This window comes from Syngnathoides biaculeatus, chromosome 11, assembly GCF_019802595.1.
Source record: "Syngnathoides biaculeatus isolate LvHL_M chromosome 11, ASM1980259v1, whole genome shotgun sequence".
In the NCBI taxonomy this organism is placed as follows: Eukaryota; Metazoa; Chordata; class Actinopteri; order Syngnathiformes; family Syngnathidae; genus Syngnathoides; species Syngnathoides biaculeatus.
Genome location: NC_084650.1, coordinates 25,927,947 through 26,072,125, shown reverse-complemented (window position 1 = coordinate 26,072,125; position 144,179 = coordinate 25,927,947). Strand labels below are relative to the sequence as shown.

The 144,179-nt window shown below is 42.6% G+C and overlaps 3 protein-coding genes and 1 long non-coding RNA gene across 11 annotated transcripts; all 4 read left to right on the top strand.

Annotated features, from left to right (window-relative positions):
• Positions 1 to 6,112: 6,112 nt before the first annotated feature.
• On the top strand, positions 6,113 to 24,529 carry spon2a (spondin 2a, extracellular matrix protein). The gene is made up of 7 exons (XM_061835074.1): positions 6,113 to 6,227; positions 8,637 to 8,720; positions 12,569 to 12,797; positions 15,021 to 15,241; positions 21,247 to 21,438; positions 21,801 to 21,972; positions 23,758 to 24,529. The coding sequence occupies exons 3-7, from the start codon at positions 12,572 to 12,574 to the stop codon at positions 23,943 to 23,945; spliced, it is 999 nt and encodes a 332-aa protein (XP_061691058.1). The 5' UTR covers positions 6,113 to 6,227; positions 8,637 to 8,720; positions 12,569 to 12,571; the 3' UTR covers positions 23,946 to 24,529.
• A 2,313-nt stretch (positions 24,530 to 26,842) lies between these two features.
• kdm3b (lysine (K)-specific demethylase 3B) lies at positions 26,843 to 53,989 on the top strand. Of its 5 annotated transcripts, XM_061834537.1 has the most exons (26): positions 26,843 to 27,524; positions 31,668 to 31,823; positions 33,249 to 33,362; positions 33,951 to 34,056; positions 34,247 to 34,371; positions 34,463 to 34,522; positions 35,114 to 35,486; positions 35,586 to 35,809; positions 38,182 to 39,388; positions 39,466 to 39,682; positions 39,782 to 39,996; positions 40,487 to 40,639; positions 40,823 to 40,930; positions 41,017 to 41,144; positions 41,224 to 41,518; positions 41,603 to 41,856; positions 42,382 to 42,654; positions 42,773 to 42,944; positions 43,042 to 43,132; positions 43,254 to 43,384; positions 43,758 to 43,877; positions 44,722 to 44,745; positions 48,501 to 48,640; positions 48,747 to 48,923; positions 49,033 to 49,167; positions 53,044 to 53,989. In XM_061834537.1, the coding sequence occupies exons 1-26, from the start codon at positions 27,318 to 27,320 to the stop codon at positions 53,122 to 53,124; spliced, it is 5,286 nt and encodes a 1,761-aa protein (XP_061690521.1). In that variant the 5' UTR covers positions 26,843 to 27,317; the 3' UTR covers positions 53,125 to 53,989. The 5 variants fall into 5 exon arrangements, with proteins under 5 accessions (XP_061690521.1, XP_061690519.1, XP_061690517.1 ...); XM_061834533.1 differs by having other exon boundaries at positions 26,846 to 27,524; positions 35,114 to 35,809; XM_061834534.1 differs by having other exon boundaries at positions 26,849 to 27,524; positions 35,114 to 35,809; positions 41,227 to 41,518.
• Positions 53,990 to 57,337: 3,348 nt separating this feature from the next.
• On the top strand, positions 57,338 to 72,912 carry reep2 (receptor accessory protein 2). The gene is made up of 8 exons (XM_061835206.1): positions 57,338 to 57,911; positions 60,764 to 60,836; positions 63,800 to 63,876; positions 64,131 to 64,251; positions 64,355 to 64,468; positions 68,762 to 68,942; positions 70,702 to 70,865; positions 71,229 to 72,912. Exons 1-8 carry the CDS (start codon positions 57,556 to 57,558, stop codon positions 71,295 to 71,297), a joined length of 1,155 nt encoding a protein of 384 aa, XP_061691190.1. The 5' UTR covers positions 57,338 to 57,555; the 3' UTR covers positions 71,298 to 72,912.
• Positions 72,913 to 73,414: 502 nt separating this feature from the next.
• On the top strand, positions 73,415 to 123,173 carry LOC133508783 (uncharacterized). Of its 4 annotated transcripts, none has more exons than XR_009797152.1 (5): positions 73,415 to 73,712; positions 74,423 to 74,481; positions 103,551 to 103,623; positions 106,896 to 107,040; positions 122,912 to 123,173. It is a non-coding gene; the product is annotated as an uncharacterized LOC133508783 (long non-coding RNA). The 4 variants fall into 4 exon arrangements; XR_009797154.1 differs by lacking the exon at positions 122,912 to 123,173 and adding an exon at positions 107,199 to 108,373; XR_009797151.1 differs by lacking the exon at positions 122,912 to 123,173 and adding an exon at positions 107,196 to 108,373.
• Positions 123,174 to 144,179: the final 21,006 nt, after the last annotated feature.

The window sequence follows — 144,179 nt, the reverse complement described above, 5'->3', positions numbered from 1 at the left end:
CGATGGCGGGGTGGGGCAACCTTTCGCAGGTAATCTACAAAATTGTGATTGCATTATAACATGTTAACCCCTGCTTCCCTGACGTTTACATACGACCTGAAATATTCACGTTAACCGATTGCGCTTTGGCAGGTTCTTCCAATCTTGGCTCCAATCCTTTGTGAGAACTGATTTAATTTATTTAATTGCCCGACATGGGGAAGTTGTGATTAGCACATATGCCTCACAGTTAGGAGAATCTGGTTTGTGTTGGAACATCTGAGTGGAGTTTGCCTAATTCTCCCTTTGCTTTTCCCCAGGTACACACAACATACACGATCCTCGTTGGCAATTTGTACAGAATTCTTCCACTGCACCGTGACTCACATTTCTCTTTAGGTCTTGCCTTCTTGCACAATTTTGGAATGAATTCTGAAACATTGGTTGACTACTTTTCCCAGTAAAGGGAAGAGCCAGTGGATATAAAAAGTGCCACAGTTCAAATGCCAGGTTTTTGTACAAGTGAATTATTTGATTTGAGAGATTGAGTGAAACAACCGAGATAGCCGTGGCTGCACAATTGTACACACCCTCTTCTAACTAGGATGTGGCTGTTTCAGAAGGAGCCAACTACTTTCAAATTCATGTTAAATGGTACTCTGCACACAATCGCCACGACTTACCTCCAAGTTGAGCTGTTCTCGTAAGCTTTTCCTGATGTTTATTTTGCTTTGTAGCAGAATCCTGAAGGTTTTTTTTTTTTTTTTTGCCAATTCTGACTAGCTGGCATGTGGAACGGATCATAATTCTTTCCACCTTGATGAAGGCCCCGGTTCAAGTTGAAGAAAAATGGCCCCAAAGCTTAATGATGCCACCACCGTTCTTAAATGGAAATGGGGTATTCTTTTGGCAATGCGCTGTGTTTAGCTAATGCTGTTAGCTAATGGTAAACTGTACGTCCAGCAAAACTCGGTATAGCTTTGCTTACGTTTTGGCTTTGACGCGATAGTGTTTCGAACAGTGTAGTCTCGCCGCACCTGATAACTGCCATAATTCTCGGCCTATAGCGCGCACCTGGTTATAAGCCTCACCCAGTACAATTGTAAAGGAAATACCATTTGGTACATACATACGCCGCAGCTGTGTAAAAGCCCCAACTGCCCACATTGAAACACGAGATATTTACAAAGACGGTACACAGAGTTTAACACTAGCGCCACCGTGCTAACGCTAGAGTTGCACTAGCAGGCCTGGTTGAAAAAAAAAAAAAAAAAAAAAACATACCAGTAAAAATCACTGAGACACGGCAGTAACACAGTAGCACAGTGCTAACAGGGCTGGACTGGTAAAAGTCACTTCCTCGGCACATATATTCCACATATATGTCACTCTTTACCTTTTCCGCTCGAGTACCCCCTCGCGGCCATTTAAAAAAAATGCACATATTAACCGCATCACTGCATGAACCGTAGGTTTGAAAGCGTGTGAAAAAAGTCACAGCCCATGGGCCGGAATCTTTGATAAATACAATATTTCGAACCCTGAACCTCACATCTGTGAAACAAACAAACTCACCATTTCCCCACTCTGCTGCATTTGAAAAATTATTAATTCAGGACAAAGTTTTTCCAAGTTCAATGAAAACAAGGTATGATTCAGACATTGTGCGCTAATTCTAGTCTAGATGCTTCTGAGCGGTTGTTTAAATTTGTGTGATAAGTGTATTTAAAATTCAGAGAGCCCCTTGATTGCTACTTTTGGCAGTATTTTCACTCACTGCTAACATTAAAGTGCCGGAGCAAGTAAAAAGCTCCAGAGGCCTCTTGCTGTGCCATGTGTGCCAGCCAGACGTATAATTGGACGTCTGCTCCAGCTTAGTGTCCCCCCCCCACCCAACCCCCACTTTTTTTTTTTTTTTTTTTTTTTTTTGATTCAACATCAATCCAAGTCTCGAGGTTGGGCTGCCATCTCTCCATGCCACGCACTAACATGCACACACAAGGCCGCAGCAGCTATCAAAACAGAGCTCAGATTACAGCGCACATGAGGGTGTGTGACATTTTTTTTTTTTCCCGGAATCCCATTTCTCTCACTTTGTATTTACATAGCTAATTGCTGCTATGGCAAAGTTATAAATCTCACCTAGATACAAAAACAAATGGACAAATGGTATTTTTGTAGTGTAGGATATCACCAGCTGTCTTTTACCATATTTGCTATATGCTGCAAGCTTCTTTTCCATCATATTATTGCTATTACGCAATAGCTTTTCATTCCTATTCGTTCACTCCTTGGAAATATCCAATACCTTAAAATTAGAATGAATCACAGGGATATACAGTACAGTTGTGAAAATGAAGATACACCAAAAGATGAACCTGCTCGATTTATTTATTTATTTATTTTTGTCCTGGCTGATTTCAAAATAAGGACCACTTTCTACTTTGGGGGGAAGATGTGAAGTATATACGACAAAAATTACATGAACTAGAGAGTACATTTCTTTTATTCACTACTCAATAATCACTCATTAAAAATTGTTTTTGTCAGTCTTGTATTGTGTGCAAATGCTTGGTTTTTTTTGAGTGCCCGCCCAACCCTCAAGTCTAAATTAAACTGTTGAATCTTTTTTTATCTCCCTATTTCTGAAATTGTGCCTGTGAGCAAGGCGTTGGGCACGTCCACAGTACATCAAAGGCAAATTGTATTATTCAGCACCTTGATGGTAAGTTCCCGACTTAGTGAAGAGGTGCCACCCGCACGAGGGAAAACAGAATCCATGCTGTGTTGTAGGAGCTCGTGTGAGGTTTGGGATTCACACTCGCTATTTTAGACTCGGCGATATAAGTGCAGACACCCCTCACTTCGCCGTATTCGTCCTGGTGACAAAATCTGCCATAGACCCAGCAGTAATTTGGGCGGGATGAAGGCTGGCTCAGTTGTGTGACACAGCACCGCCCTCTCAACCAGAGTAATTTCAGCAAGACAAAGAAAAGGGTCTGAAGATTGTGCTGTAATCCTTTCCCAAACGCATGTCACAGAAATGTAAAAATGTCTTTTGAATTTTGAAAAAAAGTCTCCCAAGTTAAGAAAATGGTAAGTGTGTAATATTGATTTTCTTTATATCATGGTGGTTAGCACAATTTTACACTTGTCATCTGCCTAACAGTCAAATAATAATAATTAAAAAAAAAAAAAAGATTCTGGTTTGAATCTAAGTTTTCCTATTTGGAGCATATTTTCCTTGTTTTTGTTTGTTGGTTTTGTCCGGGTTCTCCACTCACATCCCACACAGATGTTTGGTTAATTCCATTGATCCCTTTTCTGTGGCTTGTGTCCTCACTCGTGAATGATTGACACACTTGATCTGTGTTGAGCGACGTGACGTTACACAAAGAAAACGAAAGAAACAACTCATAAATTAAGCCTCGCCTTCTTCTTTTCCTTCATACGGCGGTTCACAACCGGCTATACAGATACACATACAGATTCTTCACACAAGTGTGATATGTAACACGAAAATAGGAAACTGTCAATGACGAATTCGTCTTTGGGTTATAATATATTATATTATGTGGCTTCTCGGTCTTCCTCCGACTCCGGAAAGATCTCGCGCTAATATCAGTGGTTTCTCCGTCGATATGCATGGAAATACCATTGAAATACCCCTCGCTGAAATACTTGAAGCCCTGCTGTCTGCTTTTCAACAATATTTCACTGTTAGCTAAGAATGCGACTGAGAAATCAGCTGGTAAATCGGACAGTTTCGCTCTTGTCTTTTCTTGCTGCGCCGCCATTTTTGCTAATTGTTTGTCTGAGGTTAGCACACGTGGGGTGACGTAACTTCAGGAGGCGTGGTTCAGTGCCCTGTACGGAGGGGTCAATTGAAGATTGCATTAGTCGTAGGCGTGGACTGGTTTATTTCAAGTGTATTGTTTGTGTGACCTGTAATTGAGGGACCTTCGATGTATTTCCTATGCAAGAAGCTCCATTTTGCAATGGAAATAGCTGTGTAGTAGGTGGATCATAAATGGAATTTATATGATAGTAATAACTCAGCCACAAAGAAGTTTAATTTGTGACACTTGTCAATAATGTGATATATTTTGGTAAACTAGTATGCATTCATACAGTATTAATTTTTTTATTTCCATTTACTTATAGCTATTCACAGCATTCTATACTGAGCTTTGAGGAATTGGGGGGGGGGGGTACGTGTTATGCGCGAAAAAAAATTATCTAGAGATGACCTCCTAAATGGTGTCTATATTTAAGTTGTTTTTTCGGGAAGCAATGCATCTGGGTGCCTCGTCTATGATGAATGTAACAGCCTACAGCCACACAACCAAACTTGGGTAGGAATGCGCTACATTTAAACAGTTACATTTATTTAAATTGTACTTGTCAGAGTTGTATGAATACGCCTTGGATTTATTTGAGTATTCATATGAAGAAGCAACGATGGAAACTTTTAACCATTATTGCGAGGGCAGTGGGCGCCATTGCGTCAATCCAAATTGATCACTGGTGTCATTTGACTTCAATTCACACAGTACACTTCACCCTAACCTCTGAACAGAACTGTTTTGTCTAAAATAATGACAATGCTGGTATTGGGGGCTCTGGTTGACAACATGGCATTCGTAAACCGTGTGACATGGATTTAACCAATGTCAGAGCAGTGTGGTGAGTTCAAAGAGTGTCCAGACATTTTCCATGAATTTTCCACCTACCATCCAAAGTAAGCTGTGATAGGCTCTGAATCACTCGTGATGCTGACCTGGATAAGCTGTAGCAAACGAATGGCTGGATGGGCTTTGAGAATGTTACTTAAAGCAGCTTTTCCTCAACATTTAGTAAGCCAAGACCAATATTTTACATTTAAAATGTCTTACAACATACTACCAAAGAAAAGTGCAATTATTTCTACTTCAATAATGATGGATTCACAGGTTAAGTTGTAAAGCGTATTTAAATATTGTGCTTGTCAGCCAGGATGTGCAGTGCTTGAGAATATTTGCCTTACAGAAGGTTCAATGATGGTTCCAGTTTGACCCTGGAACAGATTCATCAATATTGCACAATTTCTTTTTGGACAAAGAAGGTAGTCCAGCGTCTGGGAATGGATGGCGTTGACCTCAAAGGTTCCATTCTATTTTGAAGTTATGCCCAGAGGTCTCAAAGGTTTGTGGTACTGAAGCGTTGAAGTAATAGATTAGCTTTGGTTTCCCCTGCACTGCTTCACTGACTTGGCTCCAGTGACAATGACGTGTGCATGCCATTGACAGGAAGTAACCTGAGAACTAGTTTGGACCTTTGGCTCATTCACACAGCGTGTGTGTGTGTGTGTGTGTGTGTGTGTGTCACTGTAAATTACCACAGTTTTCCAGGTAATCATCAAGATCTAAATGCCATCTAGTTTGTGCCCGGCGTCATTGCAGAGTTCAGTAAGTGAGTCGTTTTGTGCGTCCATTCATGCGTGCACACACTCCTGCATTTGTGCTGGTTCTCATTCGAGTGAGATACTGAGCTCATTGATGATCAACAATGTGGGCTGTCTATGCACTTCTATACATACATCTTAGTACCGTACATAATCTTGGCCATTTAATAGAAACATTTCCAGACACAACCTCATTGAGAGTGAGCTTTGACATAATGATGGGTGAGGGTCAATCCGAAACAAAAACCTCCTCAGTTGTCCATGTGCGTAGCAGATGTAGGAACTCTTGACTACGTGTCTGACACACGCATGCACATACTGACCTGAAGAAAAGCAGCCTCTCAGCTGACATCACAGCTGGATATGACACATCATGCAGGTTTTTCTTCTGCAATTGTGAAACAATTGCCACCTCTTTTTCAGACTTCCCCTGCTTTATTTTGCTGCTAACCCATCACCTGCTCACAAATACACAATTCAGAATAGCAAGCTCAACGGAGGGGTGATCGGCAGAGAGCGAAAAAGCGGGTTGAGATGGACATGAGAGGCAGTGGAGAAGAGCAAGACTCTTTAACCTCCTTCCCATACAAGGAGGGGGAGGAGAAAGCCAGACAAGGAGGTGGGGGAAAGCAAGGAGAAGGAAAGAGAAAGAAGGGAGGAGAGTGGGGGGATAAAGCCGGTAAACGTTGATAAACTTGCACCAGTGACAGCTTTGGGCACACGTGGAGCTGGTGTCCTGGCAGAGGTATCAAAAGGGGCACCGGCCAGCAGCGTGACTCGGCCTCTGATTGACTTCGAACCACAGGTAGGACACACCATAGCCTCCATGCACAGAGAATTCCTTTCCGTCGCTATATGGATGCAGATTGGAAAAAGACCTGGTGCTGCATTTGGAATTCCACTCAAGTCCATGTCAAGTTTTCATGTTGTACTGTAGCGCGTTTGCATAAATAGCGTGCTTATTTTTGTTTCAGAAGCCACTGTATTCTCATAAATCACAGTGTGCCGATTCATATACATTTGTGTATTTATAACTTCATACATCAAATGTTTCAACTGGTGTTTTCCAAAACAAACACTGCCACGAATATGAAAAAGTACTTCCACTGCAATTCAACTTGTTGCAGTCAAAATGCTGGCGTATATTGCAAAATCTCATTTTCTACTGCTAGGTAAGCACGCATGAACGCACACAGTATGTAGCCCCATACATGCATTTTTCGATTCTTGCTGTTTATGGAGAGCTAGTTGAGCGCTGTGTAATCTCTGTGGAGTCTGGTTAGTGCTGTAAGATCTGACAAAAAATGTCAGGAAAAGCCTACTAGAACAGACAAATTTTAGTTGCATGCAGTTGGTATCAGATGTAATGCTAACTCCAATTTTTCATGGGCTTCAATGGAATTGGTCATTCTCAACACTGCTACATTTCCACTTATATATGGGGGACAATTTTCTCCATCCATATGAAACTATTCATTCATCCTTCTGTTTTCTGATCCACTTATCCTCACAAGGGTCGCGGGAGTGCGGGAGCCAAACCCTGAACTGGTTGCCAGACAATCACAGGGCACATGCAGACAGACAACAGTTGCAAACACAATCACACCTAGGTGCAATTTAGAGTCTCCAATTCATGTTTCATGTTTTTGGGATATGGGAGGAAACCCACGCAACTACGGGGAGAACATGCAAACTCCACACAGGCTGGGCCGGGAATTGAACCCCTGACCTCAGAACTGTGAGGCCAACAGTCGAGCCAGTTCCCCCGCCATGCTGCCGATATGAGAATATTCTACTTTTGAATGTTTTAAGATTTTACGTGTAGCTGATTGATTGGGATTTCGGGCTCCTTGAATTAAAAAAACTTTGTCCCTCATGACTGCAAATTCTCTCTTCTCAGGTCCGTGTCAGTATTGACCCTTACAGAGCCCCTGCTTTAATTGTCTTTCTGCTAAAATGCAGACACCCACTCTTCTACTCATAAAATATTGCTCAATAAAAAGAAATAGAATAAATTGTGGTTGGGGGGAAAAAAGCAGGTAAAATAGTAGGAAAATGAACTGTAAATACACAATTCTCATGAGTAGAAATTGTCCCCCTGACTGTGAGATCACATGGTTCCAATGCCTAATAGTAAAATACACGTGGTTCATTTTGATCTCCAGCATATGTTCCCAAATCTGTTTGGTTCTTAGCCAATTAAAGGTCTGCTGAATCCATAATGCAGTGATGTTGCAATTTCTTCCACAATCGAATACTCACCATAACTTTCCCATTCAGGGGCCTCACCTTCAATTTGAGTACTGTATATTTCAGGTTCCTTCATCTGCTTGCCGTGGAGGCTTTGAAGATCTGCAGTCTTTTGACTTTCCTCTCAGAACTTCTGCCCACTCTGTCATTGTTTCCCTTTCTCAGACTACACGAGACAGTCAAGTTCTGCTCCAAACTTGTGTATTTATCTCTCTCTCTATATGTTGACACTTGCCAAGTCTGAGCACATCTAAAGAGACTCTGCGAATTTTGTTAAATCCAACATCTGAGCTGACTTTATGCATGTGCAAATGTGATCTTATGCGTGTATAACGCCGCGCCTATGTATAAGAGTGGAGGTTAATGTATGTGTTATCCCTGCATGACTCTGTCATAATTACACAGCGAAGGGTGCCCATCTGGCGGCACATTTGGCCCTGTGCCACAATCTCCGTTTTTTATTATGTCTCCTGTCTGGGGTCGGAGGAGAGAGCCGAAAACAAAACAAAAAACACATTGTGCATCTTTGTACGTGTACATTGATCAGTTTTTAGTGTGTGTAAGACGGGAATGAAAATAAGCGTCTCCCTAAATACATTTCAAGACTGTGTGCTGCATATATTTTTAGCAGCAGTTATCGGTCTTATGTCATGTCTGTGTGTTGACTGACAAAGTTCAGTGTGCGCGTATGGAAATAAACAAAATTTCTCAAGTGTGTATAGTGTGACATGTTCACAGAGAAGGGCAAAAGATCCCCCTGTTTCCCCTCTACCCAAATCTCATCCTTAACGGAGTCATATGCTGGCTGTTATCGCAACAAATTTGCCTTTTGTGACTGAAAAGGTCAAATTGGGCCGAAAATATGTGTGCGAAAAGATATGTGGATTTCTTTGAAAGGCATTTGTGTGTGAGTGACAAAGACAAGCAGCTTGACAGGACTGACCTCCTTTTCCATCTTCAACAGAGAACAGACGAGACAGCGGCTGTTGACGAAAACCTCTGACTCCAGGTGGTGAACTTCCATTAACCCACATAGCTGAGAATCCAGGTCAGAACTCCTTTGTTGTAATCCTCACTAAAATAAGCAATGGACTCTTTTGGCAGGGACGACCGCTTTAAATTACAGTGCTATGAAACAGTATTTGCCCTTTTCCTGATTTTTTTTTTTTTCTCCCCCCTGTCCCCCCCAGTTTCCCCACTTCAGTGTTTAACGTCATCAAACAAATGTGACTATCAGAAAAAGATAATCCAAGTTCACATAAAGTGCAATTTTTTTAGGTTGCAATTCACTGTTTCAATTTCCAGGCTTTTGTTTGTTTTTGCACGAGCTAAATTCACGAGTTGTGGCACAAAAAATATATTTGATAGAAATAGAGCAACACATCATGTCATCATAACACACACATGGACTTAGTTCTTTGTTTGGATTCATTTTGGAAAATAGATGAAAACAATGTAATCACTGTTTATTACAGAAGGCCAACCAGCCGCCATTGAGCCGCTTCATCATCATTAGCGCCCGAGTCGTGTTAGGCTAAAATTGTCAGTCTGTCGGCCACACAAACCTGTTTATGGTTTTGGCATCAGATCCTTTGACACTGATCCATGCAACAGCACTACAGCACTAACCCATGAATCCCTGCCACGTTCCTCCTCCGACCAAAAGTTCTACCGTATAAGGTTTGCCAAATCCTGTAGCTACTTGCCCAGCCTTCTGCCTTCAACCACAATTTCTTCGACTTACGTTTGTTTACCTGTCTGTGAGGCTGTTGGGGATTCTGTTACAAAGACAATGAGGGGTGAGCATCCCTGAGATGCTATTTGGATTACACCTTTACGTGACATAAGATCTTCAAAATCTCTTCATCTGGACGGGCAGTTAGCTGTTCAATATCACGTCACAGGTGATATTAAAGTACGTCCGTCTATTCTGGTGATCCGGTGTGCTGCGCTCGGATACTGCGCCACACTTGCCCCATGTAACAAACTGTCCACTGTTTAAAATTCAGAAGCCATCAAAGGCGAGCTGTTCTTGTAACTGTGTGGGGTACCACATTGAAAGAATCAGCTAAATAGATTTTGTGAGCTCTTAGCCTGGTTACCGCGCTGGTATACTGGTTCTCCTCTCAGCCGTTGTTTTCCTGCTCTTATCTGTTTTATTTGTCAACTTACAACTGACTTTAATTCTGAGATGATCCTATAAGATCCCTCAGGTGTGAGTGTTGAACAAAATGTTGTCTCTCCCATTTCCGTTGGGGCTCATTGGGACGGTCTGCTGAGTCGGACTCATAATCAAAATTAGGAGCCCAGGAATTTTGCCCAGAATGCCCAACTTCCCAATAAATTTTTTGCACGGGTCCTTGAGACATTTTCATGAGTCCTGTTTTGACATAAATGTTTGCCCTCTTTATCTTGCTCTGAATTACACTGCAACGCTTCCAACAAAGCTCATTGCTGCCTTGCACAATCAGGTACCACACTGCTGAAGTTGCACAAGTCCACATTCTGACTGGCTGTATATTGTCAAAATCTTGAAAATTTGCATTACAGCGGGGGAAGCGGGCCTTCACCACAGCTGGTGCTTGTACCTAAATGATTTAACAGCATTATTCTCATTTTACTTTTGGATTTTAATCCACACTTGGTATTCCAAGAGTAGAAGTCAACAGCTGGAGAGCAGCAGTGTTCGGACTTCACCGTGTAAACTGTTTCATATGTTGTGCTGTGATTTCCACAGAAAACGACCTTCTGAAGCAAGTTTTGTCGCTTAGCATCTGACTGTTTATCCTTCTCCTGCAGCCAGTGAGAGGATCACGTGACTTTCTTTTGTGCATCTCTATCCAGCAAGCATTTTTACAGCCGGCTCTTAAAACCATGACGCGCTCCACACGCGTTTCATGGAGCCCAGGAATTGGTAAAACACTTGTGACGTGCGGGCCTGTGTCAAGAGTTGGTGTTTTGCAGCTCCGAGGGCCAAGTAACAGAATCTGACCTCTTGAAATAGACCTCAGTGACAATGTGCACACACGCGTGTTTGTTTGTGTGCTCGTCAACTTGACCAAATTTAACTGTGGGCATTCTGCAGCTGCTCCTAGATTTAGTCATAGCATAGTAGTAGCACGCAGAATTAAACTCCACGGCGGGTCGTCAAAATCCGTCACTATCCTGTTTCTTTGTCTCACGCGCGCAAACGCAATGTTAAAAACTCCAAACGTCTGCTAATAATACAGCAAATAGATACGATTGCATTACCTTAAGGAACCTCGGCCTGGGGAAAGGCGAACGGTGGGATAATAGGCGGGTGAAAGGAGGGAGAATTGAGGGTGATGGGCGGGGGTCGGGGCGGGCACATATGCTGTACATTGGATGTAAATAGATGGTGAGATGAATGCTTGGAGAAACTGAGAAATTGGGATGAAGAAGGAGGGTAGTGGCAAGAATGCACAGACAATATACTATTGCTGATCAGTCAATAATCATGCTAGCTGCACGCCATGTGAGCCACTAAACGAGGAGGACGGGTGACCAAAAAAAAAAAAAAAAAGTGATTTTGGTCAGAAATATTCCACTGAAGGACTTGCATAAAAATAAAAAGCTGTACTTCCTTTTTGCACAGTGTGGACATGATGAGAAGGCGTGTGAACCCAAATATGCTAACGTCAGACGAGCTTTCGCCTCGCTGCACCGCTTATTACGGGAAGTCACTATGACTGTGTCTATACTAGTCCGACATGGCGGCCGGCGCGTGGTCAGTCGCTGAGGTCAGTAGAACAGCTCAGCAGACTGGATTTGTGTCTATCATTAGAGATGTTGTCCGTATTTTGGTATGGCTTCCGTGCCAGTGTAGAGAAACATAGAGACGCAGCCAAGGGCCATAGAGAAATTTTAAAAAAAGCCAAAGGGGTTCAATCGGTTCACAAAGCTTAGATAAGATAGATGAGGTTTTTTATGAGCTTATATCAAGATTTGAATGTAAAGCCTCTGATTGATTGTGCCGCATCGGTTACCCAAATGTTCACAATGACATCAACTAGTTGTCTACATGACGATTTTATGAGGTATATTCTCAAACTATTTTTGTATGCGGCTTTAGGCTTGTCCCCTCCGGGGTCGCCACGTTGAGTCGCACACGTGATTTCTTTGTCACCATTTTTATGATGGATGCCCCTCCTAATGCAACCCCAACCATTTTGTATTTTTAATCAAGGCTTGGGAAATGCAGTGGTCGGGAATCGAGCCTGTGCATTTGAAATTGGAACATTGTCTTTTATTTCGGTGCTTGCTTGGAGTAGGCCTAACCTTGGATGTTTGTGTGGAACCGTTGATTATGTTTGCAATTGTTTAATCTTCCAAAATGTTCTTCATTAAGAAGAAAATTAGTCTGGCCGGCAGGTTGTTTTGCTAAAAAGGCAACAAATAAATGGCAAAACAACACGTTTTACAAGTTGATTTAGATCTGGTCCAGTCCCAACTATTTTGACAAGTTGGAAGAAAGTTTTCTAACCCCCTGCCTCCTTAGTTTTTTTTTTTGTTTTGTTTTGTTTTAACCTGTGTAGTTCAGTTGCTGTGATACCTAATTTCAATTAATAGTGACGTTGTTTTGACTGTGAGCAGAATAAACAGACGTGAATTTCACGTTAAGCCACCTTAACTTCATGATTGACTTAATTGATACCCATCAAATGAAGTTGGCAGGCTCGTGTAAACAGGACAATAAGCACTTACAAAGTAGAACATTAAAAGCAAGCACGTCTGGAGACTGAGAATGTTTTTGTCTTTTCAGGAATTTGCTTTATTGTTCGGAGCAATAAACAGTATATATATATATATTTTTTTTTTAAAAGATGCACTAAACACGTTGTGAAATGAATCATACTTCCCGTCTGTTTTTTCCAGACGATGCCACCACAACAACTGAAAAGCAGTTGGCTGCGGAAGCTTCTGGTCGTACTTTTGAAGCTCTGCCTCGCTTTTGCTGGTCCTCTGCAGCCGCTCAACAGGACTGAGTGCAAAGCCAAAGGCCCGGCTTCCTATATAGTGGTCTTTACAGGTCATTGGAGCCCACAAGCCTTCCCGAAGCAGTACCCGCTGTTCCGGCCCCCTGCGCAGTGGTCCAAACTCATGGGTAAGAACATACTGGCGTAAAATACAACTTTGTTTCACCTTTGGATAAACTGAAATTGTAATGGTTGGCGTGACTTAAGCAATGTAGTTTTTTCTCCAACTATTTTCCTGGTTTCATCAGACCCGTATTTTAAGAGAATTTAATCTACACACGAATTTCGCAATTGAATCAATAGCAAAAGCACGGTGGTGAGTAGTTAAATACGTCTGCCTCATATTTCTGAGGTTTGAGGTCCGAATCTCAGCGTTGGCCTTCCTGTGGAGAGTTTGAATGTCCTCCCTGTGCTTGAGTTTTTGTCTGGGTACTCGGGTTTCTTCCCACATTCCCAAAATATGCTTTTTAGGGTTAATCAAAGGCTCTGCGTTGCCCATAGGTGTGAACGACTGTCAATGCTTGTTTTTCCTTTGTGCCATGATTGGCCGACGACCAGTGCAGGGTGAACCCTGCCCCTTGCTCAAAGGAAGCTGGGATAGACTTCAGATTAGCCGTGACCCTCGTCTGGATAAGTGGTCTAGCAAATGGATGAATGGTTTCTTACCACAGTGCCACCAGCTGCATCGGGTGACTCACTGTCCCACTTGCCGCTACTGCAAAATCACCGCTTTGTTTAATTGAGTTTGGTCCTTTGTGGTCGATGACATTCATTCTCTTCCATTCCAAAGCGTTCAGATTGCCCACTGACATTTTTTTTTTTTTTGCTCTCCATGAAGTAAGTCAATTTATGGCCTTACTGTCAGCATGTACTTTTACTCGCGGACACGAGCAGTGGCGAGATGTTAATGAGCTAAGTGGTGAGGAGCAGACGGCCTAAACACTACCAGATGGCTTTCTATGTTTCTCTAACTGTCTCCTGACTGTCCAGCCATATCTATAATATTTTTCTATTTCCCTCCATCCCCCAACATTTCCACTGGTTTACCACAGTGCTGGCGGTAAAGAGTGCAGCGGAGGTTTGGGGCTAAGGGAAGGTGGGTGATGACTCTCAGGGCGTGGGCTTGGTTAGACCTTACCTCAGAACTTTGAGCAGAATGGGAAACAATTCAAGCTCATCTCTACTGTTTTTTCCCCCTTAGGCAAGGATGGACGTTAGATGTTTATGCATGTGTGTGTCCGAGTGTGTTTGTGCCAGACCACGGTTGTGCGTCAGTGCCTGTGGCGACTGCGGCTTTCTTCAGTTTCAGCCGCACCGGTCTTACCTTGCCAGAAGATGATGGCCTACTTACTCCACGAAGAGGCAGAAACCAGAGATTTAGATCCAGTCGTAGTGGCAACAGATTATCATAAATGGATTTGAGACGGCGGAAGCCATCAAGATATATCGAGAATGGTCTGAGGCTCCCTATTGATGAGACAAGGATACTGCTATGGGAGGATGGAGTGTGTGAAAAAATGCCGAGAGTACGGGATGACTTAACATCTTGGTGGGGCTTGAAAAAAAAATGTGATGGCTTACTGAGTTTCAAGGTTTTGATGCTTGTGGGAACCTACTTAGAATGGAAATACAATCATGGGCATAAGTAATGACAGGACGGGGAGAAACAGGATAGTGTGTAAAGTGTCCTGGTCACGTTGTGTGTGTGGCTCGGTGCGCTGTGCGCATTTATACATGTGTCAAGATTGTTTAAGTATGACTGCGTGTGTGTGTGTGTGTGTGTGTGTGTGTGTGTGTGTGTGTGAGTGTGAGTGAACCTTGCAAAGTGAGGTAAGGCAGAACCATCAGAGCATTTGTCAGCGTGTTTCTGGCTAACCCCACTCTGGCCTTATAACCACAGGTCCATGCCAGTGGTTCTGTGGTTTTCAATAAGGAACTCCATTTTAACTTAAATACGAGTCCCTTCGTAGATAAGCAGAACAAATTTTGAGAATGTGAAACTAACGTCAGCCCTACAAAAAAAAAAAAAAAACCCTTACGGCTAGGGTTTTAATGTACAAATTTTAGACCAAAACCTCATAACTCTTTGGTTTTATCTGCGCTATATGGTGAAAATATGCACTCACGTCAAAGATATGGATTTACGGTAAGTATTTTTTTTCAGCAATTATCTGTTTAAAGGCAGGAAGCTGGAGACAGTCATTGAAATACCTACAGACTCCAGTACGGTGCAAATGATCTCAGCATCTGGCAGAGGCTCTGTGGTCCTTCACTGACATTGGGAAACATTCCAAAGAGTGAGAATCTCACTGCTGTCTTCTTTTCTTTCTTGTGTGTCTTTCTCACTTCAGCGGTGAGCCACAATCGCCATTTTCGGCTCTGGGAGGAGGGCGCAAAAGCCAACGAAGGGGTGCAGCACTTTGCTGAAGTTGGCGTGACGGTGGAGCTGATGAAGTCAGCCAAGGAGGCGAGGAAGAGACGCTCAGTCGGCACCATGTACCGGACGGCCGGCATCCCGAACGGAATCGGGCACAGCTCCACTGAGCTGCTCATGCTGCCCAGGAACTCTCTGGTTGGTGCATGAAGCGAAACTCATTAAAAAAAAAAAAAAAGCACACACACTTATGCTTAGACAACGTAAAAACCCACATTTCCTACAAACAGTCCAGTTCGACCCAGAACGGTATGCCTTGGAGCCGTAAATTTTGAGCACCGCAGGGAGTGTGGAAGGAAAGGCAACTGCAGTGTCAGCTGTTCAAATAGTGACATCATAGCAGTGTGACACCATGTAACTGGGCTTGAACTTGATTAAAACTGGTTGTCTAGTGTGCAAATTAAACATGTTTCAAGCTTGAATTCACTTTATCAGACTTACTTTAGAACCAGGGCCATTTTCTTATTCTTTTAGTCTTTATCTTACGCAAATTACTGTTAGCACGTGGTAGAAGCAAAGCAAAGCAAAGAGAGCCTTGATTTGTCCGCTCAAAAACATACATTTAGTAATAGATTGCATTCACAAACACAACCAAATAAAAATGTTGGAGTCGTGATAAAATGCTACACTGCTGTGCCCACTCAGTTGGGAGTTGGTGCATGGGTCAAGGGCAGCTCTCCACCAACAATGCACCGTATTTTGATCTGTTGCTGCGTCACCCATTGAGGATGTCAGTCTTTGTGTCTTTTCAACATCTAATCAACAAAGTGGCTTAGCAGAACGCGCTCGACTCCAATATTGGACTGCACGATGATTGGCTGTTGTATCCCAATGACAGTGAGTCAAACTGTCTCCGTTGAAGTGTGTTTCTGATGTTCCCAGTGATATTGTTCACCAAACGCTTGACCACTGATTTCCGCCACCTAATCAGACCAGTGTTTAACCAGCCCTCAGCGCTGGAGCCACAAACGCCCACATGCATCCTGCGGAGTCTGGGCTCTCTACGCCTGACGCCTGTCCCACTGATCTCGGTCGAATTATGAGATGTCTTTAAAGCAATGGTTGTGGTGCACTCATCAGATTTCTTGAGTTACATTACAAGATAAATGACCGCTAATAGCGTGGAAATTCTCGCCCGTCTCGCACCGCGAAGATTTTTGAGACAGCTTTTGCTTTCCCTGAACTATTTTTAGGTATGAAGACTGACACCAATCTGATTTTTGGCAGCGCAACAAGAATGCAGAACCCTAAGTCTCCAAAGATAGTGTAACACCTCAGGAAATAGAAATGACCCCGCTGTGAAGCCACTTTGTGTACACAAGTCTCAAGACTTCTGTAATGTTGCACCACGGTGCCAAGGTTGGATAGTGTTTCAACATGCCAAAACAGCACAAGTACCGAGAATAAGCTGTCATGCAGTTTCGACCATTCAGCCTATTGGTGTAAAACTTTACATTTTTTAAAGTAGCAATTTGTACTCATTTCACATTAAAATATTCCATTCAGATAATAAAAAGCTTTCTTGGTTTTTAAATTCTTGCCAGATCACCTACTTGAATGGTCTATATTAGTTAAGGACGAATTTTACTGCTCATAATTCTGCTCTGTCCAAACACCGATTTAGTGTGTGCGTGTGTATAATGATAACCCAGTTGCATTTTTAGAACAAACATGCAACCTTCATTTGTGGTTTCACAAATTCAGTTATTTTATTCATTATGTATGGTGGTTACCATCGCATATTAATAGTAACTGTAACTAGAGCTACGACCTCAGTGTTGCAATCCACTTTTCCTTGTTCAAGGTTGGATATCTCCAACTTCCCAGTTTTCTGAACTGGAACATAACACCTATACAAACGCTACGCTGATAAAACACCCATCCATTTTCTTTGCCACTTATCCTCATGAGGGTCACGGGGAGTGCTGGAGCCTATCCCAGCTGTCAACAAGCAGGAGGCAGGGTACAACCTCAACTGGTTGCCAGCAAATCGCAGGGCACACGGAGACAGACAACATTCACACTCAGAATCAAACCTAGGGGCAATCTTCTTCTTTTTCTTTCAGCTTGTCCCATTAGGTCATCTTTTTCCATCTAAGCCTATCTCGTGCATCCTCCTCCTTAACACCCACTGTCCTCATGTCCTCCCTCACAACATCTACCATTGGTCTTCCTCTCGCTCTTTTGCCTGTAAGCTCCAACCTCAGCACCCTTCTAGCAATATACTCACTCTCTCATCTCTGAACATGTCCAAACCATCTAAGTTTGCTCTCTCTAACCTCGTCTCAAAAACATCCAACATTGACTGTCCCTTTAATGAGCTCATTTCTAATCGTATCCTACCTGTTCACACCAACCGAGAACCTCAGCATCTTCATTTCTGCTACCTCAAGTTGTGTTTCCTGTTGTTTCTTCAGAGCCACTGTCTCTAATCCGTACATCATGGCCGACCTCACCTCAGTTTTATAATCTTTGCCCTTCATCCTGGCGGATACTCATCTGTCACATAGAATGCCGGGCACCTTCCGCCAACTGTTCCACCCCGCTTGGACCTGTTTCTTCACTTCCTTACCACACTCTCCATTGCTCTGTATTGTTGACCCCAAGTATTTGAAGTCGTCCACCCTCACTATATCTTCTCCCTGGAGGTTCACTCTTCCTCCTCCGCCCCTCTCATTCACGCACATATATTCTATTTTACTTCGGCTAATCTTCATTCCTCTCCTTTCCAGTGCATGTCTCCATCTTTCTAATTGTTCCTCCGCATGCTCCCTGCTTTCACTGCATATCACAATATCATCTGCGAACATGATGGTCCAAGGGGAATCCAGTCTAACCTCATCTGTCAGCCTATCCATTACTACCGCAAACAGAAAGGACTCAGCGCAAATCCTTGATGCACTCCCACCTCCACTTTAAATTCTTCTGACACACCAACGGCACACCTCACCGCTGTTCTGCTGGCCTCATACATGTCCTGTACTATTCTAACATATTTCTCCGCCACACCAGAATTACGCATGCAGTACCACAGTTCCCCTCTTGGTACTCTGTCATAGGCTTTCTCTAGATCCACAAAGACACAATGAGCATCCTCAAGGCTAATAGTGCATCTGTGGTACTCTTTCTAGGCGTGAAACCATACTGTTGCTCGCAGATACTTGCTTCTGTCCCAAGTCTAGCCTCTCGTACTCTTTCCCATAACTTCATTGTGTGGCTCATCATCTTTATTCCTCTTTAGTTTCCACTGTTCTGAACATTGCCTTTGTTCTTAAAAATGGGAACTAGCACACTTTATTGCATGTTTTTGTGATGTGGGAGGAAAATGGACTGCCCGGAGAAAACTTACGCAGGCACGGGGAGAACATGCAAATTCCACACAGGGGGGGCCAGGATTTAACCCGGGCGTTTCACAACGACCAACGTTTTACAGCTGCGCCATTGTGCCGCGCTGATAAAACAATACTTTTTAAAATTGTGCAGATATCATGCTTTGTACATGTAATGAATTAAAAGCATGTTTGTTTGTTTTTTTTAATGCCAAGTTTCCATCTTGAACCAAAGTTTCAGGTTTTTTTTTTATTAACTCCAGTGACGAGTTCACTGTGGGATGAGGATTGCGAATTTGATTTCCTGCAACTTTGGTTGTCGTGTTTGTAGTATAGACTGCATTTGACTGCACCAGTTTAAGAAAAGAAAGTGTGTATCAAACTAAAAAATATCAAATCCACAGATTGTAATGTTGAAATAAAATGATATGTGTATAGCACATGTGGCTCGTGAATAAGAGGGACAGTGGTGTGTTTTTGGTCATGGGTACGTGTCATATCTTTATGGCATGTTGTACTACCCGAACTTGAGAGCCCTGAAAATCATAAACAATCCCCTTTGGTTGTTGTCCGCTTGTCATCTGCCTGCTTTTGAACGGGTTGAATGCTTCTAGACGAGGGGACGATGTGGCGGAAAGGCAACGGCGGGTCAGACAGTTCTGTGGTTTGTCGAACATGACAGAATGATGAGTCTGTTGACAGGGTAATCTGTTCTTCAGCTTTTGTGGATACATTCTTTATCAATGCGCAAAACTGGAGTTCCGCAAGTATCTCAAACACAGACAGTACGACAGGGCTCCACGATTCGGATGAGCTGTTGCTATTGTTATTTTATTTATATATATATATATATATATATATATATATATATATATATATATATATTTTTTTTTTTTTTAAAGAAGAGCGACAACACAACACAGTTGCCTTTGTGAGTCCAACTTGGACAAACCGCTCGGTAAACGACTAACATAAGCTCTTGAAATGGGATAACAATAACAGTGAAATAACAAAATGACCTCTGTGTGACCCCACCCCCATGCAAAAAGCTCCCGTGAATGAAAATAACCATTAAGAGATGGCACAAAATTGCAGAAAAGCAAACAAACATTAGGTGTAAGAACTAATTTTCTGCATTTTTTTTCAGCAAAATCTACTGCTTGTCCAGGCAACCGTACGCTTTGGCAACTCTATTAAATGTTAAATATTTCCACATTTTTGCAGGAGACACGGCACATAAATCCTCATGCACTTTTTAAATTAACGCTCAACAATTCTTATTGCGAGCAACTATTCCCTAGTTTTTAAAGTGAACCATTAGTTAATTCAATTTAAATTTTTAGATTAAAAGGTTAGCAGTGATAGCTATTATGCTTTTTCCATTAAGGTTCCAATCTTTTCTCCTTTTCCATGACCAGCCTCACAAAAACAATCATGATTGATGGCGTCTCTTTTTTCTTCTCCAGTAATAAACCTGTGCAATCAAGTGATGTTTTCCATCTGTCACTACCAATGAGGTGTAACTACAGCATTTTTATCTTCTTTTCCTTTCGGCTTGTCCCGTTAGGGGTCGCCACAGCATGTCATCTTTTTCCGTGCATCCTCCTCTCTAACACCCACTGTCCTCATGTCCTCCCTCACAACATCCATCAACCTTTTCTTTAGTCTTCCTCTCGCTCTTTTGCCTGGCAGCGCCATTTCAGCACCCTTCCACCAACATACTCACTCTCTCGCCTCTGAACATGTCCTAACCATCTAAGTCTGCTCTCTCTCTCACCTTGTCTCCAAAACAGCCAACTTTGGCTGTCCCTCTAATGAGCTCATTTCTAAATCCTCTCCAACCTGCCATGCGTAGCTGTCAGTTGCCTATCCTTGCCTAGCTGGTAAACAAGTTTTATAGACATCGGTGTCTTGTGGGATCTTTGAGGTTGAAACATTGGGCCCAGGTCAAGGGATTCTCTTTAATAGGCCTAATGGGGATGGGAGGATTGGAGGACGACGTAATGGATGTCAGGAGACAAATGTACAAAGTAGTTGAGGGCTCGTTGTAGGATTTCTGAAAGGAGACGAGGCCCCTTCGACATCTGGCCATTAAAGTGGTTTGATGTCTGCTCCAGTGTCACCCAATTTTTCAAAACACCTCGGATGCAATGAGATTCTACAGCTTTCTGGTTGTCAGCCAACCCAGCATGTGCAGGCCCAAGCGCCACTTCCTGAATGAGGTCATAACCTCATGGGAAACATTCGTCACACATTAGCCCGCCCTGTACAGGAAGCCTCGTGGGGGCATCCGCATTTGTGTGTTTTTTTGAAAAAAATATTTATTATTATTATTGGGTTCAACTTTGGTTGAGGTGGTTTTTAACTTTAGCGTTCTCATACAATGAAACCACTCAACAACATGAATAAAAGCCAATGCGTGAGCAGTATAAAAATGTCTGCCTTTTGCGAGTGTCTACCAAGGCCAGTAAATCGGAAACATGCAGTATCTGTCAGACGTGTCTTATTGAGTAATCGTGAAGTGCGAGATCACAGTGGACCAATCCTGACCTAGAGATACAGATTCATCTGCTGAACTTGGTTGCTCAATTGTCCCCCGTGCAAGTGCAGTGGAATAGAGAGAAATGAAAATACATCCTTGTATTTGCGTAAAAAATAGATAAATAAAAACTGTACCTTTCACCCTTGCCCTAGTGAGGGAGGTCCTCAAAAGTCACCATAACTTTAGAAACATGACTCTGTAAGATTTTAAAAAAACAAAACAAAAAAAACCTTCATGAAATCATCATATTGTTTTTTTTTTTTGGTTTTCAGCTGTCTCTGATGGTGAAGATTATCCCCAGCCCCGACTGGTTCGTCGGTGTGGACAGCTTAAACCTTTGCGAGGGCAGCCACTGGAAACAGGACGTGACCATTGACCTGCAACCTTATGACGCCGGGACAGACAGCGGGTTCACTTTCTCCTCCCCCAACTTTCCCACCAGCCCCCCAGAAAACATCTCAAAGGTAATCTGGCTTTGTTTACAAGCTCAGGCCTTTGGTGAAAGATATATTGGATACTGCATACGTAAACTATAAAGACATCGCTTCGTGCCCATTAATTCCACCCGGGTGACATGACGAAATCTCATCTTCTAGTATGAGAAATAAATTGAGAAATGGGATTTCATCACATTTCCCCTGAAAGAGAACGCTTAACTGAACTCACCTGACCTCAAGCCACTTGGGTAAAAAAAAATAATCCTAATAAAAAGAAAATGGACCGATGTTACGTAACAAAAGGCATTTAAAAGTTGGGCCCTTGGACATTTATTGTCTCCCTCTGTGAATTATGCCTGACTGTGTTTTTGTTTCTGTGTGTCTTTCAGATCACCTCTCAGATGCCAAACCACCCCGCCAACTCCTTCTACTATCCACGACTAAAGGAACTTCCCCCCATTGCCAGCATCAAGATCACACGGCAGAGCAGATCTCATCACCGCCATGTCCCCATGTCCAATCATATCCTCCCAAACTCCATCAGCCCGCAGAGGTTCTCAGGTGAGTCCTAGACAAGGATTAAAATGGAAAAAATCAACAAGCTACAGTATGTCGATACATTACAAATTTGGAATACTGTTGACATTTGAGGTACCTTTTCAAAGCGTTGGTTTATTGTGTGGTTAGCAGTGTTGGAGAATTGAACAGGATCAAACTGGGGGGCCTTGTGGTTTACATACATAACAGTTAACATGGAAACCGAGCATTAAAATTTTAGAGACCCTACACATAAAAATCAGCAACAGTGAGGTCACTGCTCTAAGAGTACTGTATGTGCTGTACTCAAGATGGCCCCCAGTACAGCACACGCATCTGAAACTGTATCCCCACTGACTATTGTGAGTATCCAGATGGCATTGTAGCACCAAGACAACCGTAAGAGGCAAGATTTTCAGATTTATGCGCTGGATTTTGTAACTTTTTGTGATTTGTTCGTAATGCGTATTGCTCAGGATAATCTTTTACCGACATCTGAGTATCAGGGCTGACTTCCATCAGAAAGAGCGAACTTCGCCGCGGTTCGCTCATTTGTAAATTGCTGACATTTCGCCCATCTGATCGCCATAGTATACAAGTTCTATAGTGTTTATGCACAATGCATGTGTATTTTCATTTTTTTAGAATACCACATAATATCGGGATGCGTATGCGCCACTCAATTGCATGAGAACATGTGTTGGATACAAACAAAGAAACAAAATAGTTTTCTTTACATGATCGCATTGTCCCTCTGAAACGAAAGAATGAATGAAGAGGAAATTGGAAATTGGATCAGGAAGCAAATCATATCTTTTCTCATTTTAATAACATCTTTGCAAAGAGAGAGACATGATTGATTGTTATAGAATGTGACGAATGCGCTGAAATAATATGAGTTTTTTTTTTTTTAAAGCTTAAAAGTACTTCAGTGCTCAAAGCGTTATAATTTTGTTTAACATTTGGGTCATTTTAAGCTTCCGGACTACGGAAACGTATTGCAACCACACCAGCTTCCGTATCATTGCCCCAAATTGGTCCAAGTTGTTTATTGAAACATATTGGAAACATTTACTGAACCAGCTCAGAAAACTTTCTTTTATCAGTTTGATTTGGACTGAAACTTCTCATTTGAATAACATCAACAATGGTAATAGGACCAAGTTTTTAGCAAAAACACAAAATGCAGCCATGTGGTATTTATGCTCACAGCATGATGACACTCTGCATATTACTGTGACTAAACATAAATTTGTATTTTCAAAAATAACATACAAAAGATAGTGCAGGTACTAGCATTTGGAGCGATATATATATATATATATATATATATATATATATATATATATATACACACACACACACACACACACACACACATCCATCCACCTTAGAACTGTGAGGTAGATGGTCTCATAATTTGAATGATGCAACTTCGTGAGGACCATGTGACTTTTTTAGAGAAGGTAATTTGTTAGGTAAAAGGACTGAGTGAAACCTCAGGGATATGTATGAATTTATTTTTCTTTTAAATAAACTCAAAAGTATATTTGGAATAAAGAGTGCATTTTAAATATAACTAAAACTCCGGTGTGAAAACTGTGCCAAACAAATATGAGCGTTCATCTCAGATGACACGTTGTGGCGACCTCTAACGGGACAAGCCGAAAGAAATACATACATGCTTAATTACTGTGTTGCTGCGCTACCTAGTGGTGAGTCAACAAATTGCAGTTTCATTCCTTTTTCATTCATTTATCCATTTCCTTATTTTATTTTATTTTTCTTCATTCCTTCCCACCGATACAGTGACACCGCTGGACTGCGAAGTGTCTCTCTGGTCCTCCTGGGGCTTGTGTCTGGGCCCCTGTTCCAAAGGCGGCATCCGCCACCGCACACGCTACATCCTTCTACGGCCGGCCAATACCGGCGACCCGTGCCCCGAGCTGGAGGAGCAAGCTGAGTGCGTCCCGCACAGCTGCATGAAGCTCCAGTAACCCACAAAGCACGGGTGCTGCCAGTAAATTCAACACTGGGACTCATCTTCGTACTGCTGGACTGAAAAACCTTCTTGCGTTATTCGCTCAATAACGCAAAAGATTTTCCTCCCTATCAAGACTGCATTTATCGTGTTGCCTATTAGTTTTAGTGTCTGACTTCTTTGATGGAAAGTGTAGTATATTGTTGGACCAATTGGGGGTGGGGCGTGGGGACACATTTCTGTGTTCAGGTGGGCAAAAGTTAAATGAATTCAAATGTCATCTGTGTTGTGAGTTTAGTGCATGCAACAAATGTAACATTCACACACACCAAATTAATTTCACCAACTTTTAGGCACAGAAGCATTATTTTATATAACCTTATACTGTATCTGCAGCTCTTTGCAAAATAACCTCACAGTGAATAGAAAATATTTTTCAGGCTGACAAGAATGGTGGCTTGAAACAGGAAAGGAGCTGGTTTTATAACAAGATGCTTTTTTTTTAAAAAAAGATATTTGTATTATATTTTGCTATTTTAATGAAGTTTTGTATATACTGTATTGTAACTTGTACTTACTCGTGAATAAACACGTTTTTTTTCCCCCAAAATAATTTGGAAACAATTATGATATCCATCCATTTTTTTGCTGCTTATCCTCACGAGGGTTGCGGGAGCCTATCCCAGCTCTCAACAAGCAGGAGGCGGGGTACACCCTGAACTGGTTGCCAGTCAATCGCAGGGCACATCGAGACTCCACAGCCACAATCACACCTAGGGGCAATTTAGAGTGTCCAATAAATGTTGCATGTTTTTGGGATGTGGCAGGAAACCAGAGTGCCTGGAGAAAACCCACACAGGCACGGGTAGAACATGCATGCTCCACACAGGCGGGGCTGGGATTGAACCCGGGCCCTCAGAACTTTGAGCCCAACGCTTTACCAGCTAAGCCACCGTTATGTTACAGAAGCAAAATACAGCCAGAGAGGTTAGAGCTGGATCGCATGGTGACCTAATGGGTAGCACTTCTGCCTCGACTCTGTTTGCATGTTCTCCATGTCCCTGAATCCTAAAACATTCACGTAAGGCTAACCAAAAACTCTAAACTGTGAATGTGAGTGGAAGATTACTGTATATGTTCCCTCTGGTTGACTAGTGACCAATCCAGGGTGCAACCTGTTTTTGGTCCTGTGAGTTGTTTCCAGAAATACATCTTAAACAGCTTCCTGTTTATGACCTCTGACCCCGTACAGGCACAAAGTGAGGCTTCCACACCTGTTGCCACTATACCCATACTTCATTTTAGTTTTCTTCCAGTACATACTTAATGTCTTTTTAATGTGTGACATTTCAATGAATTTTTTTTTTTAAGACGGCCACAGATTGCTTCACTCGACATCACTTCCTATTCTGGGGAAGAATGATTTTCATGTAAAAATAACTTGAAAGTAAACCAAGTTGCATCTTAAACACCAATAATCTTACTCCTGTGAGGCAGAGGCCCTAACCATTTGTGCACTATCCTTATTATCTGATTTGATTAAAACGAGAAAAATATAAAAATCATTGTTGACCCCTCAAGGTAAATTCTGATCCAACTGACTCCCATTTCACAGTGATGTGTTTTTGGTTGTTTAGCGCCATACAGTGGGCACCTTTAATAGGGCAAGTATAAAAACGTACAGTACTGTGCACTGTATTCTCAAGAAAGCATCAATCCTGTTAATATATTTGCCTCTAAATGTGGGCCTCATGAAAATGAACGTATAATCAAACAGTGTATTTATAAATAATATCCTAATATTGATGGCAAATTTTCACATTTATGAATGTAAATTTGCTCGCAACAGTGATCTTAGGCTGTCATCCTTTCTATTAAATCCTCTCAAAATGAAATAATCTATTAAGACCATAAATGTTTGGGAGCAGCTTATTATTCTTATTTAAACTCTCCCTGGGGTAAATTCCAAGAAAAACGAGTGTCCTTGTGTATGTTGTTATGACCTTTGTACATAAAATAAAGTTTATAAAAAAACATAATTTAAAAAAACAATACCCCCCATATGCATATATATACAGTATGCACGCAAACTACCCAGTATCGATCAGTTCAAAATTGTCGAACAAATGCCATTCTTTAGAAAAAACCCCAAAGCATTACATGCATTGAGAGGCGGAACGGTGGTTTAGCTGGAAAGCCTTGGCCTCACAGTTCTGAGGTCCCGGGTTCAATCCCGGACCCGCTTGTGTGGAGTCTGCATGTTCTCTCCGTGCCTGCGTGGGTTTCCTCCCACATCCCCAAAACATGCAACATTAATTGGACACTCCAAATTGCCCCTCGGTGTGATTGTGAGTGTGGCTCTTTGTCTCTATGTGCCCTGCGATTGGCTGGCAACCAGTTCAGGGTGTACCCCCGCCTCCTGGCCTTGACTGCTGAGATAGACTCCAGCGCTCCCGCGACCCTCGTGAGGATAAGCGGCTAAGAAAATGGATGGACGGTTGTATTTATGTAAGCAGATGTTTTTTTTCTAATCGAACTTGATGGGAGCAAGTTTTCCTCTGACCAACCAGAAGACAAAAATGCTGACGTCATTGAGCGCCCGCTCTGAGTTCTTGTAAGAATGAATTTGATCCAGCCCTGGCATTTTTTTCTTCATTCTTTGTATTTGTTGTTTACACGATATGTATCTATGACACTCAATAATTGACTTCATCGAACTTGTATTTTTAAAAAGTGAGTACGAATTCATATACAGAAATTGTCACAGCATGTACTTGTGTGAGCGAGTGACGCACTGATGTGCTTTTTCTTCAAAGAAAGCGGACTTTTATTGCGGTGGTTTTAGTTGGCAGTGGAACTGAAATGCATTGATTGCATATTACTGTTTAGGACGGGTTACTAGTGGGTGGATTGTGTTATATCTGAGGCTCAGTGAAGCGCGAGCGTGTAACTTTTAATGTGTATGACGCCGACCTGTTTTCGTCATCGAAAGAAAGAGGAAGAACTGTGCAACTGCGACAAGTCACCGACACCCTTCCGCAGTGGTTGGACGTGTAATTTTGAAGGTTCCCCGCAAGAGGTCGCCGCTCGCCAAGAGATGATCCGTGTGTCCGCAGTGCCGCTTGCCTACGAGGAGTGCGTTTGATTGTTGCAGGGCTCAATGGCGGACGTAGCAGGGTAGTCGCGTACATCACCGAGCACAATAATCTTCGCAGTCCGGCGCGCCGCTCCATTTCCAGCCTGCGGTGTATTTAGTGGCCGCGATAGGCTCCCCCCCCCAGTCCCCCTTCCCTTGTTGGTCTTTTTGCACTTTCGAGTTCGCATCCGAGCGAGGAAGTTAACACCGTTCATGCTGGCTCGATAGAGGCAGCTAGTTTGCGGGCGAAACATGGGGGAGTCTCTTGAATTGATTGGGAAACGTCTACTCTTGCTCCTCGGCGACGGAGGGACTGCCAACGGATCCGAGTCGGAACAGAGGCCGCGAGCCCGGGACTGGCTTCGAGGGACGGTGCGGGCGGTGAGCGTCATCGGCCTGGGCGTCCCGGAGGCTAGCGGAGGAGAGGCGACAACAACAACTCCTGCTGCGGGACTGACGGTCGGTGTTTACATGCGTTGTGGTGTCGTACAGTGCGCCAGCGAGGTCTTCACGAGTCGCAGTTGTTGCTTTGTGTGCTCACCCGATTTGCGCTGGCGGTGGTGCGGCTCCATTTGTTGACACCGCACCAGCTGTGCCTTGTCGGACCGACGCTCTTGCTAACGTCACAGTCACCCGGCTGAAGCTAAACTCGAGACCGAGGATTCTCTGGCCTTCGCATTGTTCGCTTTCTGCCATATCAACGCGTGTCAACCGCCTTCTGAAGTATTCCTAAACTCGCCAGCACACATCAAGAACTAACTTTACTCGGTTTAAATGTTGCCAAAAGAAAGAGCCCGAGATTGTTTTCGTTCTCCTTCTGCAATGACAAGTAGCATTAGCTCCTAGCTTGCCAGCTGTCTTTAGTCTACTTAGCGGCCTTATAAGTTGCGAAACACTTCATTCAACAGAGTCATTTAAGTCGTCGTTCACCAATGAGGTCGATCTTTTAAATCAGTATTTCAAGCATGGGAAAGGATTTTGCAAACGTGGTCATTCGACGCTGTGTCAGGCTGCCAAAGAAAAACATTGAGGTGGATGAAGGTGGGTGACCTACATAAATGAAATCAATGAGATAGTTGGAGAACATCTTATAGAAGATATTACTTACCCCCCCAAAAAATCTATGGCAGAACCTTCGTCGGTGGTTTAAATTTTTCTTAGCGCCGAGATGTTACTTCCTGATATGAATTAGTACATCAAACTTATTCAACCTATCAGGGCTGTAGTTAAGTCGATTAATTGAAAAGTAATCCATGATCGAATCAACTCTTTTGGTGATGGATGCAGCGCTTACAAGCATTGTGCCAAATCCTCTGATTTCAACTCCTTAGCAGTAAACATTCTTCAATTTCTGTTTTCCTCTGTGAAAGAAAACATTGCGGACATTTGCTTTTACTTTGGAGAACAGTGATCAACATTTTTGCCCATTTTCTATTATGGACCACCAAACCAGTAGCTGAATCATAATTTAAGGAAATAATAATTACCATCTTAATTCCGAAAGTAGTTGTTATTTGTAGATGGTGAAACATCACTTATTTTTGTATGATACTGCCCAATTTTGTTTGATGGCAAACCAATGCTAAATAACAATCAATACACAAACACTAATCAGGAAGTTAATATTTTGTGATGAACTTGACCAATCTCAAGTTGTTATTGGATTAATCCATGCAGTAATTGATACAGAAGATTAAAAAAATTATTTGGTGATGAGAGCCCTACATTCTATATAGGGAGGAGCTTCTTTATCGAGGTCTCTTGTATGCTTCTTTTTTTAAATTCATTTTGGCCACTGCAGTCAACTGACCTCAGGTGATGCTTCATCCCATTGGATTGCTTTAGGGTCATTATAAACCACAGTTGTTAAGTTATAGACAAACACGGCAAGAAATTGAAAACCTCTATCAAAAGTTTGATAAATGTTTTTTATTTAAAGCTACACTGTGAAAATTGTTTTCAGGTCAAAAGAGGTGTTATCCTTCAAAAATTTACCACAGCTCAATTCTCCATTGGTACATTTGTTTTCTTATTACTTGGATTCTTACACCAAAGGGCAGGAAAAAAAAAGCTTATGATGCTTTCTCATGTCGCGCAACCATTTCTGATTGTCAGGATTTTTATCACAGTACCTACCTTAGTCATCACAAGTTTTGCACAGATGCAAATGCAAAAATTGCAAATGTGTTTTTCTTATCTTCTTCATTGCAGTTATTTGGAAAAATATAAGACATACAATATTGCCAAAAGTATTCGCTTACCTGCGTTGACTTGTATTTTTAGGTTCTACCCATAAAAAGTGTGAGCTCTTGTGGGAAGCCTTTGAAAAAATGTTGAACAGTGAGTTGGTAGACAGGAGAGGTCACACACAAGTTGGACAAGAAGGGCTGGCTCCAAATTTTTAGAGATGTTTAGGAGAGTTAGGAGATGAGCCCTTCCTGTTCCATCATAGCAGCGCAACAGTTCACAAATCAAGGTTGATAAAGAGAGTGACGAGAGTTTGATGTTGATGAACTCGACTGGCCTTCACAATCCTGACCTCAAGCCTTTAGAACACTTTGCGATGAATTAGAGCGGAGAGTGAGAACCAGGCCTTCTCATACAACATCGATGTGTAACTTCACATATTTGCTTCTGGAAAAATGGTCATAAATTCCCATAAACACACTCCTATAGCTGGAAAGCCTTTCCAGTTGAGTTTTAAGACGTTAATGTTGCATATATATGAATCCATCAAGGAAGTATTCATGGCACTTCACCTTTTTCACGTTACTACAGGCTCATTCCGTGATGGAATACCCCCCCCCCACTCAAAATAGCACAGAGACCTGATAAAGCCTGTGAGAATTTGTTTTAATTTTTGAAAATTTATTGAAAAATAAAAAAAATCAAGACACTAAAGAGACAAGTATTTACAACCTTTGCCACTAAGCTCAAATTGAGCTCACATGCATCATGTTTCCAGTGATCATCCTTGAGTGGGTCCTACGACTGAGTTGGAGTCCACCTGTGGTAAATTCAGTTGATTGGACTTGATTTTGACCTGCACAAGCCTGTCTATATATAAAGTCTCACAAGTGACAGTTTTTTGTCAGAGCACAAACCAAGCATGAAGTCAATGGCATTGTCCGTTGACCTCTTAGACAAGATTGTCTTAAGTCACGAATCTGGGGAAGGGTACAGAAACTTTTCTACTCCCTTAAAAGTTGAGCACCGTGGCCTCCACCACCGGTAAATTGACTCAGTTCCGAATCGCCGGGACTTTTCCTACAGCTGCTTGGCAGTTTAAACTGAGCAATCAGGGGAGAAGGGCCTAAGTCAGGGAGGTGACCAAGGACCCGATTATCACTTTTCTCAGCGCTCACACTGGTCTTCTGTGGAGCGAAGAGAACCTTCCAGTACGACAACCAACTTGGCCAGCACTCCACCAATCAGGCCTATATGGTAGAGTGGGCAGATGAAAGCCACTCTGCAGGAAGAGGCACATGGTAGCCTGCCTGAACTTTCCCAAAAGGTATCTGAATGACTCCGACCATGAGAGAGAAAATCCTTTGATCTGATGAGACAAAATGAAACGTTTTGGCGTGAATGCCATTTATTATGTTTGGAGGAAAAAGGCCGTCACTCATAACCTGACCAATACCATCTGTACGGTGAAGATTGTGAGTGGCAGCGTCATACTCTGGAAATGTTTTTCAGAGGTGGAAACTAGGAGACTAGTCAGGATTGAGAGCAAGATGAATGCAGCAATATATAGAGACCTCATGGATGAAAATCTGCTCCAGAGTGAGGAGGACCTCAGATTGGGGCGAAGGTTTACCTTTCAACAGACAACGAAGCTTTGCACACAGCCAAAACAATGAAGGAGACATCTCTGAATGTCCTTGTGACCCAGCCAGATCCTAGTCTTGAATCCCATCCAACATCATTGGAGAGTTGTGACCCGGACTGTGCACTGACACTCTCCCTCCAACCTGATCAAACATGCGAGGTGCTGGAAAGGGGAATGGGCTGAACTGCCCTAAGATCAGTGTGCCAAACCTATGGAATCATATTAAAAAAAAAAAAAAAAGACTTGAGGCTGTCATTACTGCCAACGGTGCATCAACAAAATATTGACCAGTCTTTAAATGCATACGTACATGTGATGTCTTATTTAGATAAATTTGCAAACATTTATATTTTTTTCTCTCAGTCATTAGGGGTTTGTGTGTGTAGAATTTTGAGGGGAAAACATGAATTGATTCCATTTTGGGATGGTGTGAAACTGTGTGAATACTTTCCGGATGCATTGTATTAAATGACAGCAAATACGACAGTTGACTGTGTCCTCTTTAGCCGCGTGACATTTGTAAGCCCCTCAAAGTCTTTCATTGTATGCAATTTGAATCCTTGTCAACCTTGTTCAGGGTTTAGAGCTTTACACTGAGAGCACGTCTGTGCATAAAGTATTTGTCAACGCTCGTAGGTCTTCAAAATGAATGCAAATAATTTGCTAAAAGCACATTTTGGATAAAACCTTTGTGAGGTAACGGGTACGGTAATTGGATGGATGGATTTGTTTTGGATTGTGGGTAACTGATGAATAATTTTCACCTGCAGGTGTTTGTGGAGTTTGAGAATGCTTCGCAGCGGTGTTCATGGGTGCAGGTGTACGATGAAGCCGTTAAGGCTCTGTTGGTGGAAGATTCAATCGTTTGGGCCGCTAGGAGTCCTGCTACTGTCACTTCTGGATCAACCACAGCCTGGCCCGCTCTGGTGAGTGTCAGGTTTTGTTCACACTTGTAGATTTGTACACCAAAGTTAGGGGTGGAAAAAAAAAAAAACCCACCTGACACATATTTACTTCAATCTGCTTACCTTTCTTTCACCTCCGGGTTTCCCGATCCAAGCTTTGAAATGGGATATTGGTCCATTGTCGGCAAAAAACAATTATCGGATTGGAGCTATCAGATCTAAAATCACAACTCTTTAATAAGCCCCCATTCCGTCCTCCGCTCAAGCACTTCTAACCTGCAGCGCCCATTTGATCACAACTACTGGTTGTTAATGTCTTGGTAGCGAGGAGTAGCAGAGAATGTTACCTGCTTAATGTCGTTTATTGACACTCCACTTTAAGTTGACTGTAAAATAAAGTATTACACCTGTTGATTGTTCACAAAAATCACTAGCTCAAAGCTAACACACAACAAAAAACACTTGACGAGCTAACGAAAATGAGCATTGAACTCTAAACATAGAAATATGCAATATAACACTCACGGGTATATATTCTTCAAACTGGGGAAAAAAGTTTATATAAACAAAATGGTTTTGCCTTCTTTGTTACTGCACGTGTCTCTTGTTGTGTGCGTCACATGCATTGGAGTATATGTTGAGAAACCAAATATTGTGGCCACCATATATTGACAATAAACAAATAACTGAATTGAACTTGAATTATTTTGCAATGTAAAATTATAATTTCCATTTATTGAGGTTATTTGTCATGGTTTCATCATTTAATCTATTCAATTGCAGAAAATGGTTACATTAACCAGTGTTTATGCTAAAATTTTAATCCATATTTTTTCATTATTGGGTTGTCATCTTTATGGTTTTTAATGGTTATTGATTATTTTTATCTTATACTTTATAAGCGCCATCATATGGTAGTTTAGATACGCTTAAACATGTGCTAGCACACATGCTAACAACGTAACCAATGTGTTGAAGTGTTTTTCATTGGACAAGTCAGACAACAACACATAAGGTGGCCTGTCTATTCAGGACAGAATTTTAGATCTCTAAGTGCCCCTTATGGACATGAAAGAGGAAAGAGATCTTGGATGGCCTTTATGACATCATTGATGATGTTACTTGTTCTTGCCTGAAATGCCATGCCGATTCTGCTTTGTGATAGTCACAGAGTTGGTTTGGTCAGAAACGAGCAGGAAGGAACATAGCTGGTGATGCGCAGTGTCTGTATCAAAGTTTGAAACTTTGGTTTTTATAATTTTATGTCATTTTGTTTTTTTTTCAATTTTTTTTATTTTGGGTCAATGGATATAGTTATTGGCTTCTGCTGCAATAGCACCTGAAACAAGGTTTTCCCTGACTTGAATTAATCATTTTTCTTCTTACAGCTTGGTTTGTCAAGTTCAATGCCAAAATTAGTGATATACTTTTTTTTTTCTTCCACAGGCTTTTCATTCAATAGTGGACAGAGTGGGTTTAGGATCTGTGCTTCCGGTGCAGTATTTTGGAAGCAACAGTCTCGAGTTCCTACCTGACAAAAAGTCTATCCACCGGTTTGAGGTGTGTATGTTAGTTTTATTATTTGTCTTTCCCCAATTTTAAAGGATGAAGAGATTAAACATGACATGAAATGTTAGGACCAAACAAAGTTCAGGCTTTACACGAACAAAATTGACAAATCAGCGAGTTTAAAAAAAATGATAACCGTTCACCAATCCAATCGCTGTTGTGAAAGACCAAATTTGTCCTGTAGTCTGATCCACGCATTACATGTTGTGTATCCCATGCTGCCAAATGTGTTTTCTAAATAGCCTTATTAGTTGCCAGATATTTACAGGACTACATTAAAGCACACGCAACAAGGCTAAAAAGAAACTTTTGAATTTAAATGTACTGTACTCGATGGGGATGTGAACTCTTGTGGAGGTGATCAATGAATTCATTGATCACATCAGTGAATTATGACATGAAGACGATCAGCATGAAATGCTAATTATCGTGCGGTACCCATCAGGCCGATCAGATCGACGTAAAGTTTAATAAAGATATTTGAAATAAATGGACACAAAAATCCAAGCTATGATTTTTGGATGTTGTCTGTTAAAAGCAAAAGCGCAATTGAGAACAGCGTTTTGGGTTCTCTGGCAGGTTGACAAAGACATCAAGCATCCACTGCTGTTGGAGCAACCCTCTGTGCAGACTGCCATCTCCAGCTGGCGAAGCGATTTTGAACTGCAAGAGATTCTCAGGAAGGGTAAGTGCTCTTGAGACGTCAATCCCATTCTTCAACCCGTGTCTCTTCTCCCTTGAACTGTCTTGTATTTTAATACTAAGTCCATCTTAAATATAGCTTCTTATGAAATTCAATATCCAGATTCACTTTTCTCTATAAAGACCTGCTTGTGTGTGAATGTGAACCCTCACTTTTTTTTTTTCTTCCACAGGCTCATACACAATTCAAGGACGAAGAGTATGTGTGTATCAGCCAGAGCTTGAGGAATGCTGGGCCGTGGGACTTGTCTCGCAGCACGACTTGATCTCCCACATAATGGAGATTATGTTGGATAAGGTGAGTGTTTTAGTTGATAGTTGATTTTAAAATAATTGAGCGATATAGGTGGTGAATCATGATTTATTACCACGACACTTTTATGTTATAGAATAAAGAAAAGCAGCTGGTGGACCCCCGCGTCATCCATGTCATGCTGGAGGAAGAAGAGGTAAGGCTTTAAAAATTGCAGTATATGTTTTCCCATACATATAGAGTCATATGGGGGGGAAAAATGACAATAGACTCAGGAGCTTTTTGACATCAAAGCTGTCGAATAGAACATTTTTCTATCCAATGAGGCGACCCTGAGCATCCGACACTTTCTGCAGTGATGCGACACTTGGCATCACGTCAAAACGTGTTGACACAATGAGGGGAAAGACAAAGGGCCATCAGATGCTTTGCCAAGTGCAGTGTGAAAATGTCTTTACACATATGGGAGAATATGGCCCAGTAACGGTTGGAATTGCCTCACATTATTATTGCTACTACAATATTGCAGTGTTTTGTTAGCAATGATGGGTCGCTCAGATGCACAGTATTACATACAAAGAATACACATTCCATCACATGAAGTTAAAATCATAAAAATGTGCACATCCGCACACAACTGTATATCTGACAATATCTGACAGTGCCAAATTTTACATTGCTGTACTAATATTTTTGTTCCCTCTTCACCTTTTTTTTTTTTTTTTTAAATTTTTTTATTTTTGATACCGTTTGATGTTTGCATTAACTTCTAATGTTTGTTTTCAAGGTTGGTAAGAATGGCTGCCGAAAGACGGACAGTGAAACACATAAGGGTGATAATAGTCGCAGACGCAGGACTGCCTCTGAGGAGGAGGACATGAACTTGAAGCGTTTTAAAGGAGCAGCGGATTTGGAAGCTGACGAGCAGAGATGTGACGATTCCAACAAAAACGTGACCGAAGGGACAGACATGTGGGGAGGAGAGGCTGGTGAAAGAGTCAGCAGCACAACCAGAAATGGCGGCACCTCGGTGGGAAGCTTTCCTCAGTGTCAAATGTCATCTCCTGCCAATTCATCCGTCCAGATGGATCAGTCAAATGCCACCGCAATGCATTATTATACCCATGTAAAAGAGAATGGTCGAATGCTCTCCACACAAGGTGCAGCAGATTCGACCACCTCAGTTTCTCATACCCCTGTCCCTCCTCCCCTCAAACCAGCACCATCTCCCTTCTCTGCTACTGCTTTCCCCTCTCTAGGCCAGATGCCAAGCCTGGTCCCCGGAGCCCCAGTCCTCAAACCTTCGTCATCTCCCCTACCAGTCAGAGAAGAGTCCTCCAAATCCTTTTCCAAAACTGCAGCTCTTGTTTCTCCTGGCCCTGTCACCATTTCTTGGTCTTCCTCTGACAGCAGCCCAAGTGTAGCACTGTCTGGCTCTGGAGGCTTTACTTCCAAGGCTCCCTCTTGGGGAAGCCAGACTGAGGTAAGGCAACTCAGAAGTCTTTTTATCGTGTTTTCATGAACCTTTTGCTGTGCCCTGTAAAGGGTCATGAATCCTATTTTGTGTGAACATTTTAAGTTGTTCCTGTACTTGATAGCAATAGCAGCTTTGGCTTGTTGGGTGATAATACAATATTTGTATTACGATAGACATCCATAGAAAATACGCTTGATAGACTTTAATGGAAAAACAAATCATGTAGAATCGAATGCCAAACCGCAAGGCAAGAAAATGTCTTGCAAATGTTGCAACTCTGGTGGGGGAAGAATGAGCCAGAACTCTGAGGGGTCGGCCACGAGGTGGCTTGCTTCAACGGGATCTGTCTCACTGTTTAGCTGCTGTGACGGTCCATCAAAATGCTGTATGCATAAATTAAGATAAAACGATGAGGATAAATATTTCAAAATAACATTCTGGACAGACTTGAGACACGGTCGATATAATTGGATAAATTGCATCCATCTGTGTTTTGACAGATAATATGAATAACCAATAGTAAGGGGAATTGCTCCACACTGAACCCAGTCATGTGGCGTGATTTGAACTATACTGAGTTAAGGTGACGCAGACGGGACTTTAGCACTGAGACCCAACAGGTGCTCCTGTTTGCACTGTTTCAGCCGTATACCTCAGCAGTGGGAGAGCGTTGAAGGAAAAAAAAGTGTTCCCTCAGAGGAAGCAACAGGGGAAACTGCACAAGGCTCACAAGTTGACAATAAAGACTTGAAAACTTCGACATTTTATAAAGTGTCACAAGAAACACAGTACACTGCAAATTATGTTCAGAGATTGAGAATACCACTAAAAGATTACATCACAAAGGACATGCTGCCAGTCAGCACAGTTGTTAAGTAAGGGATTTAAGTGACGAATCAAAGGAGTAGGAACATTCTTGACCAACTCCCTGGGCAGAATTGGAATTGTAAATTCTATCAGCTTTTGAATAGTCAGATGTTTTATCTCACACACTTCAGGGTTCCCACGCGTCCTGGAAAACCTCGAAAATGATTAACCAATTTTCCAGTCATGGAAACCACATGGAAAAGGACCCAAAAAGTAAAATGCCCTGGAAAAGCTCGAGTTGTCTTGGAAAATAATTTTTCCTCCCTCTGCTTCTCTGCCTTGTGGGTGAACACAAACTGATTAAATATTTTTACATGTATGTTTTCAGCTGCCTTTAATGGGCAACATTTAGCTGTAGCGCTTCTCTTCATCTCTGCTAGCCAGAACAGCGCCCCACGTGACGCTACCAACCAAATTGCATATTTACAGAAAAAGAAGAGCTATAAGCTCTAGCCAAAATGCTGAAAGATCTGCAGGAGAGTGTCAAGAAGATACAGTAACTCAGATTTTTTTTTTTTTTTTTTTTTTTTTTTTTTAGAGGAACATTTTAATTTAAATGACATTGCTTTGTTTTGTATTGACCTTTTTGCACTGTAGGATAGGACTTTATTTTTATATTTGTATTTTTTTCGCAGTCATTTTGATTTTTACTATAAGAGTGCAGGTGTCACATGCGCAAAGTAATCGGTACTGTGAACTAAATACAGTATGCAAACAGATTTAAAGGAAATTGTTTTGGTCATTTATTGGACATGTGAAAATATTTTGTGGAGAAAGTACAAGAGAGAGAGGGAGAGGAATAAACATTGAAGCACTCTGGTGAAATGTTAAATATATAAGGTACAATTGTAGAAAATAACACTTCTCCAAAGCTGTGGGGGTTGGGTTTACTACTGTATGTTGTGATAACTTGACTCGCACTATAGCAGCTGATAATGTCCTGGAAAATAATTTCAAGAGTGTGAACCCTGACAGTTCGAGTTTCCATGTCACATTCAAATATTTAAATCAAACTATTAAGTGGAATGGTTAATATTGCGCATTCAAAAAACGTGGATTTGTTTTATGTCGACTGATATGGGTTGGGGGTACTAATGTTTTCCTATATTGCCCAGCGGTGGCATCGCATGCTTAGTAGAACTCAAATCAGTTAACAAATTATGCTGCTGGGACTTTGAACTACGTTTTCCTTTTTACTGTGGAAGAGATGCGTATTGTCATTATCATATTGCTCATCGTCCCCAGGGGCATGTTTGCAGAGTATCTCAGAATTGTGACAATGTTTTGATATGTCTATTTAAATTCTGATTTTTTTTTTCTTTTTTTCAAACAAATCTTACTTTGTCCATACCCTGTTAGAACCCTGTTTTGTTTCTCTATTACTAAGAGAACTAACAAAGACTATACATTGTTGGTATGATTTTTGTACATTGGATGCAAGTTGAAAATCAATTAATAATGATTATCTCTGTCCATCTCCTGCATCTACAATGGCTTTTTCTATGTCGCAGGGAACTATGACTGCATTGGGTTATCGGCTACCATCAACTCTTCCTGCTGCCACTGTTTTTGGAGAGGCTACCTCACAGACCAATGGAGCTCCTACTGGTTCTGCAACTTCCAAGGACACTCCCAGACCCTTTGGATTTGGCTTTGGTAGAGATAAGAGTGACTCTCAATCCCAACAAGATCAAAACTTGTTTTTCCAGTGCATGTCAAAGAATTCAGACTCCAACCCGGGTCTAGCTGGTACACAAAGCCAGGCCAAGGATACTAATTACTTTGCTGCAGTCTCAGAAACCATCAGTAAAGAGCCCCCAAGCCTTTTCAGGTCTGGTACAGAAGGGATAAAAAAGCCGTTGCAGACCAAAACACCTGACATTCATCCAACAGGAAATGGTGTGCTGACTAACTCTTCACCAGCCTTTCCAACCATGGGTAGCTCTCCTGCTGGAAGGGGCTCTGCCACAGGTGGTTCCACAGCAGCATCTGGCCTCCAAAATATTTTAAAGAGTTGTAATAATGGTACATTGACAGGTGCTGTGGCGATGCCGTCTAGTTTTAATCTTTCAGAGAGCCATCAGAACCTTTTTCTTCAGGGCTCCAAAGATCCAGCGAATCCATTTTTGGCGTACGGGGACAAAAACATGCATACACCGTTTGCTGGACTCTCCAGAGTTGACTCTGAATCTGACAACAAGCCCAATCTTTTCACTATGGCAGAGACACCTAAGGCCATCCTATCTTCACCTTTCTTAGCCCACTCATCTGCTGCTTCACCCAGCTCTTCAACCTCTCCAGCACCAACCTCATGTCAAAAAGCCCAGAATGAAGGTGCACTGATAAAAGATGAAAAGGCAGTTGGGGAGATGCCATCATCCACTTCAGGGAGCTCTGTTTTTGGGACAGGTGGCCCTGCCAGGCCAGGCAGCTCTGTTTTTTTAACAACTAGCCCTCCTAAAATAGATCAGCTGCCTGCGTCTTTTGACCATAACCTGACTCAGAAGTTTGCCTTGGAGGAAAGAGCACAGTCAACCAAACGTGACTCCGACTTAAGCAGTAACAGTGACCTGTCAGACCTGAGTGAAAATGAGGACGGGCCGGACAAAGGGCAAGGCCATGGAGAATCATCGCAGTCTGCAAAGGATGGAGCCATGCTGCAGAAAGCTAAAATCCAAGGCGCCGCTAAAAGCCGTCCACGTAATAAGCCTTTCAAAGGTAGCCTTGTTTTAAAAAAGTCAGAAGCATAAAAGTTGATGTAATCATGATAAATATAACATTACTTTCTATTCCAGTGGGCCAGTCTGTACTGAAAGACCAGAGTAAAGTGCGCCGTCTGAAGCAGTCTGGTGAGTCCTTCCTCCAGGATGGCTCGTGTATCAACGTGGCTCCTCACTTGCACAAGTGCCGCGAGTGTCGCCTGGAGCGCTACCGTAAATCTCGCAACACAGATGATGATAGTGAGGAAGATGATGATCCAAATGTTGCTTGCCGTTTCTTCCACTTCCGAAGGTACACTATTATGCCACGTATTTGCTACCTACCTTTGATTGTTTCATTAAAAAGGGCGATAATTAAATATTTTTTTAAAATCCTTTTGACTCTGACCAGGTTGGCTTTCACACGTAAGGGTATATTGCGTGTTGAAGGTTTCCTAAGCCCTCAGCAGAGCGACTCGATGGCCATGGGTCTTTGGCTACCTGCACCTGCTGTGCAAGAGGGGCTTGACCTCGATACGTCCAAGTATATCCTGGCCAATGTGGGTGACCAGTTCTGCCAGCTGGTCATGTCCGAAAAGGAGGCCATGATGATGGTGGAACCTCACCGTATGTACTAAGAGATCTATTTATTCTTTAGAAATACAGTGGTACCGCTACTTGTGAACGTCTCTAGGGACAAAAAATTCAGGTTAAGAAGAAAAATATTATGTAGTTACGAAGGAAAATTCAGAATATGAATGAATAGGAAAAAATAGGCGCTGGATTTACAGCCCCCAAATTCCCCTGAACGTAAACATCCCGTATCTTGGTTTGAAAGTGGTGCGATAAAGCTTCTCTCACATTGGTTATTGCATAGCATCTTTCTGTCATCCCATTGGCTATCCCATTATGTACTTTGAATGCTTATTTTTTGGCTAGGGGGTTTAAAGTGATTAGGCTATTTACATGTAAAAAGCGCTTATACTTACAAAAAATTTGCGTTACGAAACGACTTCCGCATCTAATTTATTTTGTAAGTAGAGGTAACTCTAGAATATTCGAATTACTCAATTATTAATGGACTATCCTGAATTTACTTTCCTTTTTACCTCTTCAGAGAAAGTAGCATGGAAACGTGCTGTGCGGGGGGTGAGGGAAATGTGTGACGTGTGTGAGACCACTTTGTTCAACATCCACTGGGTGTGCCGCAAGTGTGGGTTCGGTGTGTGTCTGGACTGCTATCGACTTCGCAGGAACAGACCAAGAGATGGTAAGTTGTCATATTAAATTTTAATTTCAACTTTTACAATTACATCTTCTAATTAAATCCAATTGCTCTTTCAGTTAAGGTTTCCTGATTGTACAATGTATGTACAATTGAAATCAAAACATGTACTCAGGGATAAATACATCCTTTGAGTGTGACTTTATAACAATTTGCTATACATTTTAGACATAGAAGAAGGTTCAGTGGATGGAGTTTTCTCTTGGCTGAAATGTGCTAAGGGCCAACCTCATGAGCCAGAGAACCTGATGCCGACACAGATTATCCCTGGGACAGGTAACAACTTGTACTTGTAGATAATGGTTGAAGTGTATATTTTCTGGCACAAGTTTTGATTGTTGTTTGTTGTTTGTTTCTTTTAGCGCTTTACAACATAGGTGACATGGTGCACTTAGCAAGAGGAAAGTGGGGTATCAAAGCCAACTGCCCCTGTGCCAGTCGACATACTAAATCCCTAGTCCGCCATAGTGCCCCTAATGGGATTTCACAGGTGCATCATAATGTCATTATTGTCACAATTATTTTAATTATTGTTCAGCAGGCTCTTACACCTGGTATGCTTGTCTCAGCAGACACCACCAAACAGTACTGGTATTTCTGGAACTACAGCTTCTGCTGTTGGCTCAACTCTAAAGTCAGAAAGCGAAACATCATCTATGAAGACTGAAATTCCACAAACAACAGTATCATCCGGTGGCGGGGAAAGTGTGAGCAGTAACACAAACATCCCCACTGGTACAACATCCCTAAGTAATCTTGCACAGTCCTCCGCTAAGGAGTTGCGCACATCAGGAGAGTGCAACAGCTCTGCTCTCCACTGGCTGGCAGACTTAGCCACACAGAAATCCAAGGATGACACAAAAGGTGAGATGAAATTGAAATAACCTGAGGTTTGCTCATTTCTTTCAATTTCAAAGTGTTGACCTCATTGTCTTCTTTACTGTTCAGAATCTGGTTCTCTTCGCGCCATAATGAATCGGGAAAGTCGGCCTCCTTTTGGTCTGGACTCACTCAGTGCCCTGTCAAGGCCTTCGGCTTCAAGTCCCAAGCTCTTTAACAGCCTTTTACTGGGCTCCAGCGTGACCCATTCCAAACCTGAAGGTTCTAGTCTCCGGGACTTGCTCAACTCTGGACCTGGGAAGCTTCCCCAAGGACATGGAGAGAGCGGGGTACCATTCCCATCCGTCTTTACCTCCGGAAGTGTATGTGTAAACTCTTTATTTTTGTGTGTGCGTGGTGTGGCAGAACTCTTATGCTACATACCCACAGGATGCAAAAGATCGTTTTGCCTCATGTCCTTCACTTGAGTTTACTCGCGTGACAGATTGAAAGTGCATGCTCTTCAACAGCGCTGTAAACTCGTCAAGGGGCTCTGCGAGGTGCCGACATTACTTACCAGACAAATTCAGGTCATCCAGCTTTGAGCATTTGGGTGAAGGAACCAAATTTGTGTGTGCTGGTGTCTTCTGCGCCGTGTCCTCTGCGTCATTCAGACCGGTCCGCACGAATTCTTATGTGTCTGCGTGAACTGGATTGACTTTCTATGTAGTCAAGCCGCATGAAACCCCCAAAATATGTGTGGGTGGGTATGTAGCACTACTGTTTGGTTGCCACCTACTGAACTTTTGAAATTGTTATGCATTAAACTGCCAAAAACACATTACTTTTCAAGAAGATTTGTCTATAAGTGCATTTCTTATGAACTACATATAATTTTCTTTACTCAGAGTGACAAGCTAAAGAGCAGCCTTCCCAACTTCTTGGACCACATCATCGCATCAGTTGTGGAGACCAAGAAGGCAGAAGGCCGCCGTACCGGACCCTCTGAGGGAAGTGATGTTGGTGTCTTGGGAGCTCGTAAAGACGGCGTATTGGGCCTCAGTGTTTTGGAACCACACACCTCACACTCCTGGCTCTGTGATGGGAGACTCCTTTGCCTCCAGGATCCTAGCAATAGTAACAATTGGAAGATCTTTAGAGAGTGCTGGAAGCAGGGACAAGTAAGAAACACTATTCACATTTCATTTTTTTAGTTTCCCTTAAGTGTGGAACAACAAACAGTTTTAATTCAAAATAGCTTCACATTAATTAGCTTAATTCCTTTTCCTCCGTGCCTAGCCTGTGTTGGTGTCAGGGATCCATAAACGACTGAAATCTGAGTTGTGGCGTCCTGAGGCCTTTAGTGAGGAGTTTGGGGACCAGGATGTAGACTTGGTCAATTGTAGAAACTGTGCCATCATTAATGATGTGAAGGTGCGAGACTTTTGGGACGGTTTCCAGATCATCTCCAGTGAGTTCTCCAATGCTTTGCAAATTCATCTCCCCCCCTTTGGGCTGGATTGCATGCCTCAATTCAACATTGACATATTTTTTTTTATGAAATGCAGAGCGACTGAAAGATGGTGAAGGTAACCCAATGGTATTGAAATTAAAGGACTGGCCTCCAGGAGAGGACTTTCGGGATATGATGCCCACACGGTCAGTAAAAAATACAAACATATATTTAACAAAAAAAAATGAAAATTCAAAGTCTGCAAATATTTTATAAACTCATTTGCATTTACATTTAGGTATCTATTCATGTTTGTTTGTATCACAGGTTTGATGATTTGATGGACAACCTTCCCTTGCCTGAGTACACTAAAAGAGATGGCCGGCTCAACCTTGCCGCCCGTCTACCTAACTTTTTTGTACGACCAGATTTAGGACCCAAGATGTACAACGCTTATGGTGAGAAGACAAGGCCAACTTTCACCATTCCACTCTCACAATTTTTGCTCCATTACAGTGGAACCCCACTATTCACGAGGTATAGGGAATTGACTGCAAATAGAGAAATCTGTAGATGATTGACGGATGCCCATTGTAATGGCACTAGGGGAAAAAATATTTTACCCAAAACATTCTTAAATACACAGGAATAAACTGGCAATAAGCATTTTCTGGACTGGTTTCCTTCCTAAAAAGAAAAACAAATAGAAATGAGAAAAAATTGTCAGTAGATGAATCTGCTGATGCTGAAATGCAAGTATATGGGGGTCCACTGTATTGCATTTTTGTTTTTTGTTTCTCTGATCTTCGCTTACAAATGTTGTTTTTTCAGGACTGATCTCGACAGAAGACAGGAAGGTGGGCACCACTAACCTTCATCTTGATGTCTCAGATGCAGTCAATGTCATGGTTTACGTTGGAATACCTCTTGGAGAAGGAGACATGGAGAAAGGTCAGAGGACTTGCACACTCAACAACACCACCCCGTCATTACTTTGTTATAGTTTAGAAATGATACGACAATTGGTATCCACTCATCAAATAGAATACACTACTTTTCGGGGTCAATTTTAATCATTTGAAAAAGGAAGGCTCAGCTTGTGCTGTTCGCTATAATACATCGTTTCCTGAGAATTGTTCATTAATACCCATTTCCCACCATGAGATATACCAGAAACATTGAGCTACATTGTTAAATATTAAGCTGCCATGGGATTGGCAAGACCCATTAGTTCCCCTGAATCTAAATTGTTCATCTTGCCAAGACAATGTGGATGATTCTGTGCATGCAACCACAAAGGTTTGGGGAAGGCTCCATTCTGTGAAAGTGTGACTGTGCTCAAGCGTGCAAATCCCTAACATCAACCCTCCCTTTGATATGAACTAGCCCTCTCTGGTACAGCTTTGAGGACTCCACAAATCAATTGTAATAAAAGAAAACTGAAATTCACGCACCAACATTTATATAGTTTTCCCTGAAGCCTTTTTTTTAGTTCAAAGGTTTGGAGGATCCCAGGTCCAAAGGAGGAGAGAGGATCCAAAACTGTTGAAATATATATTGCTTGAGATGAAAAATAATTTGAGCCATGTCAATACAGTTGGTGGTGAGTTGGAGCTGAATTAGCAGTAGAAAATGGCAATAAATACTGTTCTCAGGTTGACTCAGAGCCAAAGCATCCAATATTCTTTGACGCTGTTATTGCCACACCTGCTAATCATTGGCTTAAAAAGGACCCGTAATACACAATTCAGTGGGTATCTGTCCTTTTCATTTTGGCAACATTTCTCCTTCACAGAGGCAGATATCAATGGACGCAAAGGTGTGTAGACTTTCAGTTGTATCACTTGAGTAGCATGCCTTTCTTCCTGACTAACTCCCCCTTTTGACTGTTCCACTCTTCACTCTGTAATAGGGCTTGCCGATTATGGCTTTAAAGTAAAAGCTAAGAATTCTTTCTCAAAGTCTGATTTTGATTGCAATTATTTTCCCCCTTCGCTTATAGAACAAGCAAATGATTGACAAAAAAAAAAAAATCCCTGTGGGCTTTGCTTTATATTGCTTTTTATTTTACAGATTTCTAGCAAGTTTCTTTCTCCTGCATTAACTTAGATCAACTTCAACATAAATAATACTTAAAATTCATTTTCTTTACAGATAATGTAAAAATGAATGTTTCCTCTTAGTAAACTGTTTTGTCAATACATAAACAGAATTCTTAATAAAAAAAGCTTTTAAATGTTCATTAATTTAACATTAAAAAAAAACGTTTGACAGTATGGGTCACCTCTTATGTATATCTTGAAGAGTATGGTCACTCACTTGCATACAGGCATATTTATGGCTTGAAAGCACATACAGCAGCTGAAATAAGTGTTTTACACATAATTTTTTTTTCAATATGCTTCCAAAGGTGCAATTGACCAGAAAATTTCACTAGACTTTGGGAACGATTCAAGTAATCCATACATAGAACGTAGAACAAAAAGGATCATGTGTAAAAATGTGAAATGACATGAGGAAAGGGCATTGAACACATGGAGAAAGGGAGGCACAAAAAGGGCATGGAAAGCCGAGACAACGCCTAAAATCTGATCAATAAAGCAATCCAGGCCCTTGTCAGTGCAAATGAATATCAGCCTAAATGATGAAAGGTCTCATTGCCATGGTGTGAATCGAGCCAAATCTCATGAAGGGTAAAGGTCAGAGAGCTGTCTTAATATCAAATCTTGAGACTTCAAATCAAAGATCTAATTGCAAAATATAACTATGGCATTTGTTACAGTCTCATAGCTAAGCTTCTGAATGTCTCTAGGAGCCCAAAATGGGACCGTAATACATAAGTGGAAAGCAAGTCATCGTAAAGTTGCCTTGATCAGGTTCTCCTCGCAATATTTCTGACAAAGGAGTGCAAAGAATAATGACAAGAGTTGTCCATGAGCCAAGGAGCACTTTTGGAGAGCTTCACAAAGACTTGACTTGTTACTGTCATCACAAGGAAAATCGCAACTAATGCCTCCACCGTCATGGCCTCAGATGCTCACCACATAAGACTCGATAACTGGGGGAATAAAAGCATGCCTAAGGTCGTTTAAAGTTTGAACAACATTTAGTATTGTGAGAATATGGTTTGCTCAGATGAGAGCAGAATTGGACTGCTTGGATGCAATAATGCACACAACGTTTGGAAATACATCACCCTAAAAACACCATACCAACAATGAAGTTCGGAGGGGAAACATCATGGTGCAGGACTAATGTAATGAAAATTGAACTGGTAAACTTAATTTTATTCAAGAAAGGATAAATGGGCAAATGTACGGAGATAGTGACCAAAATCTACCGCTGTGAGGATGAGGAAAATAGAACAAGGGTGAACATTTCACCAAGATAATGATCCAAAACATATTCCCAAGAAAACTCACAGTTGGTTTCAAAAAAGAAATAAAGCTGCTATAGTGGCCAAGCCAATCACCTGACTTGAATCCAATCAAAAAACTATGGAAAGAAGTGAAACTCAAGGTCCATAAAAGAAGCCCACGGGACCTTCAAATTTTGAAGACTGCGTGTGTGGAGGAATGAGCTAGAATCACAGCAGAGGAACCCATGGGACTAGTTTCTCTATACAGGAGGCGTCTTGAACCTGTTATTGCAATCAAAGGCTGTTGTATAAAGTATTAAATAAATACCAGTTGGTGAGTTCAATACTTTTGACCTGTCATTTCAAATTTTTATTCAACTTATTTCCTGATCTTATTACTTCTACTTTCTTTGTCTGTATGGATTACTTTGGATTGTTCCAACAAAATTTTCATGTCAGTAGCACCTTTTGAAGTATATTTAATGAGAAAAATGGTGACGTTAAATACTTATCTTCCAGTGTACCTGGGGTAAAAGGTTTGACATTTTGATAAATCACTGCTTTTGCAAAATGTAAATGGGGACCATGTCTTTAGCAATTTTCAGTGGCATTAACTCAGTGATTGCCTTCCACTGGCCTTCTTTTTGTGATCTGAAAAACTGAAAATTATTCTGCTTGTGCGTTATGTTTTGACGTAAGAAGTCATTCGTCGATTTAAAAAAAAAATATATATATATGGTGGCTAGTGGAGGTGTAAGTCGCTAAGTTGGCAACACTGAATTGTTTAGTAAACTCGCGCCACAGTGTCTGGACCCCTGTTGTTTGTGGAAGCAGTACATGTCAGCAGGGACACTCTTAAATCTGCAGAGGTTGTTAAAGAATGTTTATTTTATTCAATTTAAAAAAAGATAAACATCCTGACAAACTTTTTTTGCCTGCTCTTGGCATTGAGGGATTTGGAATAGAGAAATGTGTCTGTGAAATGGTTCCCGTGAATCCCTATTCTGCATTTCTATGAACAGAATCTGTATTAGTACCCCAAATTACTAATCATTGAAAAGTGCCAGCCGAAGTCACATTCATCAATGCCAGAATCTGCTTGACCACACCCACTCACGCTCCACCTAAAAAGTTGCTTACACTTCTTAGCAGCTGCAATATGTCCAGTTTCTGTGAACTTGATGTGCTCTTTGGGAGAAACGTTTGAGGGACATCAAAACTCTTGCCTGGTGTTGCCTCTCTCCTTTTCCAGTCTTTAGTTGACGTGAATAAACTGCTGTCTCCTTCTGCCTTTCCCATTTTGCATTGCAGAAAGGCAGATTACAAAATATATTCCCAAGAAAGCAAACCCACATGGTGTCACTCGACACACTGGGTGAAACGTACAATTAACTTTCTTACACATTTGCTGGTATTGTTGTCGCACAGAGAGTGTATGTACCAAAGCAAATCCATAAGAAAAAATATTTTCTTGCTTTTATGAATCCCTTGTTCACCTGTAATCTTAAAACAGGCCGGGTTGTACTCTCTTCATTTATGCATCAGTCTGTGGCTGTAAACATTGTGGCAGCAAGCAAGATTTTGTAGTGTGTAAACCGTTCGTGTCTGTGTAAAAGTCCTCATATTGTTACTATTTTATAGTAGCTCTAAATCCCTTGCAAATGAAGATGAAGCAACGACCCTACAGAGGAGTTAAATCTCTTCCTCAGACTCTGGGGGGAAAAGCTGTATATTTTGGCTTCCTCAAGAGGGTGGAGGAAAATGGTGATAGGCAGCTGCTGTCTGTGCATCTTCAAGATCATGAAGTGGGTGTTAAACATCTTTATAGTAGTTTTGACGGCATTGCAAAATTAAGCAGTTGCACGGCGGTATGAACAGACAGTAGTTTCAAAACTGCCATGATAGCGCCTCAACTTTTTTCTTCTTTGAGCATATCCAAAAGGTTTATCTTCGGGCACTTCAGGATTTTGCCAGAAGATTTCTGAAGGAGCAGAGCATTTGGGTGGCATCTTGAGGTGTTAAACTGTGTTACCCACAAAAATAAAATAATTTGGGGGCTGCAACCCTGTGGAAAATAGGAAAATTTGTAAATAAACTACAAACAGGCAATGGATTAATAAAATTACATCAGAAACATTGGTCTATAAAACAAGAGAGAACAGTACTATTTTAAGAACTGATGTCATTGTGTGTTGGTGTTTTGTTTGAACAACCAGAGGTCATGACTACTATTGAGGAAGGAGATGTGGATGAAATGACAAAAAGGAGAGTGTACACACAAAATGAGAAACCCGGAGCTCTCTGGCACATCTACGCTGCCAAGGATGCAGAGAAAATCAGAGAACTGCTGCGCAAGGTTAGCAGCAAAGGACTGTATTGATTGCACCTCCCGAATAAATCACTTAAGTTGCAGCATTGGTACCTCAGCAAGCTTTTCTATTGACGTGTGTTTTACTGCCAAGGTGGGAGAAGAGCAGGGTCAGGAGAACCCTCTCGACCATGACCCCATTCATGATCAGAGCTGGTACTTGGACCAGGTTCTCCGCCGCAGACTCTATGAAGAGTATGGTGTCCAGGGCTGGGCCATAGTTCAATTTTTAGGCGATGCTGTTTTTATCCCTGCTGGAGCGCCACACCAGGTAAGGCTCTCTATATGGAGAGACATGGCCACATGCAACCCTGTTGATGTTTCACTTGAATATATGTGCATGTCGACCTTTCAATTAATGTTTGTTCTTCTGCTCTCAGGTACACAACTTGTACAGTTGTATCAAAGTGGCTGAGGACTTTGTGTCTCCAGAGCATGTGAGACACTGCTTCAGATTGACGCAGGAGTTCCGACACCTGTCTACCACTCACACAAACCATGAAGACAAGCTTCAGGTAGGAGGGCCAAATACAGGCTCTTTTTTTTTTTTTCCTCGTGCTGTCAGTTTTAACTGCACTAACGGGATGTGTTCGTTAATGCAATCATCCAAAAACTACTCAAGCAATGGCTGTAAAACCATTGCCTTTTGGTGCCAATTTGGATCAGTGTTTACTTTCTACACAATAACCTTTGTTAAAATTAATTGTGGTTTGTGTAACACTGTTATTATGAACAACATATATTCAAAAACACCATTAAAAAAAATCTAGTAACAGGCATAAGTAGGTGTGCGATGTGTGTTAAATGGTATAGATTTGGACTCCCGATCGCAATCATACCTACTACTCCTATCTCTGGGGCTGAGGTCACCAAGGTGGTTAGAGCCCAGAGTTCCTAAAGGCTTTCAACATTGTGGGGCTGTCCTAGTTGACATCCCAATGTAACATTGGATGGACATTGAGGACAGTGCCTCTGGTTTGGCAGACTGGGGTGATGGTCTCTATTTAAGAAGGGGGAGGGGTGTGTTCCAACTGCAGGGTGATCACAGTCCTCAGACTCCCTTGCAAGGTCTATTCAGGGGTCCTGGAAATGAAGATCCTTCGGGAAGTTGAATCTCAGATTCAGGAGGAGCAATGTGGTTTTTATCCCGTCCATGAACCAGCTTTTCACCTCAGCAGAGTCCTTGAGGGTTCATGGGAGTTCGCCCAAGCAGTCTACATGTGTTTTGTGGACTTGAAGAAGGCATATGACTGTGTCCTTCCAGGAGTCCTTTGGCGGCTGCTTTGAGAGTATGAGGTATCGAACCCCCTGATATGGGCTGTTCTGTTCCTATAGAATCAAGAGGTTGGACTGCAGTGCTTGGGAGTTAGTCAGACTCTCTTTCAGTGGGGGTTGGACTTTGTCACCGATTCTGTTGAACTTTTATGGACAGAATTTCTAGGCACAGGCGTAGAGAGGGTTCAGTTTTAGTGGCCCCAGTATTGTATCTCTGCTTTTTTTTTTTTTTTTAAACAGATGACGTGGTTCAGTAAAAGTGTAACAACGATATCAACGGTTGCTATGGGGTTTTAAGAAATACACTAAATGCCGACCTATCAATATTCACAGGGAAATTTTCAATTTTATGCCTCACATCTACAGTTGAAACCAGAAGTTTACACAAACTGTGGGGGAAAAATACACTTTTTTGTCTCACTGTCTGAAGTAAAATCACATTAAACCTCTCCTGTTTCAGGTTTCTCAGGATCACCAAAATTATTTAATTTTGTTTAGTGCCACATCAATATGAGAGTTTATGATTTTCTTCAACGTCAAACATTTACATACACAAAAACTACTGTCTTTAAAGAACATGGGGAAGCCCAGATGATGGTCATGGCTTTAGAAGCCCCTGATAGGTGAACTGACAACGTGAGTTACTTGACTGCATACCTGGAGATGTATTTAAGGCCGTACCTCTTTAAACACTGCTTCCTTGTTTGAAATAATGGGAAAATCAAAAGAAATAGGCCAGGAAATCAGAGAAACGATTATAGAGGTTCAGAAGTCTGGCTCATCCTTGGCTGCAATTTCCAAATGCTTGAAGGTGCCACATTCAATCTGTTCAAACAATTATACAAAAGTATAAACATCATGGAATATCCTGAAATAACACCACTCAGGAAGGATAGGGCCTCTGTGTCCCAGAGATTGTGTTTTGGTCCAAAATGTGTGAATCAAACCCAGTATAAAAAGGTAAAGACCTAGTGAAGATGCTGGATGAAGCTAGTGACAGTGTCATTCTCCACAGTGAAAAGAGTGCTCCACCAACGTGGGCTGAAAGATCTTCGCTGAGAATAAAGCCATTACTCAAAGGAACATAAAAATCCGGATTACAGTTTGCAAAAACACACCAATACAACAGTCACTGTGATTTGACGGGCGCGTACTCGCCTGCGCGCCATTACACTTGCAAATCTGCATTGTCGAGCATGAAAAATCACACGCGTAAAATTTGTTACGAGTAGAATTATATAGATATTGATACACGTCATTTATTCTATGTAGTCTTGACCAGTGTTCCCTCTCAGCTTCGCCATTGCGCACTTGTCGCACACCCGCAATGCACATTAAAACCAATCCAGCACAGTGAACCACATCCTGTTTATTTTTTTCATTTTTTTCAAACACAGAAGCACACTGTCTTTAACAACGGCTGCTGCTCAGCCTACTTCTACTTCCTAGTTTCCCTGACAGCGCCCCCCCCTGCTCTTGAAGGGGTACTCTCATAATTACAAACAACACCCACCCGCAACTTTATATCTGCGGGCATGACTGGTGGACCACACCAGTACATTTTTCGAATGTGAGAGACTGAAGACAAAGATCTTAATTTTTGGAGACTTGTCCCGTGGTCTGATGAAACTTAAGTGGAGGTGTTTGGTCAAAATGACCAATGTTACAGCAGCAAAAGGGGAAGATTGTAGACTTGAGAACACCACTGTGTAGCATGGAGGTGGCAGCATCATGTTTGGGGCTGTTTTTTTCTTTTTTCTTTTTTTGCTGCAGCAGGAGCTGAAGCTTTTCATAAAGTAGACGGGATCACGAAGAAATAACACAGAGATATTAAGGCAATGTCTTGGCATCAGCCAGGAAGCTAAAACTTGGCAAGGTTAAAAAGTGGCTTGAGGATAACAAAGTCCATGTTTTGGAGTGGCCATCACAAAACAGTGAGCTGAATCCCGTTGAAAATTTGTGGGTAGATCTGAAAGGCGTCGGCAAGCAAGGCAACCGACAAACTTGACTCGCGTACACAGGTTCTGTTCGTAGCAATGGGCCAGGATTCCAGTAGAGTAGTATTAGAAGCGTGTGGAAGGTTACCAAAAACATTTGACCCAATTCATACAGTTCAAAGGAAATGTATGTAAACTTTTGACCTTGAAGAAATTCGGATAAAATTTTCTCATTATTGTGACACAAAAAAGTAATTATTTGGGTGATCCTGACTGACCCGAAATAAGACTTCAGACTCAAAATGAAATGTGTTTAATAGCACAGCTTATGTAAACTTTTGGGTTCAACTGTATGTCCAAAGCTGCATTTATGTCTGGACAGAAATTCCAAGGTATACTCATGTTTTTTTTTTCATTAATTTATTTATGAAAGATTTTAGAAGCGTTTGAAGTCATCAATCCATGTTTCATAGAAAATTCCCTCAATAAGTGGCAGCTTGACACGTTACTGTTTCAAGCACGTCTGATCAAATGTTGGAAGACCTGCCAGCCGTACTTTGCATCTATGTTGAACAGTCATCCATCTGTCTTGCTATCTTGAGAGAGTTGCTTCCTGTTTTAGGTTTTGATTGATTTTTATTTTTTCGGAGGTGAGCTCGTACGTGGTAATTTTGAGAGGATTTGTTGTCACTTTGGCCTTGTCCGACTGGGTCATCACAAGGTGTCACATAATTTCTTTTGGCACAGTTTTATGCCAAGTTACCTTTGCTAGGCAACCTAGCCATTTTCAAGCCAGCCTTTGTGATAAACAGTAGCCGGGTGCTGTGGCACTGTCTGGGATTCACACCCATGCCGTCTGCACGAATGGCAGGAGTGTGTCCCACTAAACTACCAGTGACCCTAACCACATTTTTATGAAACTAATATAAAGTGAAAAATACTTCCCCTTTGAAAATACTTCCCCTTCGAAAATACTCTGCAGGCATTATCAGAGTGGTAACGGGAGTGATGCAGCATGATTCTGGCCTCTAGTGGCGTATACTGGTAATGTGGAATTTGTCAGAACCAAACCAGCACATAAAAAATGTACATTATATATTTGTATACATTATACGTATTACAGTTATTATGTTTGCAGGCAGGTAACTAATGCAGTTTTTTTTTGTTTTGCTAACATAGGTGAAAAACATCATTTATCACGCAGTGAAGGACGCAGTCGGCACACTAAAGGCGCATGACCCCAAACTAGCCCGCCCGTAGCCGCTGACCTCTTTGCCATGACGGCTAGCCTCCCAAGACCACTTCACTCCACCACATAAGACCTTGACATTACATACACACACTATCAAGCTACAGATTACAGACATCAAGTGTAGTTTTTCAAGGGCAGTGAAAGTTTGTATGTGGTGGAATATAATGTCAAATTCGGTGGAGGGGTTAGACCTGTTTTTTGTTTTTGTGCTTGTTGGAGAGCCAATGAAGGAAGTCCTTAATCGCTGTCTCACAGTAAGCGCAAACTTTCTTTTCTTTGTTTTGATTAACTTTGTATTTAAGGTCAATGTGTTTGTTTTGTTGTTTCCATTGTATATGTACAATGTGCGAGTAAGGGAGGTAAAAGCTGACGTGCCTTCGGAGCAGATGTTCAGCGACCATATAAGAAACTGATATGTGCGTTCCAGACTCATCTTTCTATTTTAATTACGTCAATGTATTTCAATAGATGCAAGGTTAACCTGTTTTTTTGTAGATTTTTGTTGTTGTTCTTGCAGTTTTCAAACTGGGTGCTTCTACCCTCAGTGGCTGAAAATTGATTTGTGAAGCAGCCAGTGAAAGAAGCAGACCAAAGTTTTGTATTTTTAGTTTATACTTAAAGGAGACTTTTCTTTTATAACCCCCTTTATCATTGCACTGGTAATGATCAGGAGGATTTCATAGAAGAGGCTTTTTTGGGGGGGATGGGAGGGAGGAATATTGTTTCCCAGGCTGAATAACTGAAGATTTCCAACAACATTGTTCTAAAATCACATTTGCAGCTGAACAGAACTACTGGCCATTAACATTGTATCAATATATATTGATCTTAGCAGTCTGTTTTGATTTTTCACAATAAAGTTGAGAAATGGTAGTGTGTGCGTGTGCGTGTGCGTTTGTTTTCATAAAGCTACTGTCATTGTTTAATTGCTTGTTTTTTTGATCAATAAAATGTATTTGTCAAATATTGAACTAAAGTTGCTACTTGGAGCAGTTATCCATTTGAAAGGTTTTAAGATTATTATTTTTTTAATAAAGGAAATTTTGGTACCGTATTACAGTGGACCCCCGCTATACACAAGGGATAAGAACTGGGCACCAAAGCGAATAGCAAAAATCTGCTATCTCTCCCCCCACGCAGAATCCATACCAGTTTGCATATTGGTCCAACCACTCGACATATACTATCTCCATTGCCCTCCACTCAGCCCTCACCCACCTGGAGACCAAAGACTTATGTCAGAATGCTGTTCGATTTCAGCTTAGCATTCAACACAATCATCCTCCAGCAGCTCAACCTCCAACTAGACCAGCTGGAACTCAACACCTCCCTGTGCAGCTGACTGTTGGATTTCCTGACAGGGAGTTCCCACGCAGTTTGGGTCAGAAGCAATACAACAGCAGTAGAGTGGGTGAGCAGTGGCAAATTGACCCCTCCGTACAGGGCACTTAACCACGCCTCCTGAAGTGACATCACGCCACGTGCGCTGACGTAAGAGAAACAGTAAAAATGGCAAATACAATACAATACATTCTGAACTGAGACAGACTCTATGCTTCTGATTTCATTCAAATCAACGATATAGATCCTAAATACAATACATTCTTAACTGAGAGAGACGCCATGCTTCTGATTTCATTCAATCATTCACACGTAGCAATGTTATGCTAGCGGAGAACGTCTCATTCATTTATACGAGACGTGTATTAAAAATCAAATATAGGGCATATCTTCATGCAAACACAGTCTGGTTAAGCTTCAGCCGCGAGCGAGCAAGAAAGCGACACGTTTGTGCAGTCCGATCATCGCTAAATATCGCTCAACAAAGAATAAGTGTGTCAATCGTTCACACTTAGCGGTGTTATGCTAGCGGAGAACGTCTCATTCATTTATACGAGACGTGTATTAAAACTCAAATTTAGGGCATATCTTCGTGCAAGCACAGTCTGGTTAACTTTCGGCCGCGAGCCATCAAGAAATTAATATGTTTGTGCAGTCCGATCATCGCTAAATATCGCTCAACAAAGAATAAGTGTGTCAATCGTTCACATGTAGCGGTGTTATGCTAGCGGAGAACGTCTCATTCATTTATACGAGACGTGTATTAAAAATCAAATATAGGGCATATCTTCGTGCAAACACAGTCTGGTTAACTTTCGGCCGCGAGCCATCAAGAAATCAATATGTTTGTGCAGTCCGATCATCGCTAAATATCGCTCAACAGAGAATAAGTGTGTCAATCGTTCACACTTAGCGGTGTTATGCTAGCAGAGAACGTCTCATTCATTTATACGAGACGTGTATTAAAAATCAAATTTAGGGCATATCTTCGTGCAAACACAGTCTGGTTAAGCTTCGGTTGCGAGCCAGCAAGAAATCAATACGTTTGTGCAGTCCGATCATCGCTAAATATCGCTCAACAAAGAATAAGTGTGTCAATCGTTCACACGCAGCAGTGTTATGCTAGCGAAGAACTTCGAATTCATTTATGCGAGACGTATTGAAAATCAAATATAGGGCATACCTTCGTGCAAACATATCTGTTCCATTGATATTAGATGGATTTAGTTGATGATGCGGTCTTCCACAAAGTTTGATCCATCGAAGGCATTTTTCGTACTGGGTCTTCGGTTTTGGAAAAGGTACGAATCGAACTCCACCAACTAGCCTTTCAGGATACCTGTTGTCACTATTACAAAGTCCGTGACTACACCTCTTAACCATATTTTTTGTTAAATAACCCAAATACGCGATAAAACACTAACTAAACCTATACTGGACCATGCAATGTCTGAGAAAATGGCAGGGGCAAAAACGGGCAATTGACCCCTCCGTACAGGGCACTTAACCACGCCTCCTGAAGTTACGTCACCCCACGTGCGCTGACGTCAGACAAACAATTAGCAAAAATATCGGCGCAGCAATAAAAAAATAGAGCGAAACTGTCCGATTTACCTGCAGATTTCTCACTCGCATTCTTAGCTAACAGTGAAATATCGTTGAAAAGCAGACAGCAGGGCTTCAAGTATTTCAGCGAGGGGTATTTACATGCTTATCGACGGAGAAACCATTGATATTAGCGCGAGATCTTTCCGGAGTCAGAGGAAGACCGAGAAGCCACATAATATAATATATTATAACCCAAAGACGAATTCGTCATTGACAGTTTCCTATTTTCGTGTTACATATCACACTTGTGTGCAGAATCTGTATGTGTATCTGTATAGCCGGTTGTGAACCGCCATATGAAGGAAAAGAAGAAGACGAGGCTTGATTTACGAGTTGTTTCTCTCATTTTCTTTGTGTAACGTCACGCGCTCCCCTCAATAATTATTCTTGAATTAGTGGCGAACCTACGTAAGTCCCGACCGAGTACGACAATCACTACTTTAGTGTCCTCAAACATTCTTCCTTCAGTCTTGGTGTCTCGGTGCACGTCGAAGGCTTTTAGGACTGCTAGTCCAGTTTAGCTTAGCTCACCGCCAACAAAGAGACACGTTTGTGCAGTCAGATCATCGCCCAACACAGATCAAGTGTGTCAATCATTCACACGTAGCTATATTATGCAAGCAAAGAACTGCTAATTCATTTATATGAGACATGTATTGAAAATCAAATATAGGGCTTACCTTTGTGCAAACATATCTTTTCCGGTTGATTTTAGAGGGATTCAGTTGATCATACGATCTTCCACAAAATTTGATCCATCGAAGACATTATTCGTACTCGGTCTTCTGTTCTGGTTGATTTTAGATGGATTCAGTTGATGATGCGGTCTTCCACAAAGTTTGATCCATCAAAGACATTTTTCGTACTCGGTCTTCGGTTTTGGAAAGGGTACGAATTTAACTCCACCAACTAGCCTATCAGGATACCTGTCATCAGTATTACAAAGTCCGTGACTACACCTCTTAACCATATCAATTGTTAAGGAACCCAAATACGCGATAAAACGCTAACAAAAGCTATACTGGACCATGCGACTTTGTCAGAGGTAATGGCGGACGCCTACAAGGGGCGTGGTTTATGCAGATCTCTGGCCTCTGATTGGTCAGGAACGCGGATGACGCAATTTCTACCGGAGGGGTCAATTCCTGGGTGTACACATCTGTGAAGAATTGTCCTGGACCACTGGCTAAAAAGGCTCAACAGCAGCTCTACTTCCTGAAGAAACTGAAAAGAGGGAGAGCCCCATCCCTCCGTCATAATCACCTTTTTCAGAGGGACAATCGAGAGCATCCTCCGCAACAGCATCAAACAAAGCAGATGAAATTTTAACAGTAAATACATTGTATAATCGTTTGTCATTTTTACTTTTGGTAGGTGTGGATGAAATTCAGTATCAGATTTCGTGCTTTTTGTTGTTTTTTTTTTGCACTTGATATATTTTATACAAATTGATACAGGGCCTCCCAAAATCCAAATGTTTATAGTGCCCCATGGAGGCGTTGGGCGGCTCTGTTTGTGCGAGTGAATGGGAGGGGCGGCCAAGGCATCCTTTTGCTTTAAGAAGCACGCACACTTGCAGCAGTTTCACACAGCGACGCAAACGCGAAACAGCTTCCAGCCCGACACACTGCAGCACCTCTTTGACCGCTGCCGCACCGCAGCTGACGGTCGGCGGATTCGCACCCACCTCCCCTCCCCGTCTTCGCCACAAGCCGCGTCCACGAGCGGTATGGGGGCGGCCAGGGCCCACCACTAGCGAGTCACCGGTTCAACCTCGAGGCAGAGAGAGGGCCAGCGACCGCACGTCCAGCAAGATGGTGTCGTGGATGATTTCGAGGATGGTTGTGTGAGTAGTGTTGTAGTGGTCCGATGTTAGCCGGCTGAGCGGCGGCTCTATTCAGCATCTGAAGGACGAGGCCGTCTCCCCTGACGACTGTGATGCAGTGCTCGCTCTTAAGAAACACTTCCAACCGCCATTCAGATCTGATACACTAAAATGACGGCGCTCAGTTTATTTAACCGCAAATTAATTGAGATGACGCGTGGAAAGCTAGCAGTCGCTGGAAGCTAACAGCTAGTCAGTCACATTACCAACTGACAGATTTGGTTACAGTTGTTAGCACTTTAGCATCTTATTTATTCCCTAAAATAGTTTTATATGGGACGACTCACTCCATTGAACTTATCGCCCACTCAGGAAGGTTGAATTTTGCTGAATATGTGACTCTCGTCGCAATATGGTCACATTAGTCTAATAGTTTGTCGAATGTGAGGATTCTCATTTGATGCAGCAGACGCTTTTTTTTTATTTTTTATTTTTTTACACATTTAACATAACAATGTGATGGACGAACGGATGGCGGGACGTTAAATGCTCCAAACGCATTTACGCAGGCCTCTTAATGGACAGGGAATGACTCAACTAAAGTCAGCAGATGTCACAGACTCACTGTGCTGCTCCATTGCACTGCATTAAGGAGACAAATAAAGGTGCCAGGTCAATCCTTTAAACTCGCAAGGTGTTTGAATATTAGTGCTTTTTTCATTCGTCTATCTTCCTGTGATCGTATCAGCAGAGCTTGTAAATGATTTACTTTCTGGCGGCATCCATATTGCTGCACCAAAGGTGGAAGGCCTCAAGAGGAACATATTGTAATGATGGTGAGGTGGGGATTCTGCTGTATTTCAGTTCTTCACTGGGTGCACTTACGTCATGCACGTGACTGATTTCACATGTTCTGGGACAGAAGACCTACTTCAAACCCAAGCGATATATTAGATGTGCTGGTGTGGGAATACAATACTTGGGAAGCAGGAATCTATTGACTATCTATTACATGCATTCTATGGTTGGTACAGAAGCATCAGGATTCACTGGATGTTAAAATGGAAGAACTGTTTTTAAATTCTGGTCAAGCTTTGTAGTCTCTATTGCATCCATTCACCCAGATGAACATTTGTGAAACCAAAGAGCCTGGTTCATTATCCCTGTGTTCCGGTCTGGTGTTTGTTCCCTCAAAGTATGACGGATACAATACTCACAAATACCTCATTCTGGTCAAGTGGTTGGGGACTTTTGCAGTCAAGCATTGCTCTATATAATCCACAATATTTGCTCACGCACAGCAACGGAGCAAGATAAAGTATAGGTAGCTCATGTGGCTAAACACAACGTGGAGCGGCAGAAGTGTAAATGGATTACACGTCTGGTGACATCTCATAGGTCTGTCATCATCACCTTCATAGCAGAAAATAAGATGCAAAAGTATCGTTGTCAAGAAGGTAGGGTGAGGATTAATTAACAGGAAATGGACTGAGAAGGCATGCTAATTGCAATGCTATCGTAACATTTAGTCACAAACAACTGAACACTTGTCACATTGGTCTGGCCCCCAATGCTCACTGGAGCGGTTCTCCGCCGAGTGTGAAGCGCCTGGGATGAGAATCGGCACGTCCAAATCTGAGACCATGGCCCTCAGTCGGAAAAGGGTGGCGTGCCCACTCCAAGTTGGGGATGAGATCCTGGCCCAACTGGAGGAGTGCAAATATCTTGGGGTCTTGTTCTTGAGTGGGGGAAGAATAGAGCAGGAGATCGACAAGCGGATCGGTGCAGTGATGCAGACTTTGTATCGATCTGTTGTTGGTAAAGAGGGAGCTAAGTCGAAAGGCAAAGCTCTCAATTTACCAGTCGATCTACGTTCCTATTCTCACCTATGGTCACGAGCTTTGGATCATGACCGAAAGAACCAGATCCCGGATACAAGTGGCCAAAATGAGTTTCCTCCGCTGGGTGTCCGGGCTCTCCCTTAGAGATGGGGAGAGAAGCTCGGTCATCCGGGAGGGGCTCAGTGTCGAGCCGCTACTCCTCCGCATGCCTCCGCATTGAATGGGGCCAGATGATTTAGCCGGGAGGCCGGGGCATCTGATTCGGATGCCTCCCGGGTGAGGTGTTTCAGGCACGTTCCATCAGAAAGATACCACGGGGTTGACCAAGGACAGGGTTTATGTCAAGAAATGTTCTTGGTATTTATTTGTTTTGGAAGTTTATATCGGTTTGGAGCTCTGCAATTGTAGCCCAAAATGCATTTTTACTAATAATTGGCATAATAATTTTCTGTTTTGGTTTTAGACTTTGGTTTCTTTGTTTTTGGTTTAGGTCAAGAATTTTCATTTTGGTGCATCACTACTTTTGAACCCTGTCTGACCACGTACTGTAATCACTACCTAGTTTTGTAAAGCAAAAGCGGCAATAGCGAGGCAGTGTACAGTAATGGGACATACTATTGTGATGATAATAATAATATGATAGCTTGCAGTCTTCGTGGTCATTCTCTGCTGTGCTGTTATCTCACTGCTTCTGTCTCATCAAACTAATGACCACTAGGGTGAGAACGCCTGGCATAAATACTGTAAAAGTCCCAAAAATTCAACTATCCCACCCCCGACCCCCATGAAAGACTTATCTCACTTCCTGACTCGGTGTATGACGTTTGCGTGTTTTGATAAACCACTGCCCATCACGTCAGCACAAAGGAGCTGATTGTATATAGAAACCTACAGTTTGAGATAAAATATGACTCTCATGCTTTTTAAGCAAGCAGTCGTTCGTTTTAGATTTCAGAGTAAACATGAGAAGGTTGTGTTCACTTCTGTGTTTTATCTCTTCTAATTTGGGCTTTCTTGCTTTTGTCCCCTCAGCTTGGCCTTTGGGACCCTCTATCCAGCGTATGCATCATACAAGGCTGTCAAAACGAAGAATGTGAAGGAATATGTGAGTATCTCCGCTAGTTTCAAATCCAAAGGCATCATTTTTTGGCCCCTCTCTGCTGCTCCACTTTCAGGATTTTTTTGCCTCAGAATGTTGTCAACTGTATTTTGTATAAAATTCATCACGTGACTAAGCCATTGATAACATAGAGGTGGGGCAGCATTGCCTTTGAATTTTTTCACTTTCAGTTATAACATAAGATCCACATCATCAAATAAAGGAGCTGTTTTATAAATTCTGCCTTTGAAAAAATAATAAACCTTGGAGATTGTCAGAGGGGTGCTACTTCATTTATTTTTACTGTTGGGGATGTAATTGCTTCATATTAACAGCTGTTTTTTGTAATTTTGCCGCAAGTCGAATAATGTTCGTGTATTTAATCTCTTTAGGTCTACTTATTATATTAATGGCAGTAAGTTATGTTTCTGTAAAGTGGATATAGAAAGTGAAAACAAAGGTAGGACAAATGTGAAGAAATATTATTTTCCTGATAATAAAGACTAGAGTAAACCATGTCAGTCAAAGTATGTTAAAATTCTCCCTCACAGATTTTCTTTTTCAGTTGTATTGGGCAGGTCTTACTTCTTAATGTAATTATGGAATTATTTTGGAAACGTGTATTTATATGTATGTGTATATATATATATATATATATATATATATATATATATACACACACACACACAGTGAAGAAAATAAGTATTTGAACACCCTGCTATATTACAAGTTCTCCCACTTAGAAATCATGGAGGGCTCTGAAGTTTTCATTGTAGGTGCATGTCCACTGTGAGAGAGATTAAAAAAAAAAAAAAAAAAATCCAGAAATGACTTATGATTTTTTTTTTTTTTTTTTAACGATTTGTGTGATACAGCTGCAAATAAGTATTTGTCTATCAGATAGAATGCTAACCCTCAAATACCTGTTAGTCTGCCTTTAAAATTCCACCTCTACTCCATGTATTATCCTGAATCAGATACACCTGTGTAAGGTCGTTTGCTGCATAAAGACAGATGTCCACCCCATACAATCAGTGAGACTCAAATTTGTAACATGGCCAAGACCAAAGACACCAGAGACAAAATTGTACAACCCCACATGGCAGGAAAGGGCTACAGAGAATTTGCCAAGCAAATTAGTGAAAAAAGGTCCACTATTAGAAAATGGAAGAAGCTAAACATCCCGGTCAATCTCAATCGGAGTGGAGTCCCATGCAAGATATCACCTCGTGGTGTCTCAATGATCCTGAGAAAGGTATCAGGAATCAGCCCAGGACTTGGTCAATGTCCTGAAAAGAGCTTGGACCACCGTTTCTGAGGTGACTGTTGGTAATACACTAAGACGTCGTGGTTTGAAATCATGCATGGCACGGAAGGTTCCCCTGCTTAAGCCAGCACAAGTGGAGGCCCTTCTTAAGTTTGCCAATGACCATTTGGATGATACAGAGGAGTCATGGGAGAAGGTTTTGTGGTCAGATGAGTCCAAAATATAACCTTTTGGTCATAATTCCACAAACCATGTTTAGAGGAAGATGGATGAGGAGTTCCATCCCAAGAAGACAATCCCTAATGTGAAGCGCGGGGGTGGTAGCGTCATGCTTTGGGGGTGTTTTTCTTTACATGGGACAGGACGACTGGACTGTATTAAGGAGAGGATGACCCCGGCCATGTATTGTGAGATTTTGGGGAACAACTTCTTTCCCTCAGTCAGAGCATTGAAGACTGGTCGTGGCTGGGTGTTTCAACATTACAATGACCCGAAGCACACAGCCAGGAAAACCGAGGAGTGGCTCCGTAAGAAGCATATCAAGGTTCTGGTATGGCCTAGTCGGTCTCCAGACATCATCCCAATAGAAAATCTTTGGAGGGAGCGGAAACTCCGTGTTTCTCAGCGACAGCTCAAAAACCTGTCTGATCCCAAGCAGATCTGTGTGGAGGAGTGGACCAAAATCGCTCCTGCAGTGTGTGCAAACCTGGTGAACAAGTACAGGAAATGTTTGACCTCTGTAATTGCAAACAAAGGCTACTGTACCAAATATTAACATTGGTTTTCTCAGGTGTTCAAATACTTGTAAATATTTGCAGCTGTATCACACAAATAAATCGTGAAAAAAATCATACATTGTGATTTCTGGATTTTTCTTTTTAGATCATCAACCTCACAGTGGACATGGACCTACGATGAAAATTTCAGACCCCTCCATGATTTCTAAGTGGGAGAACTTGCAATGTAGCAGGGTTTTCAAATATTTATTTTCTTCACTTATGTATCATGTTTACATTTTGAAATCTATTTTTTATTGTACCATTTCATTTTTAATCCATTCTACCTATAATATGATAGATTTATAGTTTATCATTGGATGGGCATTTCTGCTAGCAGTTAAGCAACTACCCTTAGTGGATATGTGAGTATTCAAACCCCCTCCCCTCCCCCACACCCCCTTACCTCGTCACTGCAAAGAACGAGCGCAAGTAGGTGTGCCAAGCGGAGGAGCAGGGGCAGCATCAGCAATCTGGCCTGGCGCCTGGATTCGCACTAGTGAACAATCTCCTCCTTCCTGATAGGTTACCATAGCAACCTCTTTCTCTCTGTTTCTACTCAGCAGACGGCAACAGAAGGTGTGTGTGTGTGTGTGTGTGTGTGTGTGTGTGTGTGACCATTTTTAGAACTGTTTTCAATTCCTGTTTGCTCCAGTTTGTTGTAACTGGATTCAACTTTATTATTTTTGAATCATATTCACAGTATGTGTACTCACCTGATTGGTGTTTTTAGTAAATTTTGTGCTCAAGTCATTTCATTCTGGGCAGTGAATACCCTACATTGCCTTTGTCTCTGGAGATGAAACCATGCATACTGATGTGCAATGGCCTGAGCACATCTTGTTAAGCGTCATGTGTCTTTGCACAACTCCTGTGAGTGTTCAGGTGCTATTATTTTTTTCCCGTGTGTATTTCCATACGTTCAGGTGAAGTGGATGATGTACTGGATAGTATTTGCCTTGTTCTCTACTGCAGAGACGGCCACAGACTTGTTCCTATCCTGGTGAGTCAGGAGCTGCTCATGATCGGTCAGAACCACATTATTCTAGCATGCTTTAAATAAATAAATGCTTATATAATATCAATTGATGTATTCATGATGCTTCCAGTGCCACCACGTGTCCTAGTTATTTTTAACATGATCAAAGGACCGTTTTTTTTTTTTTTTTTTTTTTTTTTTTTTTTTTTTTTTTTTTAAATGGGCTCACAGTGATTGAAGCTTCAACCCTGATTTTCCTGCATTGTTTAATTCTCTAGGTTTCCTTTTTATTTTGAGTTGAAGATCGCCTTTGTGATCTGGCTCTTGTCCCCATACACCAAGGGCTCCAGTGTTCTGTATCGCAAATTTGTCCACCCAACCTTGTCCAACAAGGAGAAGGTAGGACAGTCCCATTGATGCTTGCCTAATGTATCAGATTTTTGTATTTCTCAATTGTTTTTTTTTCTCTTTTCCCTCTGTTAAATAATGCCACACATTGCAGGAGATTGATGATTATATTGCACAGGCCAAAGACAGGAGTTATGAAACCATGATGAGATTTGGAAAGAGGGGTCTGAACTTGGCTGCTAATGCTGCCGTCACTGCAGCCACCAAGGTGAGGGAGCTTTGCTGTGGCTCATGTCTCCGGCCTGGTACACACAATCATGCTGCTTTCGCCCTGATCCAACCGCTTCCTGGCCAAGGACATTAAATGCCGGACTTTCTCATGTCTTACAAGATTAGCCTATAGGAGTATCTTTTGATTTGAGCTGCGTCAAGAGTGATTTTGTTCCAATAATATGGTTTGAAAAAGGTCGGCTGACAATCTTAAACATTGAATATGTTCAATGCTTGGAACCAAAAACATTCGTGTGGAGAAAACTGACTACTTCTTCAGTCATGATACCATAAATGAGGTAAAATGGAAGGTAGCAAATCAAAAGTGACCTGACTAAGAAACAACAAAGTGGTAGTAAATTAAAACATCCTCACTATTGTAATTTTTTCCCGATTAATCTCTGTCCCCAGATGACAGCGTTTTCAAAAGCAACGGTTCTGCTTTGGTGCCCTCAGAAACATTTTGGTAACAGCGCACACCCAGTAGTGTCTATTTTCTTTTTGTGAGGTCACGTGAGACTTTGAGATCGGTGATGCATGCACGCAAAGATAAAATTCTTGCAGACTAAATAGTAGGTCTAAGACTTCAACGTGTTAAGTATTATGCACATAGTCTGTGTTGAAGTAGTGCAGATTCATTCATTGGTTGTCAATGTTTGTGTTGGAAGTATGAGGCCCCATAACTCAGTGGTTCGAGCATTGGTTTGGTAAACCAGGGGTCGTGAGTTCGTATCTCACTGGGGCCTCCGCTCCTCCAGAGGGGTTGCGTCAGGTGTAAAAACTGCCAAACAAATATGAGCTGTCATCTGCGATGTCACGCTGTGGCGACCCCTAACGGCACAAGCTGAGAGAAACTTACTATTTGTGTTGAAAGTACAGTATGTCAAGTGTTTTATTTCTTAGTTGGTTATCAATATGGCCAGGGCACCACATATTTAATTTCATTGAACTTTTATATGAATGACAAGGAACCTGACTGTGGTACCCTGCTGTTAATGAAATACAAATTATAATAAGCAACAGAAATAACTTGAGTCTGACAAAAATATAAATACTGTCAATGAAAATTTTATGAAAATTAATCAACGAATATCAGACAATGCTCTTAATTGTGGTTCAACTGAATTTATTTTAAGACAAACTCGTGAAATAGGCCCAGAGGAAAAATAGTACTGAGAACTTATTTTATTTCACAACCTTTTTAGGCGATCACTGCAATCACACGATTTTCGTAGCTTTCACAGAGACTCCTGCAACTCTCGGTGGATATTTTTACCTACTCGGGAGAAAACTGGAGCAAGCATCTCCAGTTTTCTCATGTTTGAAGGGGACTTTGCCCAGATGGCAGGTTTTGCCTCCTCCCACAGATGTTCAATATCATTTCGATCAGGACTTTTAGAAGGCCACTTCAGAGTACGTAGTCCAAAGTTTGGGCTTTGAGCCATTCTTGGGTATTTTTGACTGTTTTAGGATAATTATCCTATTGCAAGACGTGTGATTTAAATCAAGCCTTCCGACATTGAGCAGGCCATTTCCCTTCGATTTGTTACAAATTTTTCTTTTGCGACCATGTCCAGGGACTTTCGGTACAGTCCCGTGCATGTTTACTTTTCTGAATATGTCATAGGAACGTCAAGCTGCTTGGAGATGGTCTTATCGCCTTTACCTTTTAACGTGTGGTCTGTTTTCTAATGCTCCAGAACTCCTTTGCTTACGATGGTCCATGCCAATAAACAACAGTGGTTACTTGTTACCCTTTCACTACGGTGCAGACTGATTACAAATTACAGACGCCTCTGATATCGATTATAGGACATGTCTTATATGGCTGTAATATTTGTGTATGTGCAAACGTGTTTAATGCCACAAGGTTCAAGTTCACAGTCAACGAGAAAACCACAGTATGGACATTGCTGTGAAACAGTGTTTGCCCACTTCTTGATATTTTTGTTGCATGTTTGTCACAAATATTTCCCATCGCCGAACAAATTCAAATCTGTGTGAAGTTATGAAACCCAGTGCCTGTTTGGGCCACACTTCGCAGCAACAATTGCAAAGAAAGCGCTTGAGAAAACCTTCAGTGGCTGCAGCGGGGGTCAAAATACACAATGTCCCTACTTCATTTGCTTGGGAAAGCGCGAAAGTGTACATTAACACTACTAACTCGTGTCTCAGCTTGCATAGCATCAACACTCCTCCTCGCCTATCCACTCTTTCATCAGCCACAAATTCAAAATTCTTCCACTTAACATTAATGTCCATTCTCGTTTTTCTAAATATTAAAGAAACATGAATACAATATTGGAATCTGTATCTTGCTTAACTTTGACAAGAAAAAAGTTGATCAATATGACTTTTGATTGCACAATAAAATACATTAATATAGCTCATCTCAATCTCTGTATTTATGTATAGCAACGATAAAGGCATTTTATTCTCGCATACTTGATAAATAATACATTAATATTCTATAATTTCAAATACAGTATATATGAATTAAAAAGGGGTAGAATGGTGGATGATTGCGTCACACATCTTTTGTCACAGTTCTAGCCCCCCCCCCCTCCCCCGACTCTGCGGGGTTTGCATATTCACCCCATGCCTGTAGGGGTTTTCTCCAGGTACTCCAGTTTCCTCCCACATCTCAAAAACATGCAGAGTAGGTTAGCTGAAAACTCTAAATTGCCCATAGGCATGAATGTGTGAATGGTTGTTCCTATGTGCCCTGTTATTGGCTGGCAACCAGTTCAGGGTATACCCAACCTCGTGCCTCAAGAAAGCTGGGAAAGGCTCCAGCAAGCCCGTGATCCTAGTGAGAAGCAGAGCGGAAGATGGATAAAGGAATACAAAGTATTCGATTATAGGACCAGTTTAATATATGTTAAATATTGATCAGTGCCCTAAACTGCTCGAGCTTTCCATCAGTTGGTCCTTGGCCTGGAATTGAAATTGGAATTGCATTGAAAACCCATGATATACACCATAAAAAGCATAAAAAGTTAAACTGAGATAGTTATAACATTTTTCCGATCATCAAGACCAAATTAAGTAAAACAACGCTAGTAAATATAAAATTCAGTTTTGTAATGAGGATTCTGATTATTTTCTTTTATTAACGTGTGGGGTAATCAAAACCTGTATAGCCTTTTGGGAAGATGTTATTGACCCCAGAACTGAATAACTGCTTATCAAAATTAAGCTCTTACAATACTTTGTGCTGTGATTGTGGATGAATTTTTGTCCCATTCTTTTTCGCAGAATTGATTTAATATGATCATTTTTTTTTAAGCATTAACTGACTGTTCAAGGTCATATCCCATCATCTCAATTGGATTGAAGTTTGAGCTTTAACTTTGTCTGCCCAAAATCTCTTTTTTTTTTTTTTTTTTTTTTTTTTTTTTTTTTTTTTTTAAAAGCCTTTCAGAGGTTTGAATTTTTCATGTCCTACTGCATAGCTGTAGAATGCTTAATCTTGAGGGCAAGAACTGATAACCAGATGTTGGTCTGAAGGATTTTCTAGTAGATAGCAGAATTCTTCCATCTATCCATTATTCGAGCCGCTTATCCTCACGAGGGTCGCAGGAGTGCTGGAGCCTATCCCAGCTGTTATCATGCGCATACACCATTAACCAGTTGCCACCCAATCGCAAGAAATGTTCCATTAATATTTCAACTGCGAATAGGCCAGATCTTAAAAAAAGAAAACCAGGCATAATGTTATGTTAGCATAATGTTATTTTTATCTGCTACTATTTTTTTTTTTTTTTTTTTTAATACCAGATGTAAGGGTACATCGTCTTACAAAAGATAAACACTTGTCAGTACTCAGAATCCTATATATTTTTTTTTTTTTTCCCTTTTTGCCTTGGACCTCTCCCGTGGATGCCATTTATGTGCAGTGTCCTTCTCATGGTTGAGTCATGAGCACTTGGCTGAGGTCACTGAGGCCTGCAGTTCTTTGGCTGTCGTTCTGACTTGCGAGATTTGATGGGTTTTGATTTAGCTCCCCCTTAAAAAATGAAATCCTCATCAGAAAGTATATTTTGTAGTTACTTTGTGAGATTTCAAAACTGCCTTATCTGAACCATTGTGTGATGAATATGTCCCCCCTCAAAAATGATCAGGAAGTAGTGCTTTATCCCTTAAGTGTGTCTAGATATTTATATTTATGTATCTAGTTAGTGATATCTAGTGTATTTCTTGGATGACTTACTCTCAACATTATAATCATCAACCACTGTTTTTATGTCACATACTATATCTAATGCCTGTTTTGTTGATTGCTGTGCAGGGACAGGGTGTGTTGTCAGACAAGTTACGCAGTTTTAGCATGCAGGACCTGACACTCATAAACGCCGACGATGAGCTGTCTCTGCACTCTTCAGACGGTCGCATGAGACGAGACTCTGTAGACGACATGAGCTCAGGGGCCAGCACGCTTCCCCGGGCCAAGAGCGCCGCTACACGACAGAGTAAGATCACGTCCCTCACTGTGCATATATCTGTTGAACTACTCGAGTACTTCTCATTGTGCTGGATGGCGTTCTCCCCACTGAAAGACTAATTCTTAACTGGGGCAACTTGGGCTTGATGTCACGTGGTTTTAATAAGATGAGCCTGTAGAAGGGTGATTAATGGGATGAGAAGTGTCCTTGTGTTGGGCTCACAATCGGTGGACTGCAGAGAAAAGCAGACTACCAACAAAGACATGCACAAGAGCAATCCTCATACCAGTCAAAAACAAGTCAGAGTATTTGGAAGAGGTTAAAAATAGTATTAAATTTCTGAAGGATCCATACTGCAGTAGTTGTATAGTAACACAGGATACAGCAGTACAGTGAAGCTTGGATATTCCCAGAGAGGGGGCCTCACATAGATAGTGAAACTCTGCCAGGAATATATATCCCCCCATCCCAAGCCAAAAAGGTTCACAATTGCCACTAGATTCCACAAGATGGGGCCAAAGTGCTAATCATTTTGAAATGAAATTCCTCAACTGACTTCAGCTTGATTTCTTGACAGCAAGATGCCACTAAATGGTGCCAGAGCAATACTGACTACTGATTACTGACTACTACTAATACTGACTGACTGATATTTGAAAATATGCAGGGGTTATTGTCTTGGGGTGTCCCAATCCGGTCTGTTTTCAGAAAATAAAAACAAGTATCATATCAGATTTGTTGTAAAGTCTTTGGCATAAGCACACTTATACAAAGTCTGTTCCACACTCCACTCCAGCACTTTTATCCAGCAGTGAGCGGATCACAACAGCAGTGTCTGTAAAGATGCTAACAAAATAGCAAGGAGTGAGAGTGATGTCGGCCGCGTGGCAGTATTTTCCATTTTAGTCCACAAAAGACATTAGTGTTGAGTGCAAAACACGTCTGCCACAAGTTTTCCACGGTGGCTCAGAATCCAACAAGTTGAACGTGACCAAACTTTGATGCGCATTTGAAGCAGCGTCACAATAAACAGCATGAGATTCCACTGAGGCGAAGACACACACCTCTTGCTCTCTAAAAAAACAACCAGTGCTGCCTGAACTACTTAAAACATGGCAAACTCCCAGGGTACTGTAACAAAGTGGGATGACTGTTTTATGTCAATATTTAATTGCGCACCTTAACCCTCACTCCGTTATTCCTATGTGGCACAACCCTGTCGGTAAAACTATATCCCAGATAAATAAATGCGTTTAAGAGTGTATTTCCGAACATGTGGACAAATCAAACACTCTTCACACGATATACTGACCGTAATAAATAACTGAAGTGAACTTGAATTGATATTTTGCACTCAAGCTTAATTGCTTATCAGTGAAGTTTTAATTGAATGCAAATACACTTACAGGAGGGGTTTTATAAAAGGAGTAGAATTTCATTGATGTGACCCTTTTAAAGGTTCTTAAAATGTTTAAATGTGACTATGCCTCCAGGTAGCCTGCGTGGTTACGATTTTGATTATTGTCATCGATCAAATAATTTGTTAATGACAACATGAAAGATTCCAAGATGGAGGCACACAAGTGATCTGGTCATTACCTCAAAAGGCTGAAAGTCTTATTGTGGAGTTCTGCTCCATTTCTTTCTGTATTATAAAATCACCACAAAGCTTTGGTGAAACTTGTGAAAGCAGTTGTTGCATCAGCAGTTTGAACTTGATCAGAAGTAGAAAACAGGAAATACGGGATCTGTTTCTCATGACAGTTTTTCCTGTCCAAATCCACAGCTCGGTCTATGGCTCACATGTCCCTTGCAGATGATATCTCATCCCAACACAGCTCAGACCTATCAGATGCAAAAACTGAACACTCTGATGAGGATCCAGGGGAAAAGGCCCCAAAGCGGACCACTACCGCAAAGACAACCAAGAAACCTGCAGTAAAGACGGAGGTACACAAAATAAGTTGACCACGGGCAACAAAGTAGAAAAAACTAGAACGCCGAGTCCGCACCTGTGTAATGTGCCTCACACAAAATCCTTGTGGACCTCATTTTACGTAGACAAAGTCCATGAAGATGTTGGGTCAAATGTGAAATCCCTGTTCTGCTTTCCCTGTTTAGATGCATTCTGGTGCATTCATTGTATTTATTATCAAGTGAAAATATTAGCCACAGTCGTTCTCCTGTGAGACTTGCATTCTCATGCAATCCCGTACGTTGTCCTCCAACTTCACCAACTCTTTTTTTTTTTTTTTTTTTTCTTTTTTTCCCCCTTTGTTCTCCTCTTTCCCATCCTGTTTCTCCCTTGGGAAGGCACAATGCAAGATGGTGAAGAAGGCACCAAAGAAAAAGACCATATCCAGTGCAGAGACACCCCCATGAGGCCCTCTATGTCTGCAGGCATACACTCTCCACCCACAGCCTCGCAGCAACCCCACCTACGTCTGGTCTCCACATGAACACAAACATGAAGCACCAAATGCTGTCTGAATTTAGTTTTTGATATTTCCCCACTCTGTGGGTCTCTTAATTTGTGTCTCTGTGTCGTGAGCATTCCCAAGGGTTCTTATAACCTTTTTATTTAAAAGTTATATTCGTGTTCCTTTCTCATTTTAGATGTGACTGTATTAGATGGGAAAATAACCTGACCAGTATGAAGACTGACATGCATTAGGCAAGTAGCACAAATTATGATTCCTACGACTCCTTATTTTTTAAATTGGCCCTGCCACCCAAGAGATTGTCTGCTTTAAAGTTAATCTGGCTCAGCAATGGCTTCCTTCCTCTCCAACTCTCTAATTGTCCACTGAAGCAGCAAATGTTGGTTGGCTTCATTTCTGAGTTCTGAAGTGGGATGAGGTTTTGATCATTTGTCTGCTGGACTTGATTTTATGTAGTTATTCCAACTTTTGTATGGTTGAAAGTCTGGAAAAAGGCAGCACGATAATTCCTGTGTTGAGTTTGCATGCTCTCCCAGTCCTTGTGTGGATTTTCTCCAGGGACTTTGGCTTCCGCCTACATTTCCAAAACAAGCCTGTTGGGTCTCTTGAAGACTAAATTGCCCGTTGGTCATAATGTGACTGAGAATAGTTTGTTTTTCTTTATGCGGCCTGCAATTGGCTGGCAAAGAGTTGAGCAATCACCCCACCTCTCACCCAAATTTTGCTGGGACAGGCTCCAGCTCATGCATGTCTCCAAGAAGGACTTGCACTCTAGAAAATAGCTAGGGAGAGGGGTGCTATTTCTACACATTTCCATTCATATCACTTCTATTGCTCAGGTGTGACTGCTGTATTAATTTATTTGGCTCTTTAACAGCAGTTAAGTCTTCTCATCCCCTTTTTGTTTACTATCCAAAGAGAGTTTTGGGGCTTGGCTGGGGTATTTCTGGTTCCCAGGGCTCCACAGGTGTTCCACCAGGCCACCACTCTATTGGGTTCAGTTTTCTTTCGCTGTTGCTGCTGCTCTAATGGGATTTTAAGCATGATGCTAAAAGTGTGAAGCAAGGTAAAAGCAGTAGAGGGAGACAAAGTCCCCCTCTACTGCTGTTGATGTAAATAGAAAAAAAAACGACTGTAAATATATTGCGAGTTGGCTTGCCTTATTCTCTGGGCTTTAAGCTGTTGTCTTATCCAGCATTTTCAGGTCAATATCTTGATCAAGTACAGTTTTAAAAGTGGAGGGTCATTTATTTTCCAATGAAGTTGTTTATGAGTGTTTTTAACTTTGTGTTCAAAGACTTAATCCTCTATTACACGGCAACCTTTACACTTTGCTTTCCTTTAGAACCTGATTGACTGGAAGATCTGCTACTGGAATACTTAAACAAAAAGTTTTAAATTTTTGTTTACATTCAATTTATAGTAGTATTGTACACTGATTATATGTATAGTTGTGCAAATTCTTAAAACTCCATCGCAATCACAAATGTGTGTGTGTTGGAATGGTATCTTCATGTATCAGTATTAAAACTGCTAATAAAGGAGAATGGATTGACTTGTCATTTAATTTTTTTCCATTAGATCTAATCAGTTTAAATGTTTAATTCATAAATCCATTAAATGTAACTTAATTTCTGTATCGTGATTGTTATTATGATTAAAAATAATCCATTCATCCATTGAAATCATTAGTCTTTGTTGTTTGCTGGTATGGTTTTATTCTAAAGGGCTTTATTTAGCTTATTTCTAAAAACCTGCACGACTAATAACTTTTGAGGGGTGGGGGCGTCAGGGTTAATTAAGATTAATTTAACCTACAAAAAGTAAATCTTGAATACAGCACTCACTATCTTGATGCTTGTATTTATGTGAAGAAGCTAACAAAATTATTGTAAGATTTGCTTGGATTTTCAAAGGCTTTAACTCAAGATGATATCCCAATTTTTTTTTTTTTTTATCTCTCCATTCAACGGACTTGCTGGCAGTCGTCCAAATAATTCCTACTTAATAATTTACAAAAAGTATTCATCCATTTTCTGTACTGCATATCATCACTAGGGTCCCGGGTGTCCTGGATCCTATCCCAGATGTCTTCAGGCAAGAGACGGGGGTACACCCTGATTTGGTCGCCAGCCAATCACAGGAAACATAAATAATAAACAGCCAGCCATTCACACCTTCAGCCAATTTAGTCCTCAACTTACCTACCATGGATGTTTTTGGAATGTGGGAAGAAACCACAGTACCCAGAGGAACCCCACGCAGGCACAGGAAGGACATGCAATCTCTACTCTGGCGAGGCCGGATTTGAACCTGGGCTCTTAGAACTGCGAGGCAGATGTGCTAAACAGCAGAGGTGACCCACAATGCACTACATTTGCTTAGTTACATTTACCCAAGTAACTTTTGAAATAAATTGTACTTGTAAGAATAGTTTTAATCCATCATACTTTTTTTTTACTTTTACCTGAGTATGTTGAAGAAATGGTAGCCTTACTCTGTTATAGCCGTCCACATACTGGTTGCTACTTTCATTTATCAATAATTGAGTGCAACTTAACAGTTTCGACTTGTGCTCTAAACAAAAGTTCCCCCAGTGACAATTGGCTCAAGTTGCTCAATAAAACGACACAAGTAAGTCATGTCTGCACACAGAGTTTTTGATTGGGCGTCGCGTCACAGAAGTGACAGCCGTGCACTACTTGTTTACATTTCAGACGATGAAGAAAGGCAGCTTTAACATGCATTGTCACTTACTTGTCACTGTCCAAACGGATATGTCAGCCCACTTGTAACTTGAGAAAACATCGTGTGCTAATTTGCAGATGTTTTTGCCTTTGTTTGTGTTAATATGTCAACATCAACCCTATTTTATAGTCACAAGCAACTGGAAAACATGCATCATCATGGGATATGTTGTCTCTCTCCTACCCTCACGTTTTGTGTAGACTTCCGTTACACCGTTTTTTTTGAGTCCATTCTTGTGCAACCAGCTTTATTTTTTATTTTCTTTAAACTGTACTTACTTGGTAAAAGACCACTTAAAACAGAATGTCTCTTTTGCAGCGGTACCTGCCAAGGAAAGCACCAAGTTAAACGTCAAGCCCGAGCCACAACTCAGTCAGGTACATTTTTTTTTTTACTCAACTATAAACACTTGGTGGCGCCATCAACCTTATAAAGACCAGCGAGGCCATCTGTTGTGCAGGAGTGATCCAATTTGTCAGCACGTAGCAGGGAAATGTATTCCCATTTATGAGCCGTTCAAGCCGGAGTATGTCCTGTGTCCTTTGCGGTCCCTTAGGTCATGTCTTTTAACCCCAACATGGTTCGTCATGTGACCTTTGAGAGGCTGCCGAAGCGTAGCACCTCTGAGATGTACGCTTCTCGACAGCTTATGCAACACATCATCTAAATAAGGGAGACATTTGTCTGTCCATTTGAATCGCACAATACCCCAACTGGATGCATTTAAGAGGATGATGGTCAGAACGATTAATTGTCCCGCTTTGGTGAATCCAAATCAACTTTAGTCTAGGAACTATGGAGTGGAGCTCATACCTTTTAACCAGCTGCAGCATTATTTCCCCTTATATAATGTAAAAACATGCAAAACAAGATCTGTGTGGAAAAAAAAAATGAGGCTCTACAAAGACGCCACAGCTCAATTTTCAATCAGAGTGGTATTATTAATATGTTTATTATTGCGTATGTGTGTTGTCAACAAAAGCATAAATAACATGAACTACACCCTTGATAGTGTATGTATATATATAAAAAAAAAAAAAAAAAGACTATTGTATTTGTAAAGCAGGGTTCTCAAACTGTCTTTTTGTTGAGAACCACTTTGTATCTATGGTTTCCCTCAGAGGTCTGTTATGACCATATGAATGATCAAATATATGCCCTTTCCCTTCTAAAATGTATTAAGAAGGAATTATTTTGCAATGATAATGTGATCTTTTATTTTCATGGAGGTTTTAGAAAGTATACTCCGTCTGATCACTTTCGAGAAAGCAAGGCAAGATGCAGTAATTTATGGCAGATGATAACTGCCTCTTCTTGTCTGTACTCTATATATGACCTCGCCGTAGGACACACAGGTTGTATTTAGCAGCTGTGGCTCAGTTGTCAGTGACCGAAGGGTCGCCGGTTTAAATCTCGGCTCCATCTGTCTCCAATTGGAAGTGTCCTTGGGCAAGACGCTGCACCCAAATCTACGCCCAGTGGGCCTGGCAGTGCCCTGCATGGCAGCAGCTGCCTCATGATGTATGGATGTGTGAATGTAAGGCTTTCTTAAGCACTTTTGGCACTGAGGAGATGTAGATAACGTGCTATATACTGTAAGTGCACTCCATTCATCATTTATTTCCTTGCATGTGAGGATTTTATGTATTAAATTGCACAGTGCTCTTGTCTATTAATGAGTAAACATTTTCCTCTAGGCATTATTTACTGTTGATACAATCAATTCTTTTCAGGATTAACAACAAAATAAAGTTGAAATCAAGCCATGGAAAAGTGTGGCGTGTTTCAGTCCAGAAATATTTGCTTTGTATACTTGGTAATATCAATTAAAAATGAAGAGACAAAAAATTTTCTCCCAAAATGAAAAGAACAAAGCTATGTAGTAAGAGATGATAGGTAGGTAGGCACACTTTATTTGCGGCAGTGGGCCACATGAAGTACTGCAATGGGCCATATCTCTCCCCAGGCCTTGAGTTAGGCACCTGGTTTTTTGATAAAGCACTTGTATTGCATCGGGTCAAATTGTGCAAGTACTCTGAATGTTCCGATTCTTCATAGTATATTTTCACGTGTTACGATGTGCAGGCTTAGAAGGACCAGAGGAAAGAAATGTAACTTCTAGGCTACTTTATTACTTGTATAGATACGTTTAAACTTGTCGACCGCACGTATATGATCCACTCCAGCAAGTTTTTATTGCCACCCGCAATGTTTGTGAGTTGTCAAGCTGAAGTTTCCATGTACTGATGCACACGATGACTCCCTTTATCACTGTCATTCCTTGACAGAGTTAGTTGTTAACGTGGATGACACGCCGCCAACCGCCCTCTCTGAACTAAACATTGTTACTCCTTGCTTTGCCTTTGTAGCGCTTTTTGTTTGCCTGCTCTCTGTCTCCACATTTTGTTCTTCCTCTAAACTCTTTTATCTATTTCCATTTTCTCTCCTCCAGCGTAACAATAGATAGGATGGGGAAAGTATCCATAGCAACATGTTTGTGCATGCGCACGTAGCCTTTTTGTTTGAGACACAATGCGGTAATTACCGGAGCTTACCTCTGCACTAATTAAGTGTCGCTGTGGTAATTGGAGGGGTCAAGTGAGCAGGAAGATTGGCTCACCTTCCGAGCATCATCTCCTCCATCCTCCAACTCTTCCATTTCTCCTCCAGTGACAACTTCTCACCACCTCTCTCCTTTTCATACCTGGCTGTCAGGCCACCGCTCCCCTCGCAATGCAACATGTTCCTGTTGTCTGGCTTGGGGCTGTAATAAATTTAACTATTCTTTGGCTCTTGTCCTTCAAAAAAAAAAAAAATCAACCTAGCCACTCTCCCACCCTTTCCTGCGCTACTGGATTGGGCAGACAAACAACTGGCTACCATGCAGGGGTGGTGCTTTTGACCTTCACAGCCTCCAGGACCTTTCAACACCATCTGATTAGTTTACCTTAGAATACCATCGATGTTATTCTGTGGCTTTAGGTGACAGTGATAAACACAAACTTTTGAGCAAGGCATGGTGCTAAAAGTAGCAGTAAACAGAAAGTGTCTGCTAAAGTTGACACACAAAAGACAAGTGGTGTAAATAGGCCTGCTAAATCTGAACGATTAAAAGAACTACAAGTGAAATAAATCCAGTTGCTGTTCTTAAATGCTGGGCCTGTCCTCTGAATGCATTGGAACCACACTCCGCAACTACCACTACTAGGGGCTGACAAAATGATTGCTGCTTACTCTAGAATCCTTCTACAGGTTATGTCTGTACAGAATATCAGTTTAAAGCCTCCTGTGGATGGAACACATTCCAACGGTTGTCACTGGACTCTAAAGTGGCCACGGCAACCCAACCCAACCCAAGCCTGTTCACACACTGTCAAATTAGACTTAAAAAAAAAAACAAACCCCTCCATAAACAACAACCAAAAGAAAAAACATGACATGCCCACACTCACAGCTGACAATGAGGCACTCTTAAGTGGGCGCTCCAGCAGAACATCCATAGGGTGTAGGCATAGTTTGGTAGCTAACTATAAGTTGCCACATCATTGTTCTGTTATATTTATACACATGGTGGCACGGTGACTCGGCTGGTAAAGCGTTGGCCTCACAGTTCTGAGGTCCTGGGTTCAATCCCGGACCCAGCTGTGTGGAGTTTGCATGTTCTCTCCGTGCCTGCGTGGGTTTCCTTGGGGACCTACGGTTTCCTCCCACATTTCAAAAACATGAAACATTAATTGGACACTCTAAATTGCCCCCAGGTGTGATTGTGAGTACGGCTGTTTGTCTCCATTTGCCCTGCGATTGGCTGGCAACCAGTTCAGGGTGTACCCCGCCTCCTGCCCGTTGACAGCTGGGATAGGCTCCAGCACTCCACGGGACCCTCTTGAGGATAAGCGACAAATGATATGGATGGATGTATGGATGGATTGATTTATACACATTTTTTTTACGATCATTCTCTTGTATAGTCATTTTCTTCCACGTGTCACACGGAAATGCTTAAACATTGGTGCCACAAATGTTGCAGTGCATGCTAGGAATTATGGGCATCTATTATTGCACACTTAGAAATTTCAGTAAATTCCATTTATTTACAACATACCACCCAGTAAAATACTCTTATCTGATTACACTGTAATTGAATGTATTTTCCACTGCATTATGGGATTTGGGTTGATGTCATGCGCGATAGAGAGTTTTTATTGCATTTCTTTAAACTTAATTTTTTATTCATTGTGTTACTGATGAGTCACACAAGGTAAACAGGAGCTCTTTTGGCTTGCAGAAGAAGCATTCCAAATTGAGCTGTCACAAGAAAGTACACGCCGGTGTCTAACACAGCTGCTAAGTCATCAGGTAGCACTTAATTTTAATCTAGCATGCAGCAAAATTAACTGAAATCACTCTCTGGCTCTCAACCCACAGTCAGAGTCTCATGACATTGTTTTACAGTAATTAAGGTACGAGGGACTTTTCAATTCTTCAATATGCATAACGCATACAAAGTGCTGAAATGATGAAAATACAAAAGATATATACAATATAAGATGTATTAATTGAATGTGCAAATATCAAAGCTTAGGTGACATGTGCAACATAGTCAAGGTCAAAGAACCAAGGTAGACCAGACGTAATAATAAGTTAAGCAAATTATATGACAAATCCTTAACTCCCAGAGCGGGTGGAGATTCTACCTGGCTGATGAATAAAACTGAGTTGGCTAGTCCTGGTCCGAAGACTCCACAGTCTCTTGCCTGAAGAGGCTGGAGATGGATGGTTGGCATCTCACCCTATGTGGAAGGCTTTATGGGTGAAGTATCCTTCGGGGAGAGGTTCCAATGAACTGCCCTTGCTACGCAGTGGAGAGTCTTGTGGGAGGATGCATTGCAGGCTCTGTGCCACACAGTGAGGGAGTTGGTCAAGATGCTCTCTATGGTCCCTCTGTAGAGCGAGCACAGAATGAGGATCGGGTCTGTGGCTCTTCTCTGCTTGAGGAGGAAGTAGAGACACTGGTGAGCTTTCTTGGCTTCATCAGTTATGAGGTGTTGGTGGTCTTGGAGAGGCCCTTGGTCATGTGCTCTCCTAGGTGTGCTGGGCACCCACTCCACTGCAGCACCGTTCATATTCAGGAGAGCATGCTGGAAGTGCGCTCTCCAGAAGTCCACAACAATGTTCTAGTTTTTTTTTTCCAGATTCAGGGAGGGATTGTTGTCCATGATGATGAAGAGATTGGAGCTGTATGTCTGTGTACAGTCATTGGTCAGCAGGGTGAAGAGGAGGGTGCTCAACACACAACCTTTAGGGCCCCTGTGTGCAGAGTCCTTGCGCTGGATGTGTTACTGCCGACTCATACCGTCTGCGGTGTCCTTGTCAGAAAGTTGGAACAGCCAATTGCACATGAGAGTGTTGAACCCCAGCTGGTCCAGTTTGTGGATGAGTTGAGATCCATGGACAACATTCTGACATATGAATCTTTAGAGTCCAAGTGTGTGATGGCAGAGATGAGGGTGATGGAGACAACGTCCTCATCATTGGACTGATATGCAAACTGAAAGGGGTCCAAGGAAGGGGGAGGGGAGGACTTCACGTGGTGCATGACAAGCTGCTCAAAGCACTTCATCAGGATGGGAATGAGAGCTACCGGAGAGTCATTCAGGCATTCAGGCAAGCGGGAGATGATTTTGAAGCACTTGGGGACAACACTGATTCACCAAGCTGTCGAAAATGTCAGTGAAGGCATCTGTGACTTCACCTGCACAGTCCCTCAGAACACGACCAGGTATGTTGTCCATGGCTGGGGCTTTTCCTGTGTTGTCCTTATCGGGAGATCTTTTCAAGCTGTTCCCGGTCAGTGTCGGCGCTTAGTCACCAGGAGGCGGTGGAGTCCCGTGTGCTGGGGTGCTGTTGTGTGGCTCATAGTGAGCAAGGAAGTCATTCAGCTCATTTAACAGGGAGGTGGCGCTATCGCTGTTCTCTTGTGAAGGTTTATCGGCTGTAATGGTCAAAATACCTCCCTAAAGACTCATGGTGTCACTCCTGGACAATCTTCACGGAGTACTCCCTCTGGGCCTCCCTGTATGCAGTAAAATACAGTAACTCTGTACTCTCTGGAAGTTACACTGAATTACTATTCAATCAGTTTGAGTCCCTATTTTACTGTACACGGGAATACGATAACTGCAGAACTTACAGAAACGTCTCAGACTAAAGCGTCGGCATGTCTATAGTTGTTGTTGTTGCTAGGTAACCATCCGGTTATTGCGACTACAGTTTTTATCCATTTGTTTTTCCTATAAATGGAAGGCTGTTCATTACCGCACAGACGTGTATAGATATGATTTAATTTGATTGGTCTGCTTTAGTCGAGTAGTGAGCAGGTGAGCAGTCCTGCCAGATGTACAGTTTGGGTCTTCTCTTCATGTCAAGCCCAGTTATGCAGTAGTGTAGCCTATATTTGTTATTTTCTTTTAACATCTAGATCAATCTGTTATTGCTTGCAGATTCAATTCATTAATATCATTTGATTTTATATGTGTATTATATATATATATATATATATATATATATATATATATATATATATATATATATATATATATATATATAGCAAGAGCGCAACGGGAGCTTTAACATACTGTAAGACCCTCAGAGCTTGTCACCGACTGTACACATTTATTTTACACATAATTTTCTAGTACTAAAGTTCATATTAAGTATATTAGAGATGTTCGAAGTCTTTCTGTTGGTGTTTTTTTTGTACCGAGATGTAAATGCTCCTGACGTCATAGTCCAAATGTTCCAGAGACATGATGATGGCGATTTGCATCCCCAGTATCTCATTCAACCCAGGACATTCGATATGAAGATGAGGTTTGCCATGTTTCTGCTGTCTTTTTGACAAAGCCCACAATGTTCTCAAGGTGTACTCTCATGCATCCCTTACTTCCCCCATCCCATCCTCTTTGTCCCTCTCAGGGGCTTTGGAACGCTGCTCATCTTTCTTCTTCAGGCTCACAAAAAGAAATCCATCTCCCCTTTAGGGGAAAGAGTAAAAAGTAGTCCATGGCTGAAATTCGACAGCAGGATTGATAGAAGTCCTTAGGAAAGACCAAAAAAAAAAACATGGAGGTGGAAAAAGGAAATGTTTACAGGACCAATGAGGTGAGGAAGCTTAGATATATTTTCCGATTGAGACGAGCGAAGTGCTGAAATTTCACATGGTGAAGAAAAAGGTGTTAAAAGGGAGGTCAGGAGAGAGCGATAGAAGTTGAGGGGTTACAAGAAAAAGGGTCCAGAGGGCACAAAAGCTCAGACTGATGAGGTAGAGCGAGCGATGGACAGGCTGAAAGACGTGAGCAATGAGTCTGTGTAGTTTTGAAGTAGTTACTTTTAGCGGGGCTTGTGTTCACAGAGGTGCACACTCAGAATGGATGTTGTGTACGCCCCCCCCCCCCCAACACGCACAGTTGCAGCTACGTAGTGGCGCTCTCCTTGGTGCTGAACCCAAAGTGAGCGCCGCAATCGCAAGGCAGGATGCCGCAGTCGTCCTTTGCTGTTCTCCATATGGAGAGACTCTTGTCAGAACAAGAACACTGAGGCTAAGTGGGGAGTAGTGGGGGGGTCTATATTTAACCGCTCATAGTTTATTAATGAGCTGGTGTTTAGTCAGACCTGGGGTGCTGTTTAATGTATGATGACAACGTTGCTCCCAGGGGACCTTTCCCATCCTCCTCGCCTTGCGTTTTACATAACCGAGACAGATTTAAGGTGGTGGTGGGGGGGCAGGCAGTGTTGCCATGCGTGGGGTATGGGGGGTGAATTCCAGGTTGGGAATTTTCTGCATTACACGCTCAGACAAGAGGATATCCTCCCCCTGGAGTGCTTTCCACACGGGGAGGTTTAACAAGGGGCCACAGTGAACTTCCCATCTCTTCCTAATGCTGCGAGCAATCCAGAAATGTTGCTGTAAGAACTTTTGATATTGTATGCATGCATACTTTCCACGAACAAAGCCAACTTAGTGTAACTTGCCTTAAATCACTGGCAAGATTTTAAATAGACATGGCTATTTCCAAAAATTAGATCAATTGTCCCATCTAAAAAAAAAAAAAAAAATCCTTTATTCATATGAACACATTTCTAAAAATATTACAGTATGAGTTTTTTTTTTTTCATTTTTTTCTTTTACTTCCACGATTCAGAATAGTTCCAAATGTTATTGTTAACACACAGAGCAGTTCTGTCTCATGAAAATGAGCCACTGTACACCTTGCCAGGGCCAATGCTGAGGATGGTTTTCATCCTATGCCAAGTGATTTTAACACCTCCTTGTTTTCAAAGAGCTGAGTCTGTGGGGTGGGGTGGGGAGAAAGCCCCATATAAAGGCGAAGTGGTGTCACTTTTACTTTCACTCATGGAGGCTGTACTTTACCATAATCCTTTTGATTTATAATTTCAAATTTGAATATGTAAACATGCAGTGGACAGATTGCAGAAAAAATACCTACTCCCAGATTGTCTTTAAATCTTGGAGTAGATGCATTTTATCAAGCGGTAACGCTAACAGTGCTGTTAGCTAGCTCTGTTTAGCTTGAAAATCTTGGATCTTTACCCAGACGACCTACCAAATCATGGATGAGGACACGCTCACACAAATAAGTCTTGCATACACCAAAAACCCTCAACTCCAACTCTCACTCAGACCGAAACAAATTCTCTCACACAAACTCCCAATGTTCTTCCACACACTACAGACCTCTAACTCCCAAAAAATTTCACACCAGAAGTTACCCCGCCCACAATCAGATTGCACATACAACAAAACACCTCACAAAATATTTATACCTCACACACACACAAAACATACTCATTTACGTACACCAAAATGTCGTACTGAAACCAAAAACATTTTTTATCCCAGAAATAACTTTCACATACACCAAAACACCTCTCACTCAGATAAAAAGTTTCACACAACAAAGTTTTAAACCCACCCAAAGAATTCAAAACACTCAAAACACATACACAGACTGAACCCCCCACCCCCTCTCCTCTCCAAAACATCCCCTGGCATGCATCAAGTGTAGTTTTGGTAAGTGTGAGAGGATTTTTGGTTCATCGGTAAATGTTATTCCTCACCCGCACACTTTGATCCGCACACTGATACACACCCACGCACGGTCGTGCCTGTTGTCCCCCGAGCGCGCAGACAGCGAATGAGGGAATCCCGCAGAGTCGCCTTTTTGTGACGACCTCACCCACAGGGTGTGGAGCACAAGAATGAAAACAAGCCAATTGTTTTTCCCCCTCGCCATGACAACACGTGCACGCACACACATAAACAAGAGGTTGTGAGTCACAAGAACTCCACTGAGCCTCAACATGTCGACAGAGAGGCCAGAGACAGGGTGGCAAAGAAAAAGAGGTCCACATATAAAGCAACATAAAGGAGCTGGGATGGATCTTTAGGAGATACGCTCTGGCTTAATTGCAGCATAAACGCATAGTAATGTAGTATAAAGCCCAATTTAATGAACATTCCAATAACCACTTTAATAAGGCCGGGGAATTCAACGGGGACTTTTCATTTGCATGACAGACACTAACAGCGTGAAGCTTGTCGAAGAGCGCACGACCAACCAGGAAACTTAATCATGAAGACAATCTGGTAGATAACGGAACAAATGATTCACAGTATTCTGCCAAACCCGGCAGACAAATGCTCGCGTTAACACGCTGAAGTGTTTGAGCACGAGCATAACAAATGGGCATTAAACAGGTGTAAGAATAAAATTGCGGTTACCGAGCGGAACGCAAAAGCACAGCTGCCGGGGGGGAAAAAAAAAAAGAGAGTTGCTCTTTGAAGATGAACTCGGACTGATTTCCATTTTATTCAATTTAAAAAAAACAAAAGAAAACACTTTTTAGACTACTTTGTCCATATAAATTTTTGTAATGTAATCGTATTGATTTCTGTTGTTGCTACGACACCACAGTGGGTAAGTAGGCCTATGTGTCAGATATCTAATCATTGCACTATAGTTATACTACTTAGATTAATAAAATAAAACCGATATATTCTTCTTCTAATAATGATAGTAGAAGTTGTTGTCATCGCAGGCCAGATCATATTTATGCTCGCCGTCAGGTGGTGAGTTGTAATGTTGACACCACTTGAATGGGTGCACTTAAAAATTCTGGTGTGGATCTGAAACGGGCATCAGGGGTTGTTATTAGGAACTCACTTTTGACGTGACCCACCGACCTGACTGGACGAACGTTTATTTGTTTGTAGACATACTGTACATGCCATCAGTTACTTACTTATTTTCTGTCCAAATAAAGGAATACGAATTTTGTTGATGTGAATATTATACAGAAGAGTGATATTTTTCTTCTCAAAAAAAACAGGCCACGTCACTTCACTCTCCCCATATGAACCTCAAACAGCCAACCTCTCCCTTGAAGCCACCAACTTCTGTGGGTCACCACAACATTTTGGGAGGCTGGAGCGCACTAGTTAAAGGCAATTCCATTCATTTCAATGGGAAACTATGATTAGGGATTTGAGTGTTTTGTGTTACGAGCATAGTCGCAGAACAAATATAAAGTCATATCTCAGGCATACCAAAAGTTCAAATCAAACAATGTATCAAACATGGTGTGTACACCATGAATAGTTTAAATTTTTACAATAGGTGCCAATTGATTGAAATTTGTGTTCCTTTCAAGGTATTATTGTATTATTCAGTGTTGATAATTGCATTATTTATCTTTATAGAACATCTGCTGTCTTATGTGTGTGAGTGCACGTGTGTGTGTGTGTGTGTGTGTGTGTGGTGTGTGTGTGTGTGTGGTGTAGGAGGTGTATGCTGTAGAGAAGTGCCTTTGAATGTACATTTACGTAAGAGTTTCAGGCTTTTTACTTTTCCATGTTATCGGGAAAGCCCTTTATCGCCCACATCCACTGCTTCAGTAGGTTAGTCCGCACACACGCACGTACACTGCAACTACTTCATGCGCTGAATAATGAAATGTGACCTTCTTGATATGGCTTCATGAATATTGCATTGTCAATCTAACTTTAATCGGTTTTTCTTCATTGTAATCTTTCTGGTTTTATGGGTTGGTTGCAGCCATGCAAACAAAACAAAATCCTTGAAAGGTTTTCCTCTTTTGGAAGATTCGTAGCCCACTTATAAAAATGATATATATGCATATTGCTGGTGTAGGGTGTAATCCTTGTACTTTTTCTGAAAAACCATCCCTTTTCAGGACCCCCCCAACAAAAAAATGTTGACCCATTAATATTGTATTGTCAAAAACGGCAAGCCATTTTAATCACTTCAGATTCGCCGGTAAATTCTAAAAATTACAGACCCAATTTGTTTTTGTTGGGCATTCTGTACTCTGTATTGCACTTTTCAAATTTCAAATGCTTGGAAGTGTTGTCATTTCAATTAATCTAGCGTATACAGGAGTTGTAACAATCTGCCTGTACAAGATTTCTTTAATGCAAACTACTCTCATGGTGTTGATTCATTAAAAAAAAAAAAATAAATAAAAGTGGTGCACGAGGAGGGAGGCAGCTCAGTGAATAATACATGTTTTACCTGCTTTTCCATCTCGGTGTTGTTGTTTGCTCTGATTTCAAGGCCTTTCCAACAAGGGGAGCCCTTTGTGCATGCATGTTTGCTTTTGTAATGAGGTTGTTAGTTACCGGGGGAAATGCCCAAGGGCTAACCTCCACCCGCTCAGCATTTCTGGATGTGATTACACGGATTCAGTGTCCCCCCCGCCCCCCTTTCTCTGTCTCTGTCTCTGTCTCTCTCTCTGTCTCGTCTCTCTCTCTCTCTCTCTCTCTCTCTCTCTCTCTCTCTTCTCTCTCTCTCTCGTCTCTCTCTCTCTCTCTCTCTCTCTCTCTCTCTCTCTCTCTCTCTCTCTCTCTCTCTCTCTCTCTCTCTCTCTCTCTCTCTCTCTCTCTCTCTCTCTCTCTCTCTCTCTCTCTCTCTCTCTCGTCTCTCTCTCTCTCTCTCTCTCTCTCTCTCTCTGTCTCTCTCTCTGTCTCTGTCTCTCTCTCTCTGTCTCTGTGCTTGGGTGTTTTAAGCTTATAGTCACCTCTTTGAACAGATCTGGCACCGTGTTTCCCAACTGCATGGCTGCATTTACAGTAAAATGAAGGCTTCTAAGTTTCAGTAGACAAGGATGGTACACGGATATGGATCATAGTTCTCTTCTTCCACTTTTAGGACTTCAGCGCTGCCTTTAGAAATGACTGACTGACCTTTTTTTATTTTTTTTTTTAATTGTGAGTAAAAAATTGACAATTGGTGCTGTATCGTGGCATTGAACTCCGCTCAACTCACGTTACACCAATCATTAGGCTAGTTTACAATTCTTCAAAAAAAAAAAAAGCTTCTAGCTGTTTATTGCTACTCCCACTTGAACTTTACTGTCCAACTAAACATAAACCAAAAGCAATTACATGTGTATTTAAAACTACCAAATAGCTTTTCTTAAGCTAACTTTTTTTTTTTGCATAATGCTAACCAAGAATGGTAAACGCCATAGGCGGCTAAACAAGTAGCATCTGTGCCTCAATGTTATAAACATTTACTCGATTGATAATTGAACACAAAGGGTGGAGCAACAACGATACTTACAGGCATACAGTATATTCTCTAACCTTTGGAAGAACAACTACTATTACTGCTGCTTACTGAGAAGTTTTGACTGGCCCGTCGTATGCCTGCATTACACAGTCCACAGGTGGCAAGTTGTGGGCACCACAAGGAGCAACACAATGTCCATTGAACTGTAGGAAAACAAAATTGGCAAAAACTCTCAATTATTTTACAGCTGTATGTTTTTCTAAATTCTAATATTCTTATTAAAAATAAATTACAAACTTTTGGGGGGGAATTTAATTGGTTTAATAGCATTTTTATAAATATCAATGGGGAAAGATGCTTTGAGATAATGTATTTTTAGGGGCATGAGCAACGAATGAATGAAATACTTTTAATTTAGGATCACTTCAAAACTTATTTTAAGGTGCACTGATATCAGACTCAATTTGTACTGGTAAAATCAATATTTTCACCTCAGGAGCTCAAAATCAAGCTAAACTCATAATATGAAGCTCCTAAAGTTAAACTTTAGCTATGGAAGGAGTGGTTGGCTTACACCAGTCATTCTCAAAGTGTGGTCCGAGTACCACTTGTGGTATGCAAAAGAATCACTGAATTAAATGCAAATTTATATTGTAAACATGAAGTACAATCAAGTGGGACTTAAGCTTACAGCCATATGGCAACTTGGTTAAAATTAAATAATATTCAATACAGGCCTTTTTAAAATTCTCCTACATTTTTCCCCATCTCAAGTTCAATACATTATTTTAAAAGTACAATTCTTTTGTATTAACACAAATGTTCTTTCAAGAACCAAATTTTCAAATGTTTTTTTTTTTTTTTTGCTGTAATTTTGTTATTTGGCAATCATGTTATTACTTGTAGAGGCTAATATTTTCTGAAGTGGGACTTGATGTTAAAAGTTGGAGAACCCCAGTCTTATGCAATCGCACTCCAAACAGGTAGAGGGCAATATTTTACCGATCATGACAAGTCATTAAACATCGACAAAGTAAAAAAAATTAAAATAAATAATGCACTTCAAAAATGTTTAAAAGATAGGGAGGGGGATTATGAATTAAGAGGCAAATTAAAGTTTAAAAAACTGGAAGAAAGCGTTTGTGTATTTTTGTGTACTGGTTGCAGTTTTGGAATGGGCTGGGTGATAAAATGAAACATTGCTAATATTAGACAAAAAATGTTGGGAAAAAGAAAAGCTACTTTAGTTGAATGGTAATACATTTTTTTTGTAAAACCAGATACTGTAAAACTACAACACTGTCTTTTTTTTCTCTTTTATGGCATTCTGATAAATGTGCAGCTATCCCGCCAATCGTAATAAATCCCAGTGGAAACCCTGCGGAGGAGCAGCGACACCCAATGCCACGTAACACGAATTCACACTATTTGCCTGTGAATTCATTTCCATCTTTATCGATGAATCAATTGTTTTTGCTTGGCGGGGTGGGGGTAGGTGAGGTAACAGGTCGAGCCTGCAAGTGGCATGGCGACGGTGGGTGGAAAGTTGCTGCATGATTCTGGATGCAGAGTGGGAGGCAAGCAGGGCTCCCCTGGCTACTGTTGCTCTGTGGGTGGTGAGAAGAAGAAGAAGAAGAACAAGAAGAAGCAGCAGCGGCAGTCAGGCTCTCCTCTCCTCCACAATTGCCAGGTTGAGGGGGCGAAGGACTACCTCCCCACTCTCTCTCTCTCTCTCTCTCTCTCTCTCTCGCTCTCTCTCTCTCTCTCTCTCTCTCTCCTCTCTTCTCTCTCTCCTCTCTATCTCTCTCTCTCTCTCTCTCTCTCTCTCTCTCTCTCTCTCTCACCCCTCCCTTCCTGTGCCTCTATTTTTGTCCTCCTCCACCATCTCTTTCACACCGCCCTCCGCATCATGAGGTCCCTCCACTGTTTATTTGTGTGTGTTACCGTTTGGGTTTTTCACATTTGCTAGATGGATGGATGGATGGATGGATGGACCCTCTCCCCACCCCCACTCAGGTCCCTGTGAGATCCACAGTGGTAAAGGAGAAACCTTTCCATGGAACATAAAAACCTCACCACCCACCCGCTTGACTCCCAGACGCCTTTCTTCCATATTTACTTTTTTTCTGCTCTCGTATCGACCTTGGCACCACTTCTGTATGAAACTTCCCACTTTGACCTTTTCTCTCTCTGAGTTTCCCTTTTCTTTTTACTTGCCGCATCATTCCTGTACGCCACTGAGTTCGTTTTATTGCTGCTTCCTTTTGTGCTCGCATTTGTGTGTGCGTGGTCAGCTGTTGATGTTACACAGTTGATGTCAGTTGGAAAGTCTCAAAGCAATAAGGCAGTAATCTCTTAAAGGCCCAGAGGCTTATAAGTCCACACCACTCTCATACTGTTCCATCACCTCTTCTTTCACACTGTTGAGAGCGAGCGAGAGAGTGACCACGCAAAGGCCCTTTAAATGGATCTTTTGGTGCAGCGGCGCACCCGGCGCTTCCTGGAGTAATGCATGCATGTGTTAAACAAAAAAGTGCATGTACACTCACTTGCACGCCTCTGAACGTCTCTTTATGACGCTGAGAATAATCTCACCATAGGTAATCATAACTTATAATACCTGGGACTCATCCAAATGCGCCCTGGGCCCTTTTCTCTTATAATGTCTATACAATGATCTAATATAAAGACTGCAAGCCAGCACTTGATGGTCTTGAAACCGGTGGGAGTCTTCACTAACCGATGCTCTTTTCACTCCTTTAACTGTGTCCCTTTTTTTTTTTTTTGGAGCAGACCGGCACTCATCCTTATGCGTTTCCTCTGAAGGGTAGCTTTAGAGCGCCCTTCTCTTCATTGCAGCATGCACAGAAATAGACGCATGCTGCGTCTTTCAGTACGGAATGTGCGCGTTGGGGCGAAATGAAATCAGTGCGGGCAGACATTGGAAAGTGGGAGCTGCCCCCAAGCTAGCAATTTTATTATAATATGTCTAGGATATACAGCACACAGCGGATCCATAGCGTGGCTGGTCAACAGCAGAGTCATTTAATTCCGGCCTGTCGGAGCTTGATGTGCTGATATGCAGATGATGCGTCTAGCTCAAAGTTTGCGAGGAACTTCTGCTGATCGCAGTTCTACCAAAGTTTGAAAACCCGGACTACGTTGGCTTATTATGAGGCCTCCGATTGAATGCTTTGAAATTCTTTGGAGCTGTCGCTATAGCAACCACTCTAGGCAGTTGCTGCGGTAATCATTTACTGCTCCTGCCCCTGGCATAGTTAAGTATTTGAAGTCGTCTCAAAGGAGCTTCGCTGAAGGGGTTAATTCCCAGTTCCCCCGATAGGTGTGTTAGCCAGCATGTTCATTTGTCTCTTTGAAGTAGTCCTACTGAATGTTTTTTTTTTTTTTTTTTTTGTGGCATGTGGGTCCATCTGGAGGTGTTTAGCGCAAACAGGCACCGTGCGGCTGACTGACGTTGACGCTAAAGCCACAAGAATAGGTCAATGTGTCTGCTGATTTGTAGATGCGCCGCCCAAACGAGATGCCCACCACTCAGCGCAGCGCCAGGCCTGGGGTTACGGCGGTGTCAGCAGTCATTAGCCACAGAGACACAGCGGGCGCTGACACCAGTCAGATTGGCAGATGTCCACACGACTGAGCAGGGTGGCACGTGAGGGCATGGGACAGGCCAACGCTGTCCCCCCAGGACATGGCAGCTTAGTAGACGGAGGCTTTTCTAGCGTGCACCTTCCACTGCTGCTAAACCTGAGGCCCCGTTAGCAACTGACAGAGTTGTGCATCACCTGGTATTGGACTTTGGGAGAATACCATACTTGTTTGTAGGATTGATGATGTTCTTCTTACTCTCACATGAAACTGTTATGCCAGAAACATATCTTCTCATATATATTACTGTGTATTTTCCGTGCTATCTGCCAATAGGCATCAAGATACATATTTTGTTGACTTTGTTTTGATTCCGTTTTTGTTTTGCCATGTTGTGTTTTTTCCTCGTGTCCCTTGTCAATGTTAGTCTTGTCTTGTGTGTTCGGTTTTCCTTTCCACTTGTTCTCGTCAGCCCTGTCCCTCGTGTCTACCAATCAGCTCCTTCCAACTACTCGCATCTCGTCCAGGTGCTCATCATAGTCTCGTCAGTTTGCTTGTATTCAGTTCCCGGCCTTTTTTTCAGTCTGTGTTGATGTATTGTCACCTGTCGTCATATACAATTTTTCCTTAGTCCTTGTGGTGTTTTGTATGCATGTTTCTTACTTTGAGTTTGGGTTTTGGATTTACAGTACGTCATTATCCCTGTTTATGGTCAAATCTGATTTGTTGACTGAACAGCCACAGAGTTGGTAAGGAACCCTTTTGTGATTATCTCTGGTCGGTGGTCACAGGCACGTAGACTAGATCTGATGTGGTTTATTTGGTCTAGACCATATGAAGGGGAAGCCTAGCAGATATGATTGAAACAGACTTTTATACCCTGCACCATTATTGCTGGGAGACAATGTTATGCTGTGTATGACTGAAATGTTGGGTCTAGAATGAGAGCCGTTCAAATGTGACTGGTCGAGGTATTGAGTGTTAGGTAGAGACTGCAAACAAAGACTGTGGTCCTCAGTGTTCCACCATGTGTCAGAGTTTAAGGAGACTTAAGGAAAGTTTCACAGAGGACACTGAGGTGAAGTGAGGGTTTGACATAGAGCAATACCCGACATTTTGTTTGGGATTGATCAGTAGAGCGCTAAGAAGAAAAAGAAGACAAAAATTCAAACCAAAAAATTCCCATTACTTTGTTAGAAATTCACAGACTTTGATTCTATATGATGTAGTTACAGTATGTTGCTGTGTCTGTTCATACAATGGCTGCACCGCCACCATCCCTACTTCATAGTCTCAGAGATAAGGGGCCATCATGGAGCTCCAGATACACTTCCAGTCTGTGCCGACTTTGCATATCATAACACATATAAAACTTTGGTGTAATTTCTCTGCTATGGATCAAGTTCAAGAGGTAAATCCAGGGAGTTTCTCTTGTATAAGCTGAGAGCTCACATGCTGGCAGGCCTTCTGTCCCTACTTTCTATGTTCCTGATCTCCACTTCTTCCCTCGTGTCCTCCCTGAGATTACCTTGATTCCTACGGCAAGACATCAGAAGGGAATGAGGAAACAAAACACAAAAATTACCATTACCTCGTCACGGCTATCAGGCAAGTCCCGGTGGAGTCAAATCGCACGTCCTGACTTATGGTTCCAAATGAAAACAATATTTCTTGAAAAATTCTGCCGCTACGCTTCGTTCACGTTTTGGCCTGCCCATCACGCGTGATATGTGGATGTCACTTAAATTATGCAATATTTTTTCTCAGTGAGCATCAAAGAAAAAGTTCAAGGCATACATCTGTGGCTTTTTCTCTTCTATTTTGCAACAATTTTTCCAAAAGATGGGTCAACAAACATCCTGCATGATGTCAACGCATGATGTTAAAATCCCCGTATAGCAAATATAAGTTGGTCTTTTAAATTTGACAGGCTACGAAATTGTGTTTTTAACCATCTGTCAAATTTGAATGATTATCAATACTACCCTGATAAGGTTTGAAAATTCTGAAAAATCAAGCCGTCGTCTTAGCTCTTAAATGCTGTGAGCGTGTTTGCTGAAGGCTCTGAACCCACACCCTAGTCAACTGTCAATCATACTGAAATATGGATCCTACGTTGTTCAGCAAATTTCTCATACCTACAACCTCAGAAGTGTGAGGCAGATGTGTTGGCTTGGATGCCACTTTGGGGAAAATAGTTTCCTAATCATTTGTTTCTATGTTTATTGTCCCTCTATGACACGGGTGAGGCGTGACATCGCAATAACGGCATTATATTAGCCGCTTATCCTCACAATGGCCGAGGGAGTGCTGGAACCTATCCCAGCTATCAACGGGCAGGAGGCAGGATACACCCTGAACTGGTTTCTAGCCAATTGCAGGGCACATAGAGAAAAGGCCACACTCACAATCACACCTGGGGGCAATTTAGAGTGTCCAATTAATGTTGCATGTTTTGGAATGTGGGGGGAAACCAGAGTGCCCAGAGAAAACCGACACAGGCACGGGGAGAACATGCAAACTCCACACAGGGAGGGCTGGTATTGAACCCAAGTCCTCAGAACTGTGAGTCCTCAGAACTGTGAGGCCAATGCTTTCCAGCTGCACCACCATGCGGCCAGTTTTGCCATGTGATTCATAAATAAAGCACCCATTTTTCAGATCGATGGCACACCAGACTTCAGCTCTCTTAAAAGCGACGCTCCAAAGACACATGACGTTTCCCATTCCATATTGCTTTCCCATCTTAAATTACAAATCTATTAGCTAAAAAACCTACCGCACCTCTGTACTCACATCAGTGTCGTAAAATCTGTCTAATCTGCTACTACGGAATGAAGAGGGTCCGTCATCTTGCCAAGCCTTCAGACAAGCCTTCCTCTGCAGCCCCCTGCCTTTGTTTTCCACTGTGATGTAAATAGCAACACATGGGCCACGTTTGTCTTTACGGTGGCGCACGGCTAATCCTGTGTGAAGCTCGGAGGGATCTCTTCAGATACTCTTGTCAGCATCGATTTGTCACCACAAGGCCTTTCATTTCCTCTGTAAGCTGACACCACGACGGTGTGATAGAGGCCTCGTCACAATCGGATGCGCTGCACCTTGGAAAAACAACAACAAGCCCACCAACAAGAAGTTTGTTGACTGAACTGGGTTGTTTTTTGAGCACGCCGGGAGGAAAAACCACACTTAAACACTGTGCTGTGCCACTTTATCGGTGCAATTGTTTGAAATAAGGGCACACGTATTGAAGGTAATTAAAGATTCCAACCATGGCTTATAAATTTAGAGCGGTTAAAAAAAAAAAAGAAGAAAAATGCAAACAACAATTAAAAAAACCTCAATAGGAACACCCGGCTTAAAGCGAGCAATCATGTCCAAGATGTTGGGCTTAAATGAGGATGTTGTTTTCTCTTTTCTGTCAATCTCCGGCAGAAAGCGATTTCCTCCTGAAGAGTGGCGGCCAGGGCTAAAAGCATGTTTTAATAAGCACGCTGACACATCCATCTTTGTTTCCCAGAGATAAGTCACAAACAGCGCGCAGCAAAGCATGCGGGGCTCGCTGGAAGGATGCCCATTGCCGCGTATCAGTCGAATGTGCTTATGTGCACAATGCGCACACAAACGCAGATGTGAGCATACATTGAAGCCAACGTGCACGCGCTCACACAGAAGAGCTGTCACCCCAACTTAAATCCTATTTATCACCAAACCAACGGATTTTTTTTTTTCTTTTGCTCGGAGCCGAAGGTGGTTGGCATGTTCACTTTATGCCTTCTCGGAGATTAGTGAATTCAGTCCTGCTCTGTTCTCACCGAGTCTCCTTTTAAGTCTTCCTTCACTTACTCCCCTCCTGCTTTTTCTCTCTCAATTGCCCACTGCACTAAACGTGCTTCAATTTGTTTTTCCTCAATGCATTGTTTTTTTTTTTTTGGGTGGGGGGGTGGTACCTGCGACTTGTAGCTGGTCGAGGCTGGCAGCTGCGTGTGTGAGATTGAAGACCATGACAGAAATGTCCTCATTAGGTCTGCAGTGAGGAGCTACACAGGCGAGAAGGGAGGAGAGGAAAAGGAAGGGAAGGAGGAGGCAAGGAGAGGGAGAAAAGTTTGCAAGTTTTTGACACACTGCGCCTTTTATCTTATGCAGGGCTTGGTTTCAAGTATATGTGCGCGAGAGCAGATCGCGTACGCACGCACACATATGCAACGAGTCTCAAAGTGCAGCGGAGTAACTATGTCATTATTATACACTATTAATTAAAGAGAAATAATGGAAGCCAGATGAACTTGTGTTCAGCCTAATTATCATGTCTTTGATAGCAAATTGTGCAGAAAAAAAAACAGAAGACTGAGAAAGTGTAAGGCCGATGGTATGTAGTATAGTTGAAAAAGGTTCAGATTAGGACTGGGGACTTTGGAAGTGAAATTTACACTCTACCCTTATTTGACACCCGGAGCCCTTCCTTGAAATCAAAGCGGGATTTCTTAATTGCAGAATAAAAGGAGATGCAGAAATGGAGGAGAAGGATGGACGGGAGGAAGAGAAGGGGTTGCTGTTGGACTGTGTGGGGGCAATTGTTAGTCTGGGGAACAAACAAACAACAATGGCCTTGTTTTATCTTGTTTGCCTCTTTTCCACACATCTCGTCCCCGGCGTGCACGCCGTGATCTCTGAACTGCACGCTTCCACGCCAACTCCCCTGTCGCCTTGTTTACATGCTGCTGGTACTGCGCTGTCGGCAGAGCATTGATCATTATCATCATTATGTGTCTATGATGCGGCATTGTCGAGGCACAAATCAACATTGCTTCCGGAGGCTTTAATGATCAACACTAACTTTGCAACCTTTGCTTTTGTTGTGGGATCTTTCCACTCATTTTCACTGAATTGCTGCAAAGAACAAAAGACACCTGTTTGCTGTCATTAGAACAAGTCAATGAAGGAGTATCAGGGATACTCTGAAATTGGGGAAAAAATATGGATTAAAAAAAAAAGTTAAAATATTAAGACCGGGTCTTGGGAAAAAAAAAATCCAAATCTTCTGACAAGACAAACGTTTTACATCTAGTAGCAGGCAACAGTTCCCTCTGCTCCAAACCGAACCTGTGAAGTCATACTATGTTAACAAAAAACAAAAAAAAAAAACATTTCTTACAAGAATAATACAAAAATATCATATTACAAAAAATATTTTCTGAGGAAAAGATGTTCATGAAGTTCCACTATTGTAAAGCTGCACTATTGTTAGAAAAAAAAAAAGAAAAAAAAAAGTGAAATCTTGACATTAATAACATAAGCAAACACTCTACATTATGACAAAGTATCGTGGTGTGAAAAATGTTTAAAAAAAAATAAGAATGAATGAGTCAGTGTCTTGGCAGTAGAATTGAATTGCGAGCCAAGAATCTTCTACACTGCTTGTTGTGGGTGAGCTGGAGCCCAACGTGCAAGGTGGGATACACCTTGGATTGGTCACCAGGCAAATGCAGACTCGATGAATCTACGAATCAAGTTTAATTAATGCAGCCCGACTCCCATCGATGAGTGGGGAGGGGGATTAAAACCCTTGCACCCAGTCTGGCCCGCCACTGCCCGCCAAGCACTGTATAGCTTGGAAGCAGCAAGATGAGCAATGTCCAGGCACAGAAGGAGTTGAGGACCGGGCGATCAGCGTCCGCTTTTGTGGAAGTATTCAGTCATAATAGGTCTGTGAGTAAAGTCAAACACTGGGGGAGGCAGAAAGATGAAGATGCGGAAAGAGGAAAAGTCAAAGCGAGATGGGAGCGAGGAAGAGGGAAGGAGAAAGTGGTGGCACAGCTGAGGTTGACACTAATGAGGAGCCTTTGTGATGGGACCTGACAGAGGAGAAGAAAGCAGAATCCCCCGACACCGATGCTCCACAACACTCCTGCGCTTAATTGGGGGAGCCAGAGCCCACAACCAGAGCGCGCGTGTGTGTGTGTGTGTGTCAAAAAAAGTGAGTATATCTGTTTTAGGAGCAATAAGTGAATGTAAGACAAACGAGACGTGCATGTGCTCCCGTAATTAAACCTGCAACACTTCTACTTGGCGTATGACTGTAAGTTATTGTGCTTATGTAGATATTCACAGCTCGCTCCGTGTTCTTGGCGGATTTTCACACTTCTTGGTCCAGGATTTCACGCATTTAGTTGATGTTGGCAGGACGCGGCGCTTAGAGCATTACATCGACGATGATGGCTTTGAGGTTCACACGTCGGGTAGCTGCCATCTTCTCACATTCTTTTCAGCTGACAGGAATCCTGCGGAATAAGCCTGCGATTCTGTCTCAAGGAGGCGCGTACATGCAGACGAGACCTGCACAGTGTACCAGAAGACGCACGACATTCTCCTGCACAGAAATGGAAGGATGGCGCTCTGTGTTGCGAGTGCAAGTCAGCGCAGCCCAAAAAAAAACCATACAAGTGGAGACACTTGCTCACTCCCTGCGGTGCACTTTCCATCGTTGACTCTGAATCAATCATTTTTAATTTATCAGAGGGGATTTGTGTCATGATGGCTGATGCCAACTGCAATAAAGGGGGGGGGCAGGGGGAGGCGGGAGGGGGTGGGCAACAACACAACAGCAGTGAAAAAGCTTGAGCAAATCCCTGCTCTGATGCGATTAGAACACACAACCAAATCAGGGCTGACTTGAATAGACACAGAACACAAAATCATATTAAGGAAAATTCGATGTGCATGGCATTACATTGCTCTCAATCCCACCCCCTCCCCCCACGCCTCCCCTTGTTTCTTTTTCTTATTTTTGCTCCCTTTTCCTCTCTTTGACTCTCTCACTACATTTCTTCCCGCTCCGCTTTCTATCTGTCAGCATCTCAATTTTTCAATGCCAGTGACCTGAAAAATCTGTTGCCAGTGACTTATACGTCGGCTTCTCTTGTCTGAGCCGAAGCGGCGCTTGCTGAGATTCTGTGCCTTCTTCTCAGAGACGAGGTCCTTGGGTCACATGTATCACCTGGACTTAAGTGCCACACAGCCCCAGCTCGATGCAATATCATTTTTCATTTAATACCACCAAAAAAAAACCCCACAAAAACGGTTGACAGACGACGGTCAAACACCAGATATCCTCCCGCAATAATGTTGGACTGCTGCGACGATAAATTAGCTGTGCTGCAAGCTCGGCATCTCGTTCAAAATTGCTTTGCGATCAGGAAAAGAGAAAAGGTGAGTCAGGGTGAGAACGTGGGCCAAAAAACGGTACAGCGAGTGCGAGCGCGAAGAAGCTGAAGAGATAGATAAAGTAGGGTTGTTATGTCAGAAGCAGTCGAGTCGCTCTCATCTTGCCATTATCTCAAGCACCCTCGCATTACCATAATAATGGCTTTTAACCAAATGTAGCACTCTCCAAAGCAGCGCAGGCAGAGTCTTTTGGAAGCAAATGTAAAACACTCATCTGCAGGCAGAAGCAGAGGGGCTTCACATTAACATCAGCACAGTCAGACGAGTGCGGCGTGAAAGGCATGTGTGGGTTGGAGTGGGAGTCTCCAGCTCAGATATCGTCTCCTGATGTAGTCTTGATTATACATATAATGTACAAAGATCATTTTGCAAGTCATACGCACGCGCGCAGATATCCGTCCCTGTTTAACAGCTCCAACGATTACACGAGACAATCCGTTTGGAGCATCAAATGCATTATCGACTTCAAATAACTGCATCAAACTATTACGCCTTGTTGGCCTCGCTGCAGTTTTCGTTTGCAGCCGATCTTAAAACGTACACAAAAATACTGCAGGCATTTGGAAGCCAGTTAACGTTGAATAAAAATGTTGAATAAACCGTCCAAGCTTAATGGAATGTGAGTGAGGGCTGGGGCAAGTTTACGTTCATTTATCTGATACATTTATGTAAGCACTGCGGGAAATCTCGACTTTTTGTGTGTGAAGTAAAACTGTGCCAGAGCTGTATATTCACAGTATGTTGTTGAAACTGCAAATATGGTAACATTGTATTTGATATTTTTGGGTGATTTTCTTTCCGCTACAGCTGCAATGTAAACAGTATAACAAAGCTTAACTTAGACCGATCTAAAGTTAGGTTTAGACCAGTCTACACATAGACCGTCTAGAGTTAGACCCATTGAGAGTTAGACTGGTCTAAGTTTAGACCAGTCCAAACCAGTTTCAAGTCAGGCTTAGACCAGTTGTTACTGCTGTGGATAGCCCAACCAGTTCTTATCTTTAGTGGGCCATGACTTTTTGACACTGGACCAGGTAACTGAATAGTTTATTTTCCTAAATAGCTTAAATCAGCATTCAAAAACTGCATTTTAAGTTCACGAGTTCTATATCTCTGATATTTGCATTTATTTGATGATCTTAGACACTAAAGTGGTGAAACTGTGACAAGGGGACCAAAACATTTTCACACCACCGTATTTAAGTATGATGTAAATTTTGTTTTCTGCTCCTGTATTCATAATACTGACTGTGTAGTGCAAAAAAAAGACGTCAGCCAATGCTCCCTCTAAACTGCGCGCGTGCGCAATTGTGCATGGAAATTTCTCTAACAACGACTGCCGCTCCGCAACCCTCCCTTTTTCCTAGCTTACCTTAACCCCCCCCCCCCTAAAGACGTATATTCATAATTACAAATCTTACAGTACTTACGCAGCCCATCAATGTGTTTTATAATGTCAGCATCCACCACTGCTGCTTTAATTAGCAACACAATCTGGGCAACGTAGAGCAAAGACTAGCTCAATGTGCTGCTTATGTTTACTTTCGATATTAATGGAAAAGTTAAAAAAGCAATGCTATTGTTTTAAAATGTAATGACTGTCGGAATATGTGAATAATCAAGGAAAACGTCATTTAACTGGATGAGATTTTCTCTTTTCCGAGTGGGAAACGTCTGGGCTGAAGCCAAAGTAGAAAGCGCAGGATGAGATGGTGTGTAATTTTAATATTCCACCTTGGCACAGCCTGATCCAGGATGAAAACACATTTGAATTCTGTATTTTAAATATAGGAGGCAACATAACATTAACCTTAAAATAGTTTGGGAGCATCATCAATCCCCCCCGTCGTTGGTAGCTTGCGAGAGGCTGGCTGCTTGAAAAGTAGATCTTGGGATAAAAAAGTCTGGGCACCCCTGGTGTAGTGACACACTTAAGTATCAACTCAGCATATTGTAAATTCCATAGTCTCGGAGTATTGTTGCTCGCCAGAACCATACATTTATGACCACAATGTACCATCTTCTTAGATCGAGGGCTGAATAAGGAAGTCAGAAATTTCAAAATAATCACAAACTGGTTTCTTTTGAGGGGGTTCATCTGCCTCCCAGTTCTGAGGACCCGGGTTCGTATCCGGCTGGTAGGTTGATTGGAGACTAAATTGTCTGTTGGTCTGAATGTGAGCGTGCATGGGTTTTTGTTCATATGTGGTCTGCGATTGGCTGCCGATCAATTCAGGTTCTAACCCGCCTCTTGCCCAAAGATAGCTGGGATAGACTCCAGCACGCTTGTGACCCTGGTGAGAAAAAGCGGTGTAGAAAATGGATGGATGGAGGGTTTCTTAAGCTCGAGAACGTGTTAATTGTAGTCAAAAAACTTCCATGCTCATATCTGCAACCACCGTCCTAATGGCCACAAGTGACCAAATCATACAATGTTTCACTTTTGGCACTATATTTTAATTTGACACATTTTCAAAATGCTTATCCCCAATTTAGGGGACAGATAGTTGGATTTCCACAAGTACTGTACTGTACTTATAAATATAGCTAAATGATAATCAAAGTCAACTTGTAATCCTATAAATTGTTTCCACACTGAGACTCGGGCCACTGCTGTCTCATTTAGCCTACGTGCATGAAGTGATGACGCCTGATCGGTTGAGAGACAAAACATCTTCTAAGACGAGCATTTGAACGAGTAATTTTGGCTCTTTGAAGATGAAAAGGTGTGTGGGTGGGAGGGGGACCCCATTTTTCCATTATGTGACGTGCAATCGTGGAGGATGTGAGCATTCCTTCCAATGCTCACTACGATAAAGTCAGCAGATTAGCTCAAATCTTTTGTGGCTCTGGTACTTCAGACTTGCATTTTATCCAGATTGCAAATTACACATCCTCACTTGTGCATATAATTTCTGATGGCTTTCATAACAAATATAAAAAGCTCTTCAAATATGTAACTTTGTGAATTTCATTGGCCAGACCTTAATGCTGTACGTCCTGAAAATAATTGGCTGAGTCAGAATAAAATTATGAATGCTGGCTAATTTCTTCATCGGCATGTGTGCCGGCGTGGGTCGAGGCATATGCCTACCGGCGCTATGCAGCGCCATAGGCGTGCACACGCACGTGTCATTGTGCACCTTCCTGTGTGTCGGCCAGGTCTGGCCAGGTGCTCTGCATGTGTTTCCCCTGTCCAGATGGCCCCGCGACGGGTGAGGGCGGGGCGCAGGGTGTCCTCCTGGCCTCCCACCCAGCCAACGCAGAAGGTCGAAATGACCGTGCCGCCTTCCAGAAGAGATGATACCGAAAGCCGCCTCCCTCGTCGGGCAGGCGGGGCCGTAACGTCGTCTGGTCAACGGGGCAGTCAAACAGAAACACAGCTTTAAATTTTCAAATCCGCTTTGTCGTTCGGTATCACCGTCATCTCTTGCAATTAGCTCGTTCCACTTCTACCGAAGTGCATTTCCTTGTACGTGGCGGCGCTCAGAGAACATGCATTGTGCGAGTGTGTTCGCAGCGCACGGTGCCAGGAGGGCGTGTAGACCCACAGATGGCCGGGTGCTTTCCACTCAGTGAGATCTGGGCCGGGGCCCACTCTCAGATTAGTGGGCCTCTTTCGTCAAGCACCACCTACAGGGTTTCTGGGCAGACCTGGACCTGACACAGAGGTTTTGTTTTGTCAGACACACTTCTGCTATGAGCTTGTATTGTTCAGCTCTCGAAAAACTGGAATATGAATACATATGAATTTCAAGTCATAATATGGAATTAATACCAAGTGGATTTCTCGAGGGTTTGAAATTTGCCTTAAGTGTTGCCCTGTTTAGCATCCTTTAATGCAACCAGATGTTGAAGTGTTCCCTATGGGGAATCTTTTATGTAAAATTGACTTTTCAATCAATTTGTATACAAATAGGGGGTTGCCTGCCCACCCAGCAAGTGTGAAATTAAAGAACCAAGTAATGTTTTGTTAGGTGCTTGTTTCCAAAAACTGCTTAGTGGAGAAATTCTGTTTTGAATTTAGAATCCCACAAACCATCATTGAATTTATAATTCCTCAAGTCATCTTCTTGAAACAATTCATCAACCCCCACCAAGTGGGCTGGATGAACATTGGTCTCATTCAGATTGGTGAGAAGTAATTTGTGATTCAACATCTGATAAGCGGAACACACTCCATTGTTCAGTGAAGTTGTGGACATGGTGAGGGTCCTTGGTGGAGGTATTTGTATTTGGCAAAGTGCTGGTTACTATCGATCTGCATATTACTGGTAATCAAAAAGTGGAACTTGGCAGCTTGGTGATGAAGTGCTGACATCCATCCATCCATCCATGCGCATTCATCATTTGTGGTAACTTTCTTATCAGAGTTTTCTGCTAGGCTTGAACAAACGTTGCTTGCACACTAGGAAAAAAACAAAACTACTGTATAATAGTTTCAAGACATGCGCTTATAATAAAAGGATAGTTTTGTGAGTGTTTAGCACATGCAGTGCATTCATCAGATTTGCTTCTTCAGCTTCTGATCTTTAGACTTAGACTGTCGGGAGCCTTGAGCGGGAAAAAAAAAAAAAATATTCCTTGACTTTAATTTTAATGCACAGACTGTCCAATATTTCTCGACACATAGAGCAAATGAAACTTATTTCTGCTTATTTGAGCGGCAGTATTCTCATCTCTTAAGAAGGTCAACGTATACAATTTTGAAGTTTAAGTGAACATTTTTTTCTGATGTCTGTACTTTCATCTCAGAAATGTTTTTACTTTACATATCATTTGTTGTCTGATGCCACTTTCGTGAACGGATCTGAATACTGACAATACAATACAATTTAAATTCCACTGACATATGTTTGTTGTATTTATTCCGAATACAAAGAATAAATTAAGTAAACTAGTCTTTTCCTGAAATTATACAGTTGTACTCTTTTTTTTTTTTTTTTTTTTTTTTTTTTTTTTTTTTTGGTCCAAGGAAGGCTACTAATGATTTTAAATAAGACATACAGTATATGCTTATAAAAGTGGTGGCACTGTGGGGCAATTGGTAAAGCATTGGCTTCACAGTTCTGAGTACTCAGGTTCAATCCCAGCCCTCCCTGTGTGGAGTTTGCATCTTCTCCCCATGCCTGCATGGGTTTCCTCCGGACATTCCGGTCTCCTCCCACATCCCCAAAACATGCAACATTAATTGGACACTCTAAATTGCCCCGAGGTGTGATTGTGAGTGCGGCTGTTTGTCTTGATGTGCCCTGCAATTGGTTGGCAACCAGTTCAGGGTGTACCCTGCCTCCTGCCCGCTGACAGCTGGGATGGGTTCCAGCACTCCGCGACCCTTGTGAGGATAAGAAAATGACTGGATGGATGCTTATAAAAGCACATTTGCTCCCATTTAAATATCATGCGAAAAGAGCAACCTCATTTTAAAGTCAAGCATACTGATCAAGGACTGACGACATGATGGGACTGAAGATGGAGATGCTCGTATCACTGATATAACTGAGCAAACTACCGGTGCTCTCCATCTTGGATAATCACTCGCATCCTCTCCAAGACACTCTGCAACAGCAAAGGAGGTCTGAGGTCATCTTTTACACAGTTCTCTATTCACTTATATAAGAATTACACACTGACTATGAGGGAAATACTCCTGGACACTTCTAAAATAATGCATATCATGTGCCAGCATCGTTTTTTGGGGTGCTGAAGCAACCATAAAAATTTGAATGATTACATTTCTATTTATTTTTTTGCAAGTGTTCTTCAGTTCAGTTGAAATTGAATATCTTAACAACAAAAACATAAACATGCCCATAAACGTTAGAACTCTTTTTAATATATAGAGAGCAAATGAAAAAAATTACATATTTGTATTTGAGGAAAAGAAGATTTCAGTTTACATGTTTTACATGTTGTGCATTGCTTTTCAAATAAAAGTCCAAAAGAAGCCCAAAAGTCCATGGTCCATTTATGGTGCTCACGAAAGTGGCCTGGTTTCGTTCCAGAAAAAAAGCCAAGCCGACAACGTGCATGTGGAGGTGCTGCATCAAAATGGCTTGTGTTCCCCCTGAAATTAAGGTGACCGTAGTTTATTTTATGAATCTGTTTCTCTCGAGGTTTGTACAGTATTTCACATGTACAAGAATTATTATGCATATTAACCTATGCATTTCTTTTTCTTCCGACTTGTCCCGTTCGGGGTCGCCATAGCGTGTCATCTTTTTCCATCCAAGCCTATGTTGTGCATCTTCCTCTCGAATACCCATGTCCTCCCTCACAAAATCCATCAACTTTTTCTTTGGTCTTCCTCTCGGTCTTTTGCCTGGCAGCGCCATCCTCAGCAACCTTCTACCAATATACTCACTCTCTCGCCTCTGAACATGTCCAAACCATCCAACTTTGTCTGTCCTTCTAATGAGCACATTTCTAATCCTATCCAACCAGCTCACTCCGAGCGAGAACCTCAACGTCTTGATTTCTGCTACCTCCAGTTCTGCTTCCTGTTGTTTCTTCAGTGCCACCGTCTCTAATCTGTACATCATGGCCTTTCTCACCACTGTTTTAAAAACTTTGCCCTTCATCCTAGTGGAGACTCTTCTGGACAGAACACCAACACCTTCCACCAGCTGTTCCAACCTGCTTGGACCCATTTCTTCACTTCCTTACCACACTCTCCATTGCTCTGTATTGTTGACCCCAAGTCTTTGAAGTCATCCACCCTCGCTATCTCTTCTCCCTGTAGCCTCACTCTTCCCCCTCCACTTTTCTCATTCACGCACATATATTCTGTTTTACTTCGGCTAATCTTCATTCCTCTCCTTTCCAGTGCATGTCTCCATCTTTCCAATTGTTCCTCTGCATGCTCCCTGCTTTCACTGCATATGACAATATCATCTGCGAACATCATGGTCCAAGGGGATTCCAGTCTAACCTCTTCTGTCCGCCTATCCATTACAACAGCAAACAGGAAGGGGCTCAGCGCGGAACCCTGATGCAGTCCCACCTCCACCTTAAATTCTCCTGACACGCCTACGGCACACCTCACCGCTGTTCTGCTGTCCTCATACATGTCCTGTACTATTCTAACATATTTCTCCGCCACACCAAACTTTCGCATGCGTTATCACAGTTCCTCTCTTAGTACTCTATCATAGGCTTTCTCTAGGTCTACATAAACAGAATGTAGCTCCTTCTCACCTTCTCTGTACTTTTCCACGAGTATCCTCAAGGCAAATACTGAATCTGTGGTACTCTTTCTAGGCATGAAACCATAATGTTGCTTGCAGATACTTACTTTCGTCCTGAGTCTAGCCTCCACTACTCTTTCCCATAACTTCATTCTGTCGCCCATCATCTTTATTTATGCCTCCATAACTGCACTGTGTTTGAACTGATTTCAATTTCCAACATAATTGCATACTGTAAATGTAGAAGAGGCAAGAGTGAAGGACCAGGAAGTGGAAAAGATTACTAAGGGGGAAGTCAGAAAGGCACTACAAAGGATGAAAAATGGAAAGGCAGTTGGTCCTGATGACATACCGGTAGAGGTATGGAAGCAATTTGGAGAGATGGCTGTGGAGTTTTTGACCAACTTATTCAACAGAATACTAGCGGGCGAAAAGATGCCTGAAGAATGGAGGAAAAGTGTTCTAGTTCCCATTTTTAAGAACAAAGGGGATGTTCAGAGCTGTGGGAACTATAGAGGAATAAAGTTGATGAGCCACACAATGAAGTTATGGGAAAGAGTAGTGGAGGCTAGACTCAGGACAGAAGTAAGTATCTGCGAGTAACAGTATGGTTTCATGCCTAGAAAGAGTACCACAGATGCATTATTTGCCTTGAGGATGCTAGTGGAAAAGTACAGAGAAGGTCAGAAGGAGCTACATTGTGTTTATGTAGATCTAGAGAAAGCCTATGATAGAGTACTAAGAGAGGAACTGTGATAACGCATGCGAAAGTTGGTGTGGCGGAGAATATGTTAGAATAGTACAGGACATGTATGATGGACAGCAGAACAGCGGTGAGGTGTGCCGTAGGCGTGTCAGGAGAATTTAAGGTGGAGGTGGGACTGCATCAGGGTTCCGCGCTGAGCCCCTTCCTGTTTGCTGTTGTAATGGATAGGCGGACAGAAGAGGTTAGACTGGAATCCCCATGATGTTCGCAGATGATATTGTGATATGCAGTGAAAGCAGGGAGCATGCAGAGGAACAATTAGAAAGATGGAGACATGCACTGGAAAGGAGAGGAATGAAGATTAGCCGAAGTAAAACAGAATATCTGTGCGTGAATGAGAAAAGTGGAAAGGGAAGAGTGAGGCTACAGGGAGAAGAGATAGCGAGGGTGGAGGACTTCAAATACTTGGGGTCAACAATCCAGAGCAATGGTGAGTGTGGTAAGGAAGTGAAGAAACGGGTCCAAGCAGGTTGGAACAGCTGGCGGAAGGTGTCTGGTGTGTTATGTGACAGAAGAGTGTCTGCTAGGATGAAGGGCAAAGTTTACAAAACAGTGGTGAGGCCGGTCATGATGTACGGATTAGAGACGGTGGCACTGAAGAAACAACAGGAAGCAGAACTGCAGGTAGTAGAAATGAAGATGTTGAGGTTCTCGCTCGGAGTGAGCAGGTTGGATAGGATTAGAAATGAGCTCATTTGAGGGACAGCCGAAGTTGGATGTTTTGGAGACAAGATTCGAGAGAGCAGACTTCGATGGTTTGGACATGTTCAGAGGCGAGAGAGTGAAGGAATTGGGGGAAGGGTGCTGAGGATGGAGCACCCAGGCAAAAGAGCGAGAGGAAGACCAAAGAGAAGGTTTATGGATGTGGTGAGGGAAGACATGAGGGCAGTTGGGGTTAGAGAGGAAGATGCAGGAGATAGGCTAAGATGGCAAAAGATGACACGCTGTGGCGACCCCTAACGGGACAAGCCGAAAGGAAAAGAAGAAGAAGAAATGTAATACATATCCGCAGGGTTTAATTGCATATGAAATAGTGGATTAAAATTGTTCAATATGTAATTTTATATCATTATACTTTTCATTCTTGATAGTTGTATGTCTTGTCCTGTGACATAATTGGAGCGTATTTACAGTTTATTTGTATTATTTATTACATGACCTGGACCAATCGAGTACACCTTAAATCTCTCCCTCCCTATATACATATATATTTATATATTATTCATCATCAAATGCTGCCTTTGTATTTATTATGATCATTATTATAATTAGTTTTATTTTTGTATTTTCAATTTGCTGTTTGCTGTTATTCCAACTTTTGTGGTGTAACTATGAATAATGTTGCTCATTGATGTAATTAATATATAAATAATAAAGATTGTCTGTTCCCAAAGCAGCCAAGAGCAGTGACAGCACTCCACTCATAACAGATCGGTGAGATTATGGATCGTCCTCTTCTGGACAGTGACGTCTCTATCCAGACTGTCTTTGCGCCGCATTTGGAGGGATCGAGAAGAGCCCCGTTGATTGGGTGCGCATCAGGTCAGCCGCGCACACACACACCTATAGTGCCCCTCCCCACCACACACACACACACACACACACACACACGCACTCTCAGCTCTGCTGAGCCACGCTATCTTTACGCCGTTCACAAAAATAGGTCCCTTACACTTTGCCACATTGATTCTATTCAGCAGCTGCCATAAAGCCGGCCAATCACGGAGGTGTGGCCCGCGAGTGGCCGTGACAGGACGTACGCAGGGTGATGCAGTCGCAGTGAGATGGGACGCAATTTATTGGATTAACCCCCAGCATGACACACACAGAAAGTAGATGCGCACACACAAACACACACACAAACTTTAACACTCACATTTTCGAGTGTGCAATGAATTAATTACAACTACAGCAAGTGTGTACGGGGAGCTAATGGGAAGTGACAGGAGCTGCGGCGATGTCCTCATCACTGCAGGCATGCTGCGTTTCTTTCGCCCCCCCAAGCCCCCCCAACCCACCGTCACGACCACCTCTCCTGCCAGACCCCTCCCTCTTCCTGCAATCACCCTGTTCAGCTTGACATTTCTTTGTACTTTGGCCACTTGTCACTCTTTTAGCCGCCTGTAAGCACGCCATGCGTATTGGGGGAACAGCATGAGTATGCAGGCAGGAAGCGGCTTCTGCAAGATGGAAACAATTAAGTTCGATGTGGGCTTATTGATTTAATTTAGACAGAAAATGGTTACAGTGTGACTGTTAGTGTTGTCACAGCACAAACATTTGAAAAATATATAAAATGTCCATGTATAGATGTGAACTCATGTTTTCAATAATCCTTGGTTGTAATGTCTTCTTAGGTAAACCTCAAAATATTTAAAGAAAATGATCTTTCAATCTTACCTTTTCCTAACTTTTAAATGCAAAAGAGTTTAAAAAAAGAAGTTCTTATTCAGCATTTATACTTTGTCCAAGGAAAGAAATCCTGTTTTTGCCTGATTCAAGTGTTCTTGTCACCAGCAACTGCCTAAACCTGTAATTTTTTACGCCTTCGTTGCTCGTTGCGGCCGCACATTTTTTACGTGTTGAACTTTCATATAGCTAAAAAGAAAAACATTTACACATTTAGTGGGTCTGTGATCGGATGACGAATGACACGTTAGAGACCAATCACCACGAATAGATTGGGATCTCTCTCTCTATCACGCAGGTCGTGATACTGCCGATGTAGGATTTTTAACATATTATACAGTATATCGGACATACTGATATAATGATGATCTTGTCTCGCTTAACTCACAAATGATACTTGAATGAAAATTATTGTACTTTCTGCCATTTAATGGAAGAACTTCTAATTGTTTGGTTTGTCACCATATGTGGCTGGCACAGATAAGTTTTAATTTGTAATGAATAAATCATTTTCAGACAAATTATGAGACATTGGATAATTTCCCTCTGCTGATCTCTCTTGGTTCACCGGTGTACCATAGGGCCCTGGTTGGGAGCCACTGCTATATGGTACTCACCATTTGAGCACAAAATACATGAAAGATGCAACGAGGATCTATGGATTTTTATGTTAAATATTGAATATTGGCACTGTAATTCATTAGTCTCCTCTGTGACCTCTAATGCAACTATGCATTAGAAATATCCAGTACAGTATATATATCAATATATAAAGGCATATATAAATCCATTTCTGAGTCTTAAAAAGATCTGTTCTTTTATTCTTTTTTTAAATTCCAAAACCAACAAAAAATAATAACATGAACATTGCTGTGTCCAATATACTGTCCACGTCGTCATTGAAATTCAGCAGCATTATAAGCAACCATAGATTTCCCTGTGGTTAATTTTGCGTTTCACTCAGTCTCAGAACTTCCTTTTCTGGAAACCATACTGTGTGAAAACATTAAATTACATTCAAAAAACATTGAATAGACTGACAAAAGAAAGACATCTCATTCTAAAAATTAACTCTACATTTGGATTCCAAAGATTTGCCGGATCCCAGGACAACCTTGGCTTTTATTAAGGTAAGAGGAGCAACATTTGAGGAGCAGCTCTCTAATTTTGAGGCGCAATCTTTTGCAGTTTATCGCACAGGGATCTGAAGCAAGGGTTTTAATAAACAATAAAAATATGACGATATAATGGGGGAATTCATTGCAGGACTGCAGCTATCAAATATTTTCGTACTCGAGTATCCTCCAAAACCCTCTTCTGTTTGGGGACGTAGCCCATTTTCCTCATTATTCCTCTCTGACTATATTTGTCATGTTTTTGAGCCATGTCTTAATGTCTACCCACATACAGATCAGATGGTAGGAGATTGGCCATATGTCACAAAGTGGCTACACTGTGTAAAACTTAGAAACACTCTGTATGTAAGTAATGTCACTGTTGGGAAAGTTGTTTTTCAATGTTAACTCACTTAAAAAAAAAAAAAAAAAAAGTTCAGTTCACTATTCTCAAAATGAAGACATTGTGTTCATAGTTCATAATTCAAAATTTTGGACCAAGTTCCCTGTTCCAAAAGTTCATTTTTTCCCCTCTCACTATGATGCTGACTTATTACTTCAGTGGCCCTCAAGTGGAAAACACAGCAGCAAATATCTAGAGACAATGGAAGGTAAAAAAAAAAACCCTGACAACAAATAACTAATCACAACAATAATCTAAACACAAGAGCAGATTAAAAACACACCACTTTCTAAAGCTTGACAATCCTATAACATTGTGCTCTCTCACGTTAACACAATTTATAATTTAAATTAAAAAATTGCAAAATCATTGATTAAAATTGTACGAACATGTTGCAATGAGTATCGCTGGATATCAAAGTCCCAAAGCTGTTCGGCCCAGTCCCTGACCTTCCAAAGTCTTTATCGAACGCCTGTGTAATGTCTGATAAAATATTTTGAACGCGATGTGATGGTAGGTGTTGCTGTGGTTGTGTTCCAAAATGATGGCATGTCCTTGGTGATTGATATACTTACTAGTGTTTGATTTACTTACAACTACTTACTTTTTGGTGGTGGTGATACGTTTGATCAGGGAATCATAATATGTTGTTTGTGATTTCAGTATCAAGCTCATAAGCATGCCTGACCTTTAAGCACTTGGGAATGCTAATAATCTTCCTTATCTGAGTCTTAGTGATTTTCTGAAGTTCCAAAGTGGCCTTGGTATCCACAACTGGCTTGGATGAGACCCTGGAGGGGGTGATGTTCAGGTACTTACCTGTTGTGGGGGTGTTTTAAAGAAATAGCTAAGAATATCTTGGAGGTGATCAGTTCGAGCGACGAGGCAGAAACTTGACATTGTAGGAGTTATGTAATTATGTAATTAGTGACTATGATCCTCAGGTCATATGACATAGAGGTGAAAGAGAAATTCTGGAAGGAGATTGAAAAATTTGTTCAAAGCATCCCAGACAAAGGGAGAGTCATGGTTGGTGGAGATTGTAATAGACATGTTGGTGAAGGGAACAGGAAGAGGCAAGAAAATAGGGTGACCTACTAAACCACAAGTAGAAGCATGCAGGTGGATCATTTCTTGTGCACATGATGTAATCTGAAAGACTTTAAAGCCTGTAAGGTATTGGCAGAGGAGAGTGTACCTAGACATGATACAGGGTGGTGGTATGTAAGGAAGAGCAGAGAACTATGTGGTGGAAGAGTGTTCAGTGGCTTTTTGAGAAGAGGTTGACAAGAGGAACTTCCAGAAGACTGGATCACTACAGCCAAAATGACACAAGTAGGAGAGTGTTTAGTGTATCTTCTGGTAAGAAAGGGGAGAAGGAGACTCGGTGGTGGAGCTTCAAAGTACAGGACATTATACAAGGAAAATGGGTAGCAGAGCAGTGGTGAAGTGTGTGTCGGTGTGACTGTTGTTTATTGTGGAGGAGAGAATGCATCAGGGATCAGCGCTAAACCCCTTCCAGTTTGAAATGGTGATGGATAGGCTGACAGATGAGGTTAGACTGGAATCCCTGTGGACCATCATGTTTGCAGATAGTATTGTGTTCTGCAGTGAAAGCCGGAAGCAGGTAGAGAAACCGTTAATATATGTGTGTGTGAATGAGAGGGTTGGAGGGGGAAGAGTGAGGCTACAGGGAGAGGGTGGAAGACTTCAAATATTTGGGGTCAAGTGTCGAGAGCAATGGAGTGTGGGGTAAGGAAGCGGGTCCAAGCAAGTTGGAGCGGGTGGAGCGACGTGTCTCGTGTGTTATGTGACAGAAGAGTCTCTGCTAGGATGAAGGGCAAAGTTTATAAAACAAGTGTTGAGTGCAGCCATGATGTACAGACTAGAGATGGTGGCTTTGAAGAGACAACAGGAAGCAGAGCTGGAGGTGGCGCAAATGAAGATTTTTTTTTTTTTGTGACCAGGTTGGATCGGATTACAAATGAGCTCATCAGAGGGACAGCCAAGGTTGGATGTTTTGGAGACAAACTTTGAGAGAGCCGACTTTGATGGTTTGGACATGTCCAGGGGCGAGAGAGTGAGTATATTGGTCAAAGGGTGCTGAGGTTGGAGCTGTCAGGCAAAAGAGCGAGAGGAAGACCAAAGAAAAGGTTGGAATGAAAGAAATTGATATAGAAAGGGAAGACATGAGAGCTGTTGGTGATAGGGAGGAAAATGCAGGAGATAATCTTACACGGAAAAAGATGAGACGCTGTGGCGACCACGAGCAGTGAAAGGAAAAGAAGATGAAGCAAATACCTCCAATGGCCTTTCATTTCATTCATTATGCAACAAGAGTTACAGTTCTCCTCCCTCCACCCCTTTCCTCTCCTCACACCCTCTTCTGAACCCCCCCCTCCTCTCCACCCAGCCTTCACCTTCTGTTCACCACCTGTATGGGGAAGCGAGTCCCTCCTCTCTCTGCATGACGCGTCAAGCTGTTCCACAACAGCTCAAAGCATCCGATGGTGGTTATTATATTTTATGTCTTATTTGCTATATTTGATCTCCTGCATGTGGCAGGCAGCCACTTGCATGACTGGATGCTACCGCAGGCCAAATGCAAAAGGTTAAAGGTCTGACATTTGAACACAGAGACAGCGGGGTTGATGCTCGCCGTGTACACGTGATGTTGTCTGTGAACGCACCCACACACACACATGCCGACAGCCATGTGTGAGTGTTTAAATATGAATAATATTTGAAGGCATGATTTCATAATCATATAGTGCACCATTTCAACTATTATAAACAAAGTAATTTCCAGGGCATGTGAAAAATCTTAGCTGGGGGTTCTGGGTTTGAATCTCAGCTCAGGAAGTTGTCGCCTTTATTTTATTAAATTAGCAGTTGCCAAACAGTTTGGACAAGAGTAGGTTTTAACAGCAAGGACTGTACCTGTTTACAGTGGACCGTCTAATAGTCAAACACCCCTGAGCTCATGCAATTTGTAGTTCAAACAATATATTGAAAAAAAAAAAATGTTTCTAAAGTAGCCAGAACAAGCCCTAGATCAGTTCATTAAGCATGAAAGGAGAATTGTAGGTGAACTTCTTGTTCTGTATGTGCTGCTGAATATTGGACATTCATTTGCTTATGAGATTCAATGATGATTATATAATTTGTCCATCCGCCGAAAGTGTAAGAGGAGGTGCACAGATGGATACGGAAAGATGGGAGGACGAAAGAACATCAGGTGAAAGGAGAAAACATTTACATACTCGCTTCACACAAGTGCGATTTACGATTACTCTATGTAGAGGGGGGCAACAGAGGAGCGATGGCCTCAGCTCCTTACCAAAGATTACAGTTCCATGAAGTCTTTTTTTTTTTTTTTGTTCTATGTCCTTTTTATAGATGAAAGGCCTGTCTTATTCTGTCAATGGCCTCAAGTCATCTAAATTAAACATTGATTTTATCGTCATTTTAGTCGCCGCCTGCATGACGGCCAGCTGCCTCCTTAACGTCTCATCCCGGGATGTCAGCAGAGGGAAGGAGATGAGAGGAAACGGAAAGAAGAGAGGAGATGAGGAAGGAAAGGAGATTGCGAAGAGACAAGATTAGAAAGAGACTAAAGAAGACAGACTGGGACGTGGGGTGCCCAGAAGAGAAGAAATAAGAATTCTGAGAACAGCAATTAAGAGAGCAACAAGGGAGAGGGAAAAAAGCTGGTTGAGGTTACCAAGAATTCCCCCTTTTTTTTTTTTTTAAATTTAATGTAATGTTTGGATATTTCCTTTGTTCCTGATGTTGTCCAATACCAGTCATCTTTTTATGTCCCGTTCTCATTTTGGCTCGCACCATGCGTCAACCCTGCAAAGTTAATTTCCGATCATCTGAGCAGATGCTTTGATGTCGCAAATAGATCAAAGATAATGTGAGAAAAAGAATGCTTTGGCTCTACATCCATAACCTCTGCTCGAAAGCGTGATGGAAAAAAAGTCGCCCCAGACGAGCAAAGTCGGTTGACCCCTTGCTAGGATGATTTACGCCCTCCCTTAGCCCCAATTTTTTTTTTGCCTCTCTGTTTTCCTCCCGTCCTCCACCAATAGTTTGTTGTTGCCCCCCCTGAGGAAACTAGAGATGAAAGGGATTCGTTCGGTCTCTGAGGAGCGGCGGCACCGCTGAACGAGGAGGCCGCGCTCTCCTGCAGCACTTCTCGCCGCAGCCGCACGCCATCTCTGGGAGCTGCAGACGAGTTCTCCGCTTCGCTCTGGCTCCCTCTATTAAAAGTGCATTGGGTACACACAAGGTCTGGAGAACGTCGTGTCCTCAGTCTACACGTTCGCAGGGTGGGCTGCACTTCATGAAGAATTCAGACTTCAACACCTTGACTGAAACAAATGGACTGCTTCCATTAGATCAGGGGTCTCAAAGTCATTTTTGACACGGGCCACAATGTAATTACAGGTTCCCTCGGAGGGCCGTTATGACTGTTAAATCATAGAAATCTTTAATCACTTCATCATATTTTCTTATGAAATGTTAGAACTAGTTTTGGAATTAGAAATCAAGGATAATAGGATTTTCAACTATTGTTGATGTTTGGTAACACAAAAAGGATTGCAACATCTCCACGTTATCATTCATGATATGACAATTTGAAATTTTGGTACAGATTTGAACAAAAATCATGGAAGTTGACACACATGATTTGCCTTCATGGGTCACATAAAATCTTAAGGCGGGCCGAATCTGGCCGCCGGGCCTTCAGTTTCACACCTGTGCATTAAATTAACAAATAACCCTCTTGAGAGGTGGGTGGAATAGTCAAAAATCATACTCAAATAAGTGTTACCCTAAAATAACGTCTTAAGTATAAGTAGAAATAAAACAAGTTGCCTCCAACCCCACCAAAAAAAACCTACTTGAGAATGAGTAGGCTCAACTGCTTGATTACTGAATAACTGCTCAGTAATTTCTAATTCATGTCATGTCATTATCCAAGCTGCTTATCCTCTCAAGGGCTGCGGGAACGCTGGAACCTATCCCAGCTAGCTTTGGGCGAAAGGCGGACTACACCCTGAACTGGCCGCCAATCAGATATCTATCACTGAGCGGGAATCGATTCCTCACTGCCCACATCAAAGTCAGGGGAGTGTACCACTACACTATCAGTGATCCTATTTCTAATTAATTACTTTTTAAAAGTAATGTATGAATGTCAAATTCACCAAAATATATAATGTAAATTCTAATATTGCCCAACAATATCACTTTAAAACAATAACATCACAGCCCCAAACCACAACAAATGGTCTAAAATAACCACAATAATCACACAGTTGAACAGACGATAATTTATATAATGCTTACTCTCACTTGTTTGCTCACTCAGGTGAGCTGGAGCCCATTTATCAGGTAAATATAGATTTCTAGCATGTTTCGCATGAATAAGTCACTGTGAAAACGCTGCTTCGGCGTGTGGCTGGACTGCCATGGAGGCTGTCCATGGTCATGTGACTCCCTGACCCTAACTGGTGAAATGGAGCCCAACGTCGCAGGAAATGGATCTTCTTGACCTGTCAGTCACTCGTACAATAACAACAACCAATCAGATAGCCGCACTGTCCTAACCCCTGGCTTGATATGACCCGCTTGTCGTCTTGTCCCACAAGCAATGCTGGTTATCGGTCGCCTGCGCTTGGAAAAGTTAATTTTACGGAGAAAATGGTCCTCAGATGCGCTTGAGGAATGTGCAATTCTGATGAAAGATATCCTAGGTTGAAAAGGCCCCGGTTGATTCATTTTTAAAAGCCTAAAACACATTTTGACGAAGTGTCTACGATGGATTAAAGCTTGTGGAAGACCTCAAGTACAACTCAGTGTGAAAAATATCAACAAACACAAGGCTGTATGTTCTAAGGTAAGTGAGAGAGAAGTATCTTCTGAGTTGCAGGCAAACAACTTTCACTTTGTTAGTGTATCACTGAGACCTGGTGAATGAAGTGTGTAATGTTTTATGCTGAAGAGATGATTTAGGTATACATAAATCCGTGATGTCATGCAAGAGAAATGTCTATTTGCCCATTTGTATCACATCGGATTTTTAAGACCGGGCACTGGGTTCCATTAAATAGTTGAAGTGAAATAATTGAGACCTCTCTGTAGAACTCTCTCCGACAAGTCTGACGCATTTGGCAAAAAACATACCCCAATATTATCTGGAATACGCGATAGAGAATCCAGTTCAAACCTGTTATGTTCACTCGCCAGTTCGGAAGGTTGTGGGGCATGGCAACTGTAGCTAAGGAGGGCGGAGCTGAAGATCGCCAGTCCGTAAGGTCCATTATGTTGGACTAGGGAAACAAAATCATTGAACTCACTTTTTTCTGACAAAGTAGATTGTGGAGGAGATAATATAATAATATTATATTATTATTATTATATTATAATATAATAATAATAATATAATAATATAACATAAGGGCCCCTTATATAATATAAGATAATATAATAGGAGATAATCAATACATAGCATTTAGCGCAATGTAACGGACTAAAAACCGTTTTTTCACAACAAGAATGATCAGTAATAAGTATGTTGTATTGAAACTAATCGATTAATTGATCCCAGATAATATAAAGATATTAAAGATAAATTTAGTAAATGTAGCAAGTGAATCGCTAACTGAGATCTTTTTGCTGTCCATGGTAACGTTCCCCCTGGGAGTGGCCCCTCCAATGGGTACACCCCAATCCATTTGGGTCATTCCATGGGTTTCATCCCCCGCCGTTTTCTTTGCTGCAGTACTGTAGGTTTGAATAATTCAACCTGGATTTCCTCTCACGTCATGTCCCAGCACGTCACCTCAAACCATCCCATGTCTCTCACTCAAACTCCAGAATTGTAACGCAAGTGAGTCATTGAGAGGAGGTAAAAGGCAGCCGATCAAGGAGAATTGAGTTCAGGTTGCAATATGGGGCTTTACATAAACAGAAAAATGATGACAAAAAGAGAGAAGGTGAGATCCAAATAACGAGCACAGGGAATTTGTGTCACTTAAAGTGACATGTAATAATCACTTTCTCTTAGGCAATGGCAAAGCATGCTTCGGAACCTGAAACACAATTAGTACAACCCATTTTCAAGAGTTTGTGCAATTAACTCACCCGTACATGCACACAACGACTGCGTGTCTTTGTGTACCACTTCTACACTTCCTCTCTTCCTTCCATGTTTCTTCTTCCCACCATTTCTCTGGTCACTCTCTCTTTCCTGCCTCTCTTCCCTCAGGTGCTCTATTAGCATAATGGCTCCTCATGAAGTTGATGCGAAAGGCAGGCGTACGCAAATAAAACATGCCAGGACGCACACCATCACAGCTCAGCGCATTAGATGTCATTTGCGCGAGCGTACTTCCCTACGGTCGCTGCGCGTTAAATAGTTGAGCGGGAAACGGCACGAGTGGACCGGCGATATAGGTGGAACAGCGCTCACATGCAAAGAGCAGTGAGGATTAACCAAAAGATGAAGAATGTGGAATGAAATCCGCCTCATGTCTTTATCTGCATACCTACTCAATGACTACAATAGTGGCATGTTTACCCACTGAACCGAGGCTGATTTGTGTGTAATGGTACAAATGCTGTCCAAATCTGCCTACAATGGTGACAGTTTGCATGACATGGTGATCATATACCCAGTATATAGTTATATATATATATATATATATATATATTATATATATATATATATATATATATATATATATATATATTGCTACCCCCTTGCATCAAAATTTTTTCGAGTTTTTTTCCATGCATCTAGAATAACATTTGTAAGATCAGGGTCTGCAAGCCAAGTATGTGGTTGCTTCATAAGAACTTCCAAAAGCAGTGTCAACCCTTTGTTAAATTTGCTAAATGGGCCAACGGTCCAGCCTGTGAGAGATTTCCTGGTCCTCTCTAGGTGGCTTCATTGAATGCCTTGCAAAATTGAACATATCTGCAATTAAAAGAAAAACAGTGGCACTTTGAGTTTAATTTGCTTTGTGACCTTGTGGTAAAAAGGGAGCTAAGTTGAAAGGCAAAGCTCTCAATATACCAGTCGATTTAGGTTCCTACCCTCACCTACGAGCTGTGGGTCGTGACCGAAAGAACTAGATCCCGGTTAGAATAGGCTGGATTGAATTTCCTCTGCAGGGTGTCCTGGCTCTTCCCTAGAGATAGGGTGAGAAGGTCAGTCATCCGGGAGGGGCTCAGTGAGGCGCCGCTACTCCTCTGCATTGAGAGGAGCCAGATGAGGTGGCTGGGGCGTCTGATTTGGATGCTTCCTGGACGCCTCCCTGGTGAGGTGTTCCAGGGATGTCCCACCGGAAAGAGACCCCGAGGATGACCCAGGCCATGCTGGAGAGACTATGTCTCTAGGCTGGCTTGAGAACGGCTCTGGATCGCTCCGGAAGAAGTGGATGGGGAAAGGGAAGACTGAGTATCCCTGCTGAAGCTACTTCCCCCACGACCTGACCCGGAAAAGTGGTAGATAATGGATGGATGGCTGGATGGATGGATGGATGTGACCATGCAGGAAACTCGACAGACTCGTATCGAAAATCATCTGTACCCATTGATCTTAATGGAAATGCCACTAATCTGTTCCAAGCCCACAAAAAAACCAAGACAAATTCTGTAAAACATAGATGAAAAACAGGAAGCTACATTATTGTATTTATAACTATATATTAATAGCACAAATTAACAGAATTTAAAGAATTACACACTGTGTATTCTTTGTGTGGCTCCTCCTTGTGTATGCCTCTGACACCACGAGGTGGGATATTGTCTGCGTTTATACAAAGAAGCTAGCCAGAAGGTCAGTAACATAGTAATAGTCCTCATTTTTTTGCACAGGATAAAGAATGTAGTGAATGTAGTAATGTGAGTATCATTATATTGTCTGTCTTGAGTATCCCATCTGTTTGGTTACTCTCTGCGTTCAAATGTCTCTGGCCTAAAAGAGTATAGCTACTGTAACATGGATCCTTATTTTGTTAGCCTGTCAGTCATTTTGCATAGTGTGTTAGCTTTAAGCAGGTTAGTTATGTTGTTTGGTTACATATACAACATGTACTTCCCTTCAGGATCAGTATCTGCCGCTTGTTGTGAAGTTTGCTACCACCAATTAAAACTTGAAACTAAATTTTCTTGCTTGCATGTAAAGATGGGAAATTGGCTAATATCTGGGAAACAAAACCTTCCAAGTCAAGTAACTCTTATGTCAAGGTATGACTGTATTAGCAATCTTTTTCTGAGCCACCGGTAATGTTGTGTTTCACTTTGACTTTGATGCATTTGGTGTGAGATCAATTCGCTTTGTGATTGACTGGCGGCCCTCTGGAGTGCCGGCTGCCTTTTTGCGCGTCGTCGGCTGCGAGACACTCCAGCTGTATTTTTATTTTTTGGTTTTAACTCCCTGCCTCGTGTAATTTGCAGGACTTGTGTTCGCTCTCCACTCACAACGCCCCTGAGCAGCAGTACGAAAGCCATTGCTTTTACTGTTCCTCTTCTTTCCAAGAGCGCTGCCCTTTCATTTTCCACGCGTCTCCTCCTCAGTTTTGTGCATTGCATCAGCTGTGAGCGTGGGACCTGAAGTCCATCGCTCCTCTGTGGCAGGACGGTCGGGATGAGTAACTGGGCTGCCGCGGGGACACGTCCTGTCCTCCTCATAAATATAGCACAACCCAAAGTGCAGAAAAATGTTCCTTTTTGAAAGTGGGCAAAAAAGGAAGAGGAAATATGTATGTGTATCAATATTTCAACATTTATATAAGTGCCGGGCTCCGCTGCAGGACTGCTGAAGAAGTTAAGAGTACACAGAGTTAAAAAAAAAAAAGGTTCATCAGAATATGCATATTTTTAGGGATGATTTTTTTTCTTCTCATAGCTTCTTTGAATGCGTGTGAAAAAAAGTTTGTTTTCAAGTGCAAAAAGAGATCTCAGAGTTCACTTGAGTTAAGGAGCTTTATTGTTTAAATAACAAAAAAAGGGGTGGGGATGTAATGTTTCCATGGGCATTGCTCGAGGGCATCACACAAATAGTGCCACAGAGAGATATTCATTCTGTCACCTATCAATCTTAGCAGGATTTTGTTTATTTGACTCCTTCTCAGGTGGATCTGAATTGTTTTGCCTTCAATCGTGAAGGCTTCTAACGAGTTGAAAGTCACGTGGGACAAATGTTGTTTTTGACTTTAGGCTGTCAAGTTGTCACTTTCCATTTACGTACTCTGCACTAACAGTACACTTAACGTGAGCAGTAGGGCTCCTGTAACTGTTTCCCCTCTGTTTGCACCAGATGGAACAGGTTGTGGAAAATCTGCCGCTTTTCACGCCTTAAGCTTCATGTTCTTCACGGCCTTATGCCATTATAAAAAAGAAAAATTCCAGAGCGCTGGCCGAGGAAGTTAGGAATTCACTCATATTTCCAAGCACTCAATCCGTTTCACAGTCACTGGGGGTGTGATAAGTCAGTAAGTCAGTCGGCCACAGACGCACAGAGGTGGAGTGAGAAGGCAAAAATTGGACCGGAGTAAGAATACTGTTACTTGAAAATATGACTGGCCAGAGATGATTTATTTCAACGTAGACATGTTGATTTCCCCCACATTGAACAGCAACGCCGACATCTGTCACACAACTATAAAACAATCTGAGTTCTTCTCCAACTTAGAACTTTTTGTAAGTGCTGTTCACACATTACACACTGCTTTTTCTCTTTCAAAGGCATGCAACCTTTGATTCTACAATTCCACAGTGGGGAATAGAAAGGGGACAGAACAGAATGGTCCAAGTGGGTAAGACACAAACTGCGGTTTCCATCTACCGTATTTTCCGCACTATAAGGCGCACGTAAAAGCCTTTAATCTTCGACATGCGCCTTATAATCCGGTGCGCCTTATATATGGACCAATATTGAGCCTTTAGTGCAGCTCCATCTAATGGATGCATAATGTAACTCCAACCTCTACTGTAGTATCTATTCTACGCGCCTTATAATGTGGTGTGCCTTATAGTGCGGCAAATACGATACTCTACGTGTTCTGTGGTTGACCTGCTGGTTTTATTTATTGGCTTCTTAAGGACTCCTTTTGCAAATGGAGACCATGTTTTTTTACATTCCACATGGAGTTCTTATAGGCTGAAATGTTAAATTTTAGACAAACAAATGACAATGCGTAACATGTAGCTTTTTCATCATCCATCCAACCATTTTCCATACCGATTATCATCCCTCAGGTTGCAGGTAATTTCTTCCATGTAAGTAAAACTTTGAAACACCAAGTTCCGTTCGGTTGGCGAAGTTGAGTCAGACATCACTAGTTTCCTACTTTGGATTAGTTAAACAAGTCATATGACAGAAGTCTTTCTAACAAACAAAAATGTTGTAGCTTTAGAAAGCAATAATAAAATACCTGAAGTTAAAAAAAATGCAACTGGTGTTGGAGTGGTAGTAGGATGAAGGGCAAAGTTTATAAAACAGTGGTGAGGTTGGCCATGATGTACAGATTAGAGACGGTGGCCCTGAGGAAACAACAGGAAGCAGAACTTCAGGTAGCAGAAATCAAGATGTTGAGGTTCTCGCTCGAAGTGAGCAGACTGGATAGGATTAGAAATGAGCTCATCAGTGAGACAGACAAGGTTAGATGTTTTGGAGACAAAGTTGGAGAGAGCAGACTTCGATGGTTTCGACGTGTTCATAAGCAAGAGAGTGAGTTTGTTGGTAGAAGCGTGCTGAGGATGGAGCTGCCAGGCAAAAGAGCGAGAGGAAGACAAAAGAAAAGGTGGATGGCTGTTGTGAGGGAAGACATGAGGACAGTGGGTGTTAGAGAGGAGGATGAACAAGATAGGCTAAAATGGAAAAAGATGACACGCTGTGGCGACCCCTAATGGGACAAGCCGAAAGGAAGAGAAGAAGAAGTTGTACTGATAGTAGTGTACTTTGGAGGTCCTATTTGTGGGTCATAGGGACTGGGTCAGGACTGTGACTAGCGGAGATCTGTGGGTAATTGATGATCTTTATCATTGCATTTTAGTTTTTAACACACTTCAAAATTGTTTGAATAATTGGGGATTAACAAGCATTTGGGGGGGTTTGTTACCCCTCCCCAAAAAACATCAACACAGAAAGGAAAAAAAGAAAAACAAATGGAAAAGCAAAAAATGGAGGGATTTTTTTTTTTTAAATTAGTGCCGAACTGTGAGTATGCGTGCTTCCAATGTACTGTATTGCATTTACGTAGTTTTTAAAGTCCTCTATGAATCCCCCTGTTGAGTTTAGATAATATAGCAAATGAAGCTTGTTCCTAACTACCTCTGCCTCTGATTCAGACATTCACATTGTGATCTAAAAATGTTTCCTGTAGTGTAAGTACATGAGGAAACCCTCTGAGTACGTCTTAAGGAAGGCAGCTAAGCAACCATAACTGTTTTTTTTTCATTATTTTTTTGCTCTGGCATTATTCATATGTTGAACTTCAAAATCAAAACAACAGCCACATATCACTTGACAACACAGGACGACGACGTCATCATGAAATTGTCAGGATTTTTTTTGCACTTTATTAGGTACACCGGCATAACCTAGAATATCATCATAAACAGAATAAACTCCAGTGTTTACTAGTACAGAAAGGCCCCAAAACACCCAATAAAACTAACTTTAATTAAACCAACACAATTAAATATTCCTTTTTTTTAAATGTTGATGCTATAATCTTTAATAGTCTTCACCTGCATTACTTATTAAATGTTTTTTTTTCTGCCACTCATACAGTTAAATACAGCACACAAATTATAAAAAAAAAGCTAATAGTGCAAATCCACCTCAGCATTAACTAAAATTCATTTGATAAAAAGACGCAAGTGTGACTTCCAGCTTGCTCAATAGTGAACGCCACAGGCGAGTTGTAAAAACATGGTTCTTTTGCTCATTTTCAAAACATGAATAGGATTACACTTTGTTCTCTATTTACCAGGCATAAATAGTAGCTCATTGTGCCGTGGAATATTGTATTTAACGGAATAGATTAACTATTGTTACTGTTGTTTAAAATGCATAGAAATAATGGGAAGATTTTTTTTTTGGGTCATGATATATCCCTGTGTTCATAAATAACATGACGACAAGCCCGTTTATTTAACCCTTCACAAAAGTGTCTGAATTGTAAAGTGGAATCCGAATTCGATGAATACTCCTTTGAAGTGCCAATCAGAAGCATTATTGTTTTGGTAAAGCAAGACTTTTTACAGTCACAATTGTTTGAGGGCAAAAGACCCACCCAAATGTGAGAAAAAAAAATGGTCCACAGTGACATCGAATGACGAAAACTTTCCTTGAAGAGAAATCTCAAGCGTGTGCTTTTTGTCTCATGACAAATAGTAAATTAGTTAGTTCAAATATCATCAAGGGAGCAAATGAAATGATCTTCATCCCTCTTTTTCCCAGATTGCTCTCAAATTGTCGGTGTCTGCCGTCTCCTGTTTGTGGCACCAAAGGGGACAGATGGAGAAATCCCTTCCTCATCGCCCACTCCCGCTTCAGCTTTCATCTCCTGGGGCGGGGGGGACTTTCATCTCCCTCAGCACAGAGGTGTTTTCAAATTAAATACTAACTAATGAACTGGAAAACCTGCCCCGGTGTGCGTGATACCGGGAGTGTGCGGGAAGTGCTCTGGTGCAAAATGAAAGAAAAACAGTGTGACAGATTAAAAGAGAAAAGTATTTGCATTGCAATCTAGTGCGTGGTGTCACGAAAGTATGTGCTTCTTAATTGTATATCTCTGCTGCTCTAATTGCTTTAATTCCCTGTAATTAATCAGTAATTGCAGTGAGGGGCCCTGCACAGCTTCGCCTCTGAACACACAAGAACTTTTCAATATGGAGTGCATAAATATAGGTGCGAGACGCGAGTAGGCTGAGGCGAGGGGAAGACACTGAAGAAAAAGAAGGAAGCAAGGAAAGAGTGCACAACAGGGAGAGGGATGGACAAAAGAATGAAGGAATGAGGGATGGCAAGAAGGCCAAATGGCAGGAATTAAAAAAAATGAAATTAAGAGAAGACAGGAAGAAATGGGCACCCAAGGGAGACGAATGAAGGCTCGGACAAAAAAAATGGACAAAAGAACAAATTGATGCCAATAAGGAAGGAGCGGAGGGAGAAAAGAATGACCAGAGAATGCAAAGAATGAAGGAGGCAGGGAAGCTTGGTGCCAGAACAGAAGGAAATGGTATTGGAAGATGGAAAGATGATGATGAAAACAGGAACAACAAAAGAAAAAGAAGTTATGGGAAACAGAAGCAAGCCAATAATGAACCAAGAAAGGATGGCCTGATGATAGGAAGGAGGGAAAGATTACAGAGAGTAAATACTAAAATGGAGGTTAAATGGAATAAAAATAAGCAAGAAAGGAAAGACGGAATAACAGAAGGAAGGTGGGGGAGAGATGCGGAAGAGCAAAAGAATGCAGGAAAGGTGGAATAAAACCGGGACATTCTGAAAAACTGGATCCATCCATCAGATTTACCAGTGCCATTGGCCACATTTTATAACGTCCTCCGGCAAACAAAATTCGCCCCGTTGAACATTAAAGCATGCATTCATATGTCATCGGTCACGTTGTCATCCGCACAGCCGTTTCCAAGGAGATGTCGTCACCGGTGGTCCACCAGCGATCCAAACTGGTGTGTGAGTGGGGTGTGAGAGGTCATCCAGTTCCTCCCACTCGCCATATTGTTGCAAGGTAATCCCCCACCCACCCGCGCCCCCCTACCCTCGGCACCCATGCCCCTGGCTGCCTCATTAAGTCCCAATTAAGACAGCAGCCCACTAACACACCTCCTTATTGCACATCTATTCTTTTTCCGGTTAGATTTTCATTTCGACGGGGTTGAGCTAAGGCGAGCAGACTCACTCAATGCTGTGTGTGTGTGTGTGGTGTGTGGTGTGTGTGTGTGTGGTGTGTGTGTGTGTGGTGTGTGTGTGTGTGTGTGTGAGCGATACATCTAAATGTGTGTATGTACGCGGTGGAGGCTATACACTATAATGATTGCGTCTGTGTTGCTTTCCCTGACGGCAGATGAAAGCAAACCTTTTACGAGAGCGTCTCTAAATGAGAATTGGTGGCTGGTCCTGGGTGACCTGCTGCGCCCCCCCACCCCACGCGTCCCCACTGCTTTTTACTTCTCCCCACCCGTACCCACCGCATAAACAGGCCTGACTCCCTCGTCAGTGCAGAGATCCTCATTGATCTCCATCAATTTGTGACACAACAGGGATTCCTGAAACAAAAATGCCGCCGCCGCATCAACCTCAGTATCTAAGAGCCATTAGGTCTCAAAAGAACAGCCTGCTAATGTCTGTCGCAAAGCTAAAAAAAAAAAAAAAAAATGGGCGAGAGAGTACAGACTGATGGGGGGGAAAAATATAAATGGCATCTTTAATTCCAGTGTGACCATGTATGTGCGCTGCGGAATGTCAGTCATGCCACTGTAAAGTGGAATGCTTGCTCCTTATGTTGTCCTTCTTGAAAAAAGATTTCCCAAGATGCTTCTCATCCACCAGCAACGCACATTTCTGTAAGTCTGCCAAAGCCTGCCTGGCCTGCTCTCCAGAGCCATTCCATTAGGATACAGAATGTTAAAAAATTTCTTGCATTGAGCCAACGCAGCTTACGGAATGATATAATCGCTTCACATGATTCAACTTTTGCTAACAGTGCGTCATGGCAATCAATCGCCTGTCCTCATTTTTTGGTGATTGTGAACTAGGGCCTCTCCCGGCTCACTTGAGGCGCAAGCCAGTGTCCACGTTGGACTGGTTGCAAGGGGAAAAAAAAACATTCAGACATTCATGCGTATATAAAATGTTGTGTTCAGCGATCTCAACATGCAAGATGCACAGTAAAAACACAACAGTAACTGAGCAATGGCGATTCTTACCTTGCTAGTTTCTCTCCCCTTTGACAAATCAATCAACTTCAAAATCAAGCAAACTCGTTCATCAGCAAGGAAAGCAAAACGTAGTATTAACTCCTGCACTAAAAAACGGTTCAGTTTTGAGTAACCACATTGACGTTATTAGGCAGTCAGTACATTTGAGAAGCAAAGTCAGTATCTGCTGCGAGTGCAACTTCTTCTCATAGAGTTGAGCAGGTTGCTGGCTGCTTGTGCAAACTTACTGGATATTGTCAGAAACTGAAACACGCTGTCATATACGCCGATTCCAGAGCATCGCAAGTGTGCTCAGTGGGTGACAAGATCGGTGAGTATGCTAACCCCGCAAGAACTGCAATGTTCTCAGGTTCTGGGAATTGTGTACAAAAAAAAAAAAAAACCCTTGCAACATGGGACTGTTGATGAACTGCACAAAAATGGGCGCCAGGATCCCATAGTAGTATTCAGCCTTGGTCCAAAATTGGGATATCTGCTAACTGCTCACCCACACAACGCTGTACATGCTACTTGTGACAAATGTGCTGTGTTATTGAAATTGTAGGTTTTAGAGTGGCCTTTTGGGCTTACGGCCACGCTACCCTGAGAACACCCAATCTCGGAAGCTAATCGGGTTTGGCCCTGGTTAGTACTTGGATGGGAGACCGCCTGTGAATACTAGGTGCTGTAAGCTTCTCTCCCCGGCTAAAATGCAGAGGGGTTGTGTCAGGAAGGGCATCCGGCGTAAAACTGTGCCAAACAAAGATGCGTTCATCTGAGATGACACGCTGTGGCGACCCCTAACGGGATAAGATAAAAGGAAAGGAAAGGAAAGGAGAAGAAGAAGAGGAGCAGCCTTTGATTGTGGACAGCCGAAAGCAGACCTGCGCAATAATTGTGCTCTGCATCTTGATATCCCTCACGCTATGATGTGGATGGATTATCTCTACAGAAGGGAAATGCTCTCCAACAGATTTTTAGAAAGAGATAAGAATTTGGTGTACATAGAAAACGTCTTCAATCGTTGAGTTCAGCTCATGAAAAATGGGAGCAAAAAAATTTTGTTCAGAATGAGAGTCAGCATATTGTACTGATTGGTATACAGTAAGTTTCTCATCATACTGCAAGGAAGCTACACGATAAGGGGAAAAAAAAAAAACCCACCTTCACCCAGAAATTCATCATGACAGAGTATTTGGGCCCTCAAGTCTTTCATTTAACACCAGCACTGAAAGGTCATGAACCACCACACTGATCAAATTGACCATATAATCCTTTCACAGCCTCATTTCCAACAAGCATGGCCACACAGATGCGCGCGCTGCCCCGGAGCGCGCCTCTGCGGGCTCAACAGTAGCATTAATAAGCTCAAACTTGCTCAGCGCAACCCAACCTTTGTTTTATCCGATGGAGGCATGAAATGAGATTCTATTAATAACCGCAGCCCAATCGGGCTGACTGGCTGACTCCCGACGGAGGCGCCGCTGAAAAGGTTAGGTGCGGCAATTACGCAGGTGAGGCTGCACGGAAGATGAGGATGAGGAGGAGAGGGGCTCTGCCTTGATCACAGGCTCTGAGCAAGGTGTGATCAGCTGCAGCCGAGAAGGGCCGATATTGTGGGGTTAGAGGTGGGTGTTTGCAGGATAAATCTGCCTTGTTTCTCTGAAGCGAGGAGGTGCCTTTTGAAAGGAGGAGTAATTAGTAGGGGACTTGGTCTTCTGCTATGTCTTACTAAGCTCTCACTTATTGGCCAATCATTGCTTGACAGTACAAACTGGTGACACACTTCTGCACGCACACACCAATGTGACCCAATAAAAGTACGACCGTACAGCACATTTACTTTTCACAATATTAGGAACACATATACACATTTTTTTGTGATTATTTTTACTTATATTGTCAGAGGTACCGTAATTTCTCAAAAACAATGCACACATTTTCCAAAAATATTTTCCAAAAAATTAATAGAGTGTGGTGTTTACATAATTCACCCGCGGGACCTGGGGTGCGGGGTTCCGCACGGACTGTTTTTGTTGTTGCGCTTCCGGAGTAAAAGGTTAACAGAGTTCCCGCCGTTATGCGATTAGTTTGGTGATGTCGAACAATAAAGCAAGTTCTTTTCCTGTGTCCGACACTCCGCCTCCGACTCCTTTTCTCCGGCGCTACACTGGTGACCCCGACGTCAGTCCCGGCGTTTTCGAGACTGAAACGAACATGGCAACCGCCATCCTCAAATTGCCGGAGTTTTGGGAGACGTCCGCGGCAGCGTGGTTCGCACAGACGGAGGCTCAGTTCGCCCTCCGCGGGATATCAGATGATTCCACGCGTTACTACCACGTTGTCTCAGCATTCGGGAGCTCAACGGCGGCCAGAGCAGTGAACTTCATCACCTCTCCCCCGGCCCGAGATAAGTATGCTGGGATCAAGGCTCACCTTCTCAAGGTTTTTGAGCTTTCACGGCTGGAACGTGCCCGACGTCTGTTGGCTATTAATGGACTGGGGGACAGCAAACCTTCCGAACTCATGGAAATGATGCTAAACCTGCTGGGCACGGAAGAGCCCAATTTCATTTTCATGGAACTGTTTCTCAGGCAAATGCCACCGCATGTTCAGACGGCGCTCGCGAACAGTACTGTCACTGAGCCCCGGGCCCTGGCCGAGGAGGCCGACCGTTTCTTCCTGGCAACCCAGCGCTTCTCCCCTGAGACGCTGGCCGCGACGCGCAGTTACTCACCTTCGGGCGCGGGGGTGGCATCCAGCAGGGGCCCCTTCGGCACCGACGGCCGTGCTGGCACAGGCTTGTGCTACTTCCATGCCCGTTTCGGTGCGAAAGCGAAGAGGTGCCGCGCCCCTTGCAACTACGACGCGTCGGGAAACACCAAAGCCCACGCTTCGCAGCGGCCGTGAGCGTGGGCGCGAAGAGCCGGCTGCTGTTCGTCAAGGACAACCTTTCCGGGCGCAAATTCCTTTGCGACACCGGCGCCCAGAGGAGCGTCCTGACGGCCACTGCGGAGGACGCCGCTGGCGGGACTCATGGGCCACCCCTACTGTCCGCTAATGGCTCCCCTATCCGCTCTTATGGCATGAGGACTGTGGACTTGTGTTTCGGGAGTCAGCGCTTCACATGGGACTTTGTCACTGCGGATGTCTCATTCCCTCTCCCCGGCGCTGATTTTTTTTTTTGTGCCCACGGGCTGCTGGTGGACATTAAGAGGGGCCGTCTGGTGGATGCACTGACTTTTTCCACGGTCGCCTGCGTCCGCAATGAGGCGACTTATGGTGGTCTCTCCAGTTCGCTATCGGACGACACCAAGTACCAACTCCTCCTTGGTGAGTTCCCTGGCTTGACACGGCCCACTTTCTCCTCTGCCACGACTAAACATGGGGTCGAGCACCACATTGAGACCAAGGGTCCCCCCGATCCACGCGAGGGCCCGACGGCTTGATCCCGAGAAGCTAGCAGTCGCTAAGTCCGAGTTTGCCAACATGGAGCGTCTGGGCATCGTCCGCCGCTCGGATAGCCCGTGGGCCTCGCCACTACACATCGTCCCTAAACCGAGTGGTGGGTGGCGACCGTGTGGTGACTACCGCCGCCTTAACGACGCCACTACGCCCGACCGCTACCCTGTTCCACACATTCAGGACTTCTCAGCCCACCTGGCAGGCAAAATCTTGTTCTCCAAGGTCGACCTGGTGCGCGGGTATCACCAGGTTCCCGTGCACCCCTCAGACGTTCCCAAGACGGCTGTAATCAATCCGTTTGGACTGTTCGAGTTTCTGAGGATGCCCTTTGGTCTTAAAAACGCGGCGCAATCTTTCCAGCGTTTAATGGATTCTGTGCTCAGGGACTTGCCATTTGTGTTCGTCTATTTGGATGACATCCTCGTCGCCAGCTCCTTGGAGGATGAACATCTGATACACCTCCGCGACCTCTTCGCAAGACTTGAGCAGCATGGCCTGATCATCAACCCGGCGAAGTGTGTTTTCGGGGTGCCCTCTATCCAGTTCCTCGGGCACCTCATAGACAAGAACGGCGCCGCCCCCCTTCCGGCAAAGGTGGAGGCCGTTTCCGCTTTTCCCCGACCTCGCTCGGCTCTGGGCCTCCGGGAGTTCCTGGGGATGGTGACTTTCTACCACCGGTTCATCCGCCGGGCGGCCCACATCATGCGCCCGCTCTATGAGGCTCTTAAAGACAAGGCCCCCAACCGGGACGTTGAATGGACGGCCGAGAGGATGGAAGCCTTCGAGGCTACGAAGGCCGCACTGAGTCGTGCCGCTATGCTGGCTCACCCGACCCACGGGGCCCCTGTCGCTCTCACTACCGATGCATCGGACTACGCTGTTGGAGCCGTATTCGAACAGTGGGTCGGCGGCGCCTGGCAACCGCTTGCCTTTTTCAGCCGTCAGCTGGTCCCCAGGGAGCGCAAATACAGCACGTTCGATAGAGAGCTCCTCGGCCTCTGGCTGGCGATCCGCCACTTCCGCTCCCTATTGGAAGGCCGTGAGTTCACGGCATATGTGGACCATAAACCCCTCACTTTCGCCATGTCCAAGGTGGCCGAGCCGTGGTCCGCCCGCCAGCAACGCCAACTGTCGTTCATCTCTGAGTACACTACGGACATCCAACACATCGCCGGCAAATCCAATGTGGTCGCGGACTGCCTCTCCAAGGCGATCGTCGGCACTGTGCATCTGGGTCTCGACTACTCCCGCATGAGCGCAGACCAGGCCTCGGACCACGGGGTGCAGGCCCTCAAGAATTCTGACACGGGTTTGCGCCTGGAGGAAGTCGCGGTTGGTGACTCGGGCGTCAGATTGCTGTGCGACCTCTCAGCTGACCAGCCTCGGCCGCTGGTCCCTGCAAACTGGCGAAGAGCTGTTTTCGAGGCGGTCCACAACCTCTCCCACCCCGGAAGGAAACCGTCCGTGAGGCTGGTGGCCCAGAAGTTCGTGTGGCGCGGTCTCAAGAAAGATGTGCAGGCCTGGGTCGACTCATGCGTGGCCTGTCAGCGGGCTAAGGTGCATCGCCACACAAAAGCCCCCTTGGAGCCCTTCGCTGTCCCCGAGAGGAGGTTTGACCACGTCAACGTCGACTTGGTAGGTCCACTTCCTCCTCGCACGGATTCACCTACTTGCTCACCATGGTGGACAGGACGACCCGCTGGCCCGAAGCCGTTCCCCTCTCCTCGACAACGTCGTCAGACGTGGCCCGGGCGTTCATCGGCACGTGGGTTGCACGCTTCTGGACACCGTGCGACCTTTCCTCAGATCGTGGCCCTCAGTTTACCTCTGAACTCTGGAACGCAGTCGCCGAGAGTTTGGGGGTCAAGCTGCACCGCACTACCGCCTATCACCCCCAGGCGAACGGTCTTTGCGAGCGGTTCCACCGCTCCATGAAAGCAGCCCTGCGTGCCGGCTTGACGGACGGCAACTGGTTGGATAAGCTCCCGTGGGTCATGCTCGGCCTCAGGTGCGCCCCCAAGGAGGACCTGTTGTCCTCATCCGCCGAACTCGTCTACGGCCAGCCACTGCGGGTCCCCGGCGAATTCATCCCGGACGCCACAGAGCCCTGGTCCGCAGCCAGGCAACGGTCCTCCCTGCTGGAGGCCGCAAAAGGGTTCGCGCCGGTTCCCACGTCGCAACATGGCACCCCAGCTGCCCGGCTGCCCCGTCACCTGCGCTCTGCGGATTTTGTGTTTGTTCGTCATGACGCCCACCGTGGACCTCTCCGCCCCCCATACGACGGGCCGTTCAGGGTCCTGGAGCACGGGGATAAGAGCCTGCTCGTGGACATTGGCGGCAGACCCGAGACTGTTTCCGTGGACAGGGTCAAACCCGCGCACCTGGACATTGCCCAGCCTTTGGGGTTGGCCCTCCCCCCGCGCCGGGGTCGTCCCCCTTTGCCCTGTGCCCCTGCGCCCGCCGGGGTACCCTTGACCCCGCCTGAGCCCTTGTCCCGTGACTCAATGGACAGTGCGGCCCCGCCCCCATCGGCCCCTACAGTGCACACCCGCCGGGGTCGGGTCATCATCCCACCACGGCACGAGGATTTTGACTATGGGTGAATTCTGGGGGGGCTTGTGTGGTGTTTACATAATTCACCCGCGGGACCTCGAGTTGGGGTGCGGGGTTCCGCACGGACTGTTTTTGTTGTTGCGCTTCCGGAATAAAAGGTTAACAGAGTTCCCGCCGTTATGCGATTAGTTTGGTGATGTCGAACAATAAAGCAAGTTCTTTTCCTGTGTCCGACACTCCGCCTCCGACTCCTTTTCTCCGGCGCTACAAGAGCACATTATATTTAGGTATGGATGAAAAAAAAAAAAAAAATACAATCACATTGTATACTTGTATACAGGTACATAGAGTGGTAAGAATAAAGGTATACATATACATTTCGATATAATATTGGATCTTTTGTTACACATTTGTATTTATTACGGTAATGTGCGCCCCCAACCTGAACTCTATGATCTCCTCGGGGAGCTTACATTTTACGATCGTGAGTGTAACATGTTTGTTGCTACTGCACTAAAGATCAGAAATGACTGCCAGTGAGCTTTTTGAAACAAGACAAAAATGTCGACTACAATGGCTAGTTGTGCAGCTGCTTTGAAAAGAAATGTGCCATCACTCGTGCCGAGACGCCACCAACCCGGAAGTAGTGCGTCAGTCCGAAACAACGATAGCTCGCCTCAATGGTTTCAGGTAGCTATCAAAACAACTTGAGCTCAAACCACGTCGTATGAGCATCATGGGCACATGAAAAAAAAATGCACACACAAATGCTTGCTTTTTTTTTTTTTTAAATGTGCCCATTACCCTCGTTTCTACGTAGTTTGAGCTCACGTTGTTTTGATAGCCACCTGACGCCATAGGAAAGCGAAGGCGTCAGGTGGGCGAGATGCTGCACTGCGGAACCAAAACTCGTGGGATTCAAAAAATGTTTCCTCACAAACGCCATGGATGGCACAGAGGATGATATGCTGTGGGAGCAAAATAGGATCATTGTTCATGAATTCAGGAGGCACCAGAACTGGACCAAGTCACCAAAGGTAGCTCCGATGGATATTTTTCAAATTGGAGATGAGCAAGATGTTGCTTTTGAAGTCTTGGCCAAGGATGTGTAATGTAGAGGACAAACTGCACTGCGCACTACTTTTATGCACAAATATTTAATGCAAAAAATGTTGACGTGAAAAAGTGTTAAATATTTATTTAAGTCTGTAATATGTGTTATCAACAGTATAAATAAACTGTTATGCCATCATTGAGGATTTATTTTAATTGGTTGAGGAATTCTGTTCTGACAATTACAGGGACCAGGACAAGCGTGTCCTGGGCCTGTCCCAAGACTATATTACGGCTACATCAGCACATGCACAATGATTATTATTATTATTAATGATTGTTGTACAGAGTTTTTAAAAAAAAAAAAAAAAAAACAATACAAGTACAAACCTAACAAAATGTAAATACAGATAATTCCCAATATTTTGAGCATATGGGTAGCAGCAAATTGATGGTGCGCATTGTACATTGGTAGAAGGGTTTTCGTGATTTTTTTTTTTTTAGGTCAACTTTGGTAGTGTGCATTATACTTCAGGATGCATTATACTCAAGAAATTACAGTATTTATTGTTTTTATCTTTCTAGTCTTAGTTGGCGGTTGTGTAGAACTGCACGATGTCATCCTGAGATTTCAAAATGCTGCGGCTGTCTCATTAAGGTGCAGGTCAGTTCGACACCACACCAAACTACAAATGCTATTAATGCATCCTGTAATGTACATCTTATTCACATGTGTAGGCCATACGCTTCTGACAATGGCAATCAAAACTGAGTATTAGCTTTGCATGTAATCATTGCTGTACAGTTGACGGGATTACTGCATACAACAACCCTAAGATAGAGAGTAGTTTATTCAAAATTTCCCATGACTGTATCCAGTCCTCCAAAACCATGGAGGAAATTGTTTTGTGGTTTTCTGAGACCAAGACTCTCAAGTCTGACCATAATTCCAGGTGTGAGCCTTCGAAATGCGCCGCACTACGCCAAAAGTACCATGAGTACACATAAACATACACACATAAAAAAATTGAGCAACCACAACAAAAAAACTCCCTTCGAATGGGAGAAAATAGAACCAGCCAGCTGTCTCATCTGCCTTGCGATGAAATGAGAAATGTGGCTGTAAGTAGAGAAGTGTCCAATATGCGAGATCATAATATTAAGTGTATTCCCTAAAGATAAAAAAAAACCTCAAAAAAACCCCAAAACTCTTCCCGTCTAAGTTGATTCAGTGTAAGCAAAGCAAGACTGAACACGTAAATATGGTTGCAAGTTGACAGTCCTGTCAGATGTCTGACAGCTGTTGATTCACAGGTGACAGGTAATTGGACCTCTTCAAATCTCAAAATCCTGCCTTCCTCAAAAGATAAATGGTGACATTTGCGCCCTATTGCTCCTTTAAACCTTCTTCTTTGTCTCTTTGGATTATCTGGCAGTAGAGCAACACCCCCCCCCTCCCCGTTTGTGCTCTGCTGATGCTGACCCCAGTCGTTCAGTTAATTGTCTGTTAATTGCTATCCTCTCTACAAGGCACAATGTATATGTGCGGTTATATTTAGGCTCACCACTTCAAGGGCTCTTCATGCTAAATTACAACTTTCAGACAGGCACTGAAGGCCCCATTGTGGTCTGACATTGTCCCCCTCTGCGAGTGACTGACGGGGCGCGCACACATCCCAGCCTCCCTTTATCTCTCTCGCATACTTCTCTCTTCTTCCATCAGCTGCTGTTCATCTTTGGCTGACACCTGAATCAGGCGACAGCGTTCTTGCTCTCTCTCGGTGTCTGTCTGTCTGTCTGAATCTCTCTGTCACTCAGCTCCAGCATTCGCACACACATTTTTTCATTGGTACAGTATACAACAAATCGGACTGGAATCAATCATAATAGAAATTATGTTTTTTGTGTCTGTTTGGTGTGGCGTGTGGCACATCTGAGCCAGCTCTGGTTTTCGGCCCGTCCGTGTGAAGTTTGCTCGTTCTTCCTTTTCAGTGAAAGCGTGAAAGGTCGAACTGTACTGTCGGCAGCAAGCAGACCAGCTGCATCTGACTCATGTACGATTGCAACATAAACACAAGGGGGGGGGGGGGTGTTTGTCACCATGTGCGTGTGACTGATGACATGAGACAACTGAAAACGTCATTTGGTGGAAATTCTGGACAAATCTGTTTCCCCCATTGCCCCCCCCCCTTTTTTTTTACGGCATCACCATATTCTCTCTTCTGCGTCGTTTTTGGTCTCACATGTTGAATCTCTGCTGCATAGAGCTCTGTAGGGCCTCAAAGGGAATGCAAAAAAAAGTGGGTTGCTTTTCCCTGATTATCTCTCAGGTGCTGATAGGGACAACGATGACATCCTGTGAAGTGGCAGCTCAATCACTTTGATGTATTCCTCCCGTCAGCGGTGAGGATTGGGGTGAAAGTGCGTAGCATAAATGCTGCCCTCTTCAAATAAATCGGAAAAGGCCACGGCAGAAACGCTTGCCGTGTTTCGAGCCAGCAGGAAGGTTGGGGAGCTGTTATCAGCCATCAGGCGTGTAGACGATAGATGTGTCAGCTGTGACATCATTGCAGCATGACACCAAATAACCAATAATCATTTGAACGAAGGGACGAGAACACCAAAGCTCTTATGAAGTGTATCAAGCCTACACTTTCTTAGGTACTACAGTGTACAGTACCACAGTGAAAGTGTGCCAAAAATTGTCTTGTGCATCCACTACCTTTGGAACAGTCAGTGCTGCTTCATTTCAAAATGTGCAGTCAATATTGTTATATAAAATCAGGTCTTGTTTAAACGTGATCTGACATTTAAAAGGGCCATGCTCACTTTTTGGTTTTGAGCTGGATGAGTGGTTGGCCAGTGTCGCTTTACAGGTGGGAGCTGCAGAAAATGTACTCATGAAGTGCTTTTGTAAATGAGTCTCGTACTGGTAATAACTGGGATTGGGATTACCGCGGATAGGTTTTGAGTTTCCATATGCAAACTGTCAGAGGTGCTGTTTGATGACCTGGGCCATGATGGGGATGGTGACAGAGAGGAGATATCAATAATTTTGTTTTTTTTTTGTGTCAAGGTGATTACATGGTCACGGTCAACAAAATGGAAGATGTTTCCAATGAGCACATGGTTGCCATGAATTCCATCCCCGTTCGAAAAGAAAAACACCGCCTGTTCCCCAAAAATTTAAAGGTTATTAATAAAAACTACTGTGGGACGGATGGACTGATTGTAACCAGGTATTGAGAATGATAACCTGTGAAAATGTCCAATGGCTTGGCAGTAATCGGGGAGTAGTCCCGGTATGCAAGTGGATATAGAATATTAAGGTTAAAAAGGCTGATAAAACCCCATTCATCCATTTTCTGAGCCGCTTATTATCACAAGGGTTCGCAGTGCTGGAGGAAATCCCAGCTGATGACATTAACAGTATATGGTTCCTATTCCTGAGACAGCCAGCAAAGAGCACATGTTTAGGGAAACAGTCATACTAATTTAGTTTTACCACCACAGTCTTTTAGGATGTCTCCGATTAGATGTGACAGAGGAAGTGTATTACGCAAAAATCGATATAAATACATGGGAGTGAATTCTATTCCAAGACACATTTTATTGTCTGCCCCTTACTCTGATGTAGAAGTACATATAATCCCCCACAAAGGTATGCTCAGACCTGGGTGGGGAAAGAAAAAAAAAAAAAAAAAAAAAACAAACGCCCTCATCATCATGGCAATTGTCGAAATGATCATCATCGCAAGACACGTCGTCGTTACCATAATCAGATCTGTGGCCGAACGCAGCTCTGACTGAATGCATCATGAACTCTGCTCATAATAATTGGCGGAGAGCTTGATGCACGTTAGCCGCGAGTGCATCGCCAGTATTTACACAGTGCCATTATACCAGCACATAATACCTTGCTGATTATCTTTTCAATGAAGGCGTTGCTATCTTCACAGTTATGATAATCCACAAAACCGGCGCGCTTTCAGATGCTAATGATGATAGTGGGTGATATTAACGCAGCACCAGTAATGGCTGCTTTTGCAAGCGAACCAACTCATTTATGCCCAGTGATGTAAAACTGTTGCATGTCAGGGGCGCGGGTCGCCAGACGGGCGGGTGAGCGGATGAAGCTGGGGCGCAGGGGTCCTCTCTGGTCCACGGATTGTATAAATGGTGATTATGACATTTGCTTAGACTGATGAAGAAGAAACGAGACAACTGTTTATCCCAAAATGTTGGCCGTGAGCGTCGTCATGGAGCAAATGTCCCTCAAACTCTGTTCTCCCCCCTCCTTTTTGTAATGGGCATCTCTCTTTTCCATGTACACACCTCCACGGAGTCTGTCCATCCAAAGTTGCTGAGATAAGAAGATTGAGTTTTCCACTCAGTGGAGCGAGAGTGCTCTTACGTCTCCCCCCACGGTCCACCCAGCGGCACCTGTGTGTGTGTTTATGTGCCCTCGTGACATTTTGGGGCGGACGTGGGGGCGGGCAAAATGCACAGGTGCATTCTGAATGTCTATAATTCCGCAATGTAAGTTTGCGTGTGTGTGCATGTGTGTGTGTGTGTCGGAAAGGTATCAATCAGATTTTAGAGCTGTCCAATTAAACACATCATCATCATCCTAGGCGAAACACTCTTGAGTTTGGTCTCTGCATGGTTCCAAAGTTGGACACACGAGGTGGATCTTTTAATTGGCTTTCTTGCTCAAAGTTTGACGTCTTCTTTCTGCCACCTTCTTTCAAACTTTCTCATCTTTTTCCCTTGTCGTGGTTGTCTAGCAATGTCTGTCTGTTTGTGACTCGCCACTTCTGTCTCGCATTTGTCGTCACCTCTAACCTGGAACGAGACTCCCCTCATCCCGATAATGAAGGTTCGCCCTCTTTTTCTTACCAGCGCTATAGAAGATAAAAATAGTCCATTTCTGCTTTACAACAAGCATTTCAATGTAAAATAATCGGACGTTTGAAGGAGCTTTAGAAGTGTTTGGCTGGATTAGAGGCTTTTGTCAATGTGGAGAAAGTCGAACAAATGAACTTTTGAAAATATCCTTTTTATATGGCCTTCATAGGTCTTGTAGAATTAAAAAAACTTACTGCCGCCGTATTTGTTCACGGAGTGCTGGCGTGCTCTCTACTTTCGCCTCAGCTGTTTGTTTCTCATCTATGCTCTGGCAGACTTATTATCTTCTAGACAAGCGGCACGCGTTAGTCAGCGCTGATTAGCGACATTTCATTCTGGAATCGTTCAAGTAAGACACTTTGATATTTGACAAATGAAGATATGTCGCTCTCTAATCTGACGCCGCTAAACTGTGTCAGTCACAGCAGATAAAGGCTCGGGTTAAGTTTTCCATAGCATTAAAGCTTGGATTGATCATAATCCAAAAACAGCCAATGTCAAAGCCAGAGATGGGAAAAAAAATGAAACACTTGCTTAATTGCTTTGTAAATGAAAATATATCAACTGTAATTAAATTGCTGAGTTCTCAGAACTGATGTGCGAATTTACATATCTAATGAACAGTCACGTCGTAAACACAATTGATTTGCTGGCTTTGTTTTTTTAATTTTTTTTTATAAACGATAATGACTTTTGGATTATTGTTTTAAATGAATAGCTTTCTTGTACAACCAAGCCAGAAGAGAGAAGACGATGAGCGAGGGGGAAGCACTGTACAACTTTCAAAGTTCCCGAAGCAATGTTTTCAAAAGCACAATCAGACAATTATGCTCCCCTACAAAGTAATTACTGTTACTGCGCCTATAACTCCTTTTCAGATTAAACTGCAATCATAATAAGATTGAGCCTCGCTGGAGATGTTTGGATGCAAATGCGGGAGGAGAGACGCAATTATGATTAAAGGTAGTTATATTTTTCTCATTAAAGAAATATTTAGCGAGGCGATGGAAGTACTCGGAAGATGCTCGTCATAAAGCCGCCATTGCTCTTCCTCCAGTATTCACCACGTGACTACATCCGGGGCACCTGGCCATGTTGGATGGGTTCACTCTACTGACGCACCATTTACTCCATTGCTTTTGCGTGTAGACCGGATTTACACAAATGTTTTGTACGACTGGTAAAAGTAACGCATGATGGCTAAAAAGACTGTGGAAAGTTATCGGTGCTCATTAGATGTTTCAAGAAACCGTTACGACAAGAAATGCGCTTTGATCGACAATATCGACCTATATACCTTAGAGAAATACAAATGGAGCACACAAAACTGTGGGCGTCGGTAACCTATCCAGACATCGTCCACTATGTCCTCTTCTTGATAAGCATTTATACCATGGACCAACTAAAGAATTTCAAAGGTCTGGAGGCCTACAACCAATTCATCAATGGCTGGGTTCGTCATGCGGCGGTATCCATCGTAAGCAACCTGTGTCTCCACACTGCTAGTGATTATAGTCAGCGTTGTGTTAAATTATGTTGATTAGATCAATGAAAGAGGTGTAGATTATTATTTTCGTTTTTGTTTCCGAGAGGGAGAGAGAGGTTCGACCGGAACGAGTCCCAAGTGAAGCCCGCACCTTTTTTTTCTACTTCCATGGCTACATCTTTAACGCAACTCACGAAACAGCTAGCGGTGCGGTAACTCGTTTTTTGCCAACTTATTATAAAGAAACAGAAAATACAGATTTTGGAGAGATGCATTGCATTCACACATGAGTATTGTGCTTGGTTGCTAGATCAGCTCTGCTAATACGAGACAGCCACAGTTGTCGCTGTTTGGTTGCTAACTGTTCCGTTTTCTTGTACTGGTTCTTGATCACAGCTGGCAGTCGAAAGAAAGACGCTTTACAACGCCCGATTGAGCAATGGATAACATAGCAGTGCGCCGCCATTCATATGCCTTTCTGAAAGGATCCCTGCTTAGTTACGTGTGTTTACGTGAATTCACCAAACCAAGATGGCGCCCGCGTTCTAAATCGGAAGGTGCGTGACGTCAGTCAAAAACAATCTATTGAATGAAAAGAGCACGAGCTGCTTTTAACATGAGGTGAGCCAGCCGCACCCCCCGCCCCATCTATGACCTGATGTGTGTGGAGTCTTTTCGCTTTGAGGCTCCAAAGTACAGCGCTTGACTTGGAAAACAATGGGAACTTCCTACCCTGTTGTTATTATGAGAAAGCGCCGCTAATGGTATTACTGCTCAGATCCACCACGGGCTTGTTCCCATGCTGCCAGCTAATGTTGATGATGCTCTTCGCTCAGTCGCCGCCCTGTGCAAGTACAGCGTCGCCTCGGATGGACTCAAAACAACTCCTTTCAGCACCACTGACTCGCTCTTATCATAATTTGATTATTTTAATGATCTTGTTTTTAAGCAGCCACATAGGCCCTGCACTTGCATACACCCGGAGGGGAGAAAGCACGGTTGAGCGCACCGTATGAATCTCACATGAAGCTGTAGAAATGTCCGAGGGTAACGATAGTCGGCCGTGTGTGTGTGTTTATTAATGTGAGCGTGCAAATGTGTTTTGCGCCTCACTTTGCGCAGACAAACACAACCTAGCATCACCAACGCCGACCGGGTCGCCCGAGAAGCTTGTCGAGTGTTTGCATAAACCGGCCCTGTGCGCTATCAGTCAAAGACCACAGCCAGAGGGGGCTTGATTGTGACGTTTTATCATCGCCTATTGAATTATCTGGATTAATTTAACGCATTTAGGATTGTGTGTTTTCCCCAGCTCACGACTCTGCCTCTTCGTTAGAGATAATAGCACTAAGTGGGTCATCTCCGTCTTGTCTTGCTTCTCTCTTTCCACATAGTATTAGCATTTCCAACTTCTGCAAGAAAGTTTGGCCAAATCTAATGATTCACGTCGTGATTCACTCAGCGCTTGGTGGCTGAAAGCCTTGGAAGTAAGCGCTTGACTCACACGGTGAGTGGAGGAGGGAGGCAAAGGAAAAAGCGTGGCTGAACTGGAGGTTTTTAAGCTTAATTTGATTTTACGTTCTTCCACCAAGAAAGAAGATACTGGGGTTGGACACAGTCCCTTTTAAACGGTCACACTGGTCACTAGCTAATGCTGCAATTATTTTTCATGCCCAAAGCAAGAGCCTCAAATAGTGGAGCAACAGATTATTAGACCGTTGGCCTCACAGTTCTGAGGACTGGGGTTCAAATCCACCTTTGTGTGTAATTTGCATGTTCTCCCCCTGTCTGCGTGGGTTTTCTCCGGGCACTCCAGCTTCCTCCCACATCCCCCCAAAAAAACCATGCAACTTTAATTGGAGACTCTAAATTGCCCCTAGGTGTGATTGTGAGTGCGGCTGTTTTTCTCCATGTGGCCTGTGATCGGCTAGCAACCAGTTCAGGGTGTACCCCGCCTCGTTCCCAAAGATAGCTGGGATAGGCTCAAATAATGTAAATATATATACAGGGAGTCCTTGGTCTACGCCTGAGATCTGTTCCTCCACAAGCGACTTAGCGTTTTCGAATTTCGACTTAACTCTGATTTCACCGTTAAAGTCAAAATTTACTATGACCGCTGGGATTGGCATCAGCATTCCCGTGATCCTCGTGAGGATAAGTGGCTCAGAAAATGGATGGGCGTTGATAATGTTATAAAGGACCTATAATACATTAAAATAAAAAACTATAAGATGTTTCACTTACCATTAGGGAAGGTATGCTAGGATGGCAAAGAATGAGGGGAGGCTGCACTTAGCTATTGCTAAGGAAGCAAGAGCAGGTAGCCGTTGCTAGTGGTAAATTGCTGCTCAGCGTCTTTGCCTTTCTGCTCTTTCAAAGTTAGGAAAATATTCCGTGCCTTTTCCCTCAATGAACATTAGGCTGATATTAAGCTTACGTTGATTCTCTTCCTTATTCCATAACGTAAGTCATCTTTCCATCTCGGCAACGATCGAAGAACGTTGCTTGTTTTTTTCTTTTTTTTCTTCACAAAAAAAGTTGCTTGGTGATCACTGTATCTATCATAGAGACTAATCCCTTCACGTGCTCAAAAATACGGGCTTTGTCCTTAATAATAATTGCCACAGTTGACCAACTCAAGCCCAAGTCTTTACCGGTGTTTGTCTGTTATTTCTTTCTCTGATGTTTTTATGATTTTAAGCTTGGTTTCCATGGTCATTGGTTTTCTTTCGGCTGGACCAGCATTGCTAAAAAAAAAACAGCTTTCTTCTTTTGGGCCATAATGTGTAAAAAGGTGGCTGAGAAGGGCAAATAAACTCCCACCCGTCAGTTGAAGTCGGGTGCTGTCCAGCTCCTTCCTTTTTGTTGCCACCTGCTCTTGAATAGTCAGGCCAAGAAATTCGAATAGTCTCCATTTGTGCAAGGCTGCAGGTCAGTGTGACGGACTCATGCCTCAAGTCTGTGCAGTCTTAGTTGTAAAATAATTATTAAAATGAACTTAGATGCCTTAGATGGGACCAGAGAAGAATGAGTTTTGATTTTACCTTCAAATCATACATGCACTATTTGACAATAAGTTTTTCTTAACTGCAAGCTCTACTTTTGAATACTTGAGTTGAGTAGGTTTCTGTAATTTTTAACTTTTTTTTTTTCCACACAAGAACCACAGTAAACTACTATTTAAGTACAGAGTGTGAGTAGTTTTTGCCACATGTAGCCATCATATACTGTCGGAAGTCTAAGACTTCTCCCTGTAAGAAAGACAAACACTGCCTCAATACAGTTCCTATGAAATCTAATTACCATCTATAATGACCACATCAGGCATCTCTAATTAACAGAAACTCACCACTTAGCGCTCGACCTCTATTTAGCAACACGGTGTTCTATTTAAATTTACCAATCTTCCGCCAAATATCAGTGATGAAAGGGAGATGCACTAACCTCGTGCATCTTGTCAAATTGCTTTAATTAAGTTGAAGGCAACACTCAGGATGAAAGCGTCTCCTTGCAGAGTGCTGCAACCAAACACAACAATCAATGCATGAAAGTTATTGGAACATTCCAATTGCTGTATTACTTTTTCCACGCGCGCCGCCTCCTATTTTTGTGATTGTTTATGCATTCGGCGGGCTCCGCTGTCATTTTGCCGTGCATGCTCACCTGTGAATAATGCATCAGGAGTAGCGCGTTCGATTACGCCGGTTAAAAAGTAATGAGGCACCGCCAAAATAAAAGCTTGTCTGCCATTGTTTTAGCAAGTGCCTCACACATGCCGTCGCTGGCCCCGGGTTCAAATGAAAACATATCCTCGTCGTCCCTGACAGAGAACCGCGTTGAGAGTGAAAACAAGAAAACAAAACCAGGCCTGTGGAGCAGGCACCACTGAAGCCCCCCCCCAACCCCCCAAAGCGGAGCGCCATGATCTATCCCAGGCTATGAGCTGTCAGTGGTGGCTTTTCATGTCTGAGCTCGGGAAAGATCAGTAGACTCCCCGTCTGAGCTCGGAGCCCTTTGATAATCGATGGAGCTTACAGTGGCGCTTTGCAATGACTGCGAACGTTCACGGCCCAATTAAATTGCACCGCTGTCCCCTCCTGTTGGTTCCTCCGGATTGCGGCGGCTATTTCCTGTTTGGCTTAAAATGAGCCCTTGCGCTTGGTGGATGTGTCAAGAGTTGACAGCACAGAAATATGTCGGCACCACAAAGCTCCTCCGTTTTGAGTCTTGGCAGACAGAATGTATGTCTTTCAGATCAGGCCGCTGATGTTTTCTGTGTCGTCAGAACACACCCAGAAGCCTGACGACATTTTGACATTATGTTGGACGGGACCCTTTGACCTCCATGAAAATGCTATTAAAATCCACAACTTAAAAAATAACTTTCATCTGTTAATCATTGAATGCTGCAGCTCTTGTCTGTAAGCCAGATGTGCTAATCACTTGCACACCGTGCTGCCCTCTTTTAAAACACCCACCCCACTCACACACACACACACACACACTCATATATATATTTTGTGAGGATCAGCGGCTTGGATATATACAGTATATGTATGTAGTGGTACACATGCCTGACTTTGGTGGGGCCAGCGTGGAATGGATTCCTGCTCTGTGATGGTGTTGATATGCGCCCTGTGACTGGCAGGCGACCAGGGTGAAGTCTACCCTTCGTTCGAAGTTAGCTGGGATAGACTCCAGCGCTCCCGTGACACTTGTGAGTATAAGAGGCTTGGAAAATGAAATGGAAATGAAAAACTAATCTGTTTAGAGGGAGTCCTCGACCTACAACATTTCGACCTTACGACATCCGTGTCTTGTCCGCCATTTTGTCACCAGCATCACAGTGTTTCTGCTTAGCTAAAGTATATTGCTTATTTGTCTTTGTGCACCGGCAGTAATTTTACCTTTACTGCCCACCTTTTTACACATTATGGGCCAAAAGAAGAAAGCTATTTTTTTTTATTAGCAATGCTGGTCCAGCCGAAGGAAAAGCAATTACCGTGGAAACAAAACTTAACATCATAAAAAGGTTAGAAAAAGAAGTAACGCTGACGACTATCGGTAAAGACTTGGGCTTCCGTTGGTCGACCTTGGGGATTATTATTAAGGACAAAGCCCATATTTTTGTGTACGGGAAGGGATTAGTTTCTATAATGGATACATTAATCACAAAGGAAATTTCTTCTATCGTTGCCAAGATGGAAAGATGACTTACATTATGGATCAAGGACCAGAATCAACGTAGGCTTAATATCAGTTCAATATTCATGAAGGGAAAAGGCACGGCGTATTATAACTTTGAAAGAGCAGAAAGGCA

What these genes read in the sequence shown, in the direction of transcription:
- spon2a (XM_061835074.1), top strand. Translation starts at nt 12,572, where the DNA reads ATGCCACCACAACAACTGAAAAGCAGTTGGCTGCGGAAGCTTCTGGTC. An exon ending in CCCCAGAAAACATCTCAAAG is followed by an intron (nt 21,439 to 21,800) that starts GTAATCTGGCTT and finishes TGTGTCTTTCAG; the next exon opens with ATCACCTCTCAGATGCCAAA. An exon ending in CAGCCCGCAGAGGTTCTCAG is followed by an intron (nt 21,973 to 23,757) that starts GTGAGTCCTAGA and finishes CCACCGATACAG; the next exon opens with TGACACCGCTGGACTGCGAA.
- kdm3b (XM_061834533.1), top strand. Translation starts at nt 27,318, where the DNA reads ATGGGGGAGTCTCTTGAATTGATTGGGAAACGTCTACTCTTGCTCCTC. An exon ending in AGTCTATCCACCGGTTTGAG is followed by an intron (nt 33,363 to 33,950) that starts GTGTGTATGTTA and finishes GTTCTCTGGCAG; the next exon opens with GTTGACAAAGACATCAAGCA. An exon ending in AGTGCTGGAAGCAGGGACAA is followed by an intron (nt 42,655 to 42,772) that starts GTAAGAAACACT and finishes CTCCGTGCCTAG; the next exon opens with CCTGTGTTGGTGTCAGGGAT.
- reep2 (XM_061835206.1), top strand. Translation starts at nt 57,556, where the DNA reads ATGGAGGCGTTGGGCGGCTCTGTTTGTGCGAGTGAATGGGAGGGGCGG. An exon ending in ACAGACTTGTTCCTATCCTG is followed by an intron (nt 63,877 to 64,130) that starts GTGAGTCAGGAG and finishes TTAATTCTCTAG; the next exon opens with GTTTCCTTTTTATTTTGAGT. An exon ending in CCGTCACTGCAGCCACCAAG is followed by an intron (nt 64,469 to 68,761) that starts GTGAGGGAGCTT and finishes ATTGCTGTGCAG; the next exon opens with GGACAGGGTGTGTTGTCAGA.